The 118,235-nt window shown below is 45.4% G+C and overlaps 6 protein-coding genes and 2 long non-coding RNA genes across 17 annotated transcripts; 5 read left to right on the plus strand and 3 right to left on the minus strand.

Annotated features, from left to right (window-relative positions):
* Positions 1-2,078: 2,078 nt before the first annotated feature.
* On the plus strand, positions 2,079-27,492 carry TCAIM (T cell activation inhibitor, mitochondrial). Of its 2 annotated transcripts, none has more exons than XM_045579471.1 (11): positions 2,079-2,101; positions 8,998-9,115; positions 12,020-12,155; positions 13,581-13,734; positions 15,292-15,544; positions 17,007-17,129; positions 21,497-21,594; positions 21,950-22,041; positions 23,502-23,734; positions 24,243-24,374; positions 25,940-27,492. In XM_045579471.1, exons 2-11 carry the CDS (start codon positions 9,042-9,044, stop codon positions 26,178-26,180), a joined length of 1,536 nt encoding a protein of 511 aa, XP_045435427.1. In that variant the 5' UTR covers positions 2,079-2,101; positions 8,998-9,041; the 3' UTR covers positions 26,181-27,492. The 2 variants fall into 2 exon arrangements, with proteins under 2 accessions (XP_045435427.1, XP_036287919.1); XM_036432026.2 differs by lacking the exon at positions 2,079-2,101 and adding an exon at positions 2,420-2,575.
* Positions 27,493-33,825: 6,333 nt separating this feature from the next.
* Positions 33,826-51,345, plus strand: LOC123652076. Its single transcript, XR_006741166.1, has 3 exons — positions 33,826-34,268; positions 41,649-41,654; positions 51,333-51,345. It is a non-coding gene; the product is annotated as an uncharacterized LOC123652076 (long non-coding RNA).
* On the minus strand, positions 36,671-48,459 carry ZNF445 (zinc finger protein 445). Of its 3 annotated transcripts, none has more exons than XM_036432388.2 (7): positions 48,328-48,459; positions 42,464-43,018; positions 41,271-41,439; positions 40,814-40,878; positions 40,416-40,542; positions 39,863-39,973; positions 36,671-39,123 (listed from the first exon to the last, which is right to left on the minus strand). In XM_036432388.2, exons 2-7 carry the CDS (start codon positions 42,890-42,892, stop codon positions 36,920-36,922), a joined length of 3,105 nt encoding a protein of 1,034 aa, XP_036288281.1. In that variant the 5' UTR covers positions 42,893-43,018; positions 48,328-48,459; the 3' UTR covers positions 36,671-36,919. The 3 variants fall into 3 exon arrangements, with proteins under 3 accessions (XP_036288281.1, XP_045435418.1, XP_045435419.1); XM_045579462.1 differs by having other exon boundaries at positions 39,791-39,973; XM_045579463.1 differs by lacking the exon at positions 39,863-39,973.
* Positions 51,346-56,104: 4,759 nt separating the features above from the next.
* On the minus strand, positions 56,105-62,278 carry LOC118715559 (zinc finger protein with KRAB and SCAN domains 7-like). The gene is made up of 2 exons (XM_036432031.2): positions 62,003-62,278; positions 56,105-57,642 (listed from the first exon to the last, which is right to left on the minus strand). Exons 1-2 carry the CDS (start codon positions 62,046-62,048, stop codon positions 56,201-56,203), a joined length of 1,488 nt encoding a protein of 495 aa, XP_036287924.2. The 5' UTR covers positions 62,049-62,278; the 3' UTR covers positions 56,105-56,200.
* Positions 62,279-63,704: 1,426 nt separating this feature from the next.
* On the plus strand, positions 63,705-87,655 carry LOC118715560 (zinc finger protein 660). 4 transcript variants are annotated; one of them, XM_045579466.1, is made up of 7 exons: positions 63,705-63,802; positions 65,235-65,751; positions 69,124-69,292; positions 71,165-71,256; positions 72,284-72,410; positions 73,251-73,988; positions 77,337-77,546. In XM_045579466.1, the coding sequence occupies exons 2-7, from the start codon at positions 65,353-65,355 to the stop codon at positions 77,426-77,428; spliced, it is 1,617 nt and encodes a 538-aa protein (XP_045435422.1). In that variant the 5' UTR covers positions 63,705-63,802; positions 65,235-65,352; the 3' UTR covers positions 77,429-77,546. The 4 variants fall into 4 exon arrangements, with proteins under 4 accessions (XP_045435422.1, XP_036287927.2, XP_045435421.1 ...); XM_036432034.2 differs by lacking the exon at positions 77,337-77,546 and having other exon boundaries at positions 73,251-74,784; XM_045579465.1 differs by lacking the exons at positions 71,165-71,256; positions 72,284-72,410; positions 77,337-77,546 and having other exon boundaries at positions 73,251-74,784.
* Positions 74,721-75,391, minus strand: LOC118715561. Of its 2 annotated transcripts, none has more exons than XR_006741163.1 (2): positions 75,251-75,391; positions 74,721-75,032 (listed from the first exon to the last, which is right to left on the minus strand). It is a non-coding gene; the product is annotated as an uncharacterized LOC118715561 (long non-coding RNA). The 2 variants fall into 2 exon arrangements; XR_006741164.1 differs by having other exon boundaries at positions 74,721-75,042.
* A 1,744-nt stretch (positions 87,656-89,399) lies between the features above and the next one.
* ZNF197 (zinc finger protein 197) lies at positions 89,400-99,083 on the plus strand. Of its 2 annotated transcripts, XM_036432028.2 has the most exons (6): positions 89,400-89,507; positions 91,944-92,422; positions 93,823-93,970; positions 94,502-94,593; positions 94,855-94,981; positions 95,821-99,083. In XM_036432028.2, the coding sequence occupies exons 2-6, from the start codon at positions 92,033-92,035 to the stop codon at positions 98,124-98,126; spliced, it is 3,063 nt and encodes a 1,020-aa protein (XP_036287921.1). In that variant the 5' UTR covers positions 89,400-89,507; positions 91,944-92,032; the 3' UTR covers positions 98,127-99,083. The 2 variants fall into 2 exon arrangements, with proteins under 2 accessions (XP_036287921.1, XP_045435420.1); XM_045579464.1 differs by lacking the exon at positions 94,855-94,981 and having other exon boundaries at positions 95,821-95,952.
* A 4,390-nt stretch (positions 99,084-103,473) lies between these two features.
* Positions 103,474-117,693, plus strand: ZNF35 (zinc finger protein 35). Of its 2 annotated transcripts, XM_045579470.1 has the most exons (5): positions 103,479-103,600; positions 103,970-104,087; positions 105,890-106,200; positions 107,617-107,761; positions 112,197-117,693. In XM_045579470.1, the coding sequence occupies exons 3-5, from the start codon at positions 106,009-106,011 to the stop codon at positions 113,441-113,443; spliced, it is 1,584 nt and encodes a 527-aa protein (XP_045435426.1). In that variant the 5' UTR covers positions 103,479-103,600; positions 103,970-104,087; positions 105,890-106,008; the 3' UTR covers positions 113,444-117,693. The 2 variants fall into 2 exon arrangements, with proteins under 2 accessions (XP_045435425.1, XP_045435426.1); XM_045579469.1 differs by lacking the exon at positions 103,970-104,087 and having other exon boundaries at positions 103,474-103,600.
* Positions 117,694-118,235: the final 542 nt, after the last annotated feature.

Here is a 118,235-nt window from a genome sequence, read left to right on the forward strand (position 1 = left end):
AACCACCAATCAGCACCTGCCAAATGCCCTAAGCCAATGGATGGCAAGCCACGGCTCGCAAGCTACATGTGGTTCTTTGGCCCCTTGAGTGTGACTCTTCCACAAAATGCCACGTGTGGGCGCGCATGTACAGAGTGATTAAAACTTTGTGGCCCGTCTGCAGAAGGCGGTTTTCGGCCTGGGCGAGTCTATTTTGAAGAAGTGGCGTTAGAACACTCAAAGGGGCAAAGAGCCACATGTGGCTCAAGAGCCATGGTTTGCGGACCACTGCCCTAAGCCCTGGCCCTAAGTACCTGAGTGACTATGTACCTTATATGGAGCATACATTAAGCCACCAATCGGCACCCACCCAGTACCCTAAGCCCCTGTTCCTTCCCCTTCCTCCCCTCAGAAGGCATGTTCCCCTCTGGGCATGTTGCTGTTCTCCCCTTGCGAGACAGCCCTGCAGGTCCTTCTCTTCTAATAAAGCCTGTAGTCCTGGTTTTCGGCCTCTGTCTGATCTTTCAATATGTATTTTCAAAATGCATTCGGTCTGACTAAAGAAAACTTACTTTGTTGACACTGTTGAAGATGTTCCTATTTCCCCCCCACCCTTTACCCACCTCCAACCAGCCTCCACCCAACTCCCCTTCTTTCTGGCCTTCCCCATACTTGTCTGTGTCTGTGTGTCATGCATGTATGTTCTTTGGCTAACCCCTTCACCTTCTTTCATCCAGCCCTCTTCCCTTCCCTCTCACAGCTGTCAGTCTGCTCCAGTATCCTTCCCTCTGAAGAAAAGTTGTTTTAGACAAATATACCAGCACTTAAATATCCAAAGAAGGATTATCCCATACAAACCACCTTAGGAAGTTAAAACTCCTTTTCTGAAGTCATCTTCAGAATTTACCAGTCATTCTCTAAGGTGGTCATCTGCAGTCCTTAATTTGATACTTTAGATTGCTACTTTAAATCATAATCATTTGGAGAAAAAGTCTGACTAAGGGGAATAATAAAAAGTCGTGACTACAGGGGCTGAAAGTATTTCTTAAAGGAGCTCCCAAAATATGGTAATGGCAGCATCCTTGGAATAAGTCTGCAACTTCACAAGACTAAAAAAGGCAAATCCCAGCGCTTTGACTTGCCATGGTAAGTGTGGCATGAATACTATTATGGGTGATATGGGAAGTGAGATGGGAGACGTCACCGGGACGGCCAGTTCTCTAGCAAGCATAAACTGCATGACTAACTGTCATTATTTAAGTGCAGCCCCTAGGAAATAGGTTTGGATATAACTACCATCAGTTTGAGGTACATTTGAGGACAAAGAAAAATGGTAAGCGGGCAATTATAAATTGGTCTTTTCTATAGGAGGGAACTGAAACGCAAAGAAAGGAATTAGATAAACAAGAGACTGGTTAGGTGCCGATAGCAAATAATCGTTTGAAAAGAAGACGCGAGAGTTGATAAGTGAAGCTTTTTGGGGAAATGAGATTGGTTGGGATGGATCACGACCAGATTGTTTCTAATGAGAAGTCAAGAGCCCTTACTTAGGGCTGGAACAAATGGAGGCATTTTTATTTCTTTGGCCTCAGTCAACAATGCCAAAAGGTATAAAGGGGAAAAGAGGGCTAATTTCATCTGTGACCATTTCTAGGGCTAATCAAAGTCCTAGGAGCGACTTATAGCTCATAGCAAAAACCCAAGTTGATGGTGGAGAGTGCTTTAAGGTTTGAAAGATCCTGAAAGGGCCAGAGTCCAGAGGAAAATGCAAACCGGAGAAGGAAAATTTTTAAAAATTAGCCTCAGCTCCCAAAGCTCCGCGGGCGGATCTGCGGAGGCAGCCTCGGCCCTTCTCCGGGCGGGCGTCGGAGGGTGGCGGTTGGGGAGGTTGGGGCCCGCGGGGGCGAGGGGAGGGGGGACGCATGCGCGCGCCCTCTAGCGCGCGCTCCCTCCCGCCCTCCAGCGCGTGCTCAGTCGCTCCCCCGACCCTCGGGGCAGGCCCGCCACCTGCTGCCCAATCAGTCCCGACTCGCCGCGGCCCGTCCTGCGGATTTCGGCGTGCTCGCTCGAGCGCCCTAAAGCTCCCGGAGGAGGAGCGCGCGGAGCCCGCGCGGGCCGCACGGTAGGAAGGAGGACGGGCGGGGGCTTCAAAGCGGCGGGGGAGGCGCGGTGTCACCTGGGCGCTGACGTCAGCGCGGGGCTGGGTACCGCCGAGGTCTCAGCCTTCGGCCGGGGCGGCGCGCACGCGCTCCAGGGGAGAGGGCCGGGCACGCTTCAGCCAATGGGAGCGCGGCCTGCGGCCCGGCCCTCGCGGCGGCGTCTCACCTCCCCGGGCTGAGGTGCTGGGGGCGGGGGCTCGGAGGGCGCCGCGGGGCGGAGCCTGTCAGAGCTGCGGACCCGCGGGGCGGGGGCGCGCGGGAGGGCGCCGGGCCGTGCGGCGCGCGCCCGTGGGCCGGGCCGGAGCCCCGCTGCGCATGCGCCCGGGCCCCGCCGCGCGCGCGCCCCCGCACTGCCCACTGGTGCGCGGTGGGAGGTGAAACAGGTCGAAGATGGCACGGGCTGGAGGGAGCCCTCGGGGCGGACACTTGCCGGAACTGTAAGGAGCAGGCGGGGAGGGCCCCGCGTGTGCCTTTGGGAAGGTCGGGGCAGGAAAGGGGGGCGCGGGGGGCAGCGCGCAGGCCCCTTAGCAGCTGGACGTGCCAACTTTCGAACCGAGGGTCCGCATCGCATCTGTTTCCCCTTGTACATTTGCAATGAGATTGTTTGGAATAGATCCCAAGTGACCGGACGATTTATTTTAAGACTTCGTTATTTTCGGCTACAGTATTTCTCCAGTCTTTGACTTATCATAGGAAATTGGGATGACCCAAAGATGATTTAAGACTTCGTTATTTTCGGCTACACTGTTTCTCCAGTCTTTGACTTATCTTAGGAAATTGGAATGATTCAAAGCTCATAGCAAAGGATTTAGAAAAGGGAGCTGAAGACTGTAGATACTTTGCTACAATTGATTCATTTATCTAATAGGGCTTACAGCTTTTACTTTGCTTCCCCCCCCCCCCTCCCTGAGAAACGTTCAACTGAAAAGCAATGAAAAATTGCCCGCTATTATCCCTCCTTGATGGAACAAACTGCTTTTAAAAACCGAACAAGGTAATTGCCAAAAGGAAAAATACCTGTCAAATAAAAATTTTGCCAAATGGACAAAGAACAATCTTAGGATCTTGATTTGGCAAGCGCGTTGCTGTTTTTCTGTCTCCCTTCCTCCCCTAAATCAATAAAAGCATATCCTTTAGTGAGGATTAAAAGTAATTTAAAAATGAAACAGTTGTGTTTTTTTAAGGAAAAAAAAAAACTACCCAAATTAAACCTCTCAACCACCTTAGGTATCTCTACCACATTTGATTTCAAACTGAACAAAATATTTAATGCCTCACTTCACAGCACAGAATTTAGGTTTAAGTCAGAAATGTTCATTTTATGAAATAGCAGCTAATATTAGTAGGAAGTGAATGATAGCAGACATTTACATTGTTTTCTAAATGACTTGTGTCCTTCCCCACCTCCCGCCCCCTCCATCCAGAGAGGGTCCCATCTCCTGGAAAAGACCTTCCACAGCCCCCATTCCGAGTGTAGCATAGAGTTTCCCATAATCCTCTGTGCGTGGCTGTTATTTCATGTGCCGAGTTGCTTTATTACCATCTGCTTGTGTCTGTTCCCACGCCCTTCCTCTCCTGGGAGTTTTTGGAGAGGTGGCATTCATTGTCCTAATGTTTTTCTATTGCCACTGCTTTGCACAGAACCTGGCACGTTAGGGTTTGGTAAATGCCTGTTGATGAATTGGTTGAATTAAGGTGCCCAGAGCACCTTCCAAGTCTGATAAGATAGTGTAACCTCAGTTATTTTGTAGCATGCTTGAAGCTTTTCCCAATGGGAGGATAGCGGGCCTCGTGGGATACATACAGAAGCCATCCATGTAATCATTTGTCTGAGGACAACAACCCTGGGTGCCCTAGGCTTTCAGACCATTTGTCACTAGCGAGTGAGAGCACCCAGCTTTCCTCTGCAGCAGTGAATATTCAGTCTGCCAACAGCAATTTTATTTTCTGTGTGGCTAATCCTTTAAGGGGGGAAAAAGTCACAAATCTGAATCTTCTAGTCTTCTTAGCAATTCTGTTTCTCGTAGTAAATTAAAAAAAAGTTGATATTGTAGTTATCAGTCAGGTCCCTTATGGTTTTATTTTCCCAGAACCCGTTTATTTCTGGTGGAAGTGGTAAACTTGGCTTCTTGGTCTTGCAAAGTTGAGGACTGACCCAAGATCTGTGCCACATGAAAAGACAGGCGGGCAGGAAAGGAGAGAGAGAGAGAGAAACACTTACATGAGTCAAGCCCTCAACCTGGGCATGTGCCCTGATCGGCAACACAGCCTGCAACCTTTCGGTGCAGGGACGATATCCAACCCACTGAGCCACACCAGCCAGGGCCTAGGGGCCAGTCTTAAATACTAAATGAATAATGCTCATTTTGCTATATTCATTTTCTTCATTTAACTTGTATGCTAAAGCATTTTTTTTAACTTAAGAACATGTCACGTGTTCTTTGTTAATAAACTAGGAAATAAGAAAAAATTAAAGCACTTAATATCCTACCACTAGCTAACTAGAGATAGCTAGCTGTAGATTGCATATGTATATCCTTCTAGTCTCTTCTTTGCAAGCTTTGGGCTGTCTTAAGTTAGTCTGGATTTGCTTCTTTGAAGATTTTTTTTTTTTTTTTTGTATATTTTGGGTAATGGTTCTTTTTAGATATGTATGTCTTTTATAAGTATTTTCTCCCAATCTGTGGCTTTTTTCCTCATCCTCTCTACATTGTCGTTCAGAGAGCACACGTTTTTAATTTTAATGAAGTTCGGTTTATCCGTTCTCTCACCAGTGTCATGCTGTCTTGATTCCTGTAGCTTTATAGTAAGTCTTGATGTTGGGTAATGTCAGTCCCCCAACTTTGTTCTTCTTTAGTATTGAGTTGACTATTCTTTATTGTTTGCCTGTCCATATAAACTTTAGTATGAGTTCATCGAAACCCGTGAAATGGGTTGCTGGGATTTTTATTGGAATTGCATTGAATCTGTAGATCAAGTTGGGGAAAACTGACATCTTGACAATATTGACTCTTCCTACCGATGAACAAGGAATATCTTTTCATTTAGTTATTTTCTTTTCTTTTCTTTTCTTTTCTTTTTATGAGACATTTGGGCAATCACAAAGGTAGAAGAAATAATTTGTAGAAGAAATGGGCTTAGGAAACAAGTTATAGAGGCAAAGCACCTGGTTCTTTTTTTACTTCTTTCACCGGAGATTTATTTTCCTCATATACATCTTGTGCATATTTTGTTAGCTTGATAGCTAAGTATTTCATTTTGGTGAGTGCTGGTGTAAATGGTAATGTTTGTAACTTGTGTATTACTGGTATTAGGGGCCAAAATTGAATATTGGGGACTAGCTATAGCTATAAGAAATATTAATCATGCTTTGTTTACCGTGTTTGCCTTGTTCTGATTAAAGAAAGGACATTCTAACCTGGCTGGGAGTTGTTTTTGTGCCCTCCCACCCTCACCCTACCCCCAGGACCTGACCATGAACCTTGGACCTGGGAGCAGGTCCATTCTCATTCAAGAACTGCCTGTTAACAACCTGTTGTCCAAACAGTGGAGTCCCGCCCCAGCCCACCTTGCCTCCTTCCCCACTTCCCTCTGTAATCTTTGTCCTGTCCAATGTACACTGCTGGTTCAGGGGCGTTGCAGAAGAGGTTTTGGTGGATGACCTGCTGCCCTCCCGTACCGCCAGCAGCATTGGAATGAACGCTCAGACAAGATTCAACTCTGTCTCTGCTTAATTGGCTCACGTAGTGACAGGCAGGCCAGCTTATCGGGTTACATATTCTGGCAACTGTGATAGGACACAAGCAGGAGAGTCCTCCTGGGTGAGTACCAGGGATCCTGTTTGCTGCCTGGACTGCGAGTTCCCAGGGCTGAGACCTGGACTCATTTTTATTTGCAGCGCTGCCAGGAATTTCCCTGATTTGAGTCCCAGCTGCAGCTTCCGCAGTCTCCATCATCACACACACACACACACACACGCACACACACATGCACACTCACACTCACACACTAACACACTCACACACACATACACACTAACACACTCACACACACATGCACACGCACACTCACACACACACATGCACACACACACGCACACACGCACGCACACACACTCACACTCTCACACACACACACTAACACACTCACACACACATGCACACACACGCACACTCACACTCACACACACACTCACACACGCACACTCACACATGCACACACACTCACACATGCACACACTAACACTCACACACACATGCACACTCACACGCACACACACACACACACACACACACATCACACACACACACACACACACACACAGTCTGGAGTGAGCCTGGCCAGCTCCTGGTTGCCTCAAGGTCCTTGCCTGGTCATTCTATCTGGCTGTTGCACTGTAAACTACAAACAGTTGTCTGTCTGTTGTGTGCACTTATAAGTATTGTATATTGAGCTGGTTTTACCTGGTGTAATGTGGCCTGTAATCTTGCTTAAATCGTTCAAGGATGGGTGCTCCATGGGATGGATCTTGGGGGGTTGGGCTACTTACACTTACCCGCCAGTGAACGAAAGGAAAAGGGTGTTTTACTGCCATACTGCTTGGCCTGTGTGTGCTCTAGGTTCTGGGGAAAGGTGGCCATTTATTGAATCTCTAAACTATTATACTGTGTTACAGTTAGAATTGTTTTATCAGAGGTCGGGGAAATGTTCGAAGCTTTATATTTTTGTATAATTCTGACTCAAAAGAAAATGAGGAAGGGGGTAGATTAGTGGTTCAGAGAAAGATGTGGTACCGGTAATGCAGAAAGGTAAAGAACAGGAGGAGGAGCGGGAGGAGAGGCTGCCGTGGGGTCCGTAGTGAGGAGACCTCTACCAAGTGCTCCAGGAGCTGGGAGCTCCCTCCTCTATCTGGGCTGCTGGGCGCTGAAGAGGAGCTTGAGACCGGCACCCCATTCCCTCTCCATGACAGTGAGGCGGGGGACTGAGTTTGGGGGAATAGAGCTATTGTATTTCCCCATGGGGGCAGCTCCCCGTCCGCCATATCCCAGTGGGAGCCACTGAACATGGGCACCCAGCAGGATATTATTGGGCCCGTACTTGGTTCTCCTTGGATTTGCTAAATTGGAAACATTCCCTCCTAACGGGATGAACCTGCTAAGATCATGGATTTGATTATTTCCATATGCGCCACTCATAACCCCAACTGGGCCAATATGGAGACACTCTTAATCTTTTAATTGGGGGTGAGAGGTTAGTGTTTGGGAAAGCAGGTGTGAAGCTCTTATCTGGGTTGTGTGGGCCTGTAAATATTGTATATAAGAGTCTGTTGATTATTGTTTCGTGTCTCTTTGTTGTTTGATTTAATTTGTTTGAAGTTGGGGCATATCCCACTTTGTTAGGGGCCCCCAGCTGTTTGTGGCAGGCTGAACCCCTGGCAGGGATTTCAGGGACTTTCCCCAGCTAACAAGACTTCGTAATCTAAGGGAGGGACCCTCCCAGCTCTCCCTCTCAAGACATCTGCCCCCCGAATGCTCAGCTAGTGAGAATTCTTGTCCGTCTGTAATGTAACTGGTTATTGATGTTCTCTGTTTGCTACTCTCGCCCTTTTATAAACACAGGGAATCCTCTGTCCCTGCTGTTTGGGCTTTGTCCCACTCAGAACCGAAGGCCCTTTGCTCTGCTGGGTGAGTGTGAGACCAGACTAACGGCCCAGTCCATCCTTCTGAGCACTCACTTATTTACTTTGGGCTTTGTGTTTTGTTTTCGTTTTTTAAGATCTCTTCTTATATGCAGGACATCTTGTTACACGGCATCCTCAGAAATAAAAGTATGAGAAATAAACCTTCTAAAGCCTTCTCCTTTCCTTCCCCCCCCCCCGCCCCTCCCCCTCCAATTTACTACTAGGAGGGCCGGAGCTACAGAGAGGCCTCAAGCAGGGGCCACTTCCACTTTGTAGAAGAAAAAAAAACAGTGCCCAGCCAGCCTGGCTCAGTGGTTGAGTGTCAGCCTGTGAAACAGGAGGTCCGCGTCGCTTCCCGGTCAGGGCAGGGGCATAATGCTCAATCCCCAGTTGTGGGCATGCAGGAGGCAGCCGATCTGTGATTCGCATCATCAGTGTTTCTATCTCCCCCTCTCCCTTCCTCTCTGAAATCAATTAAAAAAAAATTTTTTTTAAATAGTAAAGTCTTTGGTAACAAGCTTTGGAGTTCTACTGGGTTAAATAGTAAAAATTATTAAATATCTAGGTATTTTAAGAGAAATGTTGAAAGGAAGTTCCGTAAATGACACCGGCCAGTGGAATACGGAGAGGGAGAGAGTTAAACAGCATTTGGAGTCGTCTGTAAATCCTGTCTTCCCTAAGAAAGGACACTTAGGAGTAAATGATTTGCAGTTTTCCTCTCTAGCCAGAGAGTCAATACCTCGTGTCAATCTACTCTGGGAGACAAGATCGCAGAAATCCAATTAGTATTGTTTCTTAGCAATAAAAAAAAAAGGTTAATGGAATAAAAACTCATTTTGGTTTCAGTATAAAGCTGATGAATCTGTTGATCTTCACAAAATGGAAGGCCCAGCATGAGCTCTCCTGATTAATAAATTCAACTAAGTAAATAAATTTAATTAGATAAATGAATCTAAAGTAAGCTAATGCAGAATTTCTTAAATCCTTTTCTAGTCTGTTAAAAGGAAAAAGTCTTTGCTGGTTTTGCCCAGGAAACAAAAGTTCTATAAATGACTGAAATGGTTATATATTATGTTATTAATCAGGTACTTGATTGTTTTTTAAAAAGCTATCTTAATAATGAGAACTGAAGTTTTGCTAGTCTATGCTTGTGTTTAATACCCTTTTGTCACTTTTTAGCAGTTAATGGATACCTGGAAGTTGACATACATATATATTCAGAAATGTTATATCGCTTCTGGGCCTTTTGGCTAAGATCAAGCACAGAAATGTTTTGCTTCCTGAGACCTGTGAGGAGGTAAGCTTCATGGTCCAATCTATAATTAGTATGATTTTTCAAATTCTAATGTTATTTTATATTATGGTGAAGGGCAAGAGCAAAAAAAAGAAAGAAAGAAAATGAAAATTCATATGAACAGCCAGGTCCTGCAAGAGCCCATTCAGAGCAGGAGGTAAAAAGAATACCATCTTTCAGAATAGTTCAGTATGAAAAGCTTAAGAGGAAAAAAGATAAAGCTTGTCCTTAGCACATTTTTATCCTGTTGCCCTCAATTCTACTGTTGTCTATGGAAAACCACTCTTTGCATTAAATTGTGTGCTATGGTCATGTGACTGCTATATTTGCTGTTTACGTATGTATACTATAAATCTTTTAAGTAGAATCATTCCAACAAGACACAGGATTCCTCCACTGGGTGACTTTGGTTCAAGGACTCCCCCTTGACATGTCTGAGCCTTCTTGGAGCTGTGCTCCCGCCCCTGACTTCCTACTGAACACTCCTTTCCTCCCCCTCCTCCTCCTCATCCTCCTCCTCCTCCTCCTCCTCCCTCTCCTCCTGCAGGTGTCAGACCTGAGTCATGGTCTGAAAGCTCTCCCTAGCTTTTCCTTCCTTTCCCAGTAATTCCCTTGCACATCTAATCCTGTCTTGAACTCTTCTTTCAGCAGACCCAAACTAAATATACATAAAACATATACAGCAAACAATATATATATAAAACATATCTACTGCCTTCAAGAATACAGTGATAGTTGAGGGTGGATAGGTGGAAGATAAGAAGAACAAATGAAATTATGTCATTTATGCATTATGGTATTATGTTCCAAGTAATTGTGTGTGTGTGTGTGTGTGTGTGTGTGTGTGTGTGTGTGTTTTGAATTTAAAAAGGGAATGACTATTTATAATGAGGATTCAAAAGGGAAGGTACAGTGCTTCCTGGAATATAGTAGGTATGCATAGTAGGTAATTGTTTAGTGAGTACAATTAAATAGAAGTGAAAGTCAGGGAGGATGTTTTAGAGTTTAGACTTCGTGGAGAAGAGGATGATCAATGGACGCTGGGTCTGAGGGTTTCTGTAAGATCAAGTTTGTTGTTTTTTTTGTTTTGTTTTGTTTTTAAATATATTTTATTGATTTTGTACAGAGAAGAAGGGAGAGAGATAGAGAGCCAGAAACATCGATGAGAGAGAGTCATCGATCAGCTTCCTCTTGCACACCCCCTACTGGGGATATGCCTGCAACCAAGGTACATGCCCTTGACCGGAATCGAACCCGGGTCCCCTCAGTCTCCAAGCCGACGCTCTATCCATTGAGCCAAACCGGTCTCGGCTGTAAGATCAAGTTTGAAAGATAGAATGGAAATTATTATAGAGAAATGTATATACGAGACTAAGGAGTGGATTTTGTTCTGCAGGAGAAAGACAATGAGAGGTGTTTACTAGGGAATCAGTGATAGCGGGACTTTAGGAAAATTAACCTATATACAGTATGATTAGGGAAAAGTACAGTGATTATGAGGCTCTGCAATACAATTTTGTGGTGATAATTGGTAGCAGGAAAACGGAAGAATGGATAATTTCAAAGGATATTATGAAAGTAAGAAACAAGACTAACTTAAAATGGGATGGGTATGGTAAGCTAGTTTGGGCAGAAGTGAATCTGAGGTTTTGTGGTTTGGCAACACTGAGGACTAACTGCTGCCTTACCTTCTGTTTCCAGGCTGCTTAGAAGGACAATAATGACCTGTACTCCTTTTTTTAGACTTGTAAAACTTGAGTGGCTGGCAGGAGAGCTAAGAGTCTGTCAGACATCTGGAAATAAAAGCCAACATTCAGATGGGAGGAAATGGAGTTGTCACTCACATTTACTTATGCTGCCTCGTATCGAGGACTTTCACACCTACCCACTATTTCCTTCACTGTTCAAACTTCCGTTATATCCCTAATACGCAGCCCATATATTGAACTTATAAAAAGTTAGATTACATGCAAAAAACACAAACGGTGATCTGAAAATATGTTGGTGGTCTCCAGATTGTTAAAAATAATCTGCAGAAATGACTCTATAGTCTAGGGGTGTCAAACTCAATCAGAGAAGGGGCCTAAATTGCGGGCTGAATGGTTTACTGAACAGTCATAAACTGTCATTGTGATGGAAACGCAGCGGAGTGCAGTGATGACAGCGCGGTGCGGGCCACATTGCATGGCCTGGCGGGACGGATTTGGCCCGTGGGCCTTGTGTTTGACACATGTGCTATAGTCCTACCATTTTAAAACTAGAAAACTTTTCAAAAGACTCAGTGTACATAATATATGAGATAAAAATGTGCCCAATATTTAGAGACTTCTTTATATAAATGGAAAAGGTAAATTACAGTATGCAAAAATAGTTGGCAGAGAAGTACTTCCCCAAAATTGCAAGTAATTTCATTTAGATTTAAAACTACATTAAAAAAAAAAACACTCTCAAAATAATATTAGCACGCCAGCATTGAGGAAATGAACGAAGAGACGTCTGCATCTTCTTTTTAAGCATTATAGTTCTCAGAATATTTTTCAGTATAAAAAGATGACATTTGATACAAAAAATTATCATCATTTGCAGTGAAGCCAGTTAATATTTCCAAGTGGTTTTTTTTAGGGGAAGTTGTATCATTAGTATTTAATATTATTTCTCATATTGTATCAGTAGAACTTAGGTCATGTGGTTTTATAAACTATGATACACTCACTGCTTGTTAAAACTTGCTAGATTTCTGAAAACCACAAAATTTTGTAGTTTGGTTTCTTTCTTGTCCTATGGCATTTTCCATACATATTAATTTTTTCATACATAGTAATTTTAATATTGCCATCACTTTATACACTGGGGATTTGTGTGGACATCAGGGCCTCAACGAATAATAAACTCACATCTTGTTAAAAGGTTATGTCTGGAGAAGGTGTCTTCATGCTGGTTTTTCTGCTCAAGAGCATTCTCTGGGGCTGAAGCAGTCAATGCCTTGAGGCCGTTCTATTTTGCGGTGCATCCAGATTTCTTCGGACAGCACCCCAGAGAAAGGGTAAATGTTTATTATTACTATTAATTTTTAATGTTTTATTTTTTTCATTTTTTATTAAAGTATTATATGTGTACATATCTTACCATTGCCCCCCCACTTCCATACATGCCCTCCCTCCCCAGAGTTTTTTGTCCATTAGTTTTACTTATATGCATGCATACAAGTCCTTCAGTTGATCTCTTATCTCCCCCATATCTCCCTACCCTCCCCACTGTAATTTGACAGTCTGTTTGTTGCTTTACTCTCTCTGTGTCTTTTTGTTCATCAGTTTATAATGTTCTTTATTATCCACAAATGAGTAAGATCATGTTGTGTTTCTCTTTCATTGATTGGCTTATTTCACTCAGCACGATGTTCTCCAATTCCACCCAGGTTGCTACAAATGATGAGAATTCCTTCTTTTTTATGGCAGCATAGTATTCCATTGTGTAGATGTACCATAGTTTTTTGATCCAATCATCTGCTGATGGGCACCTAGGCTGTTTCCAAATTCTAGCTATTGTAAATTGTGCTGCTATGAACATAGGGGTGCATATTTCCTTTCTGATTGGTGTTTCTAGTTTCTTGGGATATATTCCTAGGAATGGGATAACTGGGTCAAATGGGAGTTCCATTTTCAGTTTTTTGAGGAAACTCCATACTCTTCTCCACAGTGGCCGCACCAGTCTGCATTCCCACCAGCAGTGCACGAGGGTTCCTTTTTCTCCTCAACCTCGCCAGCACTTGTCGTTTGTTGATTTGTTGATGTTAGCCATTCTGACAGGTGTGAGATGGTACTGCATTGTTGTTTTGATTTACATCTCTCTGTTTATTATTTTTTAAATCTTAATCTATGTTCCTGTTTAGCTTATTTGCCGTAGTTACAGGATAAGGCAAATTAATACAGGATAATACAGAGTTCTCTACATTCATATTGTTCTGTCCTTGTGATATAATCAATGCTTTGAATTAATTTGAAATATAGATACTGCAATTGGAAAATAAATTATTTCTTATGAAATCTGACATTTTTTATGCAGGCAATAAAGTTGGCATGCAGACTCTTTAGAGTACTAGTAATGGTGTTTTATGTTCCCATTTTTTGTGTTTTTTTATGGTGTTTTTGTTTTGTTTTGTTTTGTTTTGTTTTTGCAATTAGTAAATTGAGTCAACAGAAAAATTTTACTTTGAAAAGACCTATTGATTATTGGGATGTAATTAAATATTTAATTTAATAATTTAAAATTTTAAGATCTAACATGTATGGAAAATTCAGCCTAATAGTAGATAAATGTTTTCCCTCCTCTACCAATGTGATGAAATGCCAACATTTTTTTAATAATGTAGTATTTTAATACCCTCAAATGTGTCAAAAAGATAAGGATATAATTTCTGCTATTTTCTTTTTCTTAATTTGTATGTAAATGCCCTTAATATTTTTTCCAGGAAGTCAATGAAAATTCTCTTCAGAGATTAAGTGTCTATTTAGAAAATCTTCAGAAACCAGGCTTCAAGTCTTTGAAACCAACTCAGCTCACCTTTTATGTAAGAGAAACAGACCAGAATTCCTCTGATGGCCACGAACCCTTTAGTACTTTAGGTGCGTTTCCTTATTTCTAGTTGGTCTTTTTGCAAGCTTCATGTTAAATAGGTTCATTCAGTCTGGCATTGCCAGAATACCTTTGGATTGAGTCTTTGTTCATATTTGAAAGGAGAGATAATAATGGCACAGTTGGTGGGAATGTTGGTTGGAAAGTTATGTAATTTAACTAAGAACCACCCAGTTAAAGGGGCTAACTAAAAACAAACAGTGGATTTCTATTGATGACTTTAGTTAGATTACTAACCTTAGCCCAATGACTACCCAGTATCAAAATGAGATTGTCAAGCATAATATTTTTTTTGTTCAAACTTTTTTATTTTATTTATTTATTTATTTTACATTTTTTAAATTAAATTATTATCTGTGTACATATTTTAACATTGCCTCCCCCTCCCATATATACTCTCCCTCCCCAGAGTTTTGTGTCCATTGGTTGTATTTATATGCATGTATACCAGTCCTTCGGTTGATCTATTATCTCCCCCAGATCTCCCTACCCTACCTGCTGTAATTTGACAGTCTGCTTGTTGGTCAAGCATAATTTTAAATCACTTCTGAAAATACTGAGCTATTAGACAGTTGGGCAACTATGAGGACAGGAAAGTCTCTTTCAATCACAGAGAAAATTCTAGATGAGTTTCTGTCACCACTGAGGCTAGATTGTCTGGCTCCTCTTCTGAACCACTGTCACAAGGCAACCCCTCTCATATCTCCCCCTTCATCTTCAAAAACACCTATGGTGGACACCAGCTTATAAGAGAGCTTTACTATCTCTTACACTGCAGAGACCAAATCTGTGGGCAGCATTGAAAATATTCTGAGCCCTAGCCAGTTTGGCTCAGTGGATAGAGGGTTGGCCTGCTGACTGAAGAGTCCCAGGTTTGATACCTCAGTTGCAGGCTCAATTCCCAGCTCTGGTCAGGGCCCATATGGGAGGCAATCAACCCATGTGTCTCTCTCACATCGATGTTTCTCTGTGTGTGTGTCTCTCCTCCTCCCTTCCACTCTCTCTAAAACTCAGTGGGAAAATACCTTTGGTAAGGATTAACCAAAGAAAATATTCTGAGTCCCCTTCTTGGGCTGGGTGGGTTTGGTCACTGGTACCAAACTAGAAAAGGAACTGACAATTGGAGGAATTCTTGACGGTAGACAGTATTGGTATTATTTGGAGAAAGACAGTAGTGTGCCATTGAGAGATGGTTTGCCAATAGGGTGAATTTTAATCGATAATGGGCTCTTTTCTTTTTTTTTTTCTTTCTTTTTTTTCTTTTTTTTACAGAGAGTAAGAGAGAGGGATAGAAAGTCAGAAACATCGATGAGAGAGAAACATCGATCAGCTGCCTCTTGCACACCCCCTACTGGGGATGTGCCCGCAACCAAGGTACATGCCCTTGACCGGAATCGAACCTGGGACCTTTCAGTCCACTGAGCCAAACTGGTTTGGGCTAACGGGCTCTTTTAAAAGATTTTTATTTTATAAATTCTGTTTGACAAAATTTTAAAAGAAGCAAATAATCACCTGTCTTTATTGTTTGGTGGAATTATATTCTCTAGGATTCCGAACAGTCAAATTTACTTTGCACACCAGGGATCTGCAAAGCACAGTATTATATATTCTCAACTCCTGCAGTTTATCGGTTGAACATGTCCAAAGCTTGAACAGCAATGTGCGTCCCCAGCCCCCCAAAGAGGCGAAGAGGATGACGGACAGGCCCATCAAATGGGACAAGTCTTACTACTCCTTTACTGGATTCAGAGACCCAGATGAAGACCTCGAGCATGTCTCAAAAATGGAAACAACCCTAGCGTACGTAAAAGTTTCTATTTAACTAAACCTTTTTGTGGTTTGCCTTTAAAATTAAAGTCTTAATTTTCTAGGAAAAGAAATCCTATCAGTACAGTTAACTCAATAACCATTATGAAAAAGGTATTTCATATTTCCTAGTTGCCAGAATACTTCCAACTGTATTAAAATTTTTATCTTTTCATCCCAGACCCATTCAGGAAATTATTTAAGGTTTTAAAATTCTCTTCAAGTTACCCCTGGTATCTGAAGAAAGGATATATCTAAATCTTTTTTTTTTTTTTTTAATATGCTCATGGGTTCTGCATTTTCAGTTTCTTTGGAGAGGTCAATAGTACGTCCTTTAGTGTAATGACCCATACATAATAAGAATACATGGAGACCATGTTTAAAAATGTCATGAGGACTGACTAATGTGGCTCAGTGGTTCGTCAGCCTGTGAACCTGGAGGTCCCAGTTTGATTCTCGGTCAGGGCACCTGCCTGGATTGCAGGCTCAGTCCCCAGTAGGGGTCATGCAGGAGGCAGCCGCACAATGAATCTCTCTCATTGGTATTCCTCTCTGTCTCTCTCCTTTCTCCCTCCCTCCCTCTTCCTTCCTCTCTGAAATCAATAAAAATATTTTTTAAGCCCTGGCTGGTTTGCTCAGTGGATAGTGTTGGTTTTCAAATTAAAGGCTCCTGGGTTCGATTCTGGTCAAAGGCAAGTACCTTGGTTTCAGGCTCCTCCCCAGCCTGGGCCCTGGTCAGGGCTCGTGCTGGAGGCAGCCAGGTGATGTGTTTCTATCACACTGCTGTTTCTCTCTGTCCTTCCCTCTCTCTTCCACTCTCTAAAAATCAACGGGAAAATATCCTTGGGTGAGAATTTTTAAAAAATAATATTTTTAAAAATAAATAAAAGAAAAGAAATTTTATTCACCTGATCAGAATTTATCCTTGAAAAGCGTGTTAAGATATTTCTAATATTTCAGGGCATAGCAAGAGAAAATATAACAACAGTATTATTTAGTATAGACTTTTAATTTTGAAAATAATTTTGTTTTTATTGAGAAGTACAGGCTGAAATAGTTTCTTACTATTGTGAAATAAAACACACAAAAATTTGAAAATCAGTTGGGTTTTATCAAACACAAAATAGAGAGCTATCGGGTCATAAAGCTCCATTTAATCTATCTCCCTGTTATATCTAGTAATTAGATTCTGATCTACAGTTCTGGACGTGCTGTGTGATGGTTAATGGTCCGGCACTCCTTTCCAGTCCCGCTGCTTCCCGCCAACCAAGTGCTCTGCTGCAGTCTCATCTCAACTACTTCATCTACACTCCCCTCCCCTCCTCTGTTTTTTATAATTTGGCCCAGGTTTAATTGGAGTTTTTAACAGTGGCACTACTCTAAAGCAATGCATATGTGTTTTAATAGTAGGCATGTTTGTGTGGTAATTAGAACATGTATGTCTTTTTCTTTCTAGATCCTGGTTAGATAGCAATGGGAAACGCGCTATTAAAAAGCTGGAGAATAGTTTGCCACTTAGAAAAGAACTAGATCGTTTAAAAGATGAACTGTCTCATCAGTTGCAGCTCTCAGATATCAGGTAATAAAGAGAAACTAACCTGGATTAGAATAAACGTGGATTACCAATCGGTAAAGTTTTCCAGCAGTTAAATACTTGCATCTTTTACTTTAATTGCTTGGATAACTACCGTATTTTTCGGACCATAAGACGCTCCGGACCATAAGACGCACCAGTTTTTAGAGAAGGGAAATGAAGAAAAAAAGATTCTGAAACAAATAGTGTCCTAAAATATTTTATGTGCATTAAAATCTAACATCACAGTCATAAACACATGTAATCAACCCTGTAAAGTAAACAGCAGCATTTAGAACCATTTTAGAGCCGGGCAAGCACCCAGAGACCACACAGAACCGGGCAAGTAAAAAAACTTTTTTTTTAAAGTATATGTGTAGGCTATATTTGGACCATAAGACGCAGGGACTTTTCCCCCCCACTTCTGGGGGGGAAAAAGTGCGTCTTATGGTCCGAAAAATACGGTAAGTATTCTTCAGTTATCTTTTTATGAAAGTAATCAAATGTTTATTTGCTGAAGAAAACTATAATTTCTTGCTTAAAATAATGAAATAAGGCCCTAACCAAGTAGCTCAGTTGTTCAGAGCATCATCCGGTACACTAAATGGTGGCAAGTTCGATTCCAGTTTCAGGGCACAGACTGAGGTAGCAGGAGGCAAACGATGGATGTTCCTCTCGCTAAATCATTCCTACCTAGTGAAATAAGGTTTACATAGTGATATATTTGTAGCTAGTTGAACTTTTTTACATAGTGAGTTTATAAGAAAAATATTCTTTTCATATACTCATAACATATAAAAAATAATCATTTCTGCCGAAACCGGTTTGGCTCAGTGGTAAAGCGTCGGTCTGCAGACTGAAAGGTCCCAGGTTCGATTCTGGTCAAGGGCATATACATTGGTTGCGGGCACATCCCTGGTAGGGGGTGTGCAAGAGGCAGCTGGTCGATGTTTCTCTCTCATCGACGTTTCTAGCTCTCTATCTCTCTCCCTTCTTCTCTGTAAAAAAAATCAATAAAATATATTTTTTTAAAATAATAATAATAATCATTTCTTCATATAAGGTTGGTATTTGAATTTAAAAAGAGGAAAAGAGAAAATAGATATTGTCTTGGTTCTATAGACATGAAAATAACTTTTTCTAGTATAAGCTTTAAAAGATCTGTCAGAGCAGACTGGCATTAGTGAAAAAGGAAATAAGCCTGATTTTACAGTATTGTGGAGAAATCCCTCAGCTTTAATTCTTACTATTATAAATGTAAATAAGTGTAACCCATATAAACAAAGGCTCTCTGGGACTCTCAGTGTTTGAGAGTGTAACAGGGTTCAAGGGCATGGGCATGACTGCTTTCAAACAATGGAAACATCATAACTGATTCTAATCAGCCTATAAAAGACTACCCTAAATAACAAAAAGGTAATATGCAAATTGACCCTTATGGCAAACAACCAGGGAACGACCTGTCACTATGAGGCACACTGGCCACTAGAGGGGCAGACGCTCAATGCAGGAGCTGCCCTCTGGGGTCAGTGCGCTCCCAGAGGGGGAGCTCTGCTTGGCCAGAAGCCAGGATGATGGCTGTGAGCACAACTGCAGTGATGGGAGGGGAGGGTTCACAGGCTGCCAGAGGGATGTCTGACTGACAGCTTAGGCCTGTCCCCCAGGGAGCAGGCCTAAACCGGAAGATGGACATCCCCCGAGGTGTCCTGGACTGCCAGAGGGTACAGGCCAGGCTGAGGGAGCCCCCACCCACCGAGTGCACGAATTTCGTGCACCAGGCCTCTAGTTTATTAATAAAGAATAGCATTTAGTAGCTTGATCACAGTTCATTCTTTAAAATTGTATCTCAGTTTTTCAATTGTGGATTAAAGTGAACAATTTTTAAGCCAATTTTATTTTATCAGAAATGGCATTCATCAGAATCAGTGTTCAGATACCTAAGGTTTCCCATAGCTTTTCATATATTCTCCTTTGATTTAGACTGCCAGGCAGTAGGAAAGCCCGCACTCTGCATGTGTGAAAGAGAAACCTTAGAAAGGCCAGAAGCAGCTTGTTCAAGGTCACAGAGGTAGTAAATCCCAGAATTAGAATTCAAAGGTGGCTTATTTCATCCTCTAATTTTAAATTAGAAATAACATACATAGTGTTTTTGCTAGTTTTAAATCTTTGGATATCTGAACATTAGTAGTAATGTTTTTACCCTCTGGTCAACAATTCATTTTCCATTTGGTTGCTTTTTGAAAAATGAGCTAGTTTAGGAGAAACCAAGATGGCGGCATAGGGTAGACACCCGAATGCAGCCTACCACAACAAATTTGAATTTAGAACTGAAAAACAGGGGAGGCATTGCCCTGAAGCGCCAGACGGCTGGCTGAGAGGAGGCTCTGCCATCTGGGAAGGAGAGAGAAGGCACGCTGAACCTCAGGAACTGTGAAGGTACGGAGAACTGTGTGCGCGAAAAGGCGCTGGATTAATCCCGGTGCGGAGAGGAAGGGCCGGACCGAGATTGCTGCTGGCTTACTCCCTGCACGCAGAGAGGGCGGGCCGGGCTGAGTTCGCTACTGGCTTACTCCTGGCGCCGAGAGGGCGAACAGCTAACGCGGCTGGCTTTCTTGTCCGAGAGGAAAACAATCACCCTATTGCTCTGATAAACGGCCCCAGACAGGGAGAGGCCAGACTGTCAGGCAGTGGGCAGAGATCTCTTGGAGGTGTGTGAAGCCAGAGGCCATTACTGCGGGTCTTGGGGAGGAGCCGAAGGGAAAACAAAGTTTGTCTGCACCAACCCGAGACTCCGCCCTACCTGTGGCTGAGCACAGAAGCTCTCCCAGAGGCTGGCTTTCTCTAAGGAGGGACTTGCAGGAATCCAAAGCTTGTTTGCACCTTTACCAAAGAGGTGTGCGCGCGCACGCGGGCGCCTGCAACCAATCTTCCAAAACTCTCCATGAACAGGACTTTTCTAAGGCGAGACTGACAGGGAACCAAAGATTGTCTGCACCACCCCGAGACCCCGCCCTATTCAAGCAGAGTATGGAAACCCTCCTAGCTGAGACACTGCTGATCCTCTCAGCCAATTGGCTTGGAGATCAACGCTTCCCAGTGATACCAACAATAAGCAAGGCTTAACAACAAGACTGCACACACAGCCCACAAAGGGCTACACCAAGACTGTCCACTGCAGGTAACTGGGAAGGCTGTGCTACTGGGCTCTACCAGAACACCTAGCACACAAAGCTATTCCATCAAATCAGGGAAACAACTAAAATGCAGACAAGAAGAAGGACACAAAGGAAGGAGATGGAGGAAAAGAAAAGATTGGACATTGAGTTCAAAACTACAGTTATAAGGTTATTCAACAATATCCTAAAAAAGGTCGATAAAATAAATGAGACCTATGAGGATATGAAAAGGGAGCAACTAGAAATAATAAGGGATCAACAAGAAATGAAGAAAACATTGTCTGAAATAAAAAATATTATACAAAGTCCTAAAAACAGACTGGAAGATCTCAAGAATCAAGACAAAGATTTAGAACACAAAGAGCCAGAGGACACTCCTCTGCAGAAGGGAGAAGATAAAAGAATCCAGAAAGTTGAAGATAGTGTAAGAAACCTCTGGGACAATTTCAAGCGAACCAACATCAGAATTATGGGGATTCCAGAAGAGAGAGATAAAGGAGCACCCATAAGATTGTCAGCTGATTTCTCAACAGAAACCATGCAGGCCAGACGGGAATGGCAAGAAATATTCAAGGTGATGAAAAACAAGAACCTACAGCCAAAAATAATCTACCCAGCAAAGCTATCACTCAGAATCAAAGGACAGATAAAGAGCTTCACAAATAAAAAAAGCTAAAAGAGTTCATCACCACCAAACCAGAATTATATGAATTGCTGAAGGAGGTTATTTAGGAAGAGGAAGAAAATAAAGATAAAAATTATTATCAACAAATACGTAGCTATCAACAAGTGAATCTAAAAACCAAGGGAATTTAAAAATCTGATGAACAATATTAACTTTTGAATATAATAGAATCAGAGGTATGGAAGGGGAGTGGACTGACGATTCTCAGGGAAAAGGGGAGTGGGGGTGCGGGAAGAGACTGAACAAAAACTATGCACCTATGGATGAGGACAATGGGGGATGGGGAAAGGACAGAGGGTGGGGTGGGAACCTGGTGAAGGGGAGCAATTGAGGGGGGGAAGAGGATCACATTTGTAATAATCTGAACAATAAAGATTTATTTAAAGAAAAAAAAGAAAAGGAAAAATGAGCTAGTTTAGAAACATGCTGGGTGCGCACTGACGTTGGGGTGAATGCGTGTCTCCTCCCTCAGGGGTGCCAGTGTTAATGGCCTGTGCTCTCTGTCGGACCAGGTGGCAGCGGAGCTGGGGCCTCGCCCATCGCTGTAGCCAGCTGCATAGTTTAGGCCGCTTAGCACAGCAGAACTTGGAAACACTTAAAAATGCAAAAGGTAAATAATTTCCATGTTCTTTTAAAATATTACTTACTAACTGTTTTGTCACAGTTAATAATTAATGTTCATTTAATAAATGTTAACATGTATGACAAAAATAAATAAAATAAAACATTACTTACTGCTATCCACAGCTGTAAAGTGTAGAAGTGTTAAAAGTCCTTGCAGATGTGATTTTATCGTAGCTGAATTTTCAAATCTGTTCTTTTGAATAAATCAGAGACATAAAATTAGCCTTTGCACTCCTGCATTTAATCCTGAATTTATACACTCAATGTAAGTAATTATTTGCACAGTGCTGAAAGGATGAAGCATCTGTGTACAGTGACCAGAGGGTTTGTTTTGTCATCAGGATGCACAGTAATATTTACAGACCGTTCTGGGATCAGTGCAGTAGGCCACGTGATGCTGGGAACAATGGATGTCCATCATCACTGGAGTAAGGTAAGAGAACGCTGAAATGCAAAAAAACCTCTGCTGTTATGTCAATAAACTTAAAAAATTTAATTGTAGTCACAGCTCTTTTCAGACCAGATGTTTAACGTCATGCAGTTTAAAATATTTAGAAGACTGAGTTTTAATTCAGATTTTATTTGGAAGTTTTAGTCTTTTCTGAAGTATTGCCTAAAGGCTTGTATTTTGTTTGGTTTTAACTAACAGATTTACTGGCATAATTGACATAAAACAAACTGTGTATTTAGTGCGTATAATCTGATGAGAATTGATACATGTGAATACCCGTGAAACCATTACCACATCCAAGATAGTGAACATACTTGTCCCCCACAAAAATATGTCCCTTTGTCAACCCTCCTCCATCCCACCAGCCCCTCCCAGCCAGTCACTGGTATAGATTAGTTTATATTTCTAGAGTTTTATACATTGGAATCACGGAGAATATACATTTGGGCGTGGGCGGGGTTATCTGATTTCTTTCGCTTAACTATTTTGATATTCATCCATGCTGTTTATGTGTCAAGGAAATTATTCTTTTTATTGCCGTGTACTATTTCATCCTATGGTATACCACAGCTCTTTTATCCACTCACCTATTGATGGGCATTGTGTTATCAGTTTTTGGCTATTAGAAATGAAGCTTCTATAAACATTATCTACCAATGTTTTTATGGACACATATTTCCTTTTCTCTTGAGTAAAATACCTAAAAGTGGATAGCTGAATATGTTAGGGCATTTATTATTTTAAGACTTGCAGTGGTTTTCTAATAAGTGTGCAGTACTAGCTCATAGTAGGTTTAATTTGCATTTTGCATCTTTTCCATGTGTTTATTTGCCACCCACATATCTTCATTGGTGATGTATTGGTTCAAGTCAATATTTGGTAGAAAATATTTGCAAACCACCTATCTGACAGTCTTTATATCTTACTATATAAAGAACTCTCAAACCTAACAATAAAAAATACAAATAATCCAACTAGATACTGGGCCAAAGACATGAACAGACATGTCACAGAAGCACGTATACAGATGACAAATAACCACATACGAAGATGTTCCATGTGATTAGCCCTAGCAAACCTCAAATTAAAACTACAATGAGATATCGCTACACAACTATCAAAATGGATATCCAGGTTGTTTATGTCAAAGAACTCAAGCCAGTGCTGATGCTGAAAAATAATGGTACCACCAAGTGCTGGCGAAGATGCAGAAAAAAGACCACTCATTCTCTGCTGTAAAATGGTGCAGGCCTGGACAAGAGTAGGGAAGTTGATGAATTAAATTCATGTCAATGGATTAAATTCTGTTAGACTTGAAATACGTACACATGCTTTATTTCCAAAACCTATCTTTACCATTTAATCATTCTAAACTAAGTAAAGATTCTTACCTAAATATTAGTACTTAGGACTATTTCTTTCCTTTTTAAAAAACCCTGTAGCTTTTTGAAAGGTTGCCAAGTTACTTTGACCTCCAGAGGAGGCTAATGCTCCTGGAAGACCAAATAAGCCGCCTCCTGGGGGACATCCAGGTGGTGTATATTGAAGAGCTGCAGCCAGTGCTGACGCTGGATGAGTATTACTCTCTCCTCGACGTGTTCTACAAGAGGCTGTTGAAAAAGAGAGTCCCTTTCCACCCGCAAAGTCTGCGTGGCTTACAGATGATCCTCAACAGGTAAACACCTAAAACAAGAACGACCTCCTTTATCCGCACAGATTGTTCTGTATCTCAGCGTGTGGTTCTGCATCTGCTAGCAACACTCTTTACCATGAAAAAGCCAGCGTGAGAGGACTGAGGGGTTGAACTTCTGCACACTCTGTAACAGCGCCACTGGCAGGGTGCAGTCAGTCCTACGGAAAACTCGCAGGATTGAACTAGTGTTAAGTCAGTAGCCAACATGTCTTGTGCATATACTACATACACTGTTTTCCATGCCCTGAGCGTGGAGCTTACAGGCATTCGCTCTTCACCATGAAATGGTTACTATCCCCATTTTACAGATGGGGAAGGTCCCGGGGCCTCTTGGGGCACAGCAGAACTTGAAGTCAGTTGGGATATACTTTCAGGGTGGGTTTCCTTAGGGAATTCCTTTTCTGTTATTCAGACTCATAAAACGTTTTCTTGGGGGCGGAGTGGGAGATGGAGGGGATCGATGGTTTTGCTCGCATGTGTGTCATTGCAGTGACAGATACGCACCAAGTTTGCATGAACTCGGGCATTTTAACATCCCCACGCTCTGCGACCCAGTCAACCTGCAGTGGTTCTTTCTCACCAAAGCCCAGCAGGCGAGAGAGAACATGAAGAGGAAAGACGAGTGAGTACTGTCAGCCCCTGTGAGGTCTTATCGCTCAGTCTAACCTAAAAATTCAGGTATTCAAAACCCACAAATGAGGGACATTCACTGTGCTTAACTTAGGAGTTGACTGATTGGAGGATGTTCCCTATTTATTTCTTCCTGTCTTGTTCTGCCAGGGATTGGCTGTGGCTGTTTTCTAATAACCTAGAGTACATTACCATCCCGATAGAAATGTACGGCAATAAAAGAATGGTTAAGTAATCTCTGCACTTGCATACAGTAGAAACAACCATTTAAAAGAATGTTCATTTATTCAGCTAATGTTTATTGGGGACCTTGGTGCCCAGCGGGCACTGTGGAAGTCCCTAGCAGGGTATGGTGAAAATAGACAGATGCACCTTTGGCACTCACATTCAGATGTCAGAGGCAGAAAGGTTAAACTTCGTATTAAAAAAAAAATAGACACAATTTTTGTCAGAGAGAAGGGTCATTCCCCTAGGAAATGTTGAGCCCATTTCTTAGTGTTAGAAGAAAAGAGTGAGAACACACACACACACACACACACACACACACACACACACACAATGTCACGGTGCTTCCCTGTGGTGCTGTGCCTCCCTTTTTCCTCCTTTTTTCTTTGGGTAGGAGTATAACCAAGCAAAGAAATTATAAGGAAGGCAAAAAACCATTTTTAAAAATAATTTTAGCTTAATTTGCTTCAGACAGTAGAACCACCAGCACAGCCCTACAGACACCCCAGCAAGGGCTGCCCTCTCAGGCTCGTTGCCCCTCCAAGACTGTACCCTCAGGACTGATGGGCCCTCCTGGTCACACGGTGGCCCGGGACCTGGGCGACCCTGAGGTGGGAGCAGTGGGAATGCAGGGCCTGCCTAAATGTGTGCAGGGGTGTTGTTGAAACTCACAGAGAGGAAGAGAGAGGGATAGAGAGTTAGAAACATCGATGAGAGAGAATCATCAATCAGCTGCCTCCTGCACACCCCCTACTGGGGATGTGCCCGCAACCCAGGTACATGCCCTTGACCGAATCAAACCCGGGACCTTTCAGTCCGCAGGGTGTGCATGGCCTCGGATGCCTGCCATTGTTGTGAGCTTGCTTTTTTTTTTTTTTTTTTTTTTTTAATTCTTTATTCTTGAAACTATTACATACATCTCCTTTTTTCCCCCTTTGACTCCCTCTCCGCCCTGAGTCTGCCTTTTATTTGGGAATCTTTAGAAATCATTGCTTACCACCCAAGGGTCAAGCCCAGGGCGTCTACACGCTCAGCTTTCTCTTCCTTCAGTTGCTACTAGTCCTGGGTGAGGCAGGATAAGAGCCTTCCAAGGTATGTGTTTTACCCCATTCCTGCTACCAAGGTTTCACAGATACTTTTAGAGATACGAGTGGAAATAACAGGAGTTGCATGACAGCCACCGGTGATTATTCTAAGCGCACACTTTGGCTTTGGTGGACACCCATTTTCAGTGTTTTGAGTAGAAAGGGATAGCCCTGTAACTAAAACCATATTTATATTTTATGTTCTTTTATTTGCTTGTGGCAATATTTTTTGTTTTTGATATAACAGGTTAAAGGTTATGGAAGATGAATTGATACAGGCTTCAACCAAGAAATTTTCCCTGGAAAAGTTCTATAAGGAGCCCAGCGTTTCCAGTAAGCAGATGGTGGATTGCTGTAAGAGACTCCTGGGGCAGTCGCTGCCCTACTTACAAGGGATGCACCTCTGCGTCTCACATTTTTACTCCGTCATGCAAGACGGAGACCTCTGTATTCCTTGGAATTGGAAAAATGGAGACACCATGAAGTGACACAAATCTGTATTGTTTTTTAAAGAAGTAAGAAGCTGTTAAATTAAACTTATTTAAGTCCACAATTTGCTATAACAGTATTATTTACCTACTACAAGAACAAAATTTCTGATTGCTGCTTTGAACGTAGACTTATTTTTAAGAATTAATTTCTGCTGGGAAACTTGTATGTAAAAAGGTTTTTACTCCTCATCTTACTGATGTTTCGTATCTGATTGGCAAGGCTAGGCAAAAAGCCATTTGTGGTATGTAATGTTAAAGATACATGTTTTTATATGAGTGAATGTGGGTAAATGTGTAACCCAACTCAACATACACCTTCACAGTCACATCCCAAATATCAGTACACACATGTATTTGGCAACCAGTGTGGACAGTTGATGTCCAAAACACAAGATTGAGGGGTAGCAAAATCCAGATAATGAAACTTTGCCAGACAGAAAGAATGGAAGGGGGAAAGCCATTGAATGAATATATGGTATTGAACATCTTTGGTGACAGAGAATGTAGTTTTAAACCTGTACGTTTTCCTTCCCATTGAAACAGTGTAATTGTATCATGAAACCCACAGACTGAATTTTTCTGAATCATTTAATGAGGTGACTCATCCGTGGCCGTGGAAAACACTAGCCAGAAAAATTCTTGTTTCCCAAAGATTCCTAGCAAGTAGGGTCAAGGATAACACGGTCCCAGACAGGCGGATTCTGTCACCCCTCGCTGTTCCCACCAGTGTTCGGAGCCCCTGCTGGTCCACAGCCGTGTGGACGTCGCCATGGTCACAACCCGCCCTGCCCCAAGGGGCATGGTGTGGCCACTGTAGACAGGGCTTCTCTCTCTGCAGCTACTTCTCTCAGGATGTTCCTAACCAGCTCCAAAGCCTCTTCATTGATTCTCAAGAGGGCAAAGCGAATCCTATTTGGGACACCATTTTTGTGGCTCTCACTGCAAAAGAAGTGAGAGGAATGTTTTTCCACAGAGCATTACCAGGAAAAGGTTTTTCAAACCATTCTTGAAGTATGTTTTAAAATTATCTAAAACACTGGTTATTTTAACTTAAAATTCAAATGTGTATTCAAATGTGTACTGTTTTGTAATTATTCCAGGGTGTGTGTGTCATCCCTTTTAACTTGTGCCTGAGAACTGTACTTACATTGTTTTCTAATGTAACAAATGTTTCCGGAGCCAAATGATGGGATGTTACCTAAGAAAATTTATTGGAAAAATGAGTTTGAATTATACCTTTTGTAAAATCAGTAATATGTTTTGAATTGGACTTTGTCTTGAAATTGTTACATAATAAATGTAAATCAGACCATTTTTTTCTTTTTTATTGTTATTAATAGTTGTTTTTTGGGGGGATTTTTAAAAAAATATATTTTATTGATTTTTTTACAGAGAGGAAGGGAGAGGGATAGAAAGCCAGAAACATCGATGAGAGAGAGACATTGATCAGCTGCCTCCTGCACACCCCCAACCGGGGACATGCCCGCAACCAATGTACATGCCCTTGACCAAAATCGAACCCGGGACCTTTCAGTCCGCAGACCAATGCTCTATCCACTGAGCCAAACCGGTTTTGGCTTAATAGTTTTTTTATAACTATTTCAACATAATAGGAAAGGAGAAGAAATTGATAGCCTGTGCATGCCTGTTTGATTTCCTCCCAGTGTAATGAAGAGGAAATTCTGTCCCAGCTCTGAGGACTGGCACAGGATCAGACCCTCTCACTGCAAAGCCTCAGGTCAGAAAGAGGGTCCGGGGAGACCTGAGCTCCACCCCACCCTTCAGAGGGCTCTGACCCGTGAATCCATTCCTAGAGCGAGAGAGAGAGATGGTCCGCTTTCTCAGGAGAGGGCGCTAGAGGGGAGCTGCTCTGTTGGGTGATGGCCGCGGTGGAAACCTGCCCCAGCTGTGGACTCTGAACGCATGCCCTCCACCCACTGTTCACACGGACACCCTGACCTCTGCTGGTCCATCAGCTGCCTGTGCCCGGCTGCTTACCCAGTGTCTGTAGATCCAGGACTCGGGCAACCCAGCCAACTTCACTGCCATCCAGGGGCCACAGCCACACCTTTTCCAATCAGGACTGGAGAGGGGACCCCCTCCCAAGCCTTTTCTTCCTTGGGGGCTTCCCCCAGCCCTGGAGTGCCATAGTTTTATTACATCTTACAGTCACTGACCTAAAAGCCTTGGAATTTCCTAGGAAATGGGAGCCTAGGAGGTTTTCTGTCATGTTCATGAGGTGACTTTTGGGACACCCCTCCCCCCCTAAGAATGGGGGCTGGTTGACAGAGGACCCAACCATGTGCTTAGAGGGTTGGAACTCTCAGTCCCATCCCAGACCCCAGGGGACCAGAGAGGAGCTGGAGATGGAAACAATCCCCGATGGTCAATGACCTCATGAACCCCCATAGGAACCCAAAACAGAGCCTCCGGGCTGGTGACTGGGGTGGGTTAGTGGAGTGCTCACACAGAAGCCCGAGCTCAGCCCTTCCCTGTCCCCGGGCACCTGCTCCACTGGCTGCTCCTGCCCGAGCCACACCCTTTTATACAAGCCAGTGGTCCAAGCAAAAGGTTTCGGAGTCCTGTGAGCCGTTCTAGCAAATGAACCGAACCCAAGGAGGCGGCCCGGGAACCTCTGACCTGTTTTGGGGGGAGGGGAGCAGCCAGAAGCTCAGGGAACAGCCTGGCTCGGGCCTGTTCCAGTCTCAAGCCAGGGAGGCCTCCTTCTGGCCCCAGCTGGGAACTTGGGAACCAAACACACTGCTGTGACGCCAACATCAGAACCGAATTGTCGAGCCCCAAAGAGTTCAGAGTAGAAGACCACCTTGGCTTGGGAGGTAAAGGAATTCTAGAAAACGTTGTGTGTCAAAATCGCAGCTCAATTTATACGGAGTTTGAAAGCACTTGGCACATTCGCACAAGAACCTGGCCGAGTCCTGCGTTGCCTGCCTCCGGGTAGGCCAGGGGTCCCGCCAGGGCAGGCAGGTGTGCGGGGAGGCGGGTGGCAGGCCGCTCTGGCCACCGATGGCTCCGGAAGGCGCTTCGGGGGCGCGGCCAGGCACACACCCTCGAGTTCAAAAGGAAAACCGGTTATTCCCAGTGAGGACGTTTTTCAGCTTGCAGGTGTAGGCCCAGAGGACAGAGGGGCAGGAAGGAAAGGCCGAGGCTGGCGGAGGCGGCGCGGGCCCGAGGGGCTGGAATAGGGGCGGAGCGCCCCCTGGTGGTAAGAGCGGAGCCGCCGGGAGCCGCGAGGGGCTCCTGGCTGCAGCTTTCACCAGCGGGTGCGGCGGGGTCGATGGCGGGGTGTAGCTGGCGCCCCTGTGTCTGAGCGGAGCCATGGGAGGGGACGGGGAGTCCGCCTTCCACGCGGGCGGGCTGGCCCGGCCCCGGGCCCCGGGGGGAGCCCCCTGCGCGCTCCCGCGCTGGCACTCGGGGAGCTCCTGGGGCTCCTCCGGCGGAGCTGCGGGCACATCCGCCTCCAGGGGCGGGTAGGTGACTTCTCCGGTGACCTCGTTTACCCAGAAAAACGTGTCGAGAGGTTTCTTCCTCGGTTCCAAGTGACTCGTAGACATAGCTGCAGGGGAGAGCAGGACCGCACAGGTGCGTCGTCAGTGGTCCGCCTGCGGGGCGGGCTCCCCCCACAGCCCAGGGCAGGGAGCCTGGGAACCCCCTGTGCTCGGCCTGGCAGGGACAGCCTCCCAGGGGCTCCAGAAGTTTCCCAGGACCAAGCAGGTGCACCCCTAACTGGAGGCTCCAGGTGGATTCTTTTTAAATCTTAACCAGGTACACTTAGGATGTACACTGTACATCTGGACCTAGTTCAGATGTGTATGTGCGTGCGTGTGTGTGTGTGTGTGTGTGTGCACTAGCAATTTCATGGAACATAAATGATTATGTGCAATATTCTCTATGCGATTTTCCAGGCAATGCAATTCGGCTATATCCCTTAAGATAAAGCTGGTCGCCACTCCTTAAGAAGCGACGATGATGAATGAACTACAGCTGGGAGGGGAAAAAACAAAACAGAATAACCTTTCTTAGATTAAGAGGAGAATGGAGAATGCTGGATCATCTTACAAAAAAAAGAAAGAAAAATCACTCGTAAATTTTACAAAAACATTATCCTGTGTGGTCTGCAGAATGGTTCCCCAAAAGTGGCGTTGCCCTAATCCTGGGAACCTGTAAATGCGTTTCATTACATGACAAAGGGACTTTGCAGATATAATTAAAAGCACAGGTCTTACACGAGGGACATTACTCTGTGTTATCCGGGTGCCCCATCTGACCATTTGAGCCCTGGGAAACAAGAGCTTTCTCTGGCTGGGGTCCGAGAGACACAGCCCAAGGTGAGAGGGATTCTGAGCGAGAGGAGGCCTCGCCTGCCATTGCTGGTTCTGTGATGGCAGAGGCCAAGTGCAAGCCACGAGAAGGAAAATTCTGTCAGCAAAACCAAGGAGCCTGGCTGGGACTGGGTTTCCCCCCAGAGTCCCCGGATGAGAGCTCAGGGCGGACAAAATGCTAGCTTGACGTGTGAGACCCTAAGCAGAGTCCCACGCCTCGCGTGAGAGACTCAGGACCTAACACTCTGGGAGATGCGTGACTCTTGTTCCAAGCAGCTACATTTGTGGCCCTGAGTCACAGCAGCGCCAGGAAACTCCCCCAGCACATGAACACCTTCCCAGGCCCAGGCCCAGACAGGGCTGCGAAGCTGCAGCTTCCTGAGCTCAGGGGAAGCCCACCTCGGTGTGGGCCAAATGGCAGGTCTGGGGGACTCGTCCTACTTCCTGTCATGCTTGGTACTTCCCCTTCTTTACAACGGACAGTGACTGGCCCCCCTGAGAAATGTCAAGGCACACTACCAAGACAATAGACTAGGTCCGTGGTCGGCAAACTGCGGCTCGCGAGCCACGTGCGGCTCTTTGGCCCCTGAGTGTGGCTCTTCCACAAAGTACCATGGCCTGGGCGAGTCTATGTTGAAGAAGTGGCATTAGAAGAAGTTTTAGTTTTAAAATTTTGGCTCTCCAAAGAAAGGTCAGTCGTTGTCCTGTTGATATTTGGCCCTGTGGACTAATGAGTTTGCTGACCCCTGGACAAGGTCAACCATCTTCAAGGTCCTGACACCCATGAGAAGCTCCGATTTGCCCCAGGCAGAGAGGGTCTGCCCACTCTCCCCTGACGGTCCCCAAGGCCATGGGCAAGTCAGCATATCCTTCCGGGATGCCCAGAATCGGGTGGCTAAAAGCAAGGGCAGAGTGGGCTCAGCCGACGGCCTGGCCTTGGGGGCCCGGAAAGGCATGAGACGTTTGAAGCTCACCCGTCTGAAAGGTCTGGAGTGGAGGATTCATTGGTGGGGGCTTCAGAGAGGAGGGGGAGCCTTAGAAGCCTGGGGGCTCCTAGCAACCTGACCATTATTGTGTCAGGCACACCCCAGCCTATCCCAGCCTGGATTCTGCCCGCTGTGGAAGCAGCGCGGGCTCTGAGCATGGCGGTTAGCCACGGAACAAGCCAGAGTGTGGGAAATGCCCTCGGCTCAGTGAGGCCAGGGCGAACTGGGTTTTCCAAAATTCCATTCTCTGTGTTGTTTCCCATATTTACGTTCTGTAAGTTTTAAAGGGCCACGAGACATTCTCGTGGGGATTTGTTGGCTTACATGGTAACTCTGTTTAACATTTGGAGGACTGCCAGAATTTTTTCCCAAGTGGCTACTTGGAGTCTCAGATAATTCTCAGACTCTTCTTGGGGCTTTTAAGTCTGAGTTCACTGCAGCAAAATAATTTCGCATTCAACAGCTATTCATTACCAGGTCAGTGGGTAAAACCAACGGCTTCTGACAGACCTTACACCTTTACGTTGTCCAGAATTTAACACACATAATTCCCTGACCATATATTATTGGTCTTAAAAGTCAAACATCCTAGGAATTTTTTAAATAAAATGATTCAGGAAAGTGGTGCCAGGTTTATTTTTTCTATTTTTTTTTAATAAATGTTTTATTGATTTTTTACAGAGAGGAAGAGAGAGGGATAGAGAATTAGAAACATCGATGAGAGAGAACCATCAATCAGCTGCCTCTTGCACACCCCCTACTGGGGATGTGCCCGCAACCAAGGTATATGCCCTTGACCGGAATTGAACCCGGAACCCTTCAGTCCACAGGCTGACACTCTATCCACTGAGCCAAACTGGTTTTGGCAATTCCCTGAACATATATTATTGGTCTCAAAAGTCAAACACCCTAGGAATTTTTTTTAATAAAATGATTCAGAAAAGTGGTGCCAGGTTTATTAACTGATCGGTTTCACATCCACCCTTCTACGGATGCGTAGGGGTGGGAACTCTCCGATCCACCCCTCTGCTTTGCCGGCTGGCTCTCTGGCCACCGGGGAGCTTAAGGAGGCGGCGGCAGTGCCGGAGGAGTGGAATGGTCAGTTTTGTGTGTCCACCCCCCTGGCCAGGGTGTGGAGGAGAGACTGAGCTGGTGGCCCTGGGCCATCAAGAGGTTTGTGCTGAAACCGGTTTGGCTCAGTGGATAGAGCATTGGCCTGCAGACTGAGGGAACCCAGGTTCGATTCCTGTCAGGGGCATGTACCTTGGTTGTGGGCACATCCCTGGTGGGGGGGTGCAGGAGGCAGCTGATCAATGTTTCTCTCTCATCGATGTTTCTAACTCTCTCCCTTTCTCTCTATAAAAAAAAATAAAATAAAAATTTAAAAAAATGGGGTTTGTGTGCATCCCAGCCCCCTCCCCGCCCAGAGGCTGCCTGCTGTCTGCCTGACACTAACCAGCACCCCTCGCCTGCCTCCTGGAATGTGCTGCCTAGAGAAAACATTCCGGTTGTCCTGACCTGGTCAATCATGTAAGGCCATGTCCCACTCCTGGAAACAGTCACTTACCCGTTTATGTGACTCTTCCCTGCTCCTCCCCTCCCCGCTTCTCCTCTCCCTCCTCCCTCCTCCCCCCCTCTACACCTCCCCCCCCCCCCCCCCCCCCCGCCTTATCTTTGCTCTGGCGCCAACTAAGCAGTGTGGGGACTCATTCCATCTTGCAACTGCCTGAGAAATGCTTTGATAACCTTCATGATAACCCTTTGCCAGCCGTTACCCTGGAGGGCCTTGCCTCTTGATTTGGTCTCTCCCTGCCCTCTACCCACAGGAGAGATTTCAGGCTCGGGGCCTTTCCCCGGCTCTGCCTGTCCTGACGCACGGAGCAGCCGGCTATGTGATCTGTTACTCTGGGGTTTTCTGGGAGGGTGTTTTTGGATGAGGTTCACATTAAAATTGATGGGCGATGAGTAGAGGGGATCATTCTCCGTAAGGTGGGTGGGCCTCAGCCAATTAGCTAAAGGCTCGAACAAAACAAAAAGACTGGCCTTCCCAGGCAAGAAAGAACCCCAGCCGTGATTTCCTGCAAACCGCCCGTCTTGGAGGTCCCGTATCAACACGTGGAGAACACCCTCACGGGTAGCTGCTGCGGGCATTCCACCCCCAGGAGCAGCGCCGTTCGCCGCTCCTTCCCCAGGGGCCGTCTGTGTTGCTCCCGGTTTTGCAGGCGAGGAACCTGAGGCCTGGAGCGATTAAGGGATGCATCCTGAGTACGACCCCAGAAAGGGCAGAGCCGGGCTTCCCCGACGTCAGAAAACGTCAGAGCCCGTGCTTAAAAACTTTTTATTTTTAAGGGTTTTAAGCAGACAGTTCAGAGAGAACCCACTGCACTATGGTATTTAATCCACATGCTGACCACGGGTACATCGATTTTAAAAAGGAAGAAAACACAAGGGAAGCCTCCAGGTACCAACTACATCAGCAACTCCTGCCCGGGGCGGGCAGCGCAGGACTTTCCACATCCTTCCAATCCGTGACTTTACACTCTGCGTTCATATAATTTGCACCCACAGGAAACACATTGTGCAAAACAGTGACAACACGGTTTACTATATGCCAGCAATGGTCACGTGCCAGCCGCTGTTCTAATCACTTTACTTACGTCATTTCATTAGCCACCCCCAACCCTGTGAGGCTGGCACAAATATTTCATTTTACAGAAAAGGTGAAACACAAAGACATTGAAGTAACGGACCCACAGACAGTGTTGAATTTTACAGAAACGGTACTTGGTACCTTCACCAGTTTCTCAGCGCCATGTTTCATTTATCTGTGAAAGAGGCAACTCCAGCTCTTTCATATTCACTTCCCACAATGCCAAAGCCACCCACTGATTTCTCTGTCCTGCTGCTGACGGGAACGTAGGCTTTTCCCAATCCTGCTATCTCACCAATACTGCAATGAACACTATTGCAGTGCAGTCTTGCACGCATCTCCTTGTCACAAGGAGTTGCTCTGTGGTTGATCCAGGAGCAGATTTACTAGGTGACCGAGTACACACAACTTTACAAGCTTTTGCACAACAGTCATCACAGTTTTTGCTGCCACAACAGTGAGTGCCCGGGGTCCACACGCCCACATTAAGAATTTGCCACCTTGGTAAGTGTGGGATGGTCCGTAGTCATTCACATTTCCTTGCTTTCTTCTCTGTACGTGTCTCTGGGGGCTGACCCCGGACAGCTGACTGGCAGACCTTCTGGTGCCCACCTGGCCCTCTTCAGCCCCAACATCAGGTCTTGAGGAGTGAGAGAAGGCGGCGGGGTGGGAAAAGGGGTGTCCTCCAGGCCAGAGTGGGGTGCGAGCGGAGTACTGTGGCTGGCGCAGTACTGCTCACCGGTGCTCGGAAGCAGGCGGGGCCGGGCTCCCAATTACAGGAGTGGCCTTGTGGGAGGCCTCCAGTCAACATTTCACTCACGGACCCTTTCAAAGGACTCAATCATGACTCAGCTAAACTAAATTCAGCTCTGTCCTCCTCAACAGAGGCAGCTTTGTGCAAAATCCGTGTGCGGCAAACAGATAAGCAAGCACTCAGCCTGGCCTCAGACTGACTGTGGTGGTGGGCGTAACTTCTGCAAATCCAGACAACACCTAACGTAGCACGATACAGAGCCCGGGAGAGGGGGGGCAGGGAGAGGGCTTCGAGGGACAAGGGTCAGGGGAAGCTGGAAGGGCGCGGTCCAGAGCCAGCATGGATGGGTGTGGCACTGCAGGGGAAGGGAGACGGCATATGGCGGCGTACAGAGGTCCGAGCTGCAATCGCAATGGCTTTCACGGGCTGCGAGCTGCCGGTCGCACAGAATATTGATAGTTGATGGGGCGGATGGGGAGGGGGTGGGGGGGCACTCAGAGAAACAGGCAGCAGGGATAACGGCGTAAAAAATCTTCAGCTCCCACATTTTACCGAGTCCTTGGGTCTGTGGTTAACTCTTGTCAAATGTAATTCACGTTCAGACCACTTCACTTCTAAACCCAAATCACCCAAAAGCATTCGACAGGTGTGGCTCGGAGGTTGAGCGTTGTCCCACGCACCAAGAGGTCAGATTCCCTGTCGGGACACACGTCTGGGTTGTGGCTTGATCCCTGATGGGGGGCTTGCAGGAGGCAGCCGACTGATGACGCTTTTCTCTCATCAATGTTTCTATCTCCTCCCTCTCCCTCTCCCTTTCTCTCTCTCTTGTGTGTGTGTGTGTGTGTGTGTGTGTGTATTTTTTTTAATTATTTTTTTTAATCGTCCAGGCCCAGTGAGACCCCGTGGCTTGCCCATCACCTCTCTGCCCCCCCTCTTCCTCTGGCTCACTCCACTCTAGCCCAGGGGCCGCCCTGACACCCAGACGAGAGCCCACCTCCCGTGTGTGGCTCTAGAGACCGAGAGGGCCCTCTCCCTGACTCCTTCAGGTCTTTGCTCAAATTTCACCTTCCCAGTTGAGCCTTTCATGACCAGCCTGTTTAAAACCACAACCCACCTCCCAATCCAGCACACCCTCTGACTCTTCTCCGGTGCATGTTGCCCACACACACTCCAACCCAGATGTTTATCTGTAAAGATCCAGGACGGCACTGTCCTGGTCACTGTGTGTATCTGAGATACCCAACGATGTCTGGAACGTGGGAGGAGCTCAGCACATTTCTGCTTAACAGATGGAGCTGCACACCTGGGGATGGGGATGGGGATGGGGATGGGGATGGGGATAGAGTTGGGGATGGGGATGGGGATGGGGATGGGGATGGGGATGGGGATGGGGATAGGGATAGAGTTGGGGATGGGGATGAGGATGGGGATGGGAATGGGGTTGGGGACGGGGACAGCGACAGCACGGGAGCGCGCCACGCTCCAGGGAGGGACCCGACACCTGCTCTCCTCCCCTTGGCGCCCAAAGCAGAGATCCAAGCCAGCTGTGAAGGCTGAAGCCGCAGCCAGAGCTCCCCAGGAGGCATGTGGGGCCACTGGAGGAGTTCCTGCAGCTGCTGTTGCTTATAAGGTCAAACAGAACAGGGACCAGAACAGATCAAACTCCGAGGAAAACCTCCGATCTGGCGGGCCCCTTCCCAGCAGCCACAGGCCACTCGCCAAACCAGAAGGGCGCTGGCCTGCGTCTCCCTTTACTTTATGGGGGAAAAACGTGCCTGGGGCTCTCCAGGCCACGGCACAAAGGCCACTCCTGAGGGCCTGAGTCTCCGGAAGGTCCCCAAAGAACATCTCCTTTCCCGGCGGGTAAAATGAGGGGCATCGGAGTGTTTTCATCCTCGGGATCCTCTGCGACCAGCTTTCAGGATAAAAAGGGCCGGGCCTTCTGGGCACGCTTTCCCGCAGCGCCTCCGTCTGAGGTCCCCCAGGTCCCTCCGCCGGGCCCCACGCTAATCGCCGACGTGGCCTTTCGTGTGCCGGGCCAGGTTGGAGGCCCAGCGAAAGGTCTTCCCGCACTGGGTGCACTGGAAGGGCCGCTCGCGGGTGTGGAAGCGCCGGTGGCTGATGAGCTGGGAGATCTTGCCGAAGGCCTTCCCGCACGTGCCGCACTCGTGGCGCTTCTTGGCCTCGGAGAGGTCCTGGGGGGCGCCGGGCCCGGAGGCCCGCTCCCCGCCCCCGGCCGGCGCCTGCAGACTCAGCCCGCTGTCCCCGGGGGAGGACGGCCCGCTGTCCGGAGGGGGGGACGGCCCGCTGTCCGGAGGGGGGGACGGCCCGCTGTCCGGAGGGGGGGACGGCCCGGCCGGGCTGCCTGCCGCCGGCGCCGCGCGGGGCTGCCTCCGCTGGCGGACGCAGAGGCTGTGCTTGGCCAGGAAGTCCCTCCCGCACTTGTCCTTCGCGTGGGTCCTCTGGTGGTTCACCAGGCGGTACTTGCGGTCGAAGGACTTCTCACACAGGCTGCACTTGTAGCGCCTCTCCCCGCTGTGGATCCCCTCGTGATCCAAGAGGCTCCTTTTCCGGGTGAAGCTCTTGCCGCACTCCTGGCAGCGGAAGGCCTTCCTCTCGGCCTCGAGGGCCTGGGCCTGCGCGATCGAGGTGTAGTAGGCGATGCGCTTCCCCAGCGAGTGGCTCCTCTGGTGGCGGGAGAGGTTGGAGCTCCAGCGGAAGGCTTTCCCGCAGTCCCTGCACTGGTACGGCCGCTCCCTGGTGTGCACCCGCTGGTGGATGCAGAGGAAGGACTGGTTCTGGAAGCCTTTCCCGCACTGGCCGCACCGGAAGGGCTTGTCGGCGGCCGGGCTGCCCGGAGGAGGGGCCTGGGGCGCCGGGTCCTGGCTGTCGGGGGCCGGGTCCTCGGGGCTCCTGTCCGGGGCCCGCTGCCTCCTCCGCACGATCAGCTTGGGCCTGTGCGTGACTTCCTTCCCGCCTCCCCCGCCTCCCCCGCCTCCCCCGCCCGGGCTCGGCTCCTCGCCCGTGTGGGCTCGCTGGTGGGTCAGGAGGGCTTTCCTCCCGGTGAAGGCCTGCCCGCACGGCTGGCCCGGGAACGCGCCCTCCGCGGGGGCCTCGCTCTGGGGCTCGCTCTGGGGCTGGCTGCAGCCGGGGGCCTCCCTCGGGTCTCCGCCGCCCTGGTCTGCGGAGCGGCAGAGCTTCTCCTCCTGGTGCATCCTCAGGTGCCGGGAGAAGTTGGAGCTCCACCGGAAGGTCTTCCTGCACTCGGGACATTTGTAGGGCTTCTCCTGGGTGTGGATCCTCTGGTGCTGGAGGATGTAGGACTTGCAGCGGAACGATTTCCTGCACTGGCTGCAGTCGAAGCGCTTCTCCCCGCCCCGGTCTTGCACGTGGTGGCCCAGCCAGGGGCCGCAGGCGAGCGCCTCCTGGCACCGCCTGGCTTTGAGGTACAGCTGGTTGGCGTGGGACTCCTGGTGCAGGTGGTAGGCGTACAGGCGCTGGAACGCTTTGCCGCACAGGCTGCACTTATAAGGCTTCAGGCCGGTGTGGATCCTCTCGTGCCGCGCACGGTTGGAGCTCCACCGGAAGGCTCTCCCGCACACCCGGCATTTGAACGGCTTCTCCTTCGTGTGAAGTCTCCGGTGGCATTCGAGGTAGGAGCTGCGGCTGAAGGTCCTGCCACACTCGGCGCACCTGTAGAAAGCCCCCGCCGCTTGAAGGCTCCCTGGGTGATGCGGGCTGAGGCCGCAGGCCTCCCCCTGCGCCGCCTCCGAGGGGGCGTTCCGCCCGGCGTGGAGTCTCTGGTGCAGGTTAAACCCGCTGAGCGTGAGCCTGAGGCCTTTCCCGAACTCCTTGTAGTCACAGTGGTACGAGCCGCCTCTGAAGTGCCGGCCGCGGCCATGCTTCTTTTTTCTCCTGGGAACTCGGAAACACACAGTGTGTCTGAGGCTGACACCGTTACCGCCTGCTGAGTCCTCCGATTCCTTTCCTGTGCTGCCACTGACACCGGCCTCTTTCTTCTTAGCGCTCACGGGTGTGGGATCTCCACTACCCTCCTGCGATGGGCTCTTCTGTGCCACGGGTTCTCGGGGCCCCGTCTCCTCAGAAACACTCATCACACGGCATCCTGACGACACGGCTAAGGCCTGAGCTTCTTCCAAAGGCTTGGAGTTCAAGATGAGCTTGCTGGATTTCATCTGGAGCTCCCCTCCTGACACAAAACAAAACACAGGAGCATGCACTCCTTTCCCATACTTGGAAAAGCACCGAGGGACAAACAGGGGCCACAGACTTGGGTGGTGTGGCCTGTGCCTGACCGCCAATCCGTCTACAAAACAGTCCCACATGGCAAGGCAAAGTGGAGGGGCATCCCAGACGCCAGGGGAGGGAGGAGAAGCAAGATGCGCACAGGAACCAGAGGTGCACAGAGCTCACATCCAGTTAAAAATAAAAATAAAAAAATAAAAAAGGAAAGGGCTGAGAGGCAAGTGTTAATGGCAAGAGGGGAGAGGACCCACAGCACAAGACGGAGCCGAGGGTGGGGCTCGGAGGAGAGCCGGCTGAAAGGTCTGGAGAGCAAGCCTACCACAGGGGAGGACGGAGCAGAGAGGAGGAGCAGGAGTGGAACGAGGGCTCCTCAGAGCAGGAAGGGCAGGCACTAGGATTCAACGGGAGTGCAGCATCGATGAACGGAAAGAAGGAATGGTGAAACCCTCCAGTGGGCAATAATGAAAGGGCTTCTGGGAAAGGGGCACGACCGGAAATGAATGTCTAATAGGCCAGTCCGGAGAGAAGAAGCCCGGGGCCCGGCACCCCTGAGCAACAGGGCCGAGGGTTTTCCTTCCAGCAAACAATGGAGAAGGATCCCCATGGCTGACTTGGTGTGAAAGGTCGTAGGAAAGAGGACAGATGCCGGAGGAGCAGGATCTGGAAGGTTCTCTGGAACTCACCTGCCGGGGCAGCACCTGGCTTCGCCTTAGGCTGGGCTCTCTGGACATTCAGGCCCCACGGCTCCCTTTTCTCCAACCAAGAGATGAGAGCAGGTTTGTCGAGTGGCCCCACTGCAGGGGGGGGGGGCGGGATGGAAGGTAGATGAGTCACGCAGAACTCGTCTCAAGGACCCTCGCAGGTCCAGTGTTGGGGGAGAGGGAAGGGAGAGGCAGGTGGAGGAAGCTAAGGCAGGAGACCCAGCCAGCCATCTCCAACAAGAGAGAAATCACAGCCCTGGGGATCACCAGGATTCTCTGGGAAACACAGGACAATTCAATCAGTTAAATCAGCTAACATATCTCAGATGCCTAAGTGGAGTAGGTACTTGACACATATCTTTAATCTTTGCAATAACCCAGCATACCAGGCATTCTTATCCTGTTTTTTTCCAGAGGAGAGACTGGGTGACAGACTCAGTGACTTGGTTGGCAGTTACAGAGCTGGCTGCACCTTCGTGCAAACTAAGAAGGCAGCAGTAGAGGCGGGCAGAGCGTGGGGACTGCAATGCCTTACCCAGGGAAGCCAAGGTCCCGTAGTTCTCCAGCATCACGTCCCTGTAGAGGTTCCTCTGAGCGGGGCTCAGCCATCCCCACTCATCCTGGGAGAAGGTCACCTCCACGTCCTTGAAAGTCAGAGCCTCCTAAGAAAGAGAACTGCTCCTCAGAGCCAGCCCGCAGAGCCGGCTTTCAGGGAGAGGCGGGGGAGCGAGAACAGGAGGGGCTGGTCAGGGGGGAAAGGAAGGCCGTCTCCCGGCAGAAGAGGCCTGGCCTCGATGGGGAGGGTCTGGGTCTGGGACGTGCGTCTCCGGATGTGTGGTCACTGACAGAGACGCAGGACAAGGGGGGGGCCGCAGCTACTCTGTCGGGCGCAGACACTGGGACGGCACGAAGGACGGCCGGTCCTGGGCTCACCTGAGGCTGGTCTCCTGGGCAGCCCTCTTCCCGGGGAAGGGCAGGCACCTGGGCAGCGGGAGGATCTGAAGAAGAAAGAGCCATGAGACAGGGCGGCCCGCCTTTCCCCCCACGGGCAGGCACGGACTGCTGTGACCCATCTCGCCTTCCCCAGTGTCTGCCGGAGGCCAGGGAATAAGACGGGAGGGCAGGGCAGACAGCGGGAGGAGGAGCCGGGCTAGCACGGGTCACAGGAGGCAGAAAAGACACAGAGCGAACGAATAACAAACAAACAAAACGACAACAGTAAAACAAAGACGAGAGAGAGAAAGGAGAGAGAAAAAGAGAAGACACAGAGCCAGGGGCCAGGACAGAAAGGGACTGTCGTGCGAGGGCGGATGGCGAGAGGAGGACACACAGGAAGTGTGGGCAGTGTGGCTTCGGGCCGGGAGGGGTCTCAGTGCCAGGTGGTGAGTACCGGATGGCCCAGCCGGGAGGTCACGCACGCCTGTTTCATGGGGAGGCTCCAGGCGGTCCCCGGGGGCAGAGCCGCTCCTGGGAGGCGAAGCAGAGGGCCATTTCTGGGTGGCTCGCAGGGCTCCTGTGCCCATCCACTGTACATCTGGCCTCTGGGCAGGGGCTGGGTCCTGGCAAGAAGAAAACAGGAGAGGACCCCCATGGGAATTAGAAAGCAACTCAGAGAGGAAGCCACGCGCCAATCTCAAAGGCCAGAGGAGGGTGAGCGGGGCCACATGCAGGCAGAGGGAGAGGAGGAGAAAGGCCAGGCAGGACCCCTCACCCCTCAGCCCCCCTGGGCTCTAGTGTGGGCCAGGGGGTGCCAGGTGGAGCCAGAAAGCAGCACGTTGGGGGGGGATTAAGAGGGAGGAATAGCTGTAATTCTCTTAACAATAAAGATATAAAAAAGGAGGAAGAAAGTAGCTGGCAAGTCACTAACAGCTTTGTAGTCAGGCCTCAGCCCCCACCCCTGGCCTGGAACTCAAACGAAAGTTCTGTATCCCGGAGAACTGAACTGATGATTCGCAGGAGAGATGCCGGTGCATAATGTCTACCAAGCACAGGGCGCTGCTCTAGGCGCTTCTATGCAAAGGGGCCCCCAAGAGGCGGACGGCTCCCAGCCTGGAAACCCGAGGAAGTACTGGTAACAGTGAGAGAGGCAGAGCTAGCTGCGAGGGGCAGCCGTGGAGCCACAGAAGGAAAAGTCCCGGGTGCAAACCATGCCAGTGCCCTCCCACGTAGAATATGTTACTGTTTTATGGATATTCTTCCTCTGGGAAGGTGGGAAGGGCTGCCAGCTATAAGTTCCTTGGCTTAGGGCCGGGGTCGGCAAACTGCGGCTCACGAGCCACATGTGGCTCTTTGGTCCCTTGAGTGTGACTCTTCCACAAAATACCAAGGCCCGGGTGAGTCTATGTTGATGAAGTGGCGTTAGAAGAAGTTTAAGTTTAAAAAAATGTGGCTCTCCAAAGAAATGTCAGTCGTTGTCCTGTTGATATTTGGCCCTGTTGACTAATGAGTTTGCCGACCACCGGCTTAGGGTATAGTTCTCAGCTGCTCACGTGCCACGGGAACTAGAAGGGAAGAGTCCCCCCCAAACAAGCTGGCTCCCTGGCAGGCAGAGTTCACTGGGCGCTGCACACGTGCTCAACTCACCGTCCAGGGTGCCCCCCCGAGGTCCCTCCGCAGCTCCTCCAGCAGGGCCGCCGCCTTCCCGCCGCTGTCCGGCTGGTGCAGCAGCACCCAGGTGCGGAGCTCGCCGGGCAGGATGCTCAGGAACTGCTCCAGCACCAGCAGCTCCAGGATCTGAGCCTTGGAGAGGACGTCGGGCCTCAGCCACCAGCGGCAGAGCTCCCGGAGCCGGCTCAGGGTCTCCAGGGGCCCAGGAGACTCGTGGTAGCGAAGCTGTCTGAAGAGCTGGCGGAACAGCTCCTGGCCAGCAAGGTTGAGTGTCTGGGGCCTAGGAGCCTGCACCGCAGCGTAGCCTTCATCCTCTTCCTCCTTCTTCACCAGCTGAAGGCGTGCTCGCTCCCTTGAGGCCCGGGCCTGCGCTGGGTGGACGGCATACCACCTGCCCGGAGGCATCGCTCCTGCTCAGGTGTCCGCCGCAGAGTGCAAGCCAAGCCTGTGAGCCGGGCCGCTGCGAGGACGTGGGGAGTGTCTGTCCGGCACCGTAGTGGACAATGCCATTTGCTGGGACATCAGACGTCACTGGCAAGAGAATGAAATAAGCAATATTAGTGTCCAGGAGGCATGTGAGAAGGATGGTGGAGCTGGATCCTGTTCGTTCGGATCATCTTGGATGTATGAGAAGAGGGCACGTGAGCAACTGCACAGTGGTGCCTGCAAGTGTCAAGTACGGCTGGATTGTCACACTTTGAGGTAAACTGAGAAAATACCCCAGAATACAGTAAAATATGTACAGGGCCTTATCATATATACACACATTAAGAAAGATCTCAACTCAATAACCTAACTTTCCACCTTGAGATACTGGAAAAAGAACAAACTAAACCTAAAGCAAGCAGAAGAAATGAAATAATCCAAGAATAGAGCAGAAATTAATAAAACGGAGGTTAGGAAAAGAGAAAAATCAATCAAATTAAAAGTTGGTTCATTGAAAAAATCAACAAAATTGATAAAGCATAAGCTAGCCTGACAAAGAAAAAGAGAAGACTCAGATTACATACATCAGAAATGAAAGAGGAAACCTATTACTGACTTTACAAAAAGAAAAAGACTTTAAAATGGTATTCTTGCAAACAAATATTTTAGATGAAGTTGACAAACTATTATAAAACACAAATTAATAAAATTGACTCGTGAAGAAACAAATTTTGACTAGATCTCTAAGAAGTGAAGAAAATTAATTTTTTCCCTGGAAGGAAGGAAGGAAGAGACCACTTTCACCCATGATACTAAAAAAAAAAGCCTTCCTCTCCTACATTCATTATAAAATAACTAGAGGCCTGATGCACGAAAATTTGTGCCAAGAGTAGGCCTCCCTTCCCCCGGCTGCCAGCACCGGCTTCTCTCCGGCAGCCAGGACCCTCCAGCACCCAGGACCCCAGCTGCTTCCCTCCTCCGGCCGCCCGCAGGCACCCAGGACACAGGCTGGCTTCCCTCCAGCCCTGGCTTTCCAGGAAGGACGTCCGGAATGACGTCCACAAGATGTCCAGTCAAATTAGCATATTACCCTTTATTATTATAGATACATGTTCACCATCTCCTGGACTCAGCGAGTGCTGCTGAGAAGGCAAATCTAGCAGATACACCCCCTTCCTGCTTGCACCACCATAACCACGCCTTGGCTTCTGTGCTCTCGCTTGCTTCTTGAACCAGCCAACCGCCCAAACTGCAACAGGTCTGGGAAGTCCCCAGATGACCTGGGCGCTGAGTTCGTATGAAACACGGGCAGAACCTGAAGGCATGCTCAGCCTCTGGAGGCGGCGACTCCACGGGGCCAGCACCGATGCAGAATACCCGGATTTTCCTGATCCTCTGAGTGCGTGCCGTTTGCTCTTCCCAGCCTACCAAATTCCTGCTAGAACACTGGTAACACTGCTAGATCCACAGAAATCACTAACGGAGACAGGAAGAACACTCACCCAGAAAGCAGCCACCATCCAGCGACTAGAAGAAATCCCAGTCCTGCTCCAGGCAGGATCCAGGTAAAGAGCCGTGTTAAGGGTCATGCGTGCTGAAGTTTCGGCAGAGAAGAAATGAAGCCTCGCTTTGGAAAAAGAGGGATGGGACAGGGTAAGGAGTATTTGGAGACAACAAGAGAAAAACATGAATAACAAGGCCTAGCAAAGGAGGCCTGAAGACACCACAGCAAAGGCAGGCGCTTGGGGGGCCCGGGAGGGCAGGCTCCAGCCTTGCTGAGCTCCAGCAGCTCAAACAGGAAGCAGAAACACTGCTCAGCGGAAGGTGGAGGTCAGGGAGAAGGAGGAGAGTGGCTTTCCCGTCCAAACTAGCAGAACAGAATGGAAAGCGCACGAAAACTGAAGAATGAAAACAGCAATGTAAGGTTGCGTAAAACTAGAACACAACATTTTATGGTGGCTTTAAAACAAGGCTAGGCCCCCAGGGAGGTTTCGTTCCTTCGGTACTAATCACCAGCCTGACCGCTGGGGAATGGCCTACGGGGACAGGCCAGCCTGACCGCTGGGGAATGGCCTACGGGGACAGGCCAGCCTGACCACTGGGGAATGGCCTATGGGGACAGGCCAGCCTGACCGCTGGGGAATGGCCTACGGGGACAGGCCAGCCTGACCGCTGGGGAATGGCCTATAGGAACCGACCACCCCAGAGATACCGCGACGGCAAGAGTGGACTTACTCAAGGGAACGGGGAGGAGGGGGGAGCTTACTTACATAGCTGGGTTAGAGTGTAAAATCTGGAGAGAAACTTAGAGCAGGGTCTGAGTGAGGAACGGGTGAGTGCCACCGCGCCGGTGGCCAGGCTCGGACCCTAGCTCGAGCTAGAATAAAGACTTTCTGCCTTTGCATCGAACTCGGCTCCCTGGTGGCCTGTGGGTCCCAGAATCTACCGGGCACAACACCAAGCGTGAGGCTGAGGGTGAAGAGAAACCTGGCAGGGAGGCTAAAGACAATGAACTGGGGGCCAGACAAACAGTTTGAAGACGTGCAAGCAGAACGAAATATACACCATAATGACCCAACTCAGGGAATTGAGACCCACAGTGAAATTAGTGCCAAAAATAAGCCTCCAGGCTGGCGTGTCCTAGAGGAGCGGTGCAGAAATGGCCGAAGACATAGTGGAGTGTTGGTAAAGAGCTGGTGAGAAAACTGGCCAACAGGAAAGGGAGGGTGACTGCCTGATAACTTGGCAACGGATTCCAGGTCTTCAAAGAAGGGGCAGGGGGGAGCAGCTTCCACCACCATGAACTTGGGTAAAACTAAAGATAAAGGCCCGGGAGTGGGCCTTTCGCACTCTGAATGGAAGGCCCAGAGCACAGGAAGCTGTGGGGCCAGTGAACGGAACCAGCGGTGAAATTCAGGAATCCTGAGGCCACGGGATGACTCATGTCCCAACTAGCCTTGAGGACAGCAGAAAAGCTCCAAGCATCAACTTGTTAACATTCTACCACCGATGTGAGCCCCCAGGGCCCGGAAAGCAGCCTGAGCTGGATCACACCATTCCCACAATGAGAAGAGGCTTAGAAAAGTACGGGGGAAACCCCAGGCAACCATCTGGCCATTTTTCGGGGACATTTTCTTCTTCTTGTCATTTTGCTCCTTCAACTCATGTGCAATGTAATTTTGTTTGTTTTCCTTTAAAAACCCTGATTAAGTAGTCTCTTGAACACTCAAGTTTTTCTTACCCATGTGAGAGTACAAAGGTTTACTCTATACACGGACAATAAGTGTCATAGTAATAGGGATGATAATAGGAAAGAAGTAGAGTGTGCTACAATGTGACAGCAATAGGAAACAATTAAACAATTAAAGAGTATTATAGGAGCCGAAACCTGTTTGGCTCAGTGGATAGAGCTTTGGCCTGCAGACTGACAGGTCCCAGGTTCGATTCCGGTCAAGGGCATGTACCTTGGTTGCGGGCACATCCCTGGTAGGGGGTGTGCAAGAGGCAGCTGATCGATGATTCTCTCTCATCAATGTTTCTAACTCTCTATCCCTCTCTCTTCCTCTCCATAAAAAATCAATAAAATATGTATTTTTTTTAAAAAGAGTATTATAGGAAATGTAGAAAAATACTGTGTGAAACTTAATATGATGTTTTGGAAAGTAAGTAGGCAGCAGGGCACCCCATAGATAAAGATTTGCTGTGGGAAGCGCATGAGCAGGAGTGCACTCCATAGATAAGGACTGGTCAGAGACATGACATGCGAACATGACTCACCCTGGAAAGGCCAGAACTTGCTTTGGTTTAAAGTGTAATTTGGGCCGAAACCGGTTTGGTTCGGCGGACAGAGCGCTGATCTGCGGACTGAAAGGTCTGTGCTCTGACCCGGAAATGAACCCATCACCTGTTTGGTACACCAGCCACCTGGCAGAGGCAAGAATCGCTTTTTTAACCAAAATTTGTGATATCTTTAGCATTAACACAACATGTCAGAGAGAGCTGCCTCATGGTCAGTCCCTCACAGATGTGCTTTTGTATATTAACAGATTGAAATCCTTACTCAGAAAGCAGCTGAAAACACTCCTTGTAAAGTAACCGACTGATATGAATGAGTCTTCACGTTTGAAGCACAAACAGTTAGAAACAGGATATTCTTTGCTGGCCACCCCCTTTTAACTCAGAGGGAGACCTTGACTTTGGAGGCCTATGCCAGCCAGAGGACAACTCCCCGGCCTCAGGTTAGAGATGCACCTCTTGCTTAACAAACTGCCTTTTGTATGCAACTCTTTAATCTGGAAACAATTCTACTAAAATGTTTCTCTTCACAGCCTCCTGCCCTGTGTACTATGGGAGAAAAAAAACACCAACAGAATGTCTTCTTTTAATTATACTTGGAAACACGTCTTAGCGGTTCCATAATGCTAGCACCAAAATTAACAGTATCTGAACTGCATTACTCCAATGGAAGAGACAATTTCCCAATCAGCAACGGCATGAATGGACTTAATGGCACCGGTTATTGGCTTTTAAATGGTGAAAATAGTAAATGTTTATGTCATTTGGTAAATGCTATGTACATTTCGTCACAGCACCGTTTTACAGAATCCGTTTTTTAAAAATATATTTCATTGATTTTTTTACAGAGAGGAAGGAAGAGAGATGGAGAGCCAGAAACGTCGATGAGAGAGAAACATCGACCAGCTGCCTCTTGCACACCCCCCACCGGGGATGTGCCCACAATCATTGTACATGCCCTTCACTGGAATCGAACCTGGGGGACCTTTCAGTCCGGAGACCGACGCTCTACCACTGAGCCACACCGGCATAATTTTTCACAGAGAGGAAGATAGAGAGTTAGAAACATCGATGAGAGAGAATCATGGATCAGCTGCTTCTTGCACACCCGCCACCAGGGATGTGCCTGCAACCAAGGTACATGCCCTTGCCCGGAATCGAACCCGGGACCTTTCAGTCCGCAGGCCGACGCTCTATCTACTGAGCCAAACCGGTCCCGGCCAGAATCCGTTTTTAAAAGCAATTACTAGTATGCTCTCATTTCGTGAGATTATATATATATATATATTGTATATATATTTGGATTTGCATAATAACGCGTACAATGTTAAATACCAGGAAGCCTCCGGACCAGAGCACTGACAGATCGCAGTCACTTTCACTTTCCTGCCACTCGCCCGCGTCCCCGGTCGCCGGTAACGGGCACGCTTTGTCTGCACCATCGGGAGAGGAGAGAGAGCCCGGGCGCCCTTCCTCCTGCAGACCGTCTCCTCCGGGGCCCGCGCAGCCTCCAGGCCAGGCGGCAGCCGCCCCCCGCAGGCCAGGCCAGCGCCCCGCCGGCCCTCCCGCCGCCCCGCCGCCCCCGATGCGCCCGCGCCCGCGCCCCGCCCGCCACTCACCGGCCCCGCGGCTCCGGAGCGCCGGCCCTCCGTCCGCACCGCACACCCAGCGCCGCTCACAGCCCTCTGGGCGCGCAAGCGCGTCGCAGCCTCGGGCCTCGGCGGCCGCTCTAGGAAGCCTGGGAGGGCCAGCGTCTCGGCTCCTCCTCGGCTCCAACACTGTGCTGGCCTGCCACTGTCAACATCATGGGGGGCTAGTGGGGCGGGGGGCTCATCCTTAACACACGCCACCACCCCACAGCACGCCTGCCCTCCACTCTCCTATGCACATCTGGCCCCACAGCTCTATGAGCCTTGGCCTGTGTTCCCACTCCCCTCCCAATACGTGCAGGGCTGCCCCCCTTACCCACCCCCCACCCAGAGAATAATAGAATCCAAAGCTAGGAGTCAAAACAGGGACCACAGGAGATCTAGCTGACCGCTGTCCGGTCTTGGCAGGAAGGAGTTGTTATAGTAAATAAGGATAAACACAATATAAAATATCGGGTCTAGTAATAATTAATGTCGTTTTTAAACATTTGTTTAAAATCTTGCTTGGCGTTGACTTGTATTGACATAACCTTCAAACACGTGGTATCTACAGAACGTGTGAAGTGCAATTAACAAGTTTTGCTTGAAAAAGTTTGTGTTTGGTTTGGTTTTTGTTGCAAAACTAGGGCTAAGAAGATGGCGGATGAAGAGCATATTCGGCACTGCATGCTTTACGAGTTCCAATTAGGAAGAAAAGCAAGTGAGGCTGCAAAAAACATCTGTAGTGCTCTTGGTCAAGATGCAGTTAGCGCCAGAAAATGCCAGCGTTGGTTTGAGAAATTTCGCGAGGGAAATTTTTCATTAGATGGCAAGAGTGGTCGAGGCCGTGTGTCCAATTTTGATCAAGAAGCTCTTCAAGCTCTTTTGGTGCAAAATCCTCAAATTACCCAACAAGAGCTTGCAACAACTTTAAATTGTTCACAAAAAAACAATTTCCAATCAATTGCGTGCACTTGGCAAAGTCCAAAAGTTTGGAAAATGGGTTCCTCATGAGTTGACCGACAACAACCATAATCAAAGAGTCACAATTTGCAGTTCACTCCTCTCTCGTCAAAACCGTTTGCCGTTTTTAGAGCAAATAGTTACCGGAGATGAAGAATGGGTGCTGTATGTTAATTTGAAAAGGCGGCCTCAATGGTTGGACAAAAATGAGGCTCCGCTGCCCACGCCAAAAGCTGACTTGCATGCGAAAAAAGTGATGTTGTGTGTTTGGTGGAATTTTAAAGGAATTCTTCATTATGAACTTTTACCATCTAACCAAACCATTACAAGTGCAGTGTATAGTGCCCAATTGGAAAGGTTAGCCCAAGCTTTAAGAGAAAAAGAACCCGCGCTGATTAATCGGAAGGGCGTAATTCTTCACCACGATAACGCACGACCGCATACTGCAAGAATCACTGCTGAAAAACTGCGCCAGTTGGAATGGGAAGTTCTCCCTCAACCTGCATATTCTCCTGATATTGCCCCTTCCGATTACCATTTGTTTCGTTCTTTGCAAAACTATCTTCTTGGAAAAAAATTTAATAATGAAGAATGCGTCAAAAATGCATTGACCGAATTTTTTGCATCAAAATCACAAGAATTTTACAACAGAGGGATTAAAATGCTTCCTGAGCGTTGGGCACAAGTAGTAGAAAACAACGGCAACTATATTGTTGATTAAATTTTGTTGTATTGTTTAAATAAATTCGATTTAAAAAAGTATTAGAAAACGACATTAATTATTACTAGACCTAATAAGTATTAGAGTGTGGAATTGAAGTGTGGTTATCTGAAAGTATGCAATGGAATGTAGACAAATGGATAAGCATCCTCGGGTGGCCTGTGTGCAGAAAATACGTAAAGTGATCTGTGACCCACCGATCAGAAACACCGAAGACACATCTGAGTACAGAAGACACATAAAAAGAGCAAGCACCACAGGAGATCAGACACATTCCTTATGCTCTTCCCCAGAAGGTTACTCTCCACTTTCCCCGCCGAGAACCCTGAACCCTGAGCCGTGGACCGTGAGCTGTCACGAGAGGCCTCAACTCAAGCCGAGCCGCAGCTGCCAAGTCCTCCGTGAACTGTGTGCATCTGTCAGTGCAGGTCCCTGGGTGGTCTGCCGAGGTCTGGAACTCACCAGGGCTCTGGTAAATAAACCGTGAGTGATTCGTGCATTGCATGTTTGTCTCCTGTGTGATTTATGCTCGGCGGATTACTAATTAAGTACCTTGGGTCGTATGTGTCAGATTTCTGGCTGAGGCACCGTAGGTCACCTGTGCATACGTCCCTTATGGAATTATTGGGACAGGAGTTCAGGGATCACTCATTGCTCCCTGAGGCCCCTTTCAATGAGGGGAACCAGCTACTAGACTCTTCTCACGTCACCCCCACGGGGGGGGGGGGGGAGTACTTTCTTATTCCCAGCCACAGGCACGCAACACTTACCTTCCCATGCCTCCAGCTGTTTTCTCCTGTTGTTCTGGGGCGATCCACAAGAGAGGACCACAGAGACAGATCAACATGTATGAGCCTTTGTGAAGCTGGCCAGCGACTACAGTTGCAGCACTTCACCAAGGCAAAGGTGAACTGCAGTGCAGACCACAGGTGTTACAGCAAATGTATACTCGGAATCCACAAGAGGGGGTTAGGACAGCTACCATGACAACCCAAAGGTCACAGACGCTATTTCAGCCGTTTCCAAGAAACCCAGGGCACCGGTGGAACCCCTGGGCACGCTTGGCTGGAGCGTGAACCACCGCCTCCTTCAAAACTCCAACTGACCCATTGTCCGGTGACCCACCTCCCTCTGTCCCAAGGCATCCTGCCCCCAGGCTATGCAATGTCTGCAGCCCAAGAACTTTGTAAGGTTTTAATTAAAGCTCAGATGATCCTCCCAGTGAAGTGGGTGCTTTGGTCACTAGATACCCGTATTTTCCGGAGTATAAGACGACTTTTGAAACACTGTTAAAGAACAAAACTCAACTGAGTGAATTTTTTACATCTTAGGGGAGAGCAGAGGTTAATGACCTAATTAATGCTGATCAAAAAGTTCTTGAATAACTTCTTAAAGACAACAGGCTCCAAATGGAGTTGCTGATGCTAAGCCCAGTGTCATCAAACTTACAGTCCTGGGTCTCCCCAAAAGGAAATCGTAAATCAATCAGGAATTCCCTGTCAGCATTAGTTAGGTAATCAGCTCAATAAATACCTGCCGTCCCTCTGCTATGGGAAAGGAAGCTTGCAATAACCACTCCACCTTTCTGCCTAGTGTAATTTCCTCGGTTCTGCTCCCTTCTGCCTATAGAATCCTTTGCCTCATATGTTTCAGAGCTCCTATCTGCTAGACTGGAAGCTGTCCAATTTATAAATCACAAATTTTTAAATTTAAATATTTTTGTTTTAAGTATACTTTTATTGATATCAGAAACATCCATGATGAGAATCATTGATTGGCTGCCCCCTGCATGCCCCCTACTGGGGATCGAGCCTGCAACCCAGGCTTGTGCCCTGACCAGGAATCCAATCAGCAACCTCCTGGTTCCCAGGTGGATGCTCAACCACCAACCCATGCCCGCCGGGCTAAAATTTAGATCTTACTCTAACAGTTAGAAAGGTCAGAGACAATACCTTCTAGGGGTGTCGAACTCAATCAGAGAAGGGGCCAAAATCTAAAATCCAGCCTAAATCGCGGGCCGAATGGTTTACTGAACAGTCATAAACTGTCATTGTGATGGAAACGCAGCGGAGTGCAGTGATGACAGCGTGGTGCGGGCCACATTGCGAGGCCTGGCGGGACGGATTTGGCCCGAGGGCCTTGTGTTTGGCTTAGGCCAAGGAGGTTCGGTATTTCTGTGAGGTTAGAGATTTTGAGTTTAAGAACACCCTTTGTTCTTGCCTGTTGATTGGGGGTGATAAGGAGCAGGGATGATTACAAGAACTTTGTAAGGTTTTAATTAAAGCTCAGATGAATGGGGAAACCAGTAGATGAGGTTTGCCGGGAAGCTTGGAAGAACCAAGCGGCCATATTTAATTTCCCATAGCCCTAATTTACCACCATTTTGCCTGTTGATTTCTCTGATTCAGGAGATGACTGTGGCTGTGTTGTAAGGGCCCCAGGATGACAAAAGACAAAGCTGGACAATAAGGGATCATTTTTTCAAAAGCAGAAAGAACTTCATTTACATACGCCACAACCCTTACAGTTTCTGCTGCTGCTTCCTGTGCATGAGCATCAGCCGAGGCATTTTCCTGATGCTCAGTTTCAGTCCACTTGGTATGAGCCTCGATTCTGATGGCAGCAATTTCAGAAAGTAAGAGAATAGTAGCAAAAAGATCATTCACTTGCTATTTCTTTACCTACCGGAGTCCCAGAGAATATGAGGACATATCACACTTCTCATAATCATCCTGTACCAGGCATGTTTTTATAGACCTTATGTCCTTTGCTGACTTGAGAGATGCTGGACTGAAGGTACCAATTCTGGTTTTAATCTTTACATGTCCAAATTGAGTATTCATGCCATTCTCCAAGTACCAGATTTCTCACTAAAATACACAGTGTAGCCAAGACTGGTTTGGCTCAATGGATAGAGCGTTGGCTTGGGGACTGAAGGGTCCCGGGTTCGATTCCGGTCAAGGGCATGTACCTTGGTTGCGGGCATATCCCCAGTAGGGGGTGTGCAAGAGGCAGCTGATCGATGACTCTCTCTCATCGATGTTTCTAACTCTCTATCTCTCTCCCTTCCTCTCTGTACAAAATCAATAAAATATATATTTTTTAAAAATAAAAAAATAAAAAAAATACACAGTGTATTTCTGCTAGTAGTACATGATGGCTTCCATGTGTCACTAACACTGTGTGCTGTTAAAAGAAGAACTGAGGCTCTAACTGGTGTGGCTCAGTGGATAGAGCATCTGCCTGTGGACTGAAGGGTCCCAGGTTCGATTCCAGTCAAGGGCATGTACCTTGGTTGTGGGCACATCCCCAGTAGGGGGTGTGCAAGAGGCAGCTGATCAATGTTTCTCTCACATCAATGTTTCTAACTCTCTACCCCTCTCTCTTCCTCTCTATAAAAAATCAATAAAAAAATATTTTTTAAAAAAGAACAACCGAGGCACATTTAATTTTTTGAGTTTATATGTTTAATTGAGCAAAGTCAGGTGGTGCCAAACTGAAATTGGTTAGGAGCACTCCATCAACAGAAGCTAGGTTTCTATAGAGGTGAGGAAGCAAGGCAAATTATTTGATTGGCTATAGCTTAAGTAGATTGCATGATTTTTTATTGATTTCAGAGAGGAAAGGAGAGGGAGAGAGAGAGAGAAACATCCATGATGAGAATAGATTCTGCTGCTGCTGCCTGTGCATGAAAATCAGCACCTTCCCTGTACATCCCCCACTGGGGGTCGAGTTAGCAACCCCAACATGTGCCCTGGCCGGGAATCAAACTGTGACCTCCTGGTTCATAGGTGGACGCTTAACCCCTGAGCCATGTCACCTGAGCATGGTTACATTATTTGGGAAAGCTCAGCTGGCTGTTCTGATTGATTGTTTTTATTAACCTGGAGGCATTCACAGGAATTAACTTTAGCTTAAACTTTCAATTTGCTTAGGTAAGCCACCAAAGTATCAGCAGCACCTCAGTCTAATGGCTTCTGTTATTACTTTAACAATTCTCCCCTTTATGTTATCTTCTCACACATCAGAGAGTGACCAAAAACTCGATATTGGTATCACTCTTAGTTACCATCACGTTTAAGCTATTCTTACCTGATTGTGAAACTCATTAAACTAGAAGCTTTTATTATTTTTTTATAAAGGAAGAGGAAGAGTGAGAGAAACTTCAATAATGAGAGAGATTGATTGTAAATGACTATAAGACTTTCAAAAATGGACATGTTTAAAACTGAGTTCATTTATAAGAAAGTTTCATTTATTTTGTGGCATACAATAATTTAACAACGAGACAATGACAATATTGACAAATTTATAAGAACTTCAATGATAAGATTACCTATATTAGTAACATTTACCCATACACATATAACCTAAATCTTATTATCATTTTTTAGACAATGCTTCCCATGTAATTTAACATCCCAAATAAGCTAGTTTCACATTTCTCTTTTTTTAAAGCCCCCAATATTCTTTGTAACCTTATCTGAGATACCTCCCCCACAAAATCACACTTAATTCATATTTTACTGAGCTCGACTCTCTTCCCTTTCACCTCCATTGTCTTCGAGACCTAAATCAGAGCTCACAAAAACCTCTTCCCTCTAGGCCACATACCTAACATTGTACCTCTAACTTCCTTCTCCTCCTCTGTCACACTATCAATCCTACTTTCCTGCTAAGAGGAAAGGAGTCCCACAGTACTGGGGCCCTGCCCCAAGGAAGAAAAAAATTGTTCAAGGTTATGTCTTGTTTTTGACTATAGAAGGAAAGAATATTCTCTGAAAAGATTTCCTGTTTCTTTTACCCTTGGGAATGAAAGATGGTCCAGAAGATAACAATCATTAAGAAAACACTTCTCAGCTAGAAATTAGATGGCAGTTGCAAAAGATGGAACTAGTTGATAAGAAAATCAGATTCCTTTAAACTCTCTTATCTGCAACAAACTAAAACACTTTGAATTACAAGCTTTCAAGAATGCTTCTATTTGGGATTTAGAATCATTGCCAAAGCCAGGAAAGTTAGGTCTCCCTGCAGTAAGTTTTGAAGCAGTTTTTAACATGTTTATTTAGGCATCAGGTGGAGCCAGGTAGGTCAGAACTGGAGTCAGTGTGCAGGAAAAAGTATACATGGGTAGACTCCTAGGTATACATACACACACACACACACACACACACACACACGGCACACTCCAGTAGAAATCCATTAGCCCTTTGAGGCTGAGATAGCAGTAGTAAGACTCTCAGGAGTTCTAAGCATGTCCTCAAAATTCCGGCTCAAATGAATTTTTATGAAGTTAAAAAACAGAGGGGCACATGTAGAACACATAAATGAGCTTTTTGTACGTGATATCCTATAAAATTTTGGTCCAGTGCTGGGAGGAAAGCCCACTTTAAAAATGGTGCAATTAGAGAGTTGAGATTTAAAAAATTATTTTTTTTAACAAGCGATGAATTTTAAAAAGGCTACAGCAAAGAACAAAGAGAGGGGCATTTGCATCTTATTTTAATCATGTCAAGTTCAAATAAACTCATAAAAATTAGAAATAGAGAAAGGAGTGAATCAGTCTTGGAAAATGACTTTATGTAAACTGGGAAATTAAAGTAGAATAGAATAAGGAAGATTTAACCTCTGTCCCTGAAAAGTACACAACTTGATTACAGGATGAATGTCAAAAAAAAAATGACATCCACTTTTAAACAGAAAATAAAAACCCTGCAAGTACAGTAAATGTGTGGTCTGTACTTCCCCAAAAGTGCCTCCAACTGTTCCTCCAACTCTCCACCTTCATGACCTAGCAGACAGCATTTAGGGAATGGTCCACTTTCATTAGTGGTTTCAAGAAAGGATCAGGAGCTGAAACCGGTTTGGCTCAATGGATAGAGCATCGGCCTGCGGACTGAAGGGTCCCGGGTTCAATTCTGGTCAAGGGCATCTACCTTAGTTGCAGGCACATCCCCAGTGTGTGTGGGGGGGAGGGTATAGCTGATCAATGTTTCTCCCTCATTGACGTTTCTAGCTCTCTATCCCTCTTCCTTCCTCTCTCTAAGAAAATACATATATATATATATATATATATATATTTTTTTTTTTTTTTTTTTTTTAAAGAAAGGTTCAGGATAATCACCCTTCTTTTACAGAAAGCTTAATTCAATGTTCCTTGCTATCTTGGAAACTTACACCTTAGGAAACTGAGCCAGACCTGAGCTTCTTTCTAGTATGAGTTCCCTGGTGGTGATTAAAAGTGGAACGCTGACTGAAGGCTTTTCCACACTCAATACATTCATAGGGTTTCTCACCAGTGTGAACTCTCTGGTGCACAGTGAGCTGTGAGCTGTCACTAAAGGCTTTCCCACAATCATCGCATTTATAGGGTTTCTCCCCAGTATGGGTTCTTTGATGTACCATAAGGCTAGAATTATGACTGAAGATCTTCCCACATTTATTACATTCAAAAGGTTTCTCCCCAGTGTGAATTCTCTGATGTATAATGAGGTATGAATTTTGATTGAAAGTTTTTCCACACTCATTGCATTTATAGGACTTTTTACCTGTGTGAAGTCTCTGATGTCGAATAAGACATTTACTCAGGCTGAATGCCTTACCACACTCATTACATGCAAAAGGTTTTTCTCCAGTGTGAATTCGTTCATGGTCAGCAAGGTGAGAGTTCTGATTAAAGCCTTTCCCACACTCCTTGCATTTGTATGGTTTTTCTCCAGTGTGGAGTCGCTGATGTCGAATCAGACTTTTATTCCTGGTGAAGGCCTTCTCACACTCATTGCACTCATAAGGCTTCTCCCCAGTGTGAATTCTCTGGTGGTCAATAAGATCTCTATTAGAGCAGAAAGCTTTCCCACACTCGTTACATTTGAAGGGTTTCTTACCAGTGTGAAGTACCTGATGTCGGAGAAGATTTTTATTCCGAGTAAAGGTTGCTCCACATTCATTGCATTCGTAAGGCTTCTCCCCCGTATGGGTTCTCTGGTGGTCATAGAGTTTGTAACTCTCGTTGAAAGCTTTTCCACATTCATTACATTTATACGGTTTCTCCCCATCATGGAGTCTCTGGTGTTGAATGAGATGGGAGCTGTGTCGATAGGTCTTTCCACACTTGCTGCATTCATAGGGCTTTTCCCCCGTGTGGGTTCTGAGATGAACCATGAGCTGAGACGTCTGCCTAAAGGCCTTGCCACACTCATTACATACAAAGGGCTTCTCTCCAGTGTGGATTCTCTGATGGCCAATGAGGTGTGAACTCCAATTGAAAGCTTTGCCACATTCATCACATTGATATAATTTCTGTGCCTTCAGAGCCTGATTTTCTGTAGGACTACAAGACAGATGCTTATGTTCCCCAAGATCCTTATACTCATCACATCCATCTTCTGTAGATTTGTTTTTATCCTCACATGTTCTTTCTAAGAAATCACTTTCTAGTCTGCTCCCTTCCTCCTCTGAGGGTTGTGCTTCTAGCTTTATTAAAGCATCTTCACAGGCATTTCCAGCTTCTGGTCCCCCAGGAGCCATCCCATGCAGGCCTCCTGATGTCCCATCAGATGACTCTGTTCCTTTGGAAATTTCCTGCCTTGGAGGCAACTTTGAATTTTCCATACGAGTCTCACCTAATCCCAAAAGAAAGAAGAAAGCTTTCACTCATTTCTCATTTTATTGAGGAAACAGAATCATCAGGAGTCTATGAATCTGAAAAAGTCTTCACATATGAGCAAGGAATGAGGTAACACATTGAGAACAAGAGAGAAAAATCAGAAATACCTCACATTTTTTCTTCATGAAAAGACAAAGAAGGAGGAGAAGTTCAGTGGAGGAGGATAATGAAGAGCCATGAGGACAGAGAGGTGTTGAGTCAGCACAGTTAAGTGAGCAGAGCAATTAAAAGGTAAGAGATCAGACCTAAAGCAAGTATGATCTTCCAGAGGTCACTCAGATGCTATATATCCTTGGGAAATAAAATCTAAAGATCTTTTCCAACCATGACATTATATGATTCTATGACTCAGCAAAGATGTTGGGGAGAGAAAATGAGGGCAAATACATCCAATGAAATATGAGAAATAGTGCGGGCAAACAGGAGCATTGAAGGGAGGTTTACATTATGAGGGTATGTTTAGAAAAAGAATCACAAAGAAGCGATTCTGGTATGACAGGATAATGACAAGACTTTGAAAAGCCATGGGTTCAGAAATGCTGGGGCAAAGGTCTGAAGGGGAGAGCACTGCTCTAGGAGTGGGAAGCCTGTAGACCCGGGAGCATGGGACTGGCAAGAGCTAATGCTGCATGTGTATAAAAATTAAGAAAGTCTGGCCAGGGTGGCTCAGTGGTTGAGTATTGACCTATGAACCAAGACGTCAGGGTTCGATTCCCGGTCAGGGCACAGGCCCGGGTTGTGGGCTCAGTCCTCAGTGGGGAGTGTGCAGGAAGCAGCCGATCAATGATTCTCTCTCATCACTGATGTTTCTATTGCTCTCCCTCCCTCTCACCTCCTCGTTCTCTAAAGCCAATAAAAACATTTTAAAATAAAAAAAGAAAGGAAGAAAGAAGCTCAAACCTACTTCCCCAAACTTGACCATTCTTTCTCTAATAAACAGAACCAGAGTCCTTGGGGGGAAGTGGTTGATTCCAGACCTCAGTAGAGAAGATACAAATTGAGTAGTTTGTGATGCCAGAAAATCAGGCAGACAGAGAAAAGGATGGAGACACCTCAGGGGAGAAACAGGCAACCTGAAAGGGCTCTCAATGGCCAAAGTGGGGACAGATTAAAAAACAAAATGAGCCGGGACCGGTTCGGCTCAGTGGTAGAGCGTCCGTCTGCGGACTGAAAGGTCCCAGGTTTGATTCCGGTCAAGGGCATGTACATTGGTTGCGGGTACATCCCCAGTAGGGGGTGTGCAAGAGGCAGCTGGTTGATGTTTCTCTCTCATCGACGTTCTAGCTCTCTATCTCTCTCCCTTCCTCTCTGAACAAAATCAATAAAATACATATATCTTTTTTAAAATGAACAACTGCACTGCAGTATAAGCTAAAGAAAAAATTACACATCTAATGTCACACAATGATATAACTTCATTGAACAAATAAACAAAAGGGGATGAAGGCACAACCCTGCCTCACAAAGAATTCCAGTTAATAAATGTAGAAGGAATTAACAGAAATCAGGGTCACCATTAAACCATTAGAGAAATCATCACCGCAGGCAAGATCCACCAAAGAATGCTAATTGACTGGTGAAAGGCAGGAACAAAGAGGATATTTCTATGCAAAGTCTCAAAGTACCTTCACCGAGGCTTGGCCAGTGTTCTCAGTGGTTAGAGCACCAGCCTGCGCACAAAAGGTTGCACCTGGGCTGCAGGTCTTATCCCCATCCGGGGCCAATAGGGCAGGTGAGGGAGGTGGCCAGTGGATATGTGTCTCTCTCACGTCAATGTTTCTCTCCCCACCCCCCACCTCCCTTCCTTCCACTTTCTCTAAAAGTCAATGGGAAAAAATATCCTTGGGTGAGAATTAACAACAACAAATATAAATTATATATATTATATATAATAAATGGGTAATAAGCTAATTAGACCAAATGTCATTCTGGATGTCACTCTGTACATCCTTCCTGATGAAGCCAGAGCTGGAGGGAAGCCAGCCCAGGTCCTGGGTGCCTGCGGGCGGCCAGGGGAGGGAAGGAGCCGGGGTCCCAGGTGCCAGAGGAAAGCTGGTGCCCGCAGCCACGGGAAGGAAGTATGAAGGAAAGCCTACTCTTGCACAAATTTTTGTGCATCAGGCCTCGTGTGTGTGTGTGTGTGTGTGTGTGTGTGTGTATTTTTCCCCCCCTCAAAATACTAATTACAAAGGGAAAGATACTATCTTTACAGACGTAAAACCTGGCAGACACCCCAGGGTTAGATTAATATCACCAGTAATAAGACACATCAACATCATTCTCAAAACAGGAGAAAACGTATAACAAAAGCAAACTGATGTCATTCTAAAAGTAGAAATACGAGCCCTAGCTGGTTTTGCTCAGTGGATAGAGAGTCGGCCTGTGAACTGAACGGTTCCAGGTTCGATTCCGGTCAAGGGCACATGCCTGGGTTGTGGGCTCGATCCACAGTGAGAGCCTTGCAGGAGGCAACTGATCCACAGCTCTCTGTCATCATGGATGTTTCAATCTCTATCTCCCTTTTTTCCTCACTGAAATCAATTAAAAAAATATATATATTTTTTTAAAGTACAAATACGAAATACTTCAAAATATTGATGTCAGAAAAAAACAAGGAATAACTGAGAGACTTCCGAGGACCCTCCAGTTTGAAGAAGTAGACATGACAACTACGTAAGGGAGTCTAGACTGCATCCTGGAACACAAAGGGTCAATAGCCAGAACCTATTAAAGTAATCCGTTTCATTAATCATACTGCACCACCGTGAATTTCTTAATTTTGATGGTTGTAGTATGGTTATGCAGAGTATTAACTGAAGGCAAACTGGGTAAAGAAGATAAGGGAACTCTGCATAGTTCTGCAACCTTCTGTAAGTCTCCAATTACTCAAAATTTAAAGGTTTCAAACTGAAGAAGTTTGAGTTGTTACTGTTTTTTTCTGATTTATATCTTAAATACAGGGTGGGACAAAAGTAGGTGTATACTTGTATGTAAAATAATGTAATAATAATACAAGAATAAACTGTTTCCCCAATTTAAGTTTAAAAATTACAGTTCAGTAATGACTGAATCTGTTCAAAATGTTCATAAAAGTTTTGTTGCATGGTAAGAAGAAGGAGAAAGAAAAGGAGGAGGAGAAGGAGGAGGAGGAGGAGGAGGAGGAGAAGTTATTTCTCCTACAACTGTAAATCTACTTTTGCCTCACCCTGAATTTAGCATTAACTCAGCAATCATGGACGTTAAATTCTGACCATTCTTATTCTGATTGAGATTCATCTTTCATTAATTTAACAAAATGTAATGAGCAAGTACTATGTATCAGGCACTAAAGTCGCAGCCGTGAATACAGCATTTAAGCCTCATGCACTGTGTACTACGGGAAAATAAATAGCAAACAAAATGTGTTCTTTTAATGATTCTTGGAAACGTGTTTTAGCGGCATCATAATGCTCCCACCAAAATTAACCAGCGTATGAACAAACGCATTCCACAAATGGAAGATATTATAACTTTCCTCTAAGCCAGTGTTTTTCAACCTTTTTTGGGCAAAGGCACACTTGTTTCATGAAAAAAATCACGAGGCACACCACCATTAGAAAAATGTTAAAAAATTTAACTCTGTGCCTATATTGACTATATATAAAGTAATTCTCTTGAATAGGAATCAAATAAACACAAAGAAAGTATTTTATAATTACTTTATTATGAAATATTAAGTAAACAAAATAGTGAAAAATTATAAAATTCTTGTCTTGTCTGCACCTACGGCACACCAGGCAACATCTCGTGCCGCGGAACAGCGGTTGAAAAACGCTGCTCTAAGCAACAGTAAGAATGTACATAATGACAATGAACTACACACTTTTAAAATGGTGAAAACAGTGTTTATGTGTCATTTGGTAAATGCCATGTATATTTCATCACAGCATTGTTTTTTACAGAATCCGTTTGTGTGTTTTTTAAAATATATTTTATTGATTTTGTACAGAGAGGAAGGGAGAGAGATAGAGAGCTAGAAATATCGATGAGAGAGTCATCGACCAGCTGCCTCTTGCACACCCCCCACCGGGGGTATGCCCGCAACCAAGACCGGAATCGAACCCGGGACCTTTCAGTCCCCAAGCCGACGCTCTATCCATTCATTGAGCCAAACCGGTCTCGGCTATAGAATCCGTTTTTAAAAGCAATTAGTATGCTCTCATTTCGTGATATATGTATATGGATTTGCATAATAACGCGTACAATGTTAAATACCAGGAAGCCTCCGGACCAGAGCACTGACAGATCGCAGTCACTTTTACTTTCCTGCCACTCACCCGCGTCCCCTGGTCGTCGGTAACGGGCACGCTTTGTCTGCACCATCGGGAGAGGAGAGAGAGCTCGGGAGCCCTTCCTCCAGGAGACAGAACCCTGTCTCCTCCGGGCACCCCGGGGCCAGCGCTCAGATCCGCCCTCCGCGCTGCGGGCACCGGACCCGGGACCAGCCGCCCAGCCGCCGCCGCCGCCGCCGCCGCCGCCGCCGCCCCCGCAGGTCGGGCAAGCGCCCCGCCGGCCCTCCCGCCGCCCCGCCGCTCAGCAGCCCCCGATGCAGCGCCGGCTCCGCTGCGGGATCCGATCACGCACGCGTCACGGTGCAGACCTGGGCGGCCTCTCTAGGAACCTGGGAGGGCCAGCGTCTCAGCTTCTCCCTGGTTCTAGTGGAGGGCTGGGCTGCCACTGCCTAAGGCTTAGATCCAGTGTTTCCCAAACTTTTGACACATGGGTACCCCTTCTATAATTTTCGTCACGCTGAGTACCCCTCGTGCTCATGAGAAAGTAGAATTAGGCGCAGCTAAGCACGGTGCGGTGCATATCCCCACCAAACCCCCGTGCAACGTGTACCCCCACCAAACTCTTCCCGTACCCCCGGGGGGACGCGAACCACACTTTGGGAGACACTGGTCTAAACCATCAGGGGCTCATCTCCAACTCCCCCCACCTCCCCCGCAACACGCCTGCCCCCCACTCTCCCATGCCCATTTGGGCCCCACAGCTCTATCACCCAGGGCCAATGCACCCAGAAACGGTGCCCCTGGGAACCGCTCAGTCATATTAGCGGTAGGAAACTGTTCACATCCTGCTTCTGCCTCCTAGATACTAGGCTGGACAACTGCATCCAGATTATGTTGCCCCCACTTTTTAGCCGTTCCGTGGCCACCAGAATTTGGGTGCTGTTTTAGGAAAGATTAGCCACATCTATGGGCCAAAATACCTCAGTCTTTGAGTCCGTTTCCTCATTAGTGAGGTGGAAATGCCTGTTGTTCATTGAGACTTAGAGTAGGTGAAAATGCCCTGAGCATCACATATAGCAGTGATTTTTCAACCTTTTTCATTTTATTACTAAAATTATGCGGCACACCAATATATGTGTGTGTGTGTGTGTGTGTGTGTGTGTGTATTTTTTATTTTATTTTATTTTATTTTATTTTTATTTTATTTTTTTCCAATCCGACAAAAATTGGTATGATTCATTCACACTGGACGGCTGTTGGCTATCATTGTATTAGCTGCTGTTATTTCACTATTTGACAATCTAAGGAAAAAGAGGTAGTGTCCCTGGCTAAATATTCAAGTATTGCATGTTTTAAAAATTCTTGGGGCACATCAGTTGAAAATTGCTGACCTACAGTATGATAATAACTGGCTGAAGGCTCAGGATATGCGAGGCGGTTCGCCCTGTAGTCTGTGTGTTACCCGTTTCAGTGCTCACACCGTGCTCTGCATTTTCTAGGCTGTTGGGTATCAGGACTCAGGTTGGGTATCTCTCCAGGGCCACCCGGAGGGGAAGGGACAGGGCTAGGGTGCGTCTGGTCCCCGTGAGCTAGAATGGGCTGAGAGCCGCACACGCAGCCCCGCGCCGCTCCCCCGGCGGAGGCGGGCTCGGCTGAGGAGCGAGATGCCACGGCAACCAAGCGGCAGCCTCTCTCCCGGCTGCAGGGCGCGTGCGAGCCCACCTTCCGGGCCGAGACTTCCGGGTTCCCGGAGGACCGGAAGTGGGTCCTCTCGCTTCCGGCTCGGCCATTGTTTTTTCGCTTCTGCCGGTAACCAGGGTCTTGTGCGCCGCAGCGGAACTCCCAGTGAGTGGACCGGGGGCGGGGAACGAGGGGCCGCCCGGGGAGGGGGACGGGGGGCCTCCCGGGGCGGGGGGGACGGGAGGCCGCCCGGGGCGGGGGGGCCGCCCGGGGCGGGGGGGACGGGGGGGCCTTCCGGGGCGGGGCGGGACGGGGGGCCGCCCGGGGCGGGGGGGCCGCCCGAGGAGGCGGACGGGGGGGGCGCCGCCCGGGCCGGGGTCGTTAGCCTGGAGTCGCGGCCGCCCACAGCCCGAGTCGGCCACGCTGGCCAGGCCCATGCTTCGCCCCGCGGCCGGCGGTGCCATCCCTGTGGCGCCCAGAAGCACCCTCCTCTTTGTCGCATTCCCCTGACCAGCGGTGCCGCCCCGGAGCCGGGCCCTGCGGGTGAGCGATGCACAAGGCAGACGAGGCCAGGGGCTTGGCGTCCCGGACGCCTGGTCGAGCGCAAAGTGCAGATAAGGCGAAGCTTCAGAAGTCGGTCAGACGCCGAACGGGGATTTCAAACGTGGAGTGTGACTTGTTCACGCAAAATCCAGATAAGATAAGCTGCTGAGCACTCGGAGCAGTAGAGGAAATGGGAAAAGGCCATGCTTTATGTATGGGCTCCAGGAGTTCACAGGTTATTTTCGTCGTTTACAAAGAAATTGAGACCTAGAGAGAAGTTGCTTACCCAGGATACCCAGTGGCAGAATTGGAATTGGAAGCAGAGCACAGATGCCCTAGTTGCCACTAAAGTGCGGATTTTCAAAGTTTTACCCTAATATAAACTGAATAAAACTTTTCCTCCTATTTCAGTGTTAGCTAAATGAACCACATTCATTCGTTTACCATTATAAAACATGCACTAAATATGAGTTAAATAATAACTTAGTGATTTTTTTCTTTCTTTTTTTAAACATATTTTATTGATTTTTTACAGAGAGGAAGAGAGAGGGATAGAGAGTTAGAAACATCGGTGAGAGAGAAACATCGATCAGCTGCCTCTTGCACACCCCCTACTGAGGATGTTCCCACAACCAAGGTACATGCCCTTGACCGGAATCGAACCCGGGACCTTTCAGTCTGCAGACCGACGCTCTATCCACTGAGCCAAACCGGTTTCGGCAACTTAGTGTTTTCTTGTGTGCCCTTTGAATCATCTTGCATTTTCCACATTTGAAGATCATTGTTATCTTTCCAAGCTGGGTACTGGGGGAGAGCGGTAGAGAGTATGGCTAGAACAGAGGTTTAAGACTGTTGTGAAGGGCCGAGAGTGCTAAGTGTAGATATTTAGGTTTTATCTTCTAGGAAGCCACTGAAAGTTTAAGAAGGTAAGTCACGTGGAAGGATGCTTAGACCGCCCCGGTTGTGCGCTCGCTCTTTTTCTGGAGCTTTGTGGAGGGTCTGTTATCGGCCTGAATACTTCAAGGACTTTGATTTCTCTCTTATGTTTCTGTAGGTGACAATCCTCTCACCCTAGACCCCAACTTTGAAAAACAGTTCCTGGGACCTAAATTATAGACCATCGTTTTAATCAGACAAACTGCTGCTGGAACAAGCTTCTCTTGGGGGTCACAATGGCCACCCCAGGCAGGGAAGCTTTACGCCTCATCCCAGGGAGTGCTGTGCTCCAGAAGCAGGAGCCAGGGAGCCAGACCTGGGGGCCAGGCTGCAGTCTCCAGAAGAACCACCCTCCCGTTTGTGAAATTTTCCGGCTGCACTTCAGGCAGCTGTACTACCACGAGATGTCTGGGCCCCAGGAGGCGCTGAGCCGGCTCCGGGAGCTCTGCCGCTGGTGGCTGATGCCAGAGGTGCACACCAAGGAGCAGATCCTGGAGCTGCTGGTGCTGGAGCAGTTCCTGAGCATCCTGCCCGGCCAGCTCCGGACCTGGGTGCAGCTGCACCACCCCAAGAGTGGCGAGGAAGCCGTGGCCGTGGTGGAGGATTTCCAGAGACACGTCAGTGGATCAGGAAAGGCAAGTAGCTGGCATCTACAATAGAACCATTCTCTAATGCTTCGGTTAGCTGGGGAGTAGGCGTTCTCTATTCCTTAGGCCCTAGGCTAAGTAGAGGACCTGCACATTGGTTAGATGCCGGAACACTGTGAGCAGGGGTAAATCTCAGGTATGCTGATAACATGGGTCCCTATTTCTTCACTTCTTTTGCTTTAAGCAGAAAAAAATGCTCCCTCTATTAAAGTTCAATCTTCTTTATCCAGGGAGCCTCAGAAAAAAGAGACTATGGCCCAGCGTCAACCAATGAACCAGGAGTTCATGGTTCGATTCCCAGTCAGGACACATGCTTGGGTTGCGGGCTTGATCCCCAGTGTGGGGTGTGCAGGAGGCAGCCGATCAATGATTCTCATTAATGTTTCTCTCTCTCTCCCTCTCCCTTCCTTTCTGAAATCAATAAAAATATGAATTTTTAAAAAAGTGATGGAGTCACAAACCCAAGAGAATGACTAACAGTTGATAGGGCAGCTGAACCTAGGAGTGGAGTTTTTGGGTTCCATTTCTTACTCTGCCACTATTGTCAGCTTTCTGATGTGAAGACGAGAGCAGAGCCCTGCCTGATGTGCTCAGAGGTTGAAGTCTCAGCCCACACATCGACATCGACAGGTCTCGGATTTGATTCCCAGGCAAGGGCACGTACCTAGGTTGTAGATTCAATCCCTGACCCCCGTAGGGGTGTGTGCTGGAAGCAGCTAGTCCATGTGTTTCCCTCTCCCTCTCTCTCATTGTGTATAAAAATCCTCAGATAAGGATTAACAAAATAAAGACATAAGAGCATGGCTGTCTCTCCTAGCACAGGCTTATAATATGTATTTATGGCTAAACTAGAGGGCAGTGCATGACATTCGTGCACTGGGTGGGGGAGGGCCTTCTGCCCAGTCTGTACCCTCTCATAGTCTGGGACCCCTTCGGGGGATGCCAGACTCCAAGGAGGTGGGAGAGGCTCCTGCCACCACTGGCTGAGCAGTGCTCCTTGAGTGCAACAGAAGCTGTGAGCCTGGCTTCTGGCTGAGCAGTGCTCCCCTGGTGGGAGTGCACTGACCACCAAGGGGCAGCTCCTGCATTGAGCATCTGCCCCCTGGTGGTCAGTGCACATCATAGCTACTGGTCATTTGGTCCTTTTGCATATTAGCCTTTTATTATATAAGATGAATAAGCAAATTTCTCTTGGCAGTTTGGCATGGGGCAATTAAGGAATGTCAGGGCAGATCAGATGCTTACCAGGAGGGAGCATGTGCATGTGTGCACATTGGGGCTGGAAAAGGTTGAAAAGGTATCCTTGAAGGGCTGCAGAATCATGCAACTTGAAAAATGCTTTTATATTCTTTTAGCTCCTAGGAGGCTTACAAAATATGAAAATAGTAATCATTATCTCCATTTGACAAGTGATATGAGCACAGAGAGGTTAATTGACTCATCTAAGATGAAAGAGCTAGTAGGTGTTCCCTTTGACCCTGAGACTTAGCCAACATGTGGTTATTGCTGATTACCACCAAGTGTGGGAACTAGACTTTGCCAGCTCCTTTGGTTCTAAGCCCCTAGCTATCCCCTAGTGTCTTGCTGTGGAATGCCATCTTAGAATGAAAATTGGGATGGGGATTGCATGCCTGGGGAAAAAGGAAATTTATGAGTCCTAGATAGTGAACAGGAAGTGTGCCAAGGTTTAATTGCTGGTGAATTACAAGGTTTTGTTGTCCCAGTGCAATTAAGGTCCATCTTCTGCCAGTTCCTAGAGCTGCTTTATTTAAGAGCTGTAACTCCCACTCAGCTATTGTGCTCAGTGGTTGAGCTTTGGCCCATGTACAAGAGATCACCGGTTCGATTCCTGGTAAAGGCATGTGCCAGGTTTCAGGCTCAATCCCCAATAGGGGACATGCAGGAGGCAGCCAATCGTTATTAATTCTCTCCCATCGATGTTTCTCTTCCTCTCTAAAATCAATAAAAAATATATTTTAAAAGAGAACTGTAACTCCCATTTATAAGATCTGCCCAGTGCAGAACCTAGTCACCACAGTCCCCAGGAGCCTCCTGTCTCACACACTGGAGAGAGATACCGGAAAGAAGCAAGTTCCCTCCCATCAGCAGATGTATCGATAACCCAATTGAGCAAGTCCATTATGGTTTATCAAAGGAGCAGTTATATTCTTCTTCTGATGTACTGTGTATATGCAGAGTGAATGAGCTTATAAACGTGATTTATTTAGATGTTTTAGGTTTTATGTTCCAAATGCTGGTAAAAATAGTAATCATGAGATTGTGAGGAGCTGGAAAGAAAAGGTCCTATGCTTTGAGATATTCTTAAAGTCTCTAAAAATTGATGTTATCTGGATCTATTTGACTTCTTACGATAAACTATTGAGGAAGTTCCTATTGAAAACTGAGTTTGCATATAATCCTGGGCCCAGCATTGTTCTAGGAGCTAGTGGTCAAGACAAAAAGCTTTTGTTTCATTGGGGAGACATATACGATAAAGGTGTAAATAAGGTAATATAGAGATTAACAACATGCAATAGGAAATATAATCAGGTAGTTGGAGAGAGTGACTGTCTTTGCTTTGTCAGTGTGGTCAGGGATGGTTTCTCTGAAGAGGAGGTACTTTTGCGGAGAGAAATGGGAAAAGCTCTTTTGAGGTTTGTCAGCCACTGTTGTGGGGATATTGCTTCAGCTGTCAGCCTCAGAAGTGTTATTTGTGCACATACAGATATACACAGCTGTCATTCTTGAATTTTTTGGTACTTCTGTTTGGTCTCTTCTATAGGCTTAGGTCCTAGGGAGTGTACTGAATTGCTCTCCTGCCTCCTTTTCCTAGATGATTTTTAAAAAATATATATTTATTGATTTTTTTTTTTTTTACAGAGAGGAAGAGAGAGGGAGAGTTAGAAACTTCGATGAGAGAGAATCATCGATCAGCTGCCTCTTACACACCCCCTACTGGGGATGTGCCCACAACCAAGGTATATGCCCTTGACCGGAATCGAACCCAGACCTTCCAGTCCGCAGGCCGATGCTCTATCCATCGAGCCAAACCGGTTTCGGCATCCTAGATGATTCTTAAATCAATTTGTGTCTAAGGAACTGACACAGAGGGAAAGTGGTTATATAATATAATCTGATCTTTAAGCTTCTAATAGGAAGTCAACAGAAGGATGAGATTAAAGGGTGCAGATACTGCTTAGACAGTTCCTTCCCCTAGTAGGCTATACTGGTGGGGCTGGAAAGATACTCTGGCTCTTTCTTCCTTTCCCTGGCTTTCTTTCCTGGGTGCTTTTTAGAGGTTTTGGAGTCTGTACCTTCAGGGATTGTCTCTTGAACCCAATTATATTTCCTTGTCTCTAGGTTTCAGCTCCAGCACAGAAACAGGAATTGCATTTGGAGGAGATGACAGCCTTGAGTGCAACAGAAGAATCTCTTTCTACATCACTCCTCAGTAACGGTGCAGCCCCTGGAGCCCGCTTGGGGCCTCCTCATGTCGCAGGGGCATACTGCCTCCCCAATGGGCACTCTGGTACGTTCCTCTCCAGCTCTGGCATCACACCTCTCTTCTCTCTTCTGGAATCACTTTTCCTTCATCTCTACATCTCCACCTTATTGGAATCCTTTGCCCTGCCCTCTGTCTTCCTTTCATAGAGACTTTTTCTGTTCCTTTTGCTTATTCTTTAATCATTAATGTATTTAGCAAGTTTTTGTCATGGCATAGGCACTGTTGGCAGCAGAGATAGTATGTAGTATACCGTCACTGTGCTTTCCAAGAGCCATTTAGTTACCTACTAGGCAGAGAGTCGGTCATGGTATAAGAGCCAATCTCATAAGAGACATGAGTGATATGTATTCTCAGGCATTTGATGCCATCACAAATGAGCAATGTGGACATTGTTAATTGTAAGCAAGATCATGTGGACATTGTTAATGGTGATCTGGGGTGGGTAGGGGATGGATGCTTCATGAATGAGATAGCAGTAGTGTTGGAAAGTGGAAAATCAAGGAGAAATTTTTCTTTAATATATTTTTAATGATTTCAGAGAGGAAGGGCGAGGGAGAGGAAAAAAAAACATCAATGAGGAGAGAGAATTATTGCTTGGCTGCCTTCTGAATGCCCTACACTAGGGATTGAGCCCACAACCTGGGCTTGTGCCCTTGGCCAGAATAGAACCCGGGGCCCTTTAGTCCACAGACTGATGCTCTACCCACTGAGCAAAACTGGCTAGGGCTTGAGAAACTTTAGGGAGGAGGACACCTAGTAGAGAATATAAACAGACTGAAGTGGTTAATCCTTAGACCCTAGGGTCAAGGAGGGCTGCATTTGAGAGCCTAGGGTTTGTTTGTACAAGGCCTTAGAGTTAAGGGTAAGAAGTTTAGGACAATTACTCTGGCAAATGTGAGCATACTGATCCAAAGGGTAGGCCAGTGTTGGGAAGCTTTAGTAGGAGACTAGTGTAGGAGAATAGATGTGAGGTGATTATTGCCTGAGCGAGTTGAATGTAGTGGAAAGTGATAGATTCAACAGGCACTGTGAAGGGAAAATCCATGGGGTTAGAGAGAAGAGGGGCAATGAGAGGGTTTTGGACAATGTCTGGAATCATTGACAGAACTTAGGAAAGGAAGATATTAAGAACACACAGTTGAGATACTGAACTTAAGAATTCTGGGGCAGCAAATGAAATGTCCAAGCAACTGGAAGCTTGTGAACAGGGTCTAGGAAAGAACTGAGAACTTAAGAGCACAATTAGAACAGTGAGAGTTGGTGAGATCTCTGACAGAGAGAAAAGGAAAGCAATACCGTCTGTGCTTCTGGAGTGTCCAAATGAGAGGGCGGACAAGGAAGAGAATGGGGGGCCAGAGATCTAAGGGAGAAATCAGGTGAGGCTGGTTCTAGGGAAGCCATGTGGAGAGGAAGTCGTCAGAAGTATAGCTTCCTGCCGAGACCAGTTTGGCTCAGTGGATAGAGCATCGGCCTGCGGATTGAAAGGTCCCAGGTTTGATTCTGGTCAAGGGCATGTACCTGGTTGCAGGCACATCCCCAGTAGGGGGTGTGCAAGAGGCAGCTGATGGATGATTCTCTCTCATCGATGTTTCTGACTCTCTCTCTTCCTCTCTGTAAAAAATCAATAAAATATATTAAAAAAAAAAAAAAAAAAGTATAGCTTCCTTATGAGAGGTTGAAGAGAACGAGGACTGGCAGATCAGTTTTCAGTTTGACCAGGGTCCTGCTACTTCACTCTCCTTGGAGAATTCACAGCACACTTAGGATACTGGGTGGACAAGGGGTGAAAAACTGTGTGGAGTTGCCTGGGTCTTCTTGAATCCCACTCAGTGGGATACTGACCTTATTAAAGCCAAGGGCAGGGCTTGTCCACTCATAATTTCTTTCCTCCTCCAGCTCATTGTGCTTCCCCAGTGTCTTCCCTTCCCCAAGTGAGGAACATAGGAGACCAAGCAGCAGAAACTGTGCTTCAGATGGTCAGGCCCCAGGTGAGCTTGGTTCTGTCTGTCTTTTATGAGTTCCTGAGTCTGAGGCCCAGAATACCGGTAGCTAGAGCAGTGGTTCCCAACATGGGACACAGGGGTCAATTTAATTTTTAAGGGGGGACAATTTGAGAATGAGTTATTAACAGTGATTTTTTTTGCATTTCTTATGGCCCTACAGACTTTAGAGTATATAAATATGTGTTGTGACATATTTATGCATTGCAGTTCTCTCATATATGTTTTATGAAACTTTGCTTTTGTTAAATCCTCACTTGAAGATATTTTCCATTGATTTTAGAGATATTGGAAGAGAGAGGGACAGAGAAATATCAATGTGAGAGAAACACATTGATTAGTTGCTACCTGCATGAGCCCCGACTAGGGCCCAGACTAGGGAGGCACCTGCAACTGAGGCGCATACCCTTGACCAGAATTGAACCTGGGACCCTACAGTCTGCTCTATCCACTGAGCCAAACTGGCTGATTGCTATTTTTTCATATCACTTTATATTATTACTTTTTAACAATTTCTTAGTGATTTCTTTTTCAGTACTTCAGCTATTCTTTTCTTTGATTTTTCTCTTTCATGGATGCCTTGTTCTTTGGAAGCTTGTTTAGACCAAGTTAATGGCTTTTTTAGGCTTTCTCGACGTGAATAAGAGTTCATTTTTAAAAAAATAAGAATTATATGTCACATGATGGGCATTAGGATTTTAGAGATGCTTAAGTGGGTCATGACCAAAGAAGGGTTGGGAACCACTGAGCTAGAGCTTATCTCAGAGGCACTGGATCATTCTGAAACTGCTCCTCTGGCTTCCAACCTTCTTGCTTCCCTTGGAGCGTGGTGCCACTTCCTGAGTTCATGGACTCTCTCTGGCCCTGAACCTGTCCTTTTAGATGTGTCATCCCAGCTTCTTCCTCCTTCACCTCTTTGCCCACCGGGGCTTTTACCGTGTGCTCTTGGTATCTCTGATGACTCCACCCTTCAGGGTGGGAATATCTCTTGAGCAATAGAAACTTGTCATTGTAGGGGTCTGCAGTGTACAAGTTCCTGTCTGTGGACTACACTGAACAGAAGTTGGAAGACCCGTCACTGAGTCAGAGAGCCACGAACCAGAACATCATGCTGGAAACGGACTGCAGCATGGCCTCACTGGGTAATGACTTTGTGTCCCTGGAACTTAGCATCTGCTTCCTTCACATTTTCTTCGCTCAATTTTTTCTTTTTAAACTCTATTATGAAAAATTACAACAGACAAAACAGAACACTACAATGAACCTCTCTGAGTGCATCACCCAGCATGAACAGTTTTCAACATTCTCTTTACCTAATAATGGATTGAGCTAGGGTGATGTAGTTAGAGTTTGTATTTATAAGGATTAGAGAGCATTCAAGTTATTGTATGTGATGAGTTATGTTACTTACAATAAGGCTAAAGGGATAGGAAATCTGTACAAACTGACCAGCTAGACCAAACTTTGGAAAGCAGGACCTCATTGAGAATGAGGAGCCTAGGAGCCTGAGCAACAAAAGGAAATGAGTTTTTACACTGTGTTGAATTAGGGGCATAACACAGCTGGCTCCCTACATATCTCCTCCATCTAATATCCATTGTTTTCATTGAATCTTTTCTCCCCTCATGGCTCCTTCTCAATTAGACTGTTCCCAGTTGCTTTCTGGTTGCTGTGGCTCCTAATGGCTTGCCTTTTCCCAATGTATCATTTCAGCTTTGGTCTCTGATCTTTCACTTTTCCTCCTTATTTAATGTGTTGGCTCAGTATCTCTCTGTCCTGATAGATTTTTATCCATCTTCCTGCACTGACTTTTCCCCTTTTGTCCATGAAGAAAAATTTGAGCTATTTCTGATTTTTTTCTCTTGTTCTCAATTTGTTACTTTATTCCTTATGTGAAGGCTTTTTCAGGTAAATAGACTCCTGATGATACTTTTTCCTCAATAGCATAAGAAATGCTTTTTTCTTATTTCTTTCTAAATCAGGTAAGACTCAGATGGAAAATTCAGAGTTGCCTCCAAAGCAGGAAATTTCCAAAGGAACAGAGTCACCCGATGGGACATCAGGAGGCCTGAATGGGATGGCTCCTGGGGGACCAGAAGCTGGAAATGCCTGTGAAGAAATTTTAATAAAGCTAGAAGCACAACCCTCAGAGGAGGAAGGGAGCAGACTAGAAAGTGGTTTACTGGAAAGAACATGTGAGGATGAAAACAAATCTACAGAAGATGGATGTGATGACTATAAGGATCTTGGGGAACACAAGAATCTGTCTTGTAGTCCTACAGAATTTCAAGTTTTGAAGGCACAAAAATTCTATCAATGTGATGAATGTGGCAGAACTTTCAATAGAAGTACACACCTCACTAACCATCAGAGAATCCACACTGGAGAAAAGCCCTTTGTATGTAATGAGTGTGGCAAGGCCTTTAGGCAGACGTCTCAGCTCATGGCTCATCTCAGAACCCACACAGGGGAAAAGCCCTATGAATGCAGCAAGTGTGAAAAGACCTATCGACACATGTCCAATCTCATTCAACACCAGAGATTCCATAATGGAGAGAAACCGTATAAATGTAATGAATGTGGGAAAGCTTACAGTGTGAGTTACAAACTCTATGACCACCTAAGAACCCATACGGGGGAGAAGCCTTATGAATGCATTAAGTGTGGAGCGGCCTTTTCTCGGAATACATATCTTCTCCGACACCAAGCACTTCACACTGGTAAGAAACCTTACAATTGCAACGAGTGTGGGAAAGGTTTATCTTCTAAAAGAGATCTTATTGACCATCAGAGAATTCACACTGGAGAAAAGCCTTTTGAGTGCAATGAGTGTGGCAAGGCCTTTCGTCAGAATAGTAACCTTATTCGACATCAGAGACTTCACACAGGTGAAAAGCCCTATAAATGCAATGAGTGTGGCAGATCCTTCGGTCGAAAGTCACACCTCATTGCACATCAGAGAATTCACACCGGGGAGAAGCCCTATGAATGTATTGAGTGTGGAAAAGCCTTCAGTCAGCTCTCTACTCTTAATCACCACTATCGAACTCACACTCGAGAGAAGCTCTGAGGTTTGGCCTCATCAGGTTCTTAGGTGTAAGTTTCTAAAAGACAGAGCAAGGAACTTTGAATTAAGCTTTCTTTATAAGAAGGATGTTTACCCTGATTCCCTCTTGGAACCATTCATCAAAGTGAGCTATTCCCTAAACGCTGTCTGTTGGGTTGTGAATGTGGAGAGTGGGAGGAACAATGCAGTCCTCCACTATTGGAAAGTGTGGCTACACCTTCCTTTTACTTGCTGGGTTTTCCTCCCTCCCTCCCTTCTTCCCTCCTTCCTTCCTTCCTTCCTTGTTTCCCTCTCTTCTTTTTTCCTTCCTTCCTCTCTTTCTTCTCTTTCTCTTTCTTTCAACTGTTTAGAAATGTATCTCATTTCTTCAGTATGCACCCCATGATCATATCATGCTTTTCAAGAACAGAGATTATATCTTTCTTATTCTATTCCACCTCTCCTATTTTTTTTTTGTTTTGTTTTTTCCCCCCAAAATATATTTTATTGATTTTTTTACAGAGAGGAAGGGAGAGAAATAGAAAGTTAGAAACATCTATCAGCCATCTCCTGTACACCCGCCACTGGGGATGTCCCCGCAACCAAGGTACATGCCCTTGACCAGAATCGAACCTGGGACCTTTCAGTCCGCAGGCTGACGCTCTATCCATTGAGCCAAACCAGCTTCGGCCCAACTCTCCTATTTTATAAAGTTACTCTCCAAGACACTGATTCATTCTTTTTTTTTTAATGAAATATATTTTATTGATTTTTTACAGAGAAGAAGGGAGAGGGATAGAGATCTAGAAACATCGATGAGAGAGAAACATCCACCAGCTGCCTCTTGCACACCCCCTACTGGGGATGTGCCCGAAACCAAGGTACATGTCCTTGACCGGAATCGAACACGGGGCCTTTCAATCTGAAGGTCGACACATGATTCATTCTTTACTTTCTCTTGCCTATATACCTCCTTACCTGCTTATTTTGTTGTGTTAATCCTCATCAGGGGAAATTTTTCTGTTGACTTATTTAAGAGGAAGGGAGCAAACAAGTGAGAAACATGAATGATGAGAGAATCGTGGATTGGCTGCCTCTGTACATCTCCCACTGGGGATCGAGCCCACAACTCGGGCATGTGTCCTGACTGGAACTGAACCTGGAACCCTTCAGTCTGCAGGTTGATGCTCTATTCACTGAGCCAAACTGGCCAGGGCCTTACCTTTTTTTTGTTTACTTTTTAAACTTCTCCAGTCTAGATCCCGTCACTAGTATTCCCTTCTCAGAAAACCTTTTCTTTTTCCTATTTGCTGATCTATGTTCCTCATAATCTTCCAGATCAATCTCCTTTCTAGATCCCTTCAGATCCAGCTCATCTGTGAAAGACTTCTGCGGACGCTTCATTCCTTTTACTCATTTGACCTCAGTACTTTAAATTAGTTGCTGCTTTAATGTGCAACTGTTGTTAATTTGCCTTTTAAATTATTCTCAACTTAATCCTTACGGGTATACATTCATGTCAATTTATTGTAGGTTCTTTGAGGTTGGGTATGGCAAATATTTCTTTTAGCATATAGAAAATAATTTTCATATACGAGTTAACAAATAATATTTAAAAAACTTACTCTCCAATTGAACCATCTTTAAATTGGGCACAATCTACCTACCCCTCTCCACCACCAGACTAGAAGCTTTTCGAGATGGAGGTGGCATCTCATCATAGACTATCACATACAAAGACCTCATATCCTCTTGTACCCCTGGAAATCTTACTGTTACTTCATTGTTAGTTTCTGATATATATTCTGTAGTGTATATGAAGTTTCCTTCCATTCCTGTCTTTAGAAGAAGCAATGTAGAATTGTAGTTAAGGACTCATATTTTGTGCCTTGAACTTGAAGTTCAATCATGAAACCACTTTCGTTGGAGTGTGATCCTGAGCAAGTCACTTGGTTTCCTTGTATCTCAGTTCTTCCATGTATAAATGAAGCAACCTCACAGTGATGTTAGGATAAAATTAGTTCATAAGTGTAAGGCACTTAACAGTGCTTGGCACATAATACACACTATAGTAATTACTGTATTATTTTTTTTATTAGAATGGCTGCTAAGTTCTATCACGTTTTAAAAGAAATCTATTCGTGTAACTTGATGGGTCATATCATTTATTTTTGTAATAATTCTTGACAAGTTTCCAAATAAATGAAGTTTCTTTGCACTTTTGGTATAAAACATTTGTTTGTGGTGATTTTTTAAAAAGTACAGAACTGGATGAAATTTATTAATGTTTCGTTGGCTTTGCAAAGTATTTTGAAAGAGTTTGCATAATGTAGGAATTAACTCTTATTTAAGGGTAAAAATAATGGTGTAATCCATTCTTGGGGAGGAGTGAATTGGGAGGGACAAATTAGCAACATTTTGATTTCTTCAGTGATTGCGCTGTTTAGATTTCTACCTCTTTGTTAATTTTTGGTAAGATATATCAGGTTGTCAAATGATGGCATGAAGTTTGACCTAGTATTCTATAAATTGTAAAGCAATATACATTGCAGTAGTATGTCCCATGCACTTTTACACTTTTTTTTTAAAATCCTCACCCAAGGATTTCTTCCCATTGATTTTTAGGGAGAGTAGAAGAGAGAGGGAAAGACAGAGAAACATCGATGTGAGAGAAACACAATTGGTTGCCTTCTGCAGGAGTCTAACCAAGGTTCGTTTCCTTGATTGGAAGCGAACTCAGGTCCTCAAGCCCACACTCTATCCACCAAGTCAAACCTGCTAGGGGTCTTTTACCCTTTTGAAGTTTCCTCTCATTGTTTCTTATACTTTGAGAGAGACAGCCTCGAACAGATGGAGTTCCCCAAGAGAAGTGTGCTACATCCAAAAGCCGGTATGGTCAGAAATGTGTGCCCTCCCCTCCTTCCGCTCATGTGTCACCGTTCCACTGCCATCTCCCTCTTCCTCCCCTTACTTGCTACCAAGTTCTATGTCTTCATTGATTATTGTCTCCCCTGACTTGCAGGTAAGCTCCATGGAGCAGCGAGTTCATTTCCTTCTCTCCTGTACTGGATCCGCAGAACCTGGAACACTGACATAGTAGGCCCCCCAAAGTAATTTTTATATGCTGCTGACAAACAGTCTCCTAGCTTTGAGACCCAAAGGCGCGGGATCTGTAGAAAGAAAGATGACTTTCCGGCTTGGCAGCCAGAGCAGAGCTGCAGGGACTGCAGGGAGCCTCAGTTCCAGGCGCGCCCCCTGGCCGCCCAGTAGCTTGGCTCCTCCCCGCTCCCTGCCCAAATCTCTTTCTCAGGCTCCACCCCTCCCAGGGTCCTCCTCCCATTGGCTGAGCCCTCCAAGTCCTTTCGTCCTCCCAGCCAATAGGAGGGCAAAGCTCGGATGGGAGGCGGGGCCAGAGCGCTGGCTCACGGACTGCCTGGCGAAGGGACAAAGGACTCCAGCCTCCCAGAGGGTTGGGGTGCGAGTTAGTGGGGTGTCGATGACGTAATTCTTTCTGCGCTTTATTCCACGACGTGAGCTTTCGGCGAGGGGTATGTGGCAGCCTGGCGTGGGGGTCCGGGGGGGGGGGGCTGGGTTCTGGGAGTGTGTGTTTGCGGGAGACCCCGGCCCGTGGCGGAGACTGGGGTGCAGCAGCTCAAGGGTCGTCGTGAGCCTCCTCCTCCCCTCGTTGGGCACTTTCCCTTTGTTTTGGGTTTCGTCCCAAGCTGGGCGAGGTTGCCCGCTCGGACCTGGCTACAGGTACTGGCAGAACTGTGTCATCCCCCACTCCCATGGCCAGTGGGCCGCCAGGTAACAGCGGTCGAAGCCAGCCCAGGCTCCCAAAGGAGCCAGAACCTTGAGTGTTTGACTTAGGTCTCCCATCCGTCCCCCTGAGTTCCTGTGAGGAAACGGACCCAGAGGGGAAGGCAGAGTCTTGCCCAGGGTTACTACTCATTCACCCATTTAACAAATACTAGCACCTACCCAAGAATGCCAGCTCCTGGGTTTCGGTTGTGTACAAGGCAGAGAGAGCTACATTCTAGTAGGGAAGAAACGGAACAAGCTTGAGGACTTAGAAGCAGAGTCTGGGAATCTGGAGCGGGGGAAAAACACACACGTTGAGGCCTGGTGATCCTAAGAGATGGGTAGTTATTTTAAAAATCTCCCTCTAGCATCCTTTCAAAACCATATTATTGCTTCTGTCTCTAAAGGCATTTGACTCAGCAAAGATCCTCTCTCTTCTCCCTTCTGCAAACTTTTCTTGGAAAGCTGAAGTGCAGAGAACTTCTCAGTGGAAGGCACTTTGCATGGAGAGGAGACTTTTGCATGTAAAAGGAGCAGCTGAAAGGGAGTGACCATGGTGTGATGGACACAGAAGGCTTGTCTCTCACTAGTCATGTGACCATGGACAAATCATTCAACCTCTGGATGCTTCATTTCCTCATCTTTTAAATTAGAGGCCCAGGACATGAAATTCATGCACTTGGGGGGTGGTCTCATCCTGGCCCAGGCCTTCTAGCAGTCTGGGAGCCCTGGGAGGATGTCCGACTGATGGGTTAGTGGGCCTAAGCCATTGTTTGGGCATCCTTAGCATTGCCACCACTGCCGCTCCCCTGTGGGAGCACACTGACCACGAGGGGGCAGCTCCTGCAATGAGTGTCTGCCCCCTGGGGATCATTCCGCCATTCGGTCATTTGCATATTAGCCTTTTATTATGTAGAATAGGAATGATCATCCTTACTGACTACTGCTTCCTAGGAAGGGGAGTACCCAGGGAGGGGACACTGCCCTGAGTGTCCACTTGGAGTACAGCACTCAGAGAACTCAGTCATTTCTATCTGTTTACCGTGATTCAGGACCCCATTAGGAACTTCCTCACCAACCCAAGGAGGAGAACAGGCAATGTCTGTGCTGGGTACACCCCCTGAGTGAAGCCCTTCTCTCTTGGGCAAGTGAGGCCTATACTGTGAAACTAGTTCATCTGGGGACAGGAATCTTGTCTGCTAGAAAATGTGTGGATCAGAGCTGAAAGGGAGCGTATCTGGATGACTAGGAGAGAGAGAGATAGAGAGAGAGAGAGAGGGGAGGGGAGGGGAGGGGAGGGGAGGGAAGGGACAAGTGTGCTTGTATGGGGAAGAGGGCCCTCTGGACCTCGAGTCGTAGAGTTTGGCGATGGGAGTAAGGAGGAAGGGTGATGTAATAGAACTCAAATTTGTCAGGAGACTTGGTCTTGAGTCCCAGCTCCACGCTAAGTTCTAGTTTCCCCAAATCTACATTTTGATAAAAGGCTAAGTGGCCTGTGGGGTTCCTTCCAGCTCTGACATCCTGAGAATCTCTGAGTAGTTGGACTAGGTCAGTGGTCAGCAAACCACGGCTCGTGAGCCACATGCAGCTCTTTGGCCCCTTGAGTGTGGCTCTTCCACAAAATACCACAGCCTGGGTGAGTCTATTTTGAAGAAGTGGCGTTAGAAGAAGTTTAAGTTTAAAAAATTTGGCTCTCAAAAAAATTTTCAATCATTGTACAATTGATATTGGCTCTGTTGGCTAATGAGTTTGCCGACCACTGGACTAGGTCAATCTCTTAGGGAATTTAGTCCCTTCGTTGGCCCTGTTGAGACAGAAGTGCCAAGAATGCAAATACACCGCCATGGTGTTCAAACAATATGGAGCACAAGAGGGATGAACCAGGCAGAGGAGGGGTGGTGAAGGTCATGTGTGGAGGATGTACATCTCACCATTCCTACCTTAGATGGAATTGGACAGAGTCCTGAACTTGTTTAGCTGAATCTTTCAAATCACACAACATTTACCGAGCCCTCCTTATGCCAGGCTCTGGGTGGGAGCCACATGAGAATGTTAGGAGGGACACAGACATACACAAGTAGTGACAGTATTAGACAACTCTAGTTTATATTGGTTTTGTTGCATTTTCTGAAGTACAGAAATTGTTTTATGGTCAGATCTATCAGTTTCCTGGTATGCCATTAGCCTTTGTTTTATGCTTAGGGCTTAGGCCTTTCCCTAAGAGTGAATAGTCCCTGTTACTTATTTTCTTTTCTTTTTTTTTCTTTCTTTCTTCCTTTTAACTTTCACATTTTACTCACCTGGTTCTCTGGAATTTATTTTCAAGTGTTGCCTCTTATTCGTCACTCTATTGCAGTGAATCAGTAACCAAGCACCATGTGACCACTGCTCAGAGGGACCTGAACAGGAAGATTATCCTGGCAAATTGAAGGAATACAACCTCCCTAGGTAAGAGAGTACAACGATCTGTCCACTGAGCTGGGACCCTGCCCATCGTGGGTTCCTTGTAAAAGGTGGTCCTGCTGAAACCGGTTTGGCTTAATGGATAGAGCGTCGGCTTGGGGACTGAAAGCTTCCGGGTTCAATTCCGGTCAAGGGCATGTACCTTGGTTACGGGCATATCCCCAGTAGGGGGTGTGCAAGAGGCAGCTGATCGATGACTCATCGATGTTTCTACTCTCTATCTCTCTCCCTTCCTCTCTGTACAAAATCAATAAAATATATTGTTTTAAAAAGAAAGAAAAGGTGGTCTTGAGATTAGAACTCTCACCCCTCAGTCTCAGGGAGTTGTGGGTCAGAGATTTGTGGGGACTCATTGGTCCTCATCCATTTGCTGGTTATCTTGAGACTGTGCTTGTGTGCACAGCTGCCTGGATACCCTTAATGTTCTGCTGGCCCTCTGGCCTCATCTGCCCCTCCTTCTACTTCTCCAGTCAAGACCACCGCCCTCGTTCCTGGGGATTCCAGGACTCCTAAGGGCATTTCCCATGCAGCGGGTTGAGGACAGATAGGTTTTCTTTTGATATAACTTCCTCAAACTAGTTCTCCCTCATCTCCTGACAAGTCTTGCTTCCTTGATAGATCTAGGTCCCTCCGAACCACCATGGGCTTCAGTACAGCACATTGCATTTTCTCTTTCTTTCTACCTGCCCTTCCAACTAAGATCTCCATCATAGCAAGTTTATACATTTTTGTGACTGTTGTTGTCTGATCATTCTCCAATTTGCATTCCTGACATATTCCTCCTCGTCTCAAAAGGGTTTTCCCACATCCCTGTTTCTCTTAGTGTTGCTACCATTCAGACCTAGATCTGATGACCTTGAACTCTTTCCTTCAGTCATCCTCTAATTCTGTCTGACTTGTGTGTATGCTTTCCTGTAACGGCTGGACTTCATTGTTCTCTGATCCTGTCATTTTCCTAGCCTAGGACCTCACTGTCTCATTTGTGTGTTCATTTCTTCAACAAATATTTACCAGGCACCCAGAAAGTGGCAGGCCCCTAATGGTCCCCCATAGTGCATTCTAAGGTTGCCTCCCAACTCATTTCCTTTCCTCTTTCCTTCTTTTTTTCATCTTTCATCCATCTGGGCTAATCTTCCTAAAGTATTTTTTTTCTAATTTCATTTTTGGGTAGCACGATACAAAATTTATCATACATACTGGGATACTTTTGTGGAGTGGGGAAAGAAAATCAAAGGTAGGCTTCATTCCCTCTGTTCAGAATATGTTTCCTATTGACCATCAAATCATATCCAAAATTTTCCCCTCATAATTTCAGTGTTCTGGCTGGTATCATTTCAGGCAACTTGATTCTTTAATTCCTTCACTTATTCATTCAACTACAACAACAAATTTTCAGTGCTTGCTAGGTGCTAAGAATACATTGGTGAACAAAATGAACAGAAATCGTGCCTTCATGAAGCTTCATGTAATAGTATAATCTCCCATTTATTTCTGACTACACTGTCCCTGTCTAAACATTAAGAAAAGAATTCCTTGTCCTCCGGGACTCAGCCAAAGTTTAGCCTTTTTTTTAAAAATCCTTACCCAAGGATATTTTTCCATTAATTTTTAGAGAGTGTAAGGCTGAGAGAAATATCGGATGTGAGAGAAACACATCAATTGGTTTCTCCTGCATGTGCCCTGATCAGGGCCCAAGCTGGGAAGGAGCCTGCAACCAAGCTACATGTCCTTGACCAGAATCAAACCTGGGACTTTTCAGTCCGCAGGCCAATGCTCTATCCACTGAGCCAAACCTGCTAGGGCCAAAGTTTAGCCTTTGTAAAGCACCTTTTCCCAAGCATTTTAAGCATCCTAGTAATCAGTCCCTCCTCTGGCTCCCTACATCTCCTGATTGGTGACTTTGTAGGTTTATAGTTCGCTCTCTTATTGGTTTGTCATTTACTCTATTATAAGCTCCTTAAATATAGATATAGTTCATACTTTTTTTTTTTTTTATTCTGCTCGGGCTGTCGTTAGAAAATACCACAGCCTGGGTGGTTTAAACACTAGACATTTATTTTCTCACAGTATTGGAGGCTGGAGGTCCAAGATCAAGGTGACCAGCTGATTTGGTTTCTGGTGGGGACACTTCCTGGCTTGCAGATGGCTACCTTCTTGCTGTGTGGTCACATGTTTTCCTCATTTTGTGCCTTGGAGGGGAGGGGTAGAAGTGCAAGTGAAATTGCGCTCATAGGTCTTCCTATAAAGATACACTAGTCCTATCAGATCAGGGCCCCACCCTTATGGCCTCATTTTACCTGAATTACCTTCTTAGAGGTCTCTTCTCCAAATATACTAATAGTTACCTTATGATTAGGGCTTCAACATATGAATTTGGGAGAACACATTCAGTGATTAACAGTCTTTTGCTGGGGGGCATTCAATAATGGTCTTTATTGCTTTGTGACAGAGCTGTGTAAATATCTGGCTATTAACATTTTCCCTGGCTGCCCCTCTCCAGAAGGCTGGAGACTGATCTTTTTCATAGCAGCCTTTAAGGATAGAATAGTTACTGTACTAGCTAAATGGGGAGCTTGGGATCAGCAAGACACCTGGGAAGATTAAATAGCAATGTGGAAAAATGCTTTAAAAAGTTAAGTGGAAGAAGTAAGTTGCAAAATTATATTTATACTATACTTATAACTATATAAATATGATTATAGACAAGGCTGGGAAGGAACATAGTAAAAGGAAAATTAGTCATGTTAGTATCATGAAGTCATTTTTCAGTTTTCTTTTATGACCCAACCTCCTCTAGCTTTGAGGTCTGCTAGGATTACATATACGTTTAGGGTTTCACATCAAACATGTAGGGAGGTAGAGAGGGCACAGGGGGATAAATGGTAATGGAAGGAAACTTGACTTGAGGTGGTGAACATACAATACAATATACAAATGACGTATTATAGAATGGTACACCTGAAACCTATATGATTTTATTAACCAATGTCACCCCAATAAATTCAATAAAAATGAAAAACAAAAATCTGTAGGGAAATTCCTGATCATTCCTGGTTTTATGATCAGCCCCTCTTGATTGTCCTATCCCTTACTTTCACCCTTTTACCATCTGTAGAAACTTTATCATAATGCCATACAAGGAGGCCATATGAGATCCCCCCCCCCCCCCCCCCCCCCCCCGCTGTGCTTTAACTAATACTCTTCAGCTTTTCAGGTTCACCCAGTAAGACTCAGTCTGTCAGAGTGATAACTTGGAGCAAAGTAGACCGACTGAATTTGCACATACAGCTGGATCCAGTTATGGACCAGGCCTGCAGAGTAAGGCTATGATGTGACTTGATTTCAATATTTCAAGAATTAAATTACTCCTTATCAAGACAGAGTCCCAGATAGACAGATGCCTATTATCTGGATTAGAGCAAAAGTGACATCTTCGGCATACCCTAAGACAGAATCCTTGAGAAACTAATTATTTTGTGCCAGCCACTGTATCACTGGCACTGGGGGCATAGGTCAACAAGAACTAAAAGCCAAAATGATCTGAAGATTAGTCGTTTGAGTTACTGAACTAAGGATATTTCAGTTCGTTTTCTCTTGGGCCTAGATTAGGAGTTAGACGGCTCCAATGCTGGGACTAGAACATGGGACAGGAAGAAACCAGGTTGGATTCTATACCACTCATTGCTCATCCTGTTGCTGGGCCTATTGGTCCATAAGCCTTCACCTTGGCCTCTATATCTAACCTCATTTTCTCATCTTTTTTTTTTTCTTTTTTTTTTTTAAATCAGTTCCCCTTGCCTTTGAAGACTAACTCTTCCATGTGAGACACTATGGTCTACCACATCTTGTTATCCTTGGACAGTCCTCCTTCCACTAATATGGAGAACAGGTGACATGTTGGATTTCTTTTTCTTCTGTCAGATGGTGCAACTGGGAATGAGGAGGTATTGATCCCAAAGGGTTATTCCTGAAATAAATCAGAATTTCATGCATTCCAGAGAATTCCACAGAGATATTGCTAAGGAAGTCAAAATTTAGAAAGCTCCACTGAACAGGAAGAGAAGACTCGGAAGGCCATCGGGATGCTCTAAGCAAGAGAAAATGAGGAGAAACACGAGAAGCTTCAAACACAAGGCAGTTAAAGACAATAAGATACTTCTAGAAGTGAATGACCAAGAATCTGAAAAAGATGGTAGTCAGTGCTCTGAGCCTGCAACAACCAACAGAATTAAGGCCGAAAAGAGACAGTATGTATGTACTGAGTGTGGGAGAGCCTTTAGTCAGAGTGCAAACCTTACAGTGCATGGGCGAATTCACACAGGAGAGAAACCCTTTAAGTGTAAGGAATGTGGAAAAGCCTTCAGTCACAGCTCCAACCTTGTCGTCCATCGGCGAATCCACACTGGACTGAAGCCCTACACGTGCAGTGAATGCGGGAAATCTTTCAGTGGTAAGTCCCACCTCATTCGCCACCAGGGAATCCACAGCGGGGAAAAGACTTATGAATGTAAGGAGTGTGGGAAAGCTTTTAGTCAGAGTTCAGGTCTCATTTCACATCACAGAGTACACACTGGGGAGAAGCCCTACACGTGTATCCAGTGCGGGAAAGCCTTTAGCCGGAGCTCAAACCTTACCCAACATGAGAGAATGCACAAAGGGAAAAAAGTCTACAAATGTAAGGAGTGTGGGAAAACATGTGTGTCTGATACAAAGATCATGGACCATCAGAGAATTCACACAGGGGAGAAGTCTTATGAATGTGATGAGTGTGGAAAAGCTTTCATCTTAAAAAAGACCCTTCATGAACATCAGAGACTTCATCGAAGAGAGAAACCTTACAAGTGTAAGGAGTGTGGGAAAGCTTTTACTTCTAACCGAAACCTGATTGATCACCAGAGAGTTCACACGGGAGAGAAACCCTATAAATGTAATGAATGTGGGAAAACATTCAGGCAGACTTCTCAAGTTATTCTACATTTGAGAACCCACACTAAGGAGAAACCTTATAAATGCAGTGAGTGTGGGAAAGCCTATCGTTATAGCTCACAACTTATTCAACACCAGAGAAAACATACTGAGGAGACAGAGACCTCATAAGTAACATATATTGTTGGTAGGAGGACTAATTGCTACTTCTCAGAAAAGTTTTTCAGTATCATCAACCTTAACTCTATTTCTGAGAATCCATAAAAGGAAAGTAGTCAGAAATAGAAACGGATTAGCAGTAGAGAAATTCATACCAGCAAGGTATATAATTGAAGGGAGAAAACTAGTGGGTTTTTTTTAATGGTTACAGGGTTTAAATGAATGATACAGTCTATCCATAGAGTGGTTTTGCAGCCATTGTAAAGATTTGTGAAAGAATATTTAATGCCATGGGGGAAATGATTTGGATAAAGTGGAAGATAAAAGAAAAAAAACAATGAAATATGATCTAAATTATAAGCAAAACAAAACACATCTATGCATAGGGGAAAAGTGGAAATTAATGCCAAACTAAAATCTTAACAGTGATTATCTCTGGGTGATAGGCTTAGAAATGATTTCTATTTTCTTCTTTATACTTTACTGTATTTTTTAGATTTTCTACAGTGAGAATGTACTAGTTTTATATTTAGGGGAAAGTATGGTATTTTAAAAATGCGATTAGTACTTGCCCATTTTCACTAAATAGTGTTAGGCAAGGTGCATGGAACATAGACTCTAAAATCCACACACTGCCATGTGGTAGCAGTGCAACCATGAGCAAGCCACTTCCTTTCAGAGCCTTTTTCCTGTTCAGTAAAAGCATAAACACCAGTCCTTGGCCTTTTTTCAGCTTTACGACAAGCTGACTTTATAGTTGTTAATAAAATGTATATCCATTTACACAGTTAGGTTATTAGAACGCAGCAAACATTTACTATATCCTCCCCTCTCACAGTTGTAGATGGATCAACAGATAACAGATCTGCCAAGGCTCCATCTGCTCAACATGTCTACAAAACCAGCAAGACATGTCCTTACGAAACTGAAACAATTGCAGGTCCAAAAGCTTTCAAGAGATAGCGTAATCATCCGAGCAGGGGAAGATGCATTCACATGTTATGTAGAGTTTAGTAGCTAACAGTGTAGACTTTGGCATTGGAGACACGTGTTCTGTTGCCAAATTGACACACTAGCTTGGCTTCAGATGTATCTGTAAGAAGGGACTGACTGCCTGCCTCACAGGGTTGTCGTATTCAATGAGAGAATAATGCATGTAAGTGTGACCAGCTCGGCATGTGGTAAATGATGATTGCTTAAGTATAGGACGTTGGAGCAGTGTTTCAGGTGTAAAACACTTAGCAAGAGAGTTCCAGAAGAGTTTTCCCCAGGGTGGCATTTAGGATATTTTCAGGTGTAAAGAGCCTTTGACTGGAATTGAATCTGGGATCTTTTGATCTGCAGGCTGACGCTCTATCCACTGAGCCAAACCGGCTAGGGGTGGCTTTTCATAAGATCGTGTCTTACAGATAATTTTATTATAGAATAGTCCCTCCTTGCATAATTACTCAAAGCAAAGTTTGGAGGGTCTGGAACAGATTGCTGCATTCAGGGGATGGGACAGAATCCTTGGGAATATGAAGAGGCATTATTTTTAGCCACAGGCATCTTGGTTGTGTAGAATTGTTCTTGTGTGGAATAGAAATATATATGTTTCTTTTTTTTTAGAGAGAGGAAGGGAGAGGGATAGAGAGATAGAAACATCAATGAGAGAGAAATACTGATTGGCTGCTTCCTGCACTCCCCTCTGACTGGGGATTAAGCCCAGAACCCAAGCATGTGTCCTGACCTGGAATCGAACTTGCAACCTCCTTGTTCATGGGTCAGTGCTCAACCACTGTACCACACTGGCCAGGCACATATGCTTCTTTTTGTTTGTGAGAAAAAGTGTGAAAGTCTCTTCTTTCAGGTCCTGTATCTACGTCCTGATTAAAGGGAAATATGAAAGATTCTTGCAAAGAGAGGGGAGTGTCTCCCTAGGCTTAGAGATACTTTTCACTGATGGTGTGTACTGTGTCAGGTCTCACTTGGAACTGAGAAGAAAACTGAAACCAAAAGGAGCATTAAATAGCTGAGTAATTCTGTTGAATCTAAATCCCAGAAGACTAAATTTTAACTCTGTGGCCTCCGCCACAGACTTCATTGTTTTTTAATTGAATATAGATAAAATAGTATCCTCATATTATTAGATTATTTTAGAAACTAGACTTTTTAATTACCTCTGAAGTTATAAAACTGGAGTCATAAAACTTTTTGCAGGAAGTAGTTATAATTTTGCCAATAAATATCTGTTATTTATTTGTTATAAATATCACCGATTTTTCTTTTTCTTTTCACTTAATTTCTTTGTTCAGAATAGGAAAAAACAGTTCACTTTACTTTTATTTAAGCGGATATCTTTGGAATGAAGAAGTGATTCTGGCTTGTTTCTGATTAAAATATGAGCTTGTTTTCATACTGGTAATATGTAAATGAGAGTTCAGGAGCCATTAGATAGTGTCCTCTGTTCGTTTCTCTAAAAACCTGTCCCACCTCCTCTCTGGCCTCATCTGAGTTTCAAACCTGTACTATATTACATGGACCTTCCATGGCTGTATGAAACCTGCATGTTCCCAAAGTCCATCCTGGCGTCAGAAGGTAGGTTTGTGAGGGGCCAAAAAGGAGATGGCAGGCTCCTTTCTGACACGAAGATACAGGGTCTGGCTCGTTCTCACTCCTCCCAGTGACCATTTCTTTTCTTTTCTTTTTAATATAGTTTATTGAATTTTTACAGAGAAGAAGAGAGAGGGATAGTTAGAAACATGGATGAGAGAGAAACATCGATCAGCTGCCTCCTGCACACCCCCCACTGGGGATGTGCCCACAACCAAGGTACATGCCCTTGACCGGAATCAAACCTGGGACCTTCCAGTCCACAGGCTGATGCTCTATCCACTGAGCCAAACCGGTTTCGGCTCCCAGTGACCATTTCAAGTCTAAGTGGCACATTTTTTGTGGATTGCAGACATGCAAAAGCTGTATGCAGTCTTTGAAACTAAGGCCAGTGGACCCCAAATCTGGGATTCACGGGAGGTAATTTCACACATTCAAACACATTTCCCAGGCCCACCAAATCAGCTCAACTGGAGCAGGGCCTAGGGATCTGTATAAAACAAAACTCTCAGTGGGGATTGAAGAAAATATTGTAATAATTATTCATTTTTCCTCAGAAGAGCCCGTGAATCACAAAATTATTGAGACATACACCAAAGTTTGTAAAATCATGACAAATTTGCAACCAGTTTACAGAGTGTGAAAGAAAATGCTGTCATATTTGCAGTGTTGGCTTAACCACAGAATTTAGCAGAGATTCCTGGTGGTTTCTTTTAAAAATACATTTTTATTTATTTCAGAGAGAGGGCGAGGGGGTATGAGCTATATAAAAATTTATTATTATTATTATTATTATTATTATTATTATTATTTTAAAGAAATGCATATGTTCAAGAATAGAGAGGAAAAGGTGCCCAGGAGGTCAATATGAGAAATTACTCCCAAACAGCCTCAATGTACATGCAAACTAAAACAGGTCCAGCTCCTTCTGGAGGCCACAGGCGTCCTAGGGTTGGGGGGCCGCGTGCTCCTCCCGCATCCTTCCCTTAGGAAACGCAGCAGCCCTACCACCCATTCCCTGGGAGGAACCAAGACCCCAGGGCCTCCCAGCCTAGCCACTCCAGCCTCCAGCGGAGGAGCCATAGAGACGTGGCTTCCTAGACCTAGACAGCTGGGGGTGGGCGTGGCGAGCAGCCGGAAGTCGAGGCTCCGGGGGACATCCGCATCCTTCCGGGTCTCCGCTGCCGGCTCGTCTAGTTCTGCAGTCACTTCCCGGCGCCCCGGCGGCCGGAGCCGGAGCCGCGGGAGCCGGGTGAGCGGGGCGCCGGGGCGGGTGGGCGTGCGCCGAGGGCGCCCGGGGGCGCTGTCCTCCCCGCGCGGGCCGCCGGCCGGGCGTCCCTCCTCGGCCCGGAGAGGAGGTGGGCGCTGCGGCCTGGGCTCGGGCAGCTGCCGCTGGGAGGCTTTGCGGACAGCACCGGGGGCCTGTGTGTGGCCCCGCGCCCGAGCCCCATGGCTCCGGGGCCCCTGGGGACGCAGCCGGGCAGCCTCCCCAGTCCTCTCCGAGGCGGACGCCCAGACGCACCTGCAGAGGCTCCCGGACTAATGGGACTTTTTTCTCTTCCTGGAGGGATGGATGGACCAAGTCCCACCCTTTAATTTTGTAATATAATGGGATTTAAAAAGCAAACTTAGACTACTTGTACCATTACTTTAGAAAATATACAGGATGTCCCCCCCTCCCCCCAAAAAAGTATACACACTTTGAGTGATTGTAAAGTCAGTGTTTATTAACATATGTTCATTTTCAAAAGTTGAAAGATTCTACAGAAATGAATACCTTTTTTTTTTTTTTTCTTTTTTTTTTCCCCCCCAAAGCCTGTTTTCAAACATGACCATTTTGGTCCAGGCACTGCTGATTTAAAAAAAAAATATATATATATATCTTTTATTTGTTTGTTTACTTATTTTTACAAAAACAATTCTTTCTGTGCCTGTTTGTCCTCCTATTAATTATACTTACACATTATATTGAAACTGTATTTATATTTTTGCCTCCATTGCTCATTTATAAGCATGCTAAATAAACTTAATGAAGGTGCTGTCCTCTATCACTGATACAGATATAACATAAGTATCAGTGATATAGGAAAAGGTATTTACTTATTTTATTTTTAAAATATATCTTATTGATTTTTTTACAGAGAGGAAAAAATTTTTTTTTACGGAGAGAAACATTGATCAGCTGCCTCCTGCACACCTCCTACTGGGGATGTGCCCGAAACCAAGGTACATGCTCTTGACAGGAATCAAACCTGGGTCCCTTCAGTCTGCAGGTCAATGCTCTTATCTACTGAGCCAAACTGGCTAGGGCTAAAAAGGTAATTAAAACTATACCTTTTTTGGCCCAACAGTTGTTATTTTTTCAAGGAATTTTTCCTGGAAAGATAAAAAGATTTGTAACCAAAAACTTATTATCAAGGATAGTTATTGTGGCCTAATTTATAATAGGGGGAAATGATAAACAATATAAATGTAAAATAACAGGGGACTCTTAAGTATGAATGAACTCATGTGCTCTTAATAATGATGACTACTTGATATTATGTTCACAACAATACGTGTGGGAAGTCAGTTCCAGAGCAGTCCAGTTGGATCCAGTCTTGTGCTCCAAATTGGAGAGAACACTGCCCTGAACACAGCAGGGATTATTCCTGGTTTCTTGTGTTTCCTGGTTTTACAAGTTTTCTGTTTTGTAATAAGAAAATTGTATCAGGATTAAGACCATGGTTACTTGTTGACTCCACAGAACATAGGAAAGAATGCAAGTTACAGAAGGTTAACTAACATTTGAATCTATATACCAGGCACTGACCAAAAACTTAAAGTGTACTTAGACATCAAATGCTTAAAAAAAACGTATAAAATAGAATCTGTTATTATCCCTACTTTTCAGGTTAAAAGACAGACTCAGAAGTGAGGTAACTTGTGTAAAATCACACAGGGCACCCTGGCCGGTTTGGCTCAGTGGATAGAGCGTTGGCCTGCAGACTGAAGGGTTCCGGGTTCGATTCCGGACAAGGGCACATGCCTGAGTTGCAGGCTTAATCTTCGTGTGGGGCATGCGGGAGGCAGCTGATCAGAGATTCTCATCATTGACATTTCTGTCTCTCTCCCCCTCTCCCTTCCTCTCTGAAATCAATAAAAATATATTAGCCGGGATCGGTTTGGCTCAATGGATAGAGCATCGGCTTGGGGACTGAGGGGACCCGGGTTCGATTCCGGTCAAGGGCATGTACCTTGGTTGCGGGCATGTCCCCAGTAGGGGGTGTGCAAGAGGCAGCTGATCGATGACTCTCTCATCGATGTTTCTAACTCTCTATCCCTTCCTCTCTGTACAAAATCAATAAAATATATTTTAAAAAATAAATAAATAAATAAATAAAAATATATTTAAAAAACAAACAAACAAAAAAAAACACAGGGCCAGCCAAGATGCCCATTGTTGGAGTCTTGGATAAAGGAAGGAGTCGCTGTGAGTAACAACCAAAGGAATTTCATGTCTGTGGTTTCAGCAATGGTCTGGCTGCCTGTCCCCAGAGCCTTGAGCAGGGGTTTTGTCCAGGGAGGAACTGCTGCGAGCCTACGAACTTGCATTTAGGGATTTTTCCTCTGCATCACTGGGAGCTGCCGGGGGGCTGGAAAACTTGGTGGTTTCACTGCATTAACTTTAACAATGATTTTTTTGAAGTTTTGCAGGTGATGTTCTCCAAGCTCTAAAGGAAGAAGTCCAGCCAGGATTGAGGGGGCCCAGAGAAGAGGCTTTCATAACTAAAGACAATGACAAGAGAAGCTTGGGCCCACAATGCTCTGAGACAGGAGGGTCTTGTTAAAGGGAAGGACGATACCTGGAAATGGGGAACCAGCTTCCAAGGGAGCAGCTCCTCTGTTTGGGAGACCTCCCAAATGCACTTTAGACAGTTGCGGTACCATGAGACGGCTGGGCCCCAGGAGGCGCTGAGCCGGCTCCGGGAGCTCTGTCGCCGCTGGCTGAGGCCAGAAGCGCGCACCAAGGCCCAGATCCTGGAGCTGCTGGTGCTGGAGCAGTTCCTGAGCATCCTGCCTGGGGAGATTCGGACCTGGGTGCAGATCCATCGCCCTGGAAGTGGTGAGGAGGCCGTGGCCCTGGTGGAAGAGGTGCAGAAAGACCTCGATGGACCAGTGCTAAAAGTGAGAAAGGGCGAGGGGGAGGAGTTTGGGATGGAAGGAAGGAGAAAATTGAGGCAGGACTGGAGCAAGTGTGTGGTTTTTCATTAACTATAGCATTTTAAGCCCTAACTTGATTGGCTCAGTGGCTAAAGCTTCGGCCTGTGGACTGAAAGGTCCCAGGTTCGATTCCGGTCAAGGGCATGTACCTTGGTTGCAGGCACATCCCCTGTGGGAGGTGTGCAAGAGGCAGCTGACCGGTGTTTCTAACCATTCCTCTCCCTTCCTCTCTGTAAAAAAATCAATAAAATATATATATTTAAAAACAAAAAGCAATAGCATATTAGCAACCCTAATGGTAATTAGAACAGGTTCGTGAGCTATTCAGACCATAGGATATCTTTGCAATTAATTAAATTTATGAGTGGGGTCTTTGGGCCCAGTTCAGAATCAGCACAAGGTCATTGACTGCACTCAGTCCTCCTGGGTGATGCTTGCTAATGCTGAGTTTGGTTCAGGAACCTGAAGAATATAAGGTTGCTAGGTGTTCTCCTGAACAGAGCATATGTATTCTTTGTTTGCAATGATGATGTGAACCTCAAGTTAAAAGGCAGAGAGAAAATAAGAATGAAGCTTTCTAGATCTGGCGAGACTTTGCCACGTGTTCCCCTACTTGAGTTTCTGTGAGTCAGAGGATTGGGTGGAGATATTTGCTTCTGATAAGATTTTATATCCTTGACTATTAAGTTGGGATCTTCTATAGTTCTTATTGTGTGTGTATGTGAGATCTCTGTCAATCTAGAAATATTTCCATTGGAAGTCTGAAACAGAATTTCACCTTGGCAGTGGCACCAAAGATGGGCTTGTTTAATCATAAAAAATGAGAATTTTGGAGCTATATATTTCATGAAACATCACTAATACATCTGCCTCTTTTGAGAGATAAGAAAACAGAGGCAGAAAAGAGTTCACTGGATTGCCTTAGGCCAGACATCTAGCTGGCAGCAAAACTACATGTTTAGACTCCTACTCTAGTGTTCCCTCTATTGGAGCAGGAAGGGATAAGTAAAGGAATGAATAAGTAGAAGAGTGTCTAAAACTAGGTCTGAAGCTAAAACACATGCTCTTAATTATTGCTTGTTACTTCCCATTCCCTCCCTAACCTTCACGCACGTCTGGCTTCTGTTTCCACTGTTCTGCTCAGTCTCCTCTGGGAGAGGTGACCAGTGCCATGAGTGGGGCTAGAGGGCAGCTCCATTGTTCTCAAGGCAAAGGTTTTCTGCTGTTCTGATGCTCCATACTTGGAGTGGGTCTCTGATCTCACAGTTCCAGGTTATGGGCAGAAAGAGGTCCACAGTGGTTAGGTGAGTTGATTTTCTGGAGGTACAATAAGAGCCAGCTTATTTTGTTTTGTTTATTCCCAGGTTCCAGTCCTTGTCCAGGACCAGGAGGCCATGAGCATGCCAGGAACAGCACATCCTCAGGCACCCCCAGGCAGCCACTTAGAAGCTGAAATTTGCCCAAATCCTCTTACTGATCCAGCTGTGTTCAACCTCCAGGATCCTCAACATGGTACTTATATAGTAGCCCTGGCTTTGGGTTTCCTTTCTTTTCTTGGGCCTTTACAGTGGCTTATCCCTCTACTCCCGGAGAGAGAGAGAGAGAGAGAGAGAGAGAGGCACAAACACTAGAGGCCCAGTGTACAAATTTGTGCACCAGTGGGTTCCCTTGGGGTGGCCTGCAGATATTGGGCCCAGCTCGTGCCCTCAGCCTCACAGCCCCGCCTGGCACCCTGACTTGGCCTGGCACTGCCCCCTCATCTGTATAGATTAGGGGTGTCGAACTCAATCAGAGAAGGGGCCAAAATCTAAAATCCAGCCTAAATCGCGGGCCGAATGGTTTACTGAACAGTCATAAACTGTCATTGTGATGGAAACGCAGCAGAGTGCAGTGATGACAGTGCGGTGCGGGCCACATTGCAAGGCCTGGCGGGACGGATTTGGCCCGCGGGCCTTGTGTTTAACACATGTGGTATAGATATTGGACTTGCAGTAGTCAGCAGGGACAGCAGAAATCTCAATGCTGCTTTTCCTCCTTCCTCAGATTCTCCTGCCCCTGAAGCTTCTGCCCTTTCTCAGGAAGAGAATCCAAGAAATCAGTTGATGGCACTCATGCTCCTAACAGCCCAGCCCCAGGTGAGGTTTGCATCCTTTTTCCTTCCTAAGGATCTATCTGAACCACCCATCATTACCATCAAGTGCCCTCTCTCATCCTAGTGCTTAGTGTCCAGTTCCCATCTCTAAATCAAGGTCCATGCTATATGAAGGCAGACTTTATGTGGAGTCTTCCTATATCGCTGATATCCCTTGCCCACCTCATGACCTCACAGTGTGAAAGGAACCTTTCAGTTGGGGAGCTCCGGGCATGGATAACCACACACATACCTGTTATTTCAGGAGTTGGTGATGTTTGAGGAGGTATCAGTATACTTCACTACAGAGGAATGGGCATGCCTGGGCCCAATTCACAGGGCCTTGTACTGGGATGTGATGCTGGAGAATTATGGAAATGTGACCTCCTTAGGTAAGGCTTTTTGTCCCATGATTCTTACCTTTATTATCAGCTTTTGCTTATTTACTGATTATGAAAATAGTTTATACTTATTTTGGAAAACAAACTGTTAGAAAAGAAAAAATTTTCCTTAAAATATATTTTATTGAGTTTTTACAGAGAGGAAGGGAGAGGAATAGAGAGCTAGAAATATCGATGAGAGAGAAACATCAATCAGCCACCTTTTGCTCACCCCCTACTGGGGATGTGTCTGAAACCAAGGTATATGCCCTTGACTGGAATCGAACCAGGGACCCTTCAGTCCGCAGGCCAACACTCTTATCTACAGATTAGGGTTTAAGTTGCTTTTTAATGGACTTTTTTTCCTCAGATTAATTACTTTCAAGTAATTCAAAATTGTTTATGGAGTTGACTCTTCAACATTCAACATTGCCTTTCAGAATCCTTAGGTATATATTTATCTTCCCAAGAAGAAAATAAAAATACTGTTTTTTATAAGCCAAATGATGCTTCTTTTTCCATCCAACTTCCTATTCCTCAATTCTGAACCACCTATATAAAATCACATGTTCTCTCTTATTCTCCCTTACATCTATGCTTTCAACATCAGTATATTTTTTAGCTGCTCCTTGAAGACAAAGCATTAGGTGCATCTGACAGTAAGTTCTGTTAATCCACTTATAACATTCTGTCAATATAGCATTCTGCTTTGAACCTGTGTTTAATGAAAAGTTTATCCTTTTTGTATGCATGTAAACATGTATCCTTCTAGCCTGTTAAAGTTGTTTGAAGATTTGTTCTCACTAACACAGAGACTTGGTAACATTTGCATTTTTTATTCTTTCTACCAGAATGGGAGACCATGACTGAGAATGAGGAGGTATCAGCAAAGTCAAGCATACCTCATAGAGCAGATTCTCAGAAAGGAATATCAAGAAGACTTCAAGGAGGTATTCCCCAAATCCTTGATTTTGAGAAAGAGTGTGCATGGCAAGTTTCGGCAGGTCAGTGGGGAAGTGAAACAAGTGAAGGAGATACACCGAAGAAATGTTCCCTCTGCGAACGAGACAATAAGAAAAGGTCTCTGCCAGGAAAACGAGGCCGGAAGTGGAAGGAATTTGGAGAAAGCTTGACTCTAGGTTTAGCTCTTTCTGAAAGTTTAATGGGTATTGAAGGAAAGAAGTTTTATACATGTGATATATGTTGTAAACATTTCAGTGAAATCTCCCATTTTATAAACCACCGGAGAATCCACACTGGTGAGAAACCTCATAAATGTAAGGAGTGTGGAAAAGGCTTTATTCAGCGTTCAAGCCTTCTGATGCATCTACGGAACCATTCTGGGGAGAAACCTTATAAGTGTAACGAGTGCGGGAAAGCCTTCTCTCAAAGTGCTTACCTTCTAAACCATCAGAGAATCCACACCGGGGAGAAACCTTATAAATGTAAGGAGTGTGGGAAGGGCTTCTCTAGGCATTCAGGCCTTATTATACATCTGAGGCGCCACTCTGGGGAGAGACCTTATAAGTGTAATGAATGTGGGAAAGTTTTCTCTCAGAATGCTTACCTCATTGACCACCAGAGGCTCCACAAAGGGGAAGAACCTTATAAATGTAACAAGTGTCAGAAAGCTTTCATCCTGAAGAAGAGCCTTATTCTGCACCAGAGAATCCACTCTGGGGAAAAACCCTACAAATGTGATGAATGTGGAAAAACATTTGCTCAGACCACGTACCTTATTGACCACCAGCGACTGCATAGTGCAGAGAACCCATACAAATGCAAAGAATGTGGAAAAGTTTTCATTCGAAGTAAAAGCCTCCTTTTACACCAGAGAGTACACACAGAAAAGAAGACCTTTGGTTGTAAAAAATGTGGCAAGATTTTCAATTCTAAGTCAAATCTCATTGACCATAAGAGGATGCATAGCAGAGAGAAGCCTTATAAATGTACTGAATGTGGGAAAGCCTTCACTCAGAGTGCTTACCTTTTTGACCACCAGAGACTACACAATGGGGAGAAGCCCTATGAATGTAATGAATGTGGGAAAGTTTTCATTCTAAAGAAAAGCCTCATTTTACATCAGAGGTTCCACACTGGAGAGAATCTCTATGAATGTAAAGATTGTGGCAAGGTTTTTGGTTCTAACAGAAACCTGATTGACCACGAAAGACTCCACAATGGGGAGAAGCCCTATGAATGTCGAGAGTGTGGGAAGACCTTCGTTATGAGCAAGAGTTTCATGGTCCATCAGAAACTTCATACACAGGAAAAAGCCTACAAATGTGAGGACTGTGGGAAGGCTTTCAGTTACAAGTCAAGCCTGTTGGTACATCGGAGAATCCACACTGGGGAAAAACCCTTTGAATGCCGTGAATGTGGAAGAGCTTTCAGTTCTAACAGAAATCTCATTGAACACAAGAGAATCCATAGTGGTGAGAAACCCTACGAGTGTAACGAGTGTGGCAAATGCTTCATTCTGAAGAAAAGCCTCATTGGACATCAGAGGATTCACACAAGGGAAAAATCTTACAAATGCAGTGACTGTGGGAAAGTCTTCAGTTACCGCTCAAACCTTATAGCCCATCAGAGGATCCACACTGGTGAGAAGCCCTATGCATGTAATGAGTGCGGGAAAGGCTTTACGTACAACAGAAACCTTATTGAACATCAAAGAATTCACAGTGGGGAAAAAACCTACGAATGTCATATATGTAGAAAAGTCCTCACCTCTAGCAGAAATCTTATGGTACATCAGAGAATCCACACTGGAGAGAAACCTTATAAATGTAATGAGTGTGGAAAAGACTTTAGTCAGAATAAAAACCTTGTTGTACATCAGAGAATGCACACTGGGGAAAAACCATATGAGTGTGAGAAGTGTAGAAAATCTTTTACTTCTAAGAGGAATTTAGTTGGCCACCAGAGAATCCACACCGGAGAGAAACCATATGGGTGTAATGATTGTAACAAAGTTTTTAGGCAAAGGAAAAACCTTACTGTGCATCAGAAAGTTCATACAGTTGAAAATCTCTGTGAATGTGATGAGTCTAAAAAAGAATTCTCTCAAGCTTCAAACCTTCATCTTCAACAAAAAATCCAGACCCTGGAAGAATTCTCTTGGCTTCAAAATGCCAATGAGCTGAGTCCACGTTAGAGATTCAGAAAACGTAGTGTCATATGTAAAATGGGATGGAACGCCTGCCTGTTTAAGTAACTATTGGAGAAATGGCAATATGTGGTTCGTATAAGAAAAGAATTCATGTTTGCCTCTATTATATTCAAGTGAGTTGCATGTGAAAGGTTATTCTAGATTTTGAAGAATACAAAAACAAACCAAATTCTACCCGTGTTTCCCCAAAAATAAGACATCCTCCGAAAATAAGACATCCCCTGAAAATAAGACCTAGCGCAACTTTGGGAGAAAAAATTAATATAAGACACTGTCTTATTTTCTGGGAAACAGGGTAAAGTATACTCTATTCCAGACAATTCATTGTGACCTATAAAGAGACCTGGGAGCAATTGAGGACTCTGAAGAAATTGGATTTATGGGATGTGATGATGTTGAAAGTGGTAGCAAATATGTCTTTGTATTAAAAAGTAGAAGTTGTTTCTGAAAATGTATATATTATACATTTATAGATAGAATCACTGCTGCAGAATGTCTATGTGGACAATATGATTGAGACATGTCAGACATGGAGTTGGGTGAGCCAGAGCCTGCTGTTTGAGAATAATGTAAGAAGAGCACTGGATCTGGAATCAGAAGTCCTAGGCTTAGGTCCTGACCCTTTCTCTTACTGGCAATGTGTTGTTTTTACATCAGCATATAAGCCTCACGTACATTATTACACATCACATATTAACATAATGTCTACCTCAAAGGATTATTAAGAGGATTAGGTGGAAGAATCTTTGTGACAGTACTTTGTGAAGTAATTTAGTTGCCAGTAAAGTTGGATAAAAGGTGTAGTCAGTCTAGAACACAGCACAATGTAATGTTTGTTCATTAGTTAATATTAGACTCTGTGAACCTCAAAAGGTATTCATTTTTATAATAAGATGAAATGGGGTGGATAAGTAACTGGAATTGATCTCTGGAAGAAAACTTGAAAAAAAATACAGCTTTAAAAACATTTAAAGGGCCCTAACTGGTTTGGTTCAGTGTATAGATCACATGTGTCAAACACAAGGCCTGCGGGCCAAATCCGTCCCGCCAGGCCTTGCAATGTGGCCCGCACCGCGCTGTCATCACTGCACTCCGCTGCGTTTCCATCACAATGACAGTTTATGACTGTTCAGTAAACCATTCGGCCCGCGATTTAGGCTGGATTTTAGATTTTGGCCCCTTCTCTGATTGAGTTCGACACCCCTAGTATAGATCATCGGCCTGCAAACCAAAAGGTCCCAGGTTCGATTCCAGTCAAGGCCACAGGTGCAGGCTCCTTCCCCGCCTGGGCCCTGGCCAAAGCTTGTGCAGGAGGCAACCAATCTATGTGTTTCTTTCTTATCAGTGTTTCTCTCTGTCTTTCTCTCTCTCTCCCACTCTCCCTAAAAAACATCAATGGAAAATTATCCTCAAGTAAGGATTAACTCCCCCTACAGAAAAGTGTTTAAGGGAACCCTGGCTGGTGGCTCAGTTGGTTGAAGTGGCATCCCATACCAGGCGTCCTCAAACTTTTTAAAGTGGGGGCCAGATCATGGTCCGTCAGAGAGCTGGAGGGCCGGACTATATGAACTACTAATTCCTACTGTAACACCTCGGTTGCGCTCACTGCCCAAAAAACCTGGCGGGCCGCATCAGACTCCTCTGCGGGCCGCATATCGCCCGTGGGCCGTAGTTTGAAGACCCCTGCAATTGCCAGTTCAATTCCTGGTCAGTGCACATACCTAGATTGCAGGTTTGATCTCCAGCCGGGGTGCATATGGGAGGCAACCAATCAATGTTTCTCTTCCTCCCTTCTCTCTAAAGTCAATTTTTAAAAAATGAATTTTAGGTTGTTTGCTTGAACAACTGGAAAATTATTATTTTTTTTAATGTTTAAGGGAGTTAATAGACCCTAGTTTGTTTTTAGATAATACTGGCTTATGGAAAAATATGTCACCTATTAACACTGATACCAATGCGAACAATTTCTTTTCAACCTTCGAGTTTGAAATCTAGTGTATGTAGGGTATCAGAATGGAAGGGCAGGCCTATGTTGCTTACTTTGTTCATAGTCCTTAACCCCAATCCATGAGCTGATTATCCCTGCCGTTGTCCTTCTCAATTTCTTTATCACTATTGACATGAGAGAGCTTTTTACTCAGGAAATAACATTGTCTCAGCACTCAACTACACAAACTTCACACAGAGCCAAGCCCTTCAACCTCCAATTAAACGAATTCAGAATCCATTTCTGGACTGTCAAGCCCATTATTCCCTTTAAAACAACAATTCATTCAGTTTTCCCTTTTGTACATTTGTACATTTATAAATTTAATTCAGCCTATATTCTTGAGTTCATAATTTTATGTTGTCATTCTCAAACTCCAATTCTTTAGTTGGACTATTAATATCAGCATTGTGTTTCCTAATTACTAGTAGTACTGAAGTGGTATGTTGATTATAATTATTAATTCAACTCCAAAGTTCCTTGAGGGTTGGTTCCTCATTAGAATGAAGGTACCCAAAAGTGAATACTGAAATGGGCCTGGTTATGAGTTAGATGCTGCAAGTTTTCTTGGACAAATGCCTTCATTTCTTAGAACTTTGATTTCCTCGTCTTTTAAGCAGGAGGAAGAATATCTACCTCATGAAGTTGTTACAAGGTAATGAATATGAAATTGCACTATATCCAGCTGCAGAAGAATCACCCCAGATTATGTAATAAGTACAAAGGTAAATGTTCTTTAAGAATGGGAAAAACTAGCATTTACCTCTTAACCAATTAAAATGCAGCATTACTAAGGCTGAAACAACCCTATAATGTGCCTCTTCATGGAATACAGTAAGCCAAAAGTATAACCTGAATTCATCAAGCTGCTTAGACCAGATTGTCAGTTTACAGGACATACAGGAAGCAGAACAAGGTAAATGACACCAGGAGAAATTTATATATGGAATATTGTACGAGAAAACTACACTATATTCTTCAAAATGACAATGAGGAAAAGGGGAGAGGTGATAATCTTTGAAGCTGAATATTAAGAGTTTATTGTACTGTTCTCTGCTTTTATATACAATATGTATGAAATTTAACACAGTAAAAGGTATAAAAAGTGAATGAGGAAGCTGGGTTTAAAAGATAGTAAAGATCATCTGCCAAACATGGCTCAGTGGTTGAGCATCAGCCTATGAAGCAGGAGGTCACAGTTCGATTCCTGGTCAGGGCACATGCCTGGGTTGTGGGCTCGATCCCACTGTGGGGGTGTGCAAGAGTCAGCTGATCAATGATTCTCATCATTGATGTTTCTATTTCCCTCTCTAAAGTCAATAAAATATAAACTTTTAAAAGATTCTAAAGATCAGTAAGAAGCTAAAGCAGGAATGTAGACTCACACAAATGCCAAATTGGATTTTTGATAAAGATACAAAAGGAATTCGGCAGAGGAGGGACTTCTCAGCAAATGCTGTTGGAACGATTGGATATCCGTAGGCTAAATAAATAAGTAGTTGGGAACTAAGCAAAGAATTCTTAGATTTTTATAAAAAAAGAAAGAAAATGCTCCATAAGAGGAAAAAAATATTTGCTCTTTAAAAGACTCTTGAGAGGCCCGGGCTGGCATGGCTCAGTGGTTGAGCATCTGCCTATGAACCAGGAGGTCATGGTTTGATTCCGTGTTTGGGCATATGCCCCAGGGGTGTACAGAAGGCAGCAGATCAATGGTTCATCATTAATGTTTCTGTCTCACCCTCTCCCTCTTCCTCTCCCTCTTTGAAATCAATTTTAAAAGTAAAAATAGTAAAAGACACTTAAGAAGATGAAATATTTACAAATTATACATTCATACAGCATTTATATTTAGACTATCTATAAAATTCTCCAAACTCAATAGATTTAATTTAAAAATGAGCAAAGTCACACATTTCACCAAAGTATAGATGGCAAATAAGCAAATGAAAAGTCGTTTGACGTCATTAATCATTAGGGGAATGCCAGTTAAAAATAACTGCACAGAATAGCTTTGGAAATAGACAAATGTCTTAACACCAAATGTTGGCAAGGATGTGGAGAAAATGGATCTCATATTTGCCAGGAAAGTTAAATGGCACAGCCACTTTGGAAAAGAGTTTGGCAGTTTCTTTCCAGTATTTGCTCTCCTGAGCATTTATCCCACTGAAGTGAAATCTAATGTTCAGATGAAAACTTGTACATGACTGTTCATAGCAGTTTTTTTTCATAATCAAAATTTGCAAGCCAAATATCCTTCAGTAGGTGGTTAAACAAACTCATATCTATACAATGGAATAATTATTACTCTGCAATAAAATGTAGTGATCTATTGATACTTGCAATGACTCAAGTGAATTTCAAGTGAATCATGCTGAGTGAAAAATCCAGTCTCAAAAGGTGAAAAAGCAAAATTCCATTTACATAATTTCCTAAAATGACAAACCTACATAAGTGAAAAACAGATTAGTGGTTGCCAGAAATTGGGAATGGTGGGAGGGAGCAGGGACAGGAAGGGAAATCTTTGGAGTGTTGGAATAGTTGTGTATCTTGATTGTGTTGATTATACAAATCTATACATATCATGATAAAATAACAGAAGTAGACTCACACTGTACCAGTGTTGATTTTCTGATTTTTATATAATTATGTAAGATATACCTATTTTGGGAAACTAGGTGAAGGGTAGTAGTATCTTTGCAACTTCCTATGAACCTTTAAATTCAAAATAAAAAGTAAAAACAAAGACTAAGGACTGTGATGCAGTGTGAGAAACTGATTTGGAAAAACAAAATTATGAAATACGTATTTTAGGACAGTTGGGAAATTTTGAATAACTATATTAGTTGATATTAGGAAATTACTAGTTTTCTTACCTGTAATGATGGTGTTTGGAGAATATGATGAAAGGATGAATATTGAAGTATTTGGAATGAAGTGTTTTGATGTTTACCACTTTAAGAAAAAAAGGTTTTTCAGCATGTGCTATGGCACAAAGCAAACGCAGCAAAGGTTGATAAATCCAGATGGATGCTTACAGGTATTATATCTTTCAACTTTTTTCAGTACCTGTGTGATAGTTTCAAAACATTTGGAGCAAAATTATCAGGGCTTTCTACAGATGAAATCTTTGTAGCTTCGGGCTCCTGGATGCTCGCGTCCTTTACCTGCTCCTGCCCAGTCTGGGGATGCCCATCTCTGAAGCCCAGGGCCACAGTCTACCTGCATCCCCCTCCTAAGCGCTTCTGCTCCCATCCCAGATCCACAGCACTATGGGATGCCCATCGAGAGGAAAGCACCTCCCAGGCTCCTAGAGAGGCCGGCATGCCGACTCGGGGAGCCGGAAGTCCAGCCGAGGCGCTTCCTGTCCGGTCATTGTTCTGGCGCCGCTGGCCGCTGGCCGCGGGGGTCCGGCCCGCCGGCCTTCTGCCCCGCAGCCCATGAGTCCTGCGGCCCGGCCTCTCCGCGGCGCACGGTGAGCGGGGTTGGGGGGCGCGAACGAGGGGGGCCCGGGAGGGACGTCCCTGTGGTGGGGATGGTCCCTGTGGCGGGGATGGTCCCTGTGGTGGGGACCCCCACTCGGTCCCACCACTTCGGGAGCCCGGCTGCCGCCTGGGGGAGGTTGGACACGAACCTTCGCAGGAGCCGGCTCACCCGGGAGCAGGGCTGCGCGGGGCTTGGAGGTGGAGGAGACGGAGGAGCTGGGCTGCTGCGTTGGGAAGGAAAGGACATGGAAAGGAAAGCGCTTGGTAGGGGGCTCCGCGCTGTCTAGGGCTGGAGGCCGATGTGAGTGCTCAGCAGCCCGAAGACAGGGCTCACAGTAGCCAATCTTGCATATTCACAGGTGCAACGCGTGTTAAGGGTCTTCCTGCCTAGAATTCGGCTAGTCGAGGAAAGAAGAACGTTTCAGAATTAAAATTTGTTGCAGGAGTGCAAGTATTGCATTTCTCAAGAAATTCAAGGTATACAATAAGTTACTAGTAAGTTGACACGTGGGAAAAAGCATATGATCACTTCAGTAGCAACAAAAGGGGTTAGTAAAAGCATTTTTTATTCTAATAATGCAGCTAAAGGGGACTATAAATATCACATTCTCTTCATGGTCAACGAAAATGTTAAGGTAATTGTATCACTTAAAAAAACAAACCAAAAAAAACCCCAACCTTTTGGCTTGGTTGTGAGAAAAGGGTACTGCTAAGTTGGTGGCGTGATTTGGTGTGGCCCTTTTAGGAAGCAGTTTGGCAGTACATGTCAATCATAAATTCCTTCAACCAGTAATCCCGCTATTCTGTTTGCACAGAAAAATCTTAGCATTAATTATTTTTGAGAAAATAAGTGGAAACAATAAAAACTTCTTTTACTGAAGCAATGGTTCTTAAGTTAGAGATGGTTAAGTAAATTATAGCTAAAAAAGAAAGTACTATGCCAGAATGAGATATCTCTGAATGTACTTATATTTAAACATCTATCTAAAACTACTAGACTGTTGTGAAATATAGAAATTGAGTTAAAAAAACCTGCAGATTGCTGAACAGTATACATATATGATCTAATGTATTGTGGAAAAATAAACTAAGTGTGAAGGTGTATATAAATGTATGGCAACGCAGAGAAAAGATTAAGTAGACTGATCACTAATTTGTGTGTGTGTGTGTGTGTGTGTGTGTGTGTGTGTAGGACTTATATTTAATTCTGTGTATTTCTGTATACTTGATGCTTTTTCAATGGAAATGATAACACTATAGGCTATTGTGTAGTTACTAAAAAGGATAAGTGTAAAGAATGGCAACATGAAAAAAATCTTCTTTATCTTAAGACTAAGTCTTAGTCTCACAGGACATTTGGAAGAAATGGAAAATATAACAATCAAAAAGAACCTCAAAGCTACCTGTAATCACATCACCCAATGATAACATGTTGGTGTCTAGGCTCCCAATTTTTCTTGATGTTATTATTCTATTATCATTCTATTATTTATCTTTGGCACTAAAATCTTTGTGTTGTAATGTCCCTTTTTAAAACACACACACACACACACACACACACAGAAAATCCCCATGGTGATAATTGTGAAAATATGAATCCCCGTAGTTAAAAAGTTTAACTTGTCTGCTGAAACCGGTTTTGGCTCAGTGGTAGAGCGTCGGCCTGCGGACTGAAAGGTCCCAGGTTCGATTCCGGTCAAGGGCATGTACCTTGGTTGCGGGCACATCCCCAGTAGGGGGTGTGCAAGAGGCAGCTGATTGATGATTCTCTCTTATCAATGTTTCTAACTCTCTGTCCCTCTCTCTTCCTCTCTGTAAAAAGTCAATAAAATATATATATTTTTTGGTTACACAATTGTGGTGGAAGTTTTCTCTTAAAAGAAATGTATTCTATCATACACAGTGGTTACCTCCTTGGAGATGGACCAGCAGTGATTTTTCTTCTCATTTTTTGTATTTTTCAAGTCTTTACAATAAAAATGTATCAATTTTATAATCAAGAAAAAATCAATAGACACTATATAAAGCTGTTTGCAGTGTAATTATTATGGGGACAGATTACAAGTTTACAATCCAACCCCTTCCATCCCATTCATGAGGAGTGGAGCAGAGCCTGGGCTGCAGTGGCCCCTGTCTGGGCACTGGTGAAACTGGCCAGTGGGCTTGGTAGCGGATCGATCCTTGTGGTGGGCCGGCATGTCCTTGCCTTGGGGACCCCAGTTAAATCAGCCAGGCAAATGTCTGCTTGGTGCTAACAACGTTTTCTGCTTTCTCGGTAGACAGTACTCATCCTGGCCCTGGGAGGAAACTCGAGAAGATCCTGTTGAAATTAAAATTAGATGGGGCTTGACCTCTGCCGGGCAGCCCTCAGCCGCAGGCGCTCTGCCGAGCAGAGAAGATGACTGCAGATTTGAAGGAGGCCATGGCCCTGGCGCCTTGGGGCCCAGTGACAGTGAAAAAGGAGGAGGAAGAAGAAGAAAGCTTCCTAGGTCAGGCATCCAGCCAGCAAGTGCGTTCTGACGACATCAAAGCCGGGGCTCCTGGAGGGGATCCTCGGGAAGGCCCTGATGGGGCAGAGCAGGAGGAAAGGGTAAGTAATAGTCTGGGTGGAATGGAGGAGGAGAAACCGAAAGATCTCCAGGGGTTTCAGAGAGGGCCGCTGTCCCTCTGCTGCCACGCTGGAGCCTTGTTCTAAGCTGGGGCTCTGGCCTTTTGTCCTTTGGAATATAAAGGAGCATTCTCTTCTGATTGATGTGGCATCTGATACTATATATATATGTATATAATATATATGTTATATACATGGGTATATATATTATTTCAGAGAGGAAGAGAGAGGGAGAGAGAAATGGAAACATCAATGATGAGAGAAAATCGATTGGCAGCCTCTGCCCCCACTGGGGATTGAGCAAGCAACCTGGGCATGTGTCCTTGACCGGAAATAGGCTGGCATTCTATCCACTGAGCCAAACCAGCCAGGGCTGGCATCTAGTACTTTATAAACCGGTGGTTCTCAAACTGCTACACAGCATTACCTGGGGAGCTTTTTATAAAACTCTGATGCCCATGCCATACTGCATTCCAGTTAAATCAGCATCTGGGGGCGGGACCAGACTTGTCCGGTTTTTAAAACTTTTTAGCTGATTCCAGTCAGGATTTGATCATTCTGACCTTTGTTTCTCAAACTTGAATATACACAGGAATCGCTGTGGCGGGGTCCTGTTGAAATGCAGATTCTGATTCAGAAGGTCCAGGGTGTGACCTAAGATTCTGCATTTCTCACGCTCTCAGGTGAATGTGATTCATTTGAACTGCAAAGGACCCTTTGAGTAGTGAGCTTTTGTACCACACTGTGGTCCTTATGTTTTCAAACACCCCCCTTACTGGCAGTAGCTAGATGAGGTTCCCCAAAGCCTGTGTAATAGTATGATCTTTGACCTTTAGACCTCAGAAAATTCTGCTCTGCAAAGTCTCCCTATGTGCTCTCTTGTTTGTCATGCACTCACTGGCAAGTTCAGTGTGGATGCTAGAGAGCATTGAGGTGAAATCAGAATGATAGGGAAGAAGGTGCAGGCTTGCTTCTCTGCCTAACTCTTCATGAGGATTAGATTAGGAAAGACTGGCTTCCTTGACTTCCTGTTATTATTTATTTTTTAAATGTTTGGATTCCTGGCCGGGTCCCTCGGTTGGAATAATGTTGTTCTGTATACCAAAAAGGTTGGTATATATTGTAGTACCCAGTCAGAGTACATATAGGAGACAAATGATGGATGTTTCTCTCTCTTTCTCCCCCTTCTCCTCTTCTCCCTCCCTCTTTAAAATCAATTTTTTTTTTTTTTAAGTTTGGGGATTGGTGGGGGGGAGGTTGTTTGTTTGTTTTTATCATTTCCAGGAATAGGTACGTAATATTCTCATCTTCAAAAGCAGTCATCATACCTGATCACCCCCAGCCCCTGATCCCAGTGACCATCCTCTCATAAACCCACCTATGCCTGCCTGTCTCTAGGGTCAGAACATGTTCTGGGACATGGCGGTAGTCCTGAAAGCAACGCAGGAGGTGCCTGCTGCTTCAACCCTCGGCAGCTACTCGTTACCAGGGAGTCTGGCCAAGAGCGAGGTACTGGAGACTCACGGGAACATGGCCTCTCTGGGTAAGTTTAGCTGCTGATCCAGAATGCTGAAAGATGCCTGTGCATTTATCACGGGAAATGGCTTATTCTGCATAGAGTCTCAAGACACCAGACAAACACGGGAACTTCTGATTCACCTTTTAATCACATTTGTTGTTGAGCAGGTTTCAGATCTATTCACACATGTGGGTACATAACCTCTTCATATACTTCGTGTTGAGCATAGGTTGGTGATTTTGAGAAAATCGCCTGGAGGTGTTCTGTTTTCCTCGAATTTTTTGCAAATTCTAGAGGATTTTGAGCAGTGATGTCAGCTAAAAACTAGGTCCTCCTGAAGGATATGGTGGTTTATCATCTGGTTCTCTAAGCTGGGACTTAGGAAAGAGAGGTATCCTATATAATAAAGAGCTAATATGCTAATTAGACCGGACGGCAGAATGACCTTTCAGAATAACCTTCCAGAATGACCAGTGGGTGGGGCCATGAGGCAGCTGTGGCTGTGAGGGCGGAGCCCCTTGCACGAATTTTGTGCATCAGGCCTCTAGTGTTACATATCTAACTAGCAGTAGCAGAGGCTTGCCAATGGAGTGGTGTGTAACTGGCTGAAGAATGTGGTAGCTGTGAGTCCTGTGTTATGGAAGCAATCCCTGGATATCTGCCAAGGCCTCTTTGGGCACTCACTTTATGAGTCTGTCTGGTACAGGGCTGAGTCTGAATATTTTGAACCCATCCTCCTCACTAGCTAGTCCTCAGGCATTTGTGGTCCAAGTCACTTTCTTAAACCAGTCTTGTGAGGAAGGTTGGGATCTCTACCTTTCATCTTCTTGCCTGATTTTTATTTATTCCCCAAACTCTCCGCAGCTTCTGTTCCTCACTTTCTGTTTTCTGTTCCATTCTCTCTGATGTATTCCCCAGTGTAATGTTTTTTCTCCGTGTCCTCGCTTTATCAGTTATTCATTGTCTTAATTCTCACAGCTGCACCCGCCCACCAGGAATGACTTTTATTTTCCTTCTCTTGACCTCAACACTGCTCCCAGCAAAGACTTACTTTTCTGTGCTGCCAGCCACTTCCACAGCAGCAGGTCATAGCAGGAACACTGAGCTCTGAGAAGTAAAAGAGATCCCTGCCTCTGATAATTTTATGGCCTTTCCTTTCTGTGATACTGCCCTTATTATCTGAATGCTTGTGATGGAATTTTATATTACCATAGTTTTAACCAGGCAACCACGCTGGGCTGTTTCCTGCCCCCATATTGCTTTGTCCCACCTTGACATTCCTGTCCCACCCCCTCATCTCTGGTTGGAGAGTCACCCTGGCTGGAGCAGGTTGGATGTTTTGTGGGTGCTGGGTTCCCCTGGCAGTTGCTGCGTGATGTAGTTCACAGCTTCACTGCTCACTTCTAAGTTGACACCACCAATGGGGAGACCTGCCTCTCAACCCTCACCCCTGCTGATCCTCATCCTACTTGGCTTATTATTTGAATATTTTCCTGAGCTTGGTTTAATTCCCAAACACTTAATAAGGGTTCAGTCCGCCAGCTCTGGTAAAAGGGGGGGCCTTGGCTTCATGGGTACACATTGCAGGGTCAAGGGCAGTGAGGCTGGAGAGGAGACAGAGCTATGATGTCACTGACTGCAGGACCCTTTGTTGATAATATTAGGGTTGTGCTGCAATGTAGAGCAAGCATGTCAAACTCAAAGGCTAACACGGGCCAAATAAACAAGGTTTAAGTTCATGTAGGCCACAAAAAAACAAAAGCTTCCATTTTCACAGAAACGTAGGTTTATTTCGACAGAGACATGCTGAATACAAAGGGCGGAAATAAATGAGTAATTGTTAACATAAAATAATAGAACAGCTTAATGAAAATTAGTTTTTCTTTCTTGAACATTAACTTACCAGACACTGAATAACTGCACAAATTAGTAAGCGTAATGCAAATAAACCTATTTTTCTTGTTTTCTGAAAGTGAAAAATTTCCTGTTGCACACACCAAACAAGTCAGTACAAGACTAATGACGTGGCAATTGGCTGCTAAAATATTCACTACTAGTATCTATAAGTGGAGAGAAATGGTGCACCTGCACATAAGGCGAATAAGGGAAATGAATGCAACACAATTATAGAAATCAGTCATTACCAAACGTTGTTGTTCGTTATTAATAATTATGTACAACAGGATATTTTACAAATTAAATTATGAAATTTTTATTAAAACGTTTCTTACATACCGTTATATGGCGGGCCCTGAGTTTGATGTGCTTGATGTAGAGCAAGCAGAGACTAGTCAGTTTTAAAGCTTCCTGAAGCTTTGATGTTTTTCTGGTATTTTTCGGCACTGTGGAGCAGGTTACCCCATGTCTTACACTGAACCCGAAAAGGTCATCTTTCCCTGACAGGAAGCAAGGCTTTTCCTCGACACTGGGGAGAGGTGTTTACTCTGTTCACGGTCCTCTTTAGTCCCTTTTAGTGTTGCCATCTATTACCATAGCAACTCATCCGCTAAGTTTCATCTTTCCTCCTGGTCCCAGCACTGTGACCCATAGTACCGTTTGTCAGGCCAAAAGTCACTGCAGACACTCTGCAACATCTACGCTCTGTGGCTGTTCTCAGCAATTGACATAGGAAGTAAATTCCTCCTTTCTTGGTCTTAGGAGGTAGATCTTGTTATTGTCTCTATTTTAGAGGTAAGGAAACTAAGGCACAGAGAAGGTAAGTTACTAGCCCAAAGTCATGCAGCTGGTTGAGTGACAGGGCAAGTATTTGAAACGATGCAGTCTGGCTCCAGAACTCATGCTCTCAAGTGCTCTGCTGCACAGCCTCTTAGTGTTTTGGAGGCATTTGGCCACTGTAGTCCTCTTGGCATCCGGTGTGGCCCTTTCTGTCCATCTTATCCTCTCTTTGATATGAAGCATCCTAAAGGCCTAAGTTGCCCAGTTCTTCATTCACAGGTAGGGCATCTTCCTAATTAACTGCCGGGTTGTAAGCAGGTTCACACTAAGTGGCCAAGGTAAGAAGGCAAGCCTGGGGACAGACTGGTGTCCTGCAGAACTGGTCTTAACTGTGAGATCAGTCATCAGACATCCAGAGAAGACCTGTCTGGAGATGGTGTCCCTGGCATTAGGCCGTGTGTTAAATGTCTAGTGGAGAGAAATGGAAATGCTGCAAAGACCATGAATCAGTGGATTCTGCTCTAGGTGTCGGGGAGATCATAGGCCAGGCAGAAGAACCTACAGAGGAGAGGTGGCATGTGAGAGGATTCTTTTTTTAATTTTTAAAATTATTATAGGGAGAGAAATAAGAAAGACAGAGAAACTGATTTGTCCCATTTATTTTTGCATTCCTTGTTTCCTTCTTGCCAGATATCAAACCCATAACCTTGGCATATATGTTTTTTTTTTTCCTGTCACGTTATATTTATTTATTTATTTATTTTCATTATTAAATTATTATCTGTGTACATATTTTAACATTGCCCCTCCCCCCCATACGTACCCTCCCTCCCCAGAGTTTTATGTCCATTGGTTGTACTTATATGCATGTATACAAGTCCTTCGGTTAATCTATTATCTCCCCCAGATCTCCCTACCCTACCTGCTGTAATTTGACAGTCTGCTTGTTGCTTTACTGTCTCTATATCTATCTTTTGGTTCATCAGTTTATAATGTTCTTTATTATCCATAAATGAGTGAGGTCATGTGGTGTTTCTCTTTCATTGATTGGCTTATTTCACTCAGCATGATGTTCTCCAGTTCCATCCAGGTTGTTGCAAATGATGAGAATTCCTTCTTTTTTATGGCAGCATAGTATTCTATTGTGTAGATGTACCATAGTTTTTTGATCCAATCATCTGCTGACGGGCACCTAGGCTGTTTTCAAATTCTGGCTATTGTAGATTATGCTGCTATGAACATAAGGGTGCATATATCCTTTCTGATTGGTGTTTCTAGTTTCTTGGGATATATTTCTAGGAGTGTGATTACTGGGTCAAATGGGAGTTCCATTTTCAGTTTTTTGAGGAAACTCCACACTGTTCTCCACAGTGGTTGCACCAGTCTGCATTCCCACCAGCAGTGCACGAGGGTTCCTTTTTCTCCATAACCTTGCCAACATTTGTCGTTTGTTGATTTGTTGATGTTGGCCGTTCTGACAAGTGTGAGATGGTACCGCATTGTTGTTTTGATTTGCATCTCTCTATTTTTTATTATTTTTTTTACATTTTTTTATTAAATTATTATCTGTGTACATATTTTAACATTGCCCTCCCCAACCTTGGCATTTTGAGACGACGTTCTAACTAAGCTACCAGTCAGGGCCAGAGGTGATTCTTTCTTTGAATGAAGCCCTTCTACAGGTACTGAAGTCACAGACCTCCTCACCTTTATGACTTTATGATCTTATTGTTTTTCTAGGTTAGAAAAAGCGGACACTTGTATTTGTTGTTTGTTGTTTCAGGTGCTGAGACCAAGAACCCACAATTATTGGTTCCAAAAACTGAAATATGTGATGAAGCAGAAAAACCCTTCATGATATCAGGAAGGATCCAGAAAGTTGATTCTCAAGGACCTGAGTTCAAAGAAGCCTTCGAAAAAGGGAACATGTTAAAGGGGCAGAGAATAAAGAGGGAAAAGAAAGACTTCAGGCAAGTGACAGTGGAGGACTGCCATGTACCTGGAAGCTTCAAAGAAGAAGAAGACCAGAAATGTCAGAAATCTGGGGAAAGATACAACCGAAGTTCTGGCCCTGTTAAAAAGCAGAAAAGCCAACCTGGGCAGAAACCTTTTACTTGCAGCGTGTGCGGGAAAGGCTTTAGTCAGAGTGCTAACCTCGTGGTACATCAGCGGATCCACACTGGGGAGAAACCCTTTGAGTGTCACGAGTGCGGGAAGGCCTTCATTCAGAGCGCAAACCTTGTTGTGCATCAGCGAATCCACACAGGACAGAAACCCTACGTTTGTTCCAGATGTGGGAAAGCCTTCACTCAGAGTTCAAACCTGACTGTCCATCAAAAAATCCACTCCTTAGAAAAAACCTTCAAGTGCAGTGAGTGTGAGAAAGCCTTCAGTTACAGCTCACAACTTGCTCGGCACCAGAAAGTGCACATTACAGAAAAATGCTATGAATGTAACGAGTGTGGGAAAACATTTACCCGGAGCTCCAACCTCATCGTCCACCAGAGGATCCACACCGGGGAGAAGCCCTTTGCCTGTAATGACTGTGGCAAAGCCTTCACCCAGAGTGCCAATCTTATTGTGCATCAGCGAAGCCATACCGGTGAGAAGCCATATGAGTGCAAAGAGTGTGGAAAGGCCTTCAGTTGTTTTTCACACCTGATCGTGCACCAGAGAATCCACACTGCAGAGAAACCGTATGACTGCAGCGAGTGTGGAAAAGCCTTCAGTCAGCTCTCTTGCCTTATTGTGCACCAGAGGATTCACAGTGGAGACCTTCCTTACGTGTGTAGCGAGTGCGGGAAGGCCTTCACCTGCAGCTCATACCTGCTGATTCACCAGAGAATCCATAATGGGGAAAAACCTTACACGTGCAATGAGTGTGGCAAGGCCTTCAGGCAGCGGTCGAGCCTCACCGTGCACCAGAGAACCCACACGGGGGAGAAGCCCTACGAGTGTGCGAAGTGTGGTGCAGCCTTCATTTCCAACTCCCACCTCATGCGACACCATAGGACCCACCTCGCTGAGTGACGCGAAAGGAAGAAGGTGATGTCCGGGCATTGGTCACACCTGCTACCCCCCTGATTAGACACCACTGCTTTGTTCTTCCTCCTTTGTGAAAATGAGGCCTGCCGCCATCTTAAAGATAATAGTTTTCAGGAGTGCAGCAAAGACAGCATTTCAGAGGCTAACTTAAAAGGAAAGCTAAGCCCCTAAAAAGGCAAGGACTTTGTTTTTGACTGTCCCCTAAGTGGTGGTGGTGTCTGAAATACCATGTGGCTTTCTTAGGAATGGATCATACAAAGCTAGATGATGAAGATCCCACTTAGGGAAAGGTATTTTTAAACTAAATTTTGTGTGTTTTTTTGTTTTTGTTTTTTTTTTAAACCGGTAATTTCTTGAGCAACGGGCAGGTTACTGGTATAGGCCTGCCTGGTCGAATTCTGGCGGTTTAAGCCCTTTATCATAGCATTTGGTTAAGCAGCGACTAGTTAAGGAAATCACTTTGGGTAGCAATTCACCAACAACCCACCTATGAATATTTATAAGCTTTCCATTCCCTAGTTAATTAAAAATATATATTTTAAACCTATTAACTGTCTACTGCTCCTCAAATGGACAGAAGTAGGACAACGGCTGTGTCCCTCATTCTATACCTCATGAACCTTGGATGAGAAAGCTCTGGTGAGTCTCTTCTGACCCTTCCCTAGTCTACACGGCCAAACACTTGAGGTGTGATGGAGATTACACACTGGGGCCACAGATGCTGCTGGGCTGTACTCATTTGCTAAGATGAACGGCTCTCCAAAGAAGCCCCAGCCCCCACTGCATTCCATTTCAGTGTGCTGCTCCTGACAGCCCCATCCCAGGTAGGGGAGTCCAAGAACAAGCTGGCCTAGAGCTGCCTGCATTTCCTCCGCTCACTGTGCAGGCCCAGCCAACCGGCTCGGTTAGTGTCATTCTCACCTTTGTGGTCTTGAGAAGAAAAAAATGGAGCCCTTCTAATTCTGAGAGGGCCAGAGAGGGAAAGGAAAGGAGGGGTGGGGGCAGAGTGGGATTCCTAAGGTCTTAATTTTTTTGGGAGAAGTTCAAAGGTATCGGAATATGGAAACTTGAGAAGGATGAAGAAACTGGCTAAGGTAAGATACCTTTGTTACCACTGAGCCTTTACTCCTGGAAAGTTATTTATAAATCTATGCAATAACCAGAGTTGTGTAATATTGCCTTGTATTTATATGGAATTTTATTCTTTGTGTACCTTCCTGTATAACATGAACCCAGCACTTCTCATGTTTTTATATACATAGGTCATTACCTTAATCCTTACAACACTGAAAGAGGGGTTTGCCCCATTTACTTGTGATTGGTCATTTAAAGCAAGGCCACTTAACAAGTGATGAATGTTCAGATCTAAGACCTAAGTCCAGATTCTCCTTGTTCTGCCATGCTGTTAGTCCAGCCACCGTAATCCCACCTAGATCTGTGGAGAACCTGAGAAAGGGGTGTGTAGTCTGCTTTTTAGGTAGGGAAGGCGACATGCCAGCGTGTGTCTTAGGCAATGTGACCAGCAAGCAGCAAATCTAAGACTGGAATTTTAAGTCTCCGGATTTCTGGGTCTGTCCACCACCACCCCTCTCAGCACGCAAGAGCATTTATCATAAATGCTGCACCTAGTAGTAAGCAGTTTGGTGCATACATTTATTGTCTCGTTTCTGCAAGACTGAATGTTAATTAACATGAGGCTTTGTTTATAGGGCACTTTCATATACAGAAGGCATATACAAGAAAGCTTATTTATCTCCTCTTTTTCTTCTTTCAGTAGTCTTTCTTCCTTCCATAGTCTCATCAGAGCACATGAAACTTCCTTTCCCAGGGCAACTCTAAGTCATATGGACACAAACACAAGAAATCGATAGGATTCAAAAGAGTAAAAAAAGTTCTCTGACCCTGAACATGACTTTCGTGTTCCCCTGTCTGGGGGTGGATAACACCACATGTCTCCACTGACTATCCTAGCATGATCAGGAAGCTCAAAAGGAGGAGAGCAAGTGTGAAGTTTTGGGATAAATCTCCGACCTTGAAGAATGGTGTGCTTTCCTGGAAGATAACACCTAGAATTTATAAGCATTAAGACAGGTAAACTGTTTTAGCTTCAAATTGTATATTCATCCTCATAATTAAATATTCAGTTATGGATGATTATAAATTCCCGGCTTAAGATTTCCATTCATTGGTATTTCAGAAAAGCCACCCAACTGGTTGGGATATAAAGCTAGGTTTGGGAATCGGTGACCAAACCTTGCAGTAAAACAGTAGTTTTCCGCCTTGGCTGCAAGTCCGAATCATGTAGAGCTCTTTAAAAATGTTTCTGTTTCCCAGGCCTTGTATTTTGAAATCTCTGATGGGGATCCTCTGTGCAACCAAGGTAATGAGCCACTGCAGTCAAGTAAAGCCTGCAGGCCAAGGTGTGAAACCCAATGCGGTGGGAGGCGGGGGTAGAAGATCTGGAGCTGCAGTGTTCTAAGTGGTTTCAGCAAAACCATGGGCCACCCTGCGGGTCCTTCTATTAACCCTCTGTGACCTAACCTAACTTAGTTTGTAATTTAAATGAATGTATCAAATATTTATCTGAGCAGACTAGGTTTTACATGTGTTTCTTTCCTCATTTTATCAAGCTGACTGTTTATATTTCTGCTTGTATTTCATCTCCAGATCAGATTTCACAGACCTGCACCTGGGTTCGAACCTAGTGGGATTGAATACTAGACAGATCAAATCCTTCCCCAACTAATAGCTCTTCCTCCCAGTTCAATTCCAGCCCTAAAATAAATCACCTCCCACTTTTCTTCTGTACAGTTTGATGGGGGAGGAGTGACCACCGTTGTTGGCTGAGCTGGCCTCCGTTTGGGGTTTTCTCCCCTTTCCTTTGGCTGGTCTTGCTAGACGTGGACGAGAGCTTTGAAGCCTCATTCTGTTTGTGTTAAGAGCTGTCCGACTTGTAGTTGTCAAAGGGCCAGGCTTAGTGATGGGCACTAAGGGTGAAGCAGGGAACCCTGTCCTCATTCTTAAATAAGACCAACAGATGTGTAGTAAGTGGGGCGAGGTGCTGCGATTGGATGTGCTTTGGGAGTGTAGGGGAGAGACTTCATCAGCACATGCTTACGCAAACACTGGGCTGTGACTTTCTCCAGGCTCAGGAGGAAGTGTGCTTGGGCAGATCTAATCCTTCCTCTGTGCTCTGGAGCCCATCTCTTCCTCGCCTAGGCAGGTGTCCTCCCAGTCTGTCGCTTCTCCGCTTGCTCCGTCCAGTGTGCCTAACCTCTCTGGGGTCACAGCCCCTGTGGGACTCTGAGGGAGGTTGTGGATCCTCTTCTGGAGACATGCAGATGGCACATGCAGTTTTGTGCTCATTTCAGGGACAGTTAGGCTCCCCAAGGCCAATCCACGGATCCTCTCGGGCCTAAAGTCTCAGGTGGGGATGCATATTCATCACCAGTGACATTTTATAAAATGAAGGGAGATGAATTTTGCTTCTGGCTTCTTTCCCTTAGCAAATCGCAGCATGGTCCAGCACCCAGACTAGAACTCCAGGAAGCATTCCTGTGTATCATACAAAATGATACTGTAGATCCTGCTCTCACTTTGTAGCAAACATGGCCCTAGACCTTGGGTGCCAGAGCAAATAAGGTCTATCAAACTCTCTTCTCACATCTTTTGTGGGAAACGGTCTGGATCCCTTAACATGATTGACTAAGCTCTTCCTAGTCTCTCTCTGACTTCCTCTCTCCTTCCTGTGCACCTTTCCTGCAGTCTGGAGGCATGTGCTTGCTGTGCTGTGTGCCTTCGCTCCCCGTCCTCGGTGCCTGCAGTACCTCACCACCGCTCCGCCCCGCCCTGCCTACTTAGCAGACTTAGGTTTCTTTTCAGATTTGGTTCAAGTCCCATCTCTGGGAAACCTTTCATTGTCCTATGGTGAAGGGCATGTTTAGAAATATATCTAGGAATATAGAAGAGCATGACATGATATATATCCAGAGTTTTACTTTATGCTTTGAAATTTAAAAAAAATCTGTATTCAAAATTGTGTACATAATACAATTCTTATATAATGATACATATACTAGTAAAAAGCATATAGATAAATTACCGGAAAGAAATAGAAGAAAAGTTTTTATGTGGTTACGTGACTTGTTCACAGCCAAACAGATAGTAAATTGCAGAGTTTAGGTTCAAACCCAGGTCCTGTGAAGAATTGAATTATGGGTGATTAAAAGCTGTTTGTTTATTTTTTAAAGTAATTTCCATATTTCCTATAAGGAGCAAGAATTTGATAATAAGGAAAAAATGAGTTATTTATTATATTTGCATACTTGGTTTTTATTGTAGTAACTGTAAAACATTATCTCAGTTCCCACTTTGCAAGATGTGGGATGCACCCTGTCCCTTTCTCCTTCCCTTTTCTACGTCTCTGCCTCTGACAATGTCAAGTCTGAAAGCTCTTGAATTCTGTTCTGGAACCATAGTCTCTCTCTCTCTCTTTTTTTTTTATACTTTATTGATTTGTTGTAAAAGTTGAAAATAAGCAGTATGAATTATATTATGACTGTGTACATGTTGTTCACTGCAGATTGAGTAGCTTACTCTGGTGGTATTTCCATTTTGGAAGAGCATTTTGTTTTTACTGAAGTTTCTGATTGCCTTCTTTCCCACTTGTATCGGTTGCTTTTAGCACATCAGTGTTTTTTCAACTTTTCCATCTCTGTTGAGTCCCCTTTTTCCCCTGTTTATTTGCCTTCTGATACTTGTAGCCTCCTACTCTTTG

Source organism: Pipistrellus kuhlii, unplaced genomic scaffold (assembly GCF_014108245.1).
Source record: "Pipistrellus kuhlii isolate mPipKuh1 unplaced genomic scaffold, mPipKuh1.p scaffold_m20_p_11, whole genome shotgun sequence".
In the NCBI taxonomy this organism is placed as follows: Eukaryota; Metazoa; Chordata; class Mammalia; order Chiroptera; family Vespertilionidae; genus Pipistrellus; species Pipistrellus kuhlii.

Coding starts and splice junctions, on each gene's coding strand:
- TCAIM (XM_045579471.1), top strand. CDS start 9,042: ATGTTATATCGCTTCTGGGCCTTTTGGCTAAGATCAAGCACAGAAATG. Junction 12,156..13,580: donor GACAGCACCCCAGAGAAAGG/GTAAATGTTTAT, acceptor TATTTTTTCCAG/GAAGTCAATGAAAATTCTCT. Junction 15,545..17,006: donor AAAATGGAAACAACCCTAGC/GTACGTAAAAGT, acceptor TTTTCTTTCTAG/ATCCTGGTTAGATAGCAATG.
- ZNF445 (XM_045579462.1), bottom strand. CDS start 42,892: ATGCCTCCGGGCAGGTGGTATGCCGTCCACCCAGCGCAGGCCCGGGCC. Junction 41,440..42,463: donor TCGGGGGGGCACCCTGGACG/GTGAGTTGAGCA, acceptor TCTTCTTGCCAG/GACCCAGCCCCTGCCCAGAG. Junction 40,879..41,270: donor CCTCCCGGCTGGGCCATCCG/GTACTCACCACC, acceptor TTTCTTCTTCAG/ATCCTCCCGCTGCCCAGGTG.
- LOC118715559 (XM_036432031.2), bottom strand. CDS start 62,048: ATGGTGCAGACAAAGCGTGCCCGTTACCGACGACCAGGGGACGCGG. Junction 57,643..62,002: donor CCGACGACCAGGGGACGCGG/GTGAGTGGCAGG, acceptor TTTTGGGATTAG/GTGAGACTCGTATGGAAAAT.
- LOC118715560 (XM_036432034.2), top strand. CDS start 65,353: ATGGCCACCCCAGGCAGGGAAGCTTTACGCCTCATCCCAGGGAGTGCT. Junction 71,257..72,283: donor TTCAGATGGTCAGGCCCCAG/GTGAGCTTGGTT, acceptor TTGTCATTGTAG/GGGTCTGCAGTGTACAAGTT. Junction 72,411..73,250: donor CTGCAGCATGGCCTCACTGG/GTAATGACTTTG, acceptor TTTCTAAATCAG/GTAAGACTCAGATGGAAAAT.
- ZNF197 (XM_036432028.2), top strand. CDS start 92,033: ATGACAAGAGAAGCTTGGGCCCACAATGCTCTGAGACAGGAGGGTCTT. Junction 93,971..94,501: donor CCTCCAGGATCCTCAACATG/GTACTTATATAG, acceptor CTCCTTCCTCAG/ATTCTCCTGCCCCTGAAGCT. Junction 94,982..95,820: donor TGGAAATGTGACCTCCTTAG/GTAAGGCTTTTT, acceptor TCTTTCTACCAG/AATGGGAGACCATGACTGAG.
- ZNF35 (XM_045579469.1), top strand. CDS start 106,009: ATGACTGCAGATTTGAAGGAGGCCATGGCCCTGGCGCCTTGGGGCCCA. Junction 106,201..107,616: donor GGGCAGAGCAGGAGGAAAGG/GTAAGTAATAGT, acceptor GCCTGTCTCTAG/GGTCAGAACATGTTCTGGGA. Junction 107,762..112,196: donor CGGGAACATGGCCTCTCTGG/GTAAGTTTAGCT, acceptor TTGTTGTTTCAG/GTGCTGAGACCAAGAACCCA.